This window comes from Podarcis erhardii, assembly GCF_964252035.2.
Source record: "Podarcis erhardii genome assembly, chromosome: 12".
NCBI lineage: Eukaryota > Metazoa > Chordata > Lepidosauria > Squamata > Lacertidae > Podarcis > Podarcis erhardii.
In genome coordinates, this window is record NC_138513.1 from 31,423,979 (window position 1) to 31,546,929 (window position 122,951).

At 42.2% G+C, this 122,951-nt stretch overlaps 1 protein-coding gene across 1 annotated transcript; it reads right to left on the minus strand.

Annotated features, from left to right (window-relative positions):
• Positions 1–44,418: 44,418 nt before the first annotated feature.
• On the minus strand, positions 44,419–119,008 carry HIBADH (3-hydroxyisobutyrate dehydrogenase). Its single transcript, XM_081833856.1, has 8 exons — positions 118,856–119,008; positions 113,657–113,817; positions 112,076–112,185; positions 109,437–109,558; positions 68,018–68,151; positions 65,262–65,338; positions 47,480–47,636; positions 44,419–45,301 (listed from the first exon to the last, which is right to left on the minus strand). The coding sequence occupies exons 1-8, from the start codon at positions 118,935–118,937 to the stop codon at positions 45,143–45,145; spliced, it is 1,002 nt and encodes a 333-aa protein (XP_081689982.1). The 5' UTR covers positions 118,938–119,008; the 3' UTR covers positions 44,419–45,142.
• Positions 119,009–122,951: the final 3,943 nt, after the last annotated feature.

Here is a 122,951-nt window from a genome sequence, read left to right on the forward strand (position 1 = left end):
CCTGGAACATCTAGAGGGCAACAAGTTAGCTACCCCTGTCCAAAATATTTGGAAGAATTAAAAAACCAACAGGTTCTATGTCAGCTTCAAAACTAACTGGTCCCTTAAACTAGCTTCTACAAGTATGGAGAATAAGGCTATTATTGAGTACAAGGAAGTGCTATTTTTCTAGAAAAAGAAGTGCCAGAACTTACCACAAATGCCTCCTTTCAGGGGTGCCAACTTGAATAAAATATTGGGGGGGTGCAAGATAATTTATCTGGATAATTTATCACATGATGCAGTGCATGCACACCATTTGAATGGTAATGCCCATTAACTTGGGAAGGTGGCTGGCCCCCTCAAATATTTTATTGGGGGGGAGAAGACCCCTTAGCTCCTAGGAGTTGGTTCCTATGCCTCCCTTGATCTTATAATGGCAATGGCGCCCACCTGAGAGGTGCTGGAACTGAGTTCCTGTGAGTTCCAGCCCTGGTACGAGGTATGATGGCTATATACTTCTGACAGGTTCAGAAGAACCATGTTTCAGAATACCATTGTTGAGGAACAACAACAGGTGAAGGCTCTTTTCATCAAGCATGTGAGCCTTCCATACGTTTGTCACAGGAGGCTGGACAAGACAGGTCTGTGGCTGAATCTGGCTCTTCTTGTTTTCCTCAGTCTGACGCCCTATCCTACGTTATATGATGTGTGACCTAAATCTGATTGTGGGCAGACATATGAATAAAAAACCAAACAACTGAACAGAGAACTGGTTTTATCGCTTCAAAGATTGTGTGGGTGAAAATGTGAGCTTCCGAAAGCAGTTTTTTCCTCAGCGTAAGCATACAGAACAAATTAGGATGGATTACAATATTGAGTTCAAATAGCTTAACGAGAAGATAAAATAGCTTACGCAAAAGTTAAATCCCCAGCAATGAAGTTAACTCGTTGTGTGTGTGTGTTGAACTATGGTTTACATTCACCAAGAGGATTGTGAAGCTCAAATGATACGATAGATAATGGCCTTGCCTTAGTCCTGATGTTGTAATTCCAAAGAGAAACTATATTTCTTATTCATTGCCTTGTCTCTGGAGGTGGTTTTGTAATTTCACCTTCAAGACATATTTATAATCTAATTAACAGTAGCTTTAACTAATTTCCTGACTAATCTAATTAATTAACATGAACTAATTTTCTGCTTCTTTGTTCTGAATACTGGCAGGTGTGATTAGGCAAAAACGTGTAACAATACAATGTTGGTCTGCTTTTCCTTTTAAAATAAATCATGTCAGAGATAAGTCCAAAGAAGAGCCCTGTATCATCTCAAAGCGATCTTGCAGTATTTTAAACCCATAAAACACAGACTCCAAGAAAGCTATATTTTCTTGCTCTGAAATTCCTTAAGATGTCCTTCAAAAAGAGTTATCTTGTTGTTGTGTTTGCTTGGAAAATTTTCAGACCATTCCACAAATACATTGTGCTTACTTCTGAAACATCTGAGTTTCCAGGTGTCCTTACTCAAGACATCCAGAGCCACAAGTACAAAATTTCCTATGATTCCCAAACACTGCTACAGTTTCATACAGGGCCGAGACAGGAAACCTGACGTCCTTCAGAAGCTGCTGGACTCCAACTCCCAGCATCCTTGACTACTGGCCATGCTGGTTAGGGCTGATGGGAGTTGAAGTCAGAGGCAGATTTAGGGCAGCACGAGTAGTGCAGCCACACTGGGCATGCAGCTGAGGAGGACGCCTTCTCAAACCCTGATAAGCACTTGCTCAGCATTGGAAAGGAGACATGAAGGCTCTAACAGGGTCCAAGAGTTCTCCTTAGGTAAAGGTAAAGGGACTCCTGACCATTAGGTTCAGTCGTGGGCGACTCTGGGGTTGCGGCGCTCATCTCGCTTTATTGGCCGAGGGAGCTGGCGTACAGCTTCCAGGTCATGTGGCCAGCATGACTAAGCCATTTCTGGCAAACCAGAGCGGCACACGGAAACACTGTTTACCTTCCTGCCGGAGCGGTACCTATTTATCTACTTGCACTGGTGTGCTTTCAAACTGCTAGGTTAGCAGGAGCAGAGACCGAGCAATGGGAGCTCACCCCGTCGTGGGGATTCAAACCGCCAACCTTCTTATCAGCAAGTCCTAGGCTCTGTGGTTTAACCCACAGTGCCACCCGCGTCCCTCAGAGTTCTCCTTACTCTTACCCAAAACCGGGCAAGTGCTTACTGGGCTTTGGCAAGGAGGTGGGAGGGCTCTAGGACCCTGCCAGAGCACCATGACTCCTTGTCAGGGACTGGCTGGATGAGAAGAGAGGTGGGAGATGCCAGTCCAAGAACCTCTCCAGGGATGACACAGAGGAAGAAGACTTAGACTCAGGACAGTGGGGGTGGGGCACTGAGGACCAGTCTGTGGAAGCAACAAGCTGCAAGGTGATAGAAGCAGGAGGTTTGAGTGAACAGACAAAGCCGGTCAAGGACAGGGTGGGTGCTGAGGGTCTCAGAGTGGACTTTCTTTAGGAACGGCATCTTTCTCCATATAATTTTGCCCAAGGTTTGAGGTCAGCAAGGGAGGCCGCTCTGGCAGTGCCATTGTTGCTGAAGATAAGAAGGTCTTCTCAGTACTGTAATACCAATCTGTTTATCAAACATCCATCACTTTGAACGTTGGCTGGCACCAACTTTGGTACTTTTATGGCAACAGCTGAAGACTCTCCCCTTTTGCCAGGGCTTCTGGGCGGGTTGCTATGTGCCCAAGAGGTACTTGGCTGTGTTAAATGGTGGAGATTAAAAATATATATTTTATGGATGCTTTTATTTTTTACTGTACTTTAAATTTCTGTAGCTTGTGTGATGAAGGGCAGGATATAGTAGATAGATAGATGATAGATAGATAGATAGATAGATAGATAGATAGATAGATAGATAGACAGTCAGACAGAAAGACAGACAGATGATAGATCTGGCTGCCAGCTTGACAGGTCCATACAATTGCTCATAATGTCTTTTCGGCTGCTCTGTATTTCTTTAAGTATATTAATAATGTCAATCAATAATCTGTAGATTCTTTGTCCAAGAGAAAATTCATTGCCATTTTAGATGCAAGACCAAGTAGTGCAATCCTGTATTGATACAGAGAGAGAGAGAGAGAGAGAGAGAGAGAGAGAGAGAGAGAGAGAGAGAGAGATTGTAATTAGGGGTGCAAAATTAAAAATAATGGTTATAATTTAAGTAGAATGCAATGCATTTTAATGTACTGGGGAAGACTGTGACCCAGAGACCTGAGTGTCTGCTCAGTCTGCTATCCAAGTGCTCACAGCCCCCTTTCATATAGTTCTTTACTATTATCTATTGTTAGACTGAATTTGGACTAGACTGCTTTGCAAACAGAGGATCCCTTCAAACAGAGCACTGGCCTCTGCAGAGGAGGACACCCTCACACTATAACATTTCTGCTCTATGCCTGTTTTATTCATGCTCACTTCCACCACAACCTTAAGAAAGGAAACTCTTTGACATATGATTTTAGAAATCACATTTCATTTATTGCATGCTGATGAACACTGACAACCTTTCCCTGAATTGCAACGTCTTGTAATCATCTCTTGATAAATTAGTTGTCTTGTCCTTCAAATGCTGAGAAGTATTTTACCACTTTTCTGCAACTGACCAAGTCTAAGGATGTGGCGGGGATGACCTCACCTCTTGGTCAGCTTTCCAGTAGTTATATGAACATCCTAGCATCTTCCTTTTTCATAAAATGGTTCTTTGCATTTGCTCATTGTCTTGCCCAAGGTTTAAGGTAGGCATAGGGAAGCTTTAGCACACTAGATGTTGGTGAACTACAACTCCCACCAGACCCAGCAAGCATGGCCAGGGGCCAGGGGTGATGGGAGTTGTAGTTCACCAACATCTTAAGGGCCAAATGTTCCCCACACTTGACTGAAGACATGGACAAGGATCAAGTTCTCTGAAAACTAAGCTAAAAATCCATTTTCTTATTATTTGTATACCACTTAATAGCAAAAACCTCTAAGATGCTTACATAAAATATAAAATTTACATTACAATTATGGATAAAGGCCAGAAGGTTGCCTATAAAATTACGTATTAAAATACGTGTCAGCTTTGCATATTTGGGTAGGCATGCCAAAACAAAAAAGACATCGTTAGCAGGTGCCAAAACCAGTACAGCAAGAGCACCTACGTAATGTCAATAGGCAGGGAGTTCCAGTGTGCACGTGCCACCGTGCTACTAGACTGATTACTTACAGCTGAACTGATATTAATTGGCATTTGTGAGTTCTGCAGACTGAAGTGGTTGAATGAGCATGTAGGAGGTAAGACAATCCTTCAAGTAAATGAGGTTTGGTTTGGGGATAGATAACTAGTAAGCAGTAATAAAAGTGTGCAGTCTATAGACCGTTAAGGGTGCATGGATAAGAATTCTCCTTCCAGCCATCTCATAAATGAAATGTGATTTGTGAAGTGCCAGGGGCTCCCTTTCCCAATTAAGAATATCTGTAGAACAAATGTGGTTGAATTAGGAATCACTTCAACCATTGAAATGTAACAACAATGAAATAAACAGCCACAAGCTTTAAATTCAAAAGAGCTTATTTACATTTTGGAGAAGTTGCCTTTTCAAAGGAAGACCTGTTCATTTAAAACGTGTAACATCATTATCTTCCCTTTGGCTGTTTCCCCCTTCTCCTTTTTTAATTGGTGATTGGAAAATTGCAGCTTTGCAATCCACAGAGCTTCTTTCCCTTGTCCTTTCAGAAGAGAAGGCTGCAACGCAATTAATATATATTTAGGCAATGAGTTTTGTTGTTGTTGTTGTTGTTATTTTGCAGCCCAAGGCTTACAGCACTCTCATTTGCTTTCAGTGGTACTTCAGACCCAGTGACTGCCATCAGCGAAAGAATAAATTTTGCAAGCGTTACGGATGTATCCATTTGGGAAGCAAAAAAACCCCTAAAAAACAAATATGCTGTAGACCCAGCTTTTGTCATAGATAAATAGTTCTTTATGTAGCAAGCCCAGGAGTATTTAGAGCATTGCTGCAAAGTCCAATGAAGTGTCAGCTTAAGACGGCAGTGTTATCATTTATTGTCAGCTAGGACCTTCATCACTTACAGCCATCATCGGAAATATTGCTGATGATTGATATTGATGGCAATGATGATTACTCTTGCAATAAGCTTAATTAAAATAATGAAGTACTGTTGCACATAAGTTGGTTGGTGCACAGTCAGGATAATGTATAAACAGCACAAGGAAGTCACAAGCTCATAGAGCGCTCATCTTTTAAAACTGACACGGCTGAGGAGCCAATAAGACGCCACACATTATTTCCATCCATTCCCCCATATGCATACATGTAAACATAATTGCAGAGAGAGGCACAGCAGCAGGAATCGCTTGGATATTAATCTTATGGCAACAAAGTTTATATTGCTGTGGACCTAGCGACAGTCTGCAGGTTCTCTGGAGATTTCCTAAGTAGGTGTCATATTTGTGGCAGTTTAAAGGTAGGTTTATTTCTTGCTCTTGGAAAACCAACTTGCAACAGTTGCCAGGCGCTTGTTTAAGAGATTGTTGTTGTTTTTTAAAAAAGGGCAGGTAAAGGACCCCTGGATGGTTAAGGCCAGTCAAAGGCGACTATGGGGTTGCGAAGCTCATCTCGCTTTCAGGCCGAGGGAGCCGGCCTTTGTCCACAGACAGCTTTCTGGGTCATGTGGCCAACAGGACTAAACCACTTCTGGCACAATGGAACACCATGATGGAAACCAGAGCGCATGGAAATGCTGTTTACCCCCCACCATAACAGTACCTGTTTATCTATTTGCACCGGCATGCTTTCGAACTGGATGCAATGCTAATTGTGCGAAAGCAATTAGCATGACATGTTTTTCCCAGTGTAAACAGCGTCCTCCAAGCAGAATGGAGGTGATAGCATTTGAGGATGAGCGTTAATGTTTCCTGATGTTCTCGCTCACAAAGCTCTTGTTAGTCCTTGGAGGAAAGCCACCAAGTGGTAGGTATGTTGTCATCTCCCCACCCACCTTCAGTGAACTTAAGTTACCATGTAGCCCTATTGAGCCACATTACCTGAACTTCTCTGAATAATGAACCTTGGCTTGACTTCTGTTTTGCAAAGGTCACAAATGGAATCCAAATAACACCATATCACTTTAAACAACAAGCCCCTGCAGTATTTCTCGGGAATTTTCAGAAGGCAGGCAAGTTTAGGGATGGAGAAATCAAGAACATGGGAAGTCGTCTAGAATTGTTTAATTTGGAATTGGATAATTGGCTTTTTAAATTGAATTATAATTTGGCATTGTATTAATGTGGCTTTTATTGGATTGTTATAAATGCAAACTAATTAAAAATTATAATAATAAAAAGTTTAGGGATGGAGACTGAGCAGTTAAGGATTAGATGAAGGATTTCCAAAATGCATGATGGCAATAGACAGGAGCCTGCCTGGACTTCTTGGAATGCTTCAAACATTATGAATAAGTAGCAAGCTGGCTATACACACACTTAAAGCACCTTATTAGAGAAAACATGCTTCCAATCCACTCAAGAAGTGGGTGTGCGGAGGGTGAGTTGTGTGTGGAGGGTGTGTTGTGGCAGAAGGCTTGTTAACTGCATCCTAAGCTCTGTAACTGAAACATGAACTCTGAGGCTGAACTGAGCAAAGATAGGTAATATCATTGTTTGCTAATACAGACTCCTGAATCTTCTACAATTGTTCTAGTAATGGTGCCAAGCACATCCAAGCAAGCCGCACTGCAAGTCGGTGGTTTGATTTAATATCCAGTTCAAAGAGAAGGGTGAGATGTTGCAGATAGTTTGCTTCCCCTCTCCTCTGTTTTCTTCCTCATGCAAAGAGAGGGGTGGGCAATACTCTCCTATCCAAAGAGGTCTGAAACACTTCTTACAAAATTACTGTATATGGCAGAGGGAGTGGAATTATAATGGCAAGCCCTGCCTCCCTAACACACACATGCTCAGTAGACTGCATGAGTCCTACAGGCATACAAACAGTATGTCTAGTTATTGATGGTGCATACTACTCTACTGAGCCTGTGTAGGACAGGGGCAAGGCTTGCGACCCACTCTTCCACCCGCACACCCCCAGACATGTTCGCTGTATACATGATGATCATGTATACTGGGAGATACTGTGTTTTGTCGCTATATCTGCCGTGCAGTGGTAATGGCTCCTGAATCTTTGGTTGCAGATACATAGTCCAGGTGGTTCACACTCACAGCTTGGCTACATGTACATCATGCAACAACAACAACAACAACAACAACAATTTTATTATTTATTATATTTTTAGACCATAGCTTCATCCAGGTTTCACAGGCTGGTATATAAAGGGCAATAGTTTATAGAAATGAGTCTGCTGAAAAATAAATTAAACAAGAGTAGCTGAGCAATATTTCATTCTGTATTTATATACTTCATGATTTAAGCATGTGTCTTAAATCGCTTTTGTGCTTACATAATTTAGAGAATCTGAGCCAAGGCATATGGTGGAAAAAGGATTTGTGGCCAATATGTATATTTACATATAGCAGGCCATCAGCCTAAACAGCATCTGGTTACAAAAATCCATATGCTACACTTCGAAATTATTCACATTGGAGCATCATATAGGGGGCTATGAATCCAAGACTTGCATGTTTCACTTAACAAGATGTGCATGGATTTTGATAGCCATAGAAAATCTGGTAAAAGAACTGATGCAATAGCAATATTTAAACAGAAAAATACAATTAATGTACAAAACTGTAGACTTCTTGGCCTGATAGTTCTGTTAGGCTAAATAACGGGAAAGCCAATATGAGAACTGACACAAATAATTAAGGGATTGAAATGCAATTAACGGCAACCAGCACGGCAACATGGCTGAATAGGAATCAGACAGATTTATAATCTCAGAAAATAACATCTTATTTGATAGTTTAAAGCAAATAGATAATATGAACGAACAAAATTCATGGCATCATCTATCCTACCACCTGCTTGGCAGTGATTCTCCAGGTTTCCAGGTAGGCGTCTTTAGGAGCTCTACCTGGAGATGCCAGTGTCAGGGACTGGACTGAGGGGGATGAGACTGAGGAGGAATGGTGGAGACCACCTCCCTCCTCCTGAACCTTCCAGAGAAGAGGAAGGCAGTATTGAATTACAGCAGGGGTTTGAGGAAGGTCACAGCCCAGAGACAGGTGAAGAGAAGAGTTGGGAGGTGTTGGGAGAAGAGAAGGGGAAGACAGAGACAGAGACAGAGCAGTCAGCTGAAACGTTATCACTGGAGAGCATTTCTGACCCCCCTTCTCCCAGAACCCGGCGTGCATTGAAAGTGGAAGAGCAAAGGACTTAGAGACAATTAGCCCCTGGCAGCCACAGTAAGGGGAAGGGCTATTGCTAGGAAGGGAGTGGGGGGAGCTCAGTTGGAGTAACACAATTAATCTAAGAGGCAGTGTACATGAGCCTCTCGCTGTGAATTACTGAATACTCGGTAAGAGCTTCCTTTTCTACTTCCTTGACTGTCTGACGTGAGAGGGGGGAGGATCAGAATTCACTGAAGCCTGATGGCTGGGGAACCTTCTGATGCAAGCAATGCTCTACCACTGACCTATGGTCCTTTCCCATATTTTCTAATATTTAAATCATACTAAGGCAGGAGGGAGCACAAACACTTTGTGGATTTCTTAATTCTTGTACTTGCCTTGTGGTAAATTAAAGTAAAGGTAAAGGGACCCCTGACCATTAGGTCCAGTCGTGACCGACTCTGGGGCTGTGGCACTCATCTCGCTTTATTGGCCGAGGGAGCTGGCGTACAGCTTCCAGGTCATGTGGCCAGCATGACTAAGCCGCTTCTGGCGAACCAGAACAGCACACGGAAATGCCGTTTACCTTCCCGCCGGAGCGGTACCTATTTATCTACTTGCACTTTGACGTGCTTTCAAACTGCTAGGTTGGCAGGAGCAGGGACCGAACAACGGGAGCTCACCTCGTTGCGGGTATTCGAACCACCGACCTTCTGATCGGCAAGTCCTAGGCTCTGTGGTTTAACCCACAGCGCCACCCGCATCCCTGTGGTAAATTAGGAACAAATAAATTCAAAGAGAGATTGATGAGCATGTAGCTGCCTCTCAATAGAGAGAATACATACAATGTTAAATCAGGGCTAGATGTTCCATTTCATGACTTGTAGCCAATAACGGGTTTTAAGAGCATTCCTGTCCACTTTTATTGGACTAATCAGAAGGCCAGAGAAAGAAGACAGTGTCTACATTACTGCAGCAGGATTCCTTCCTCCATGTGAGGTTTTGTTGTTGTTGTTGTGTCCTTAAAACTGCCAGGATCAGATCAAATCTATGGAAAGATCATTGAAGAGTTCAATCTCATTTTTGAAATATAGATTAGTCAGGAGAATAGCCTGAATTCAGCACTTCTAAGTAATGCTGTTTCATTGATTCTTTAGGCCAGCTGGACTTCATTTTAGACAGATACTTAAAAAACAAGTTTTAAAACTTTACTGGGTTTTTTTTTAACAACCCTTTTAAAAACCTGTCAGAAAATTAGGTAGGAGAGTTTTCCCCTCCCTTGGTATTAAGGAACAGGTTTTAGTGAGGGAGGGGGAATGTTTTTGCTAAAGAACAAACTTTTTTACACCACCCCGGAAAATAATTTTTTAATGTTATTGTTTTATTATGCTTTTATATGTGTAAGAAACCACCCAGAGTGGCTGGGGCAACCCAGCCAGATGGATGGTGTATAAATAATAAAATTATTAGTATTACATTATTATTATGAAGGGTATGGAAGGAATGCTTTAAAGGAATAAAAATGCACAAAATAAACTAGCTATGCAACCGGTGGCCCTCCAAGTATTGTAGGACTCCAGTTCTCATTAGCCCCAGCCAGCAGGGCCAATGTTGATAGTTGTAGTACAGCAACATCTGTAAGGCCAGAGGCTGGCCACCTGTGCTACATGTAATCCAGTTCTGGAGAACATTCAGATCAACATTGCATCAAATATTAAGTGGGACAATATGCAGTAGTGTGTGTGGTCCACTGTTATGGAGAAGCACAACAAAACCAGATTTTGGTACTGAGCACAGATTTCAGCATTTGGTCAGTCCCAGAGTTTATTTTTTTTAAAAAATAATTTAAAAAATCACAAAGGCCTGAGGTATGGCTGCCATCTTGGACGGCTTTAAAAAGGGATAAGAGAGTGACTAGTAGCCTGACATGGACTGGCAGGACAACAGGGATGAGAAAGAGAATCCCGCTGCTGAGGGGTTCAGCCATGACTGGGAGCCACTGGGGCAAGCTGGGGATGGGAAAGAAGAGGTTGGGGTTGTGGAAGGACAGACAGGATGGCAGAGGACAATGAGGGGATGGGGGTCAGTGTGCAGGGACCAGAAGACCAGGACCCCCATCAGAGCCAGAGAGGCCCCTGTCTCCATGAACAAGGCAGGTTCTGAGGCGTAGGGAGCAGTGGGAGGTATGCTCTGGGAGGCTGAAGCAGGCAAGGACCCACAACACAGGTGGGGCTTGTTAACTCAGGGAGGATGTGTTTGATTCTTCAGGGCATGTGACCCTCACCTCAGAACAGGTGAGGGTCACATGCCCTGTCAAGCCCAGATGCTGCAGTCAACATGCAAGGTATAAAAGCTGAGGTGCTGTGTCAGCTCAACTGCCCATGGTAAGGGACCTTGGCTTGAATGCTCCAGGACTGCTTTGGGTTTGACTCTGGACTGGGTTTCCTGTGTTTGTGTGAAATATTTTATTTATTTATATTACAGATACAAAATTATAACAAACCAAATGCATATCCATATATAGAGATTACGCTGAATCTCACAACTTCCCCCCACCCCCTCCACGGGTCTTATTCTCAACTTTTATAACTACATATTATTCCATAATCTATATTTTATATCAATCCATATTATCCATAGTATTTGTTACATTACAAGCAAGATTAAAATCCTGCTAATGTTTCCATCTGCTTGTAGTGGTCTCCTAAATAACTTATAAAATTTTCCCATTCTTTTTAAAAATCTTCTAGGCTCCTGAGTTTTCCAGTCAGCTTTGCCATTTCAGCATAGTTCATCAGCTTGACTTGCCATTCAGCTCTGGTAGGCACTTTTTTTGGACAAAGGTTATTTTAAACAATTTTTTCATTTCATTATATATCATCTCCCAGAAAGCTTTTATTACTTTACACAACCACCACATATGATAAAAGGTACTTCTTTTTCTTTACATTTTCAGCACCTATTTGTTCTTGTTCTGTACATTTTTGCTAACTTACAGTGGTACCTCAGGTTGAGTACTTAATTCGTTCCAGAGGTCCGTTCTTAACCTGAAACTGTTCTTAACCTGAAGCACCACTTTAGCTAATGGGGCCTCCTGCTGCTGCTGCGCTGCCGGAGCCCGATTTCTGTTCTTATCCTGAAGCAAAGTTCTTAACCTGAAGCACTATTTCTGGGTTAGCAGAGTGTGTAACCTGAAGCATATGTAACCTGAAGCGTATGTGACCCAAGTTACCACTGTACTGTGTTTCCTGACTGCTGGGCTTTGGACTTTGCTTCTGTGGCTTGACCCCTGGACTGTTGAACTTTGGACTTGACATACTGTATAGTCAATGGGACTTGCTGCCGGGTAGGCCGGGGGTACAGGACATAGTCCTGACAGCTATGTTCTTCTTCCACTGTTGGAGACAATAAGTGTCTGAATACCAGATGCTGGAAATCATAAGTGGGGAGATCAGGTTCAGCTTGTGGGCCTCCCATGGTGATCTAATTGGCCACTGTGACAACAAGATGCTGGACCAGATGGGCCGTTGATCTGGTCTTCTTATAGTCTTATGCTCCACCTCAAACTATGGAAGGAGAAAACCATGTACACTGGAACCTTCGTTCTCGAACGGCTTAGTTGACGAACAAATCGGCTCCCAAACGCCGAAAATCCAGAAGTAAGTGTTCTGGTTTTTGAACATTTTTCGGAAGCCGAACGTCCAACGCAGTTTCCGCTTGGCTGCAGGAAGCTCCTGCAGCCAATCAGAAGCGGCACCTTGGTTTTAGAACATTTCAGAAGCCAAACGGACTTCAAGAACCAAGGTACCACTGTATACCACCTTGAGCTCCTTGGAGTAAAGATGGTCTATAAAACACTGAATCATATGTAATGTAACAATCCATAAATTAAATAAAATCTCAAATGAGAGTTAAGCACTGCAACCTTATGCATGCTGACTCAAAAGTAAGTGACATTCTAATCCCAGGAAAATGTGCATCTGGGTTGCATCCTAAAGATCTTCATCAAGGTGACATTGAATAACCAGCTGAGAAAGATGTGAAGCTTAGAAAGCAACGTACAGTTTATGGTGGAGTGAAGGGCAGAGTGAATCCAAAGTGTGTCTGTCTCTTAAAAGATCAATATGTTTGTGCCACCAGACATGATACAGCACAGCCTGATTGAATAAAAACTGCAGGTCACAGGCAGCTGAATCTAAAATAAATGTGGATGGTGATGGGTTTAGCCTCGGGGATGCAGGAATTAAATTGTTTGCCTGGCTGCACTGGGATGGGAGGGGTGCTGGAAGCCATAGCAGTTCCTTACTTTCACAATAGTGAGTCACACACAGAGAGAGCAGGGGGTGGAGTGGGGAGGGTCTAACACAGCCAATTGCCCCTTTGGTTTACCTTGCAGGAGGCTGACAAAAGATGCTTCATTGCCACTTCCTGCCCACCTGCCTAGTTCTTTCAGAAGCCAGAACTCCATTAAACCAGGAGGAATTCCCAGTCGGAAAATTTAGCCCTAATATAAGCCATTACAAAGTCATCTAGATTTCTCCCAATCCCCCAGCCCCCCCAATAAAGGTGCAAACCATGACATTCTTCTACATTTAAGTCACACTGATGGTGACCATAAATGCTGCTCTTTGCGGAGGAGGAAGGGCCACATTCACAAATGGTGCAAAGTGACATTGCTTTGATGAAGCCAGGTGGATTTCCTCCTTCTAAAGCTCTATTGTGCGCTCTCTCTCTCTCTCTCTCTCTCTCATTGTGGCTTTAATAATTCATGTGCCTTGTTCGCCTTACAAGAGAGGCTGTGCTTTGCAAGTGGTACAGGGTGATTAAAGTACCTTTCAAGATCTTGTTGGCAAGATCTCCTGAAAGTGTTTAAATTTTAAAGAGATATTCTTAACACAATATTGTTGCTGTGCATGATGGGAAACTGGCTTCCTTTCCCAGAGCCTATCTAGGCCAATGTCACTGAAGAATGGTTTAATTGGTTAATCATATAAATTACATTCACTTAATCATTTTAATCACCGGCAACCAATTATCGCAAAGTTATGGGCACTGAGATAACACTTATGCAAATGTTTGCTCCAACACAAGCTACTAAGAGCTTGGGGGGAGGGGAATGAACTTGACAGTGACTGATTTTAAGAGGAACGCAAAGGAAAGCAATCATTTGTTGGCCAGGACCTTTGGTTTAATAAGCCCATTTAGCATTCTGTATTCTGAACTTTGATAAAAATGGGTGTGAAATTTAATAAACATGTTCAGCACACAATTCTATATTTTAAGGTCAAATACCACATCTCCTACCCCTTTTCTAAACGGGAGAAAGGAAATGCAAGATTGTGTGGGCAAACCAGTTGTGCTCCCTTAAATCTGCCTCTGAGATGATGCACCCAAAGTTTTATGTTGAGTCTTGAATCCAGGTTTCCCCAAAATTTCAGCCCAACACTCCATTCAGACCAGTCTGAAAACAGTGAACAAGGTACCTGCTTTCCTGACTGGAACTCTTTGTGTTGCACCAGCCCACCAAACCTAAGATCATTTAATGCCTGATGCTTCCCTGTAGAATAGCCATACATATGCTATAAATATACTTTTACTACGAAGGGCATAAAGGGAATTATACATCATGTGGAAAGGAAGGGACTAGCGAGTTACCATTTTTGATAGCTCGCCTCCCAGTAACTGTGCTTACAGACTCAATTGCTGTTTAATTGGTGGGTAAATAAAGACAAAAATCACACTTGTGTTGCAGAAGAAAATTAGAAAGAGGAGTGATAAAGTTCAATTAACAGGGGTGTTTTGTTGTTAAGACCTGGCAAAAAAGGAATACAAGACTGGCCTGGGCAATGAACGTTAAATGCTGCAATAAATAGGTAACGTTAGAAGTATGAAAGGACCATTATAAAACTTCTAATTTGGTTTTCTTAATAAAATGTGAAAGTTGTCATTGCCTTCAGCAGGAAACACATGAAAAGTTGGGCCTGTGTTAGTACGGGGGGCCTAGTGTGAATGAGGGAGCAGAGGTGAAACAAGAACCAAACCTGGAACAGACAGGTGTGATTTTCTGCACATGTTGAGTTTGACTTATTACTGTTTGCAATGAAAGGAAAGCAATGAACATTCTTCTTACAGCTAGTTCTTAATATAAGTCAGGGCTTCGTTCAAGCTAACACACTAGCATCCTAGCTTTCTCACAACCGAGGGGCTTTTGATGCGGGGAGCATTCACACATGTATTTTTTTTTTTTAATGATATTTTATTAAATTTTCACAATAAAAAGATTATAAACAATAAATAGAAAAAATACAAGAAAAATACAAAACCACAAAAATACAAAAATACAAACACTTAACATTAAAAAGGAAGAGGAAAAAAAAGGAAAAAAGGAAGGACTCCTTTCAAATTCATATCCTTCATAGCCTTATTTTCTTGACTTCCACCCGCCCTCCTTTCTTGTATTCCACTTCAAATTTAATTTAGCAAATTCATTTATATTAGTTTTATCCTTTGAAAATTCCTTCAAATATTATATTATTCAAATTTTCATCCAATATCTATCCCTTCTTTCATATTTTTATTTATCTTAGTCACTTGAACCTCTTCTTCTCATTTCAATGTCCTCAACATTCAAAGATTTTGCAATGTTTTTGTAGATAGTTTTTAAACTTCTTCCAATCTTCTTCCACCTGCTCTTCTCCTTGATCTCGTATTCTGCCAGTCATTTCTGCCAATTCCATGTAGTCCATTACTTGCATCTGCCATTCTTCCAAGGTGGGTAGATCTTGTGTCTTCCAATGCTTTGCAACCAGAATTCTTGCTGCTTCTGTGGCATACAAAAAAAAAGTTCTATCCTTCTTTGGCACCAATTGGCCGACCATGCCCAGGAGAAAGGCCTCTGGTTTCTTAGGGAAAGTGTACTTAAGTACCTTTTTTAGTTCGTTATATATCATCTCCCAGAAAGCCGTAATCCTTGGGCATGTCCACCAAAGGTGAAAGAATGTACCTTCAGTTTCTTTACATTTCCAGCATTTGTTATCGGGCAAATGGTAGATTTTAGCAAGCTTGACTGGGGTCATGTACCACCCACTCCTGATGTGCAGATGAGCACACAGGCATTCCGAATTAGCACAATTTGCACCATTGGTTCTCGAGAAACTATTTGCTGCTGATATTACTTATAGAACTGAAAGGCAAAAGAACATCACTCATGTAATAGGGTCCTGATGCAGTTGCAAATGCTGCGCACATTCTGAATTTTCTTTTAAAGGAAATGGGACTAAACAAGAGATATTAGATAAGCACTGTATGGACAGTTTTGGTTCTTGGAAAACCTAGGATTTCCACAAATAAAAGATGACAAGGCCAGAGGTGGATTTAGGGCAATTCAACTGGTTCTGCCACACTGGGCACCGAGCCTAGGGGTGCTGCAGGGCGTTTAAACTATAAGGTAGTTAACTTAGCAGAATGGAAGGTGAGAGGTGGGGACAGGGGTGCCAAATTTTGGCCTCGCACAGGGCACTGCTGGAATTAGAAAGACCAAAGTCCAACCTGATGGGGAAAAGCAACCAAAAAATCTACAGTGGTACCCCGGGTTAAGAACTTAATTTGTTCCGGAGGTCCGTTCTTAATCTGAAACTGTTCTTAACCTGAAGCACCACTTTAGTTAATGGGGCCTCCCGCTGCTGCTGCCCCACCAACCACTGTGTGATTTCTGTTCTCATCCTGAAGCAAAGTTCTTAACCCGAGGTACTATTTCTGGGTTAGCAGAGTCTGTAACCTGAAGCATCTGTAACCTGAAGTGCCTGTAACCCAAGGTACCACTGTATTTCCCAGTCTTCTATCCATTGGCTATTATTACTATTATTAAAAGATCAACTGTAGATCTGAGGTGGCTGGTTCAGGAGTTAATGCACCCCTAAGCAATTTTCGTGACTGCCCCAAGACCCCGCCAATTTTGGAGATGGCAAAAGGGAGGGAAATCAAAGCAGACACAGTTGATGGAGCCCAAAAGTATGACCAGGATGAAAATCACTGCCTCCCTAGTCATCAGATTGATCATTGGATGAGCAGAGAGGTGGCAATAACTCCTCGGCTCAGTTGACCTGCATAGACCAGCTGGAGGGGGTGGGGCTGTGTACAGGCAAGGGTGTGTGATAGCCACAGCCATGGCTGACATGCATTCCCCAAGAGTTGGACATAACTGAATGCAGGTTAGCAACTCCTGTTCTAGATAACACTGGGCAACAATTTTTTACTTTTTGAATGTTGTCTAAATTTTTACAACTGATTTAGGGTATTTTTGCACTGCTGAATCAGGAAATGGCATCCGTTTCTCTCCATCAGGTCAGGTTTACTGTAAACTGAATGGTGGGCATTGATAAAGGTAAGTACACGTAAATTCCATGTTGCTTCACCATTTTTCAAACTTCAGGGCTTGATCTTCCGTTTCTTGGAACTCCTGGAATGCTCAGTGGCAGGGAGGTCTCTCTTCAGAGTCCAACAGTAGTCAGCCATCATGACTGCGTCCCAGCGACCCTGATACCTGGTCTCCATCTCTTTCATGTTCTGATGGAATCTCTCCCCCTGCTCGTCACTCATTAAACCCAGGTTCTCAGGAAACCGGTCCATATGTGAAAATAGGTAGTGCAACGCTCATGTTGCAGCCCAGGTTTCTGAAAGCAGTTAGCATGTTGCTGACAAGTTCTGCGTAGATTCTGGCCTTATTGTTGCCAAGAAAGTTCTTCACTACCAGAACAAATGCCTTCCACACTTCCAGTTCCACTTCGTTCATTGAGTTTCCGAACTCTGGATCTCTGAGGAGCTGACGGATCTGAGGACCGTCAAAGATGCCAGCTTTCAACTTCTCCATGGTCAATCCTGGAAAAGGCTGGCACAAGTAAGTGAAGCAGTCACCATCCTTGTCCAGAGCCTTGGTGAACTGCTTGATAAAGCCGAGCTTGATGTGCAGCGGTGGGAAGAATATTCTGTCTCTGTCCACCAGAGAGTCGTTGATGACATTCCTTTCTTTGCAAGGCACCAATTCCTCCTGCACAGGCCAGTCCTTCTTTGTGTAATGCTGAGCACGGTCCCTACTATCCCACATGCACAGAAAACATGGGTACTTGGTGAAGCCAGACTGTTGTCCCAACAAAAAGTTCACCATCTTCAGGTCAACACAAATAAACCACTTATGCTGATCATAACCAATTTTCTCCAGCACATACTTCACTGCTTCATAGTTCTCCTTCAGTGTAGTCGAGTGAGCCAGAGGTATAGAGGCAAACTGGTTGCCGTTGTGTAGCAGAACACATTTCAGTGATCGCTTGCTGCTGTCAATGAACAGTCTCCAATCTTTCGGTTCGTACTGTGGCACTCCAAGCTTGAGCAGAAGCTGCGCAATATCTGCACAGTACACCAAGTCCTTCTCTTCCAAGAAAAAACGGAGGTACTCTTGATGCCTGTTGCGGAAGAAGCTGATGCGAGCACTGTCAGAGAGGAGGTTTTTTTCCTTCAATCTGGATGCCAACAGTTTGGTCCTTTGACAAGCTGAGGTTGCAAACAAGATCATTCAACTCCTTTTGGGAAAATGGATGTGGAGCATCATCTTCAAGAATCACTTCTTCTTCTTCATATCCTTCAACACTGGAGGCATCTTCGTCACTAATGTCAGGAAGTTCTCCGAAGATTGGCACTGGAATTTTGTCACAATGAGCTACAGGACGACATGCTGATTGAAGATCAGGATACTTGAGGCTGCTCCGGTTCTTTCTGTTGATCCCAGCCGCACCAATTTATGGAAGATTTCGAGGTTTTATGACTTCAAACTGATCCCTTTCCGACATAATCACCCAGAACTATCGGACCTGAATACTTCTTGTCATTAAAATAATCATTTCCAATCAAAACAATTATTCAACATGGCATTTTACCCCCACCAACTTCTTCTAAATGCTCCACACAAGCGTACATGTGAACAAAAACGTTAAAAAAAAGCATGTGGCCATAGCTCAAAAACTTGATCTGATTGATTTTTGGATTGAGCACATCAGATTCGTCCTAAATCAACTGAAAAAACGCAGACAACAAATTTGTTGTTGACCAGTGTAATCAGGCATTCCAATGCGTATCAGACATTTAAGCTTATATGCCTAATATGCTTCTCTGATGTAGCAAACTGGGACTTCATATTTAACAAGAAAGATGAAAGACTCTAAGCCTCTTGGTGTGTGTGTGTGTGTGTGTGTGTGTGTGTGTGTGTGTGTAAGCTATAGGAGCTATGGAAATGAATGGGGATGCTAACCTTGCAAAATGGCTGAGTAGCAGTGGCAAAGGCAGTTCACACAGATAGCTGCCTTTCAGGTGAGTTAAGTAATTGTCTGGTCTCTCTTGCAAATTTCATTAGGCCATTTTTGGATTAATGCAAATGATTGAATTTGTTACCCACCAGGCTGGCCTCTGGGGATTCAGGGAAAGCTGCCGTTTCTTCCACAAGAATTGCTGCTTTCACTTTGGCAGCAGTGAATCCAGATTTATGGTATTCCATTACGGAGGAATGCATTAAACTCTGCAACTGTCACCGCCACCTTGATGTCAACGGAAGTGCACTGCCTAGCTTTGCTGACTTGATTGATGGAAAAAGAGTATATCACGCTAACCTCTCTCTCTCTCTCTCTCTCTCTCTCTCTCTCTCTCTCTCTCTCTCACACACACACACACACACACACACACAGATAAGTAAGGCAAGTAGCCTGGACCCCAGCTCAAAGCAAGCTCAGTTTTGCACTCTTGGCTAATTTTCCTGCATTATTGGTCACCAGCCCCCAAAACCCCATGTCTGCAAATGAGTGTCTGGTTTGGAAATGCCAGCTTTTTTTACATTGGTCCTGCTTGAGCGACAAACCATAACCTGGAACAATTTGGATCCAAATTTCAAGTCAACTGCCCATGCTACAATGTCCCATGCCATCATCCCAATGGCCATTTCTCCTCTCATTATTCATTCATCTTTCCCAGACTAAAGGCAACAAACAACAACAACAATTTATTATGCCCTGCCCATCTGGCCGGGCCTCCTAAGCCACTTTGGACGGCTCCCAACAGAATATTAAAATACAATAGTCTATTAAACATTAAAAGCTTCCCTAAACAGGGCTGCCTTCAGATGTCTTCTAAAAGTCAGGTAGTTGTTTATTTCATTGACATTTGATGGGAGGGCGTTCCACAGGGCGGGTGCCACCACCAAGAAGGCCCTTTGCCTGGTTCCCTGTAACCTCACTTCCTGCAGTGAAGGAACCACCAGAAGGCCCTCGGAGCTGGACCTCAGTGTCCGGGCTGAACGATGGGAGTGGAAACACTCATTCAGGTATACTGAGCCGAGGCTGCTTAGGGCTTTAAAGGTAAGCACCAACACTTTGAATTGTGCTCGGAAACATACTGGGAGCCAATGTAGGTCTTTCAGGACCAGTGTTATGTGGTCTCGGCGGCCACTCCCAATCACCAGTCTAGCTGCCGCATTCTGGATTAATTGTAGTTTTTGGGTCACCTTCAAAGGTAGCAAACAAAAACAATCAACCAGACAACAGTTTGGCAGTCTAGGAAAAAACATTCTCAATGGATGAACACACATGCTGGCTCCATTCAAACTGATGGGGAAGCTATTGTGAATGGGGAGCTCTTTATTTACATGATGCATCACTTTTCTGTCTCATCAGAAAGAGAATTCACAATTCAACCTTCTTTGCAGTTGTTGCTTACCATTTATCTCAAAAGCCAGCCTCAAACTCTTGCTTTATACAGGCCTTTCCTGAAACAATTCATTCAGGCAGAGTGGGTGAGGGCATCTTATATTGCTAAGCACTCAGCTTTAAGGATCGTCCATAGGGAAGCAGCTCATGCACCTGGTTGGGGTGATAAAGGAGCCTTTGCTCCTGGGTCATCACTGTTCAGACTAGCTATCTCAAGCTGGTCCATCCATGGTCCTTGTCAGCCTGTGGACAAGGCAATAGGATTCTTTGTATGCCCTTGGTACAGATGCACATCATGATGGCATCTGTCCCTGAGAGCTAGTGGAATTAGTTGCCAGAGGGTTGAACAAGGAAGAACAGCCTTCAGAACCCTGCTCAATTATGAAATGACAAATCACCATTTCTCAGTGTAGCCCACCTGACAAGGGGTGTGTGAGGGTGATGGGCAAACCTTGTGCATTCCACCCCATTCCACACCTTGGAGGATATAAAAAAAACCCAAGAACATCTGAAGGAACTGCTTGCACAAAGTGTTCTATGAAGTCCACAGCATTCTTTTTCCATTTTTATTGGGGCATTGTCCTAGTAGACCAGGGGTCAGCAAACTTTTTCAGCAGGTGGCTGGTCCACTGTCCCTCAGACCTTGTGGGGGGCCGGACTATATTTTGGAAAAAAATATGAACAAATTCCTATGCCCCACAAATAACCCAGAGATGCATTTTAAATAAAAGCACACATTCTACTCATGTAAAAACACGCTGATTCCCGGACCTTAGTTTGCCTACCCATGACCTAATTCACAAGCCGTCACTAATAGGCTATCTGAAAATAGATGCAGTCAATGAACGAAGTGGTGGGACATCGCTGTTCTCTTCCTGCATGTTTGGAACAATAATGCATGTAGCATTGTTCACCCTGCGGAAAAAAAAGGTCTGGTTTGTGGCCATGGATCTATCAACTTTCCTTGAAAGAATAAAGCAGAAGCAAATACTTGACACTTAAGCTGTTTGTTTCTAAATAGTCTATACATTTTGCCTTCAGTTTCAATTTGTGTGAAGATTCCCATGAGCTCAACGGTATCATTTGCTTGCTTGCTGCATGGAAAGATTAAATAATGGCTTTAGAAATAGAGATTAAGAGATAGAGCTGATGCACTGATGCTCCTCCAAATTCAACTATCTTACTAGAGAGGATTTGCCATGTGGAATGAATTTGCTTATCTAGTGAAGTATTTACATGGCACCTCACCATGATATCTGAGTGCCGGAGAGTCTGAAAACACTGGATTCGGTTGTCTGCAGGGTAAAATGTGCAGCGAAATGTGATTTGTAGTGCTGTTGTGTAATTGATAATTATTAGATAACAATGGGAAAGCCATTTTGGCTGGCAGGCTTCCCTACTGACTATGGGAAAATGGTGAGACAACAGTTTTCGGTGGATGGAGTAAGGAACCTAAAAAGTGAGCTGAAGTGTGGTTCTGTATTGCAAAATGAAGATTTCCCACACTGTCTCCATTGCTAGCAATCTACAAGACTGAGCTTAAATTCTAAAGTTGTCCTTCCACAAACTTATAGAAATTATAGATTAAAAAAACCTGCTGCATATTTCGTTATAAGCTGTCCCGAGGCACAGTTTGTAAATAAAACGTGCCTCCACTTTGCTCCAGCTTTTGTGCATTGAGAAAATACATAGTTAGACCTCTTCCTCTTTGCAGAACTTGGCTTCTTTCCTTCTGAAGTCACTACACATTATCAGCACCATCTCTCACAGGAGAAGGGAACCTGTGGCCCTCCAGATGTAATTGAAGTCCAGCTCTCATGATATCTGACCAGGAAGGGCCAATAGGAGTTGTTGCTATTGTTTAGTCATTTAGTCGTGTCCAACTCTTCATGACCCCATGGACCAGAGCACGCCAGGCACTCCTGTTTTCCACTGCCTCCTGCAATTTGGTCAAATTCATGTTGGTAGTTTCGAGAACATTGGCCAACCATCTCATCCTCTGTCATCCCCTTCTCCTTGTGCCCTCAATCTTCCCCAACATCAGGGTCTTTTCCAGGGAGTCTTCTCTTCTCATGAGGTGGCCAAATTATTGGAGCCTCAGCTTCAGGATCTGTCCTTTCAGTGAGCACTCAGGGATGATTTCCTTAAGAATGGATCGGTTTGATCTTCTTACAGTCCATGGGACTCTCAAGAGTCTCCTCCAGCACCACAATTCAAAGCATTAATTCTTCAGCGATCAGCCTTCTTTATGGTCCTACTCTCACTTCCATACATCACTGCTGGGAAACCATAGCTTTAACTACACGGATTTTTGTCGGCAAGGTGATGTCTCTGCTTTTTAAGATGCTGTCTAGGTTTGTCATTGCTTTTCTCCCAAGAAGCAGGCGTCTTTTAATTTTGTGGCTGCTCTCACCATCTGCAGTGATCATGGAGCCCAAGAAAGTAAAATCTCTCACTGCCTCCATTTCTTCCCCTTCTATTTGCCAGGAGGTGATGGGCCCAGTGGCCATGATCTTAGTTTTTTTGATGTTGAGCTTCAGACCATATTCTGCACTCTCCTCTTTCACCCTCCTTAATAGGAGTTAGTGTCCTACAACTTTCAGGGGGGGGGCTCTGGTTCCCCATCCCTTATCTATCAAATCACCAAAGGCATGCCTTTATGAAGTGAACGGCAGTAAAGAGCAATTAAGGAATGTGCCAAAGATTTTCAAGAGACAGTTCAAGGTTTAAATCAGTCAGAAGATACCAAGTTTGTCAAGCTACAAAGCCTTGCTATGGAGGCAATCTGATCTGTGCAACTCCCACTGATTTCAGCAGGGCTTACAGGGGGAGAATAGGGACATAGGGAGCTACCTTAGATCAAGTCAGACCAGTAGTCCATCTATCTTCACGTTGTCAGTACTAACTGGCTGCAGCTCTCCAGGCTAGAGTTTCGGACAGGGGACATTCCCATCTGTTATCTGGAGATGCCAGGGATTGAATCTGGGACCTTATGTACACAAAACATATACTCTACTATTGAGCTACCACTGCTTTCTGGGTTTTCCTCATTATCTTCCTATATACAGTGGTGCCCCGCAAGATGAATGCCTCGCAAGACGAAAAACCCGCTAGACGAAAGGGTTTTCCGTTTTTCGAGGCGCTTCGCAAGACGAATTTCCCTATGGGCTTGCTTCGCAAGACGAAAACGTCTTGCGAGTCTTGCGAGTTTTTTCCCCCTTTCCCCCCCTTTTTCTAAGCCGCTAATAGCCGCTTAGCCGCTAATAGCGCTAATCCTCTAAGCCGCTAATAGGGATGCTTCGCAAGACGAAAAAACCGCTAGACGAAGAGACTCGCGGAACGGATTCTTTTCGTCTTGCGAGGCACCACTGTAATTATATTCATAGTGAAGAGTCCATATAATCTGGGGTGGGGGCTTATACTCAGCATGGTGGGGGGGGTGGAGGATGCACAGCTTACCTAGCTTCTCAACGTTGTGGGGTCACTGCCTGTTACCAAGAGGGAGAGGCAGTAGGTGGTGGGGAGGTCAGCGTGGTGAGAGCATTATGGTGGAACCAATCCAGCATTCCTGCTGCTGCACCTGCACTGCACCAGCCTCCTTGCTGCCTCGCCCCTCTCAGAAACAGGCAGGCACTCTAATATTGGGAAGTCAGGTAAGCAGTGTCTTGAGCACCAGCCACTATGGCTTCCAACTGTGCCCTGATCTATATCAAATCTAGCACAGCTTGAAGCCTTGTGTTCCCAGGACCAAAGCTATATCCTTTTACCCCTTTGGAGCAATGCAGTTGCGATTAATCCTTTCATTATAACAATGTGATAACAGAAAGATACTAAAACAGAGAGAGTTTCCTTCAGATAGAAAGGGACCTCCAAGAGGATTTTTCCAAACTGGGTGAGTGAGCATGACAATTGAAAATGCAGTTCAATGCAAGCAAGTGTATTGTAACCACAAATATGTTAATGGCGTCTGCATTGATTGATCAGGAAAATGATCTTGAGTTGTGGTGGACAGTTCAATGGAGATGTTGACCCATCACATGGTAAATTGCATGCTAGGGATCATTAGGAAAGGGATTTAAAATAAAACTGCCAATAATGCCATTATACAAATCTGTGGTGTGACCACACTTGAAATACCGTGTACAGTTCTTGTCAGTGCACCTCCATGTTTTTTTCCTGAGAGCTGGAAAATGTACAGAAAAGGGCAACTAAAATCTTCAAGGAGCTTAAGCAACATCCCTGTGAGGAAAGGTTATACATTTGGGGCATTTTAGTTAAGAAAAACAGTGAGTAAGGGGGTATGTGATAGAAGTGTATAAAATCATGCACAGGGCGAAGAAAAGGAATAAAGAGATTTATGCTTTAAATGTATGGTGTGGATGTTCTTGTACCACTTTAAACTGTCATGGCCTCTCTGATAGAATCCTGGGAATTGTAGTTTGAGAAGAGTGCTGAGAATTCTTAGGAGACTCCTATTCCCCTCCCAGACTTACTCACTAGAGTAAGTCTCACCTTGTCGTGGTGAGTGGGCTTGCATGTTCCTCTGATCCTTGTGAGTGAAGCCGTCGGGAGTGTCGTACTCCCAGCAGGGTCACCCAATGCGGTAAGGTCAAGGGGGAGGAGCTTGAAAAAGAATGATCCAAGAAGTCCTCAACGGCAGAACAGGCGGAAGATAACAAGTGGTATGTTTCAATAGCTGTGAAGGCGGATGAAGGCTGCAGCAGATAAGAATCTACTGTTCGTCATGATACTCATGCCATTGGAATATAGCCTTACTGTGAAGACTGCGCGTTGGTCAATGTGCACTAATCTACACACATAAAACAAATCCATGCACTGGCGTCTACCCAAACCCAAACCCAAGAAAGTCCCATGGCAATCGACAAATGGTAATAGGAGCAGGACCGTGAAATCTGGAAGCCCTTAGTCATGAACTGGTATATGGGCAGTGGATACAGATTCAGTCATTTTGACTCAAGGAATGAGGCAGTTGAGTAGCTTGGCAGCTGTACCCATGACTGAGCAGTCCTATTCAGGATCCACTCTGCTCAATCTTGAAAAAGGGGAGGGGCTAGAAAAGGTGCCCTAAAGATAGCCTGCCTTCCTTTTTCCCTGACTGGATTACCTCACCCAGTGGGGTTACCAGCCAGTGGTCGTAAAAGACTATTGAACATCCCCTCCCAGAGCTACCATTTCCAGAGTGCTCTCACAATCAATCCCACTTCAGAGGTAACTCTGGAAATTGTAGCTCTCTGAGGCGTATCATTGTGCTTTAAATGTTTAGTGTCAGTGTGAGCATAGAGGTGCGAGGCACTGAACCTTTGGTATGCACCCCTTGAGCTACTACATCATTCATCGCATGGCTTCAGCTGAAAATATTTCAGCATTATTTGTTATGTGTTTCCATTCCCCCCTTTTATTTGACACAGGATACTTGTTGCTTCTCCTAAGCCCATTGACCGACAGTCGAATTTCTTTTCATTTCTCTTGCTGAGACATAAACATAAGAGGTGTTGCTGCAGCATCAAGTCCAAATGACTAACACATAAACCTGGATCGATACATTACATTAACAAATTTATTGTTCCTATCCCTTGCTTAATTCCTCAAGTTTCATCAGTAACATAAAATGTGGAGCGAACTATAGATTTCAGATGATAACTGAATTACAGCTCAATGCAGAAGAAACTTAGGCAACCGGTAAAAATCCAAAAGGCACTGTGGAGGCAGGGAAAATATTTATTAGGACTGGCTAAAATGTCACAAAGTAGCTTCAGGTTGGATATCCAGCAAAATGACACTGTGGTGAGACAGAGAAAAACTGATCATACTGCTGTAGGCCCAAAGTCTGTTGTTTGAAACAGTCTTAAGATGGAGTGCAGGGGGAATCAGAAAAACAGCAGAATCCTATATGTGGGTGGTTACTGGCACCCCTTGTGATTGGTGGTGCAGAAAGCAGAGGGGCCAAGGATAGGTGGAGCCAGGACCAATCACAGGCAGAGCAACTAATTCTAGTTACTCATCCTAATTCTAGTCCTTATCCTCCTCTCTGCTGAATTCTACAGCTGAGCAACACTGAAACAGAGCGGGAGGAAGTTGACAGACAGGGTCCCCCTCTAGACTAGTTGTAAGATGGTAGGGCAGGTGAGAGCTTGCTGAGGGCTGACTGAGGTTGGTAGGACAGTGTCCCTTTTGCCCTAATAAACCAGCCTCGATGGCTGCATATTTCCACTCAGGAATCACTCAATGCAGTTAGCTGAAAGTAAGTCCTACTGATCTCAATGGGGTAACTTCTGAGTAGAGATATATTGGACTGCCCTGGTAATTAGATTAGACTCTGTTCAGTGCAAACCTGAATTTTGGTTGCATTGAGGGTAGCTGGTGGAAAGGAACCATGATGCCAATAAGTCAAGGAGATTGTAGCTAAATATATTGATCATGTAACCATGATCTTAGGAAAGAAAACAACTCAGAGAGTCATCTAACTAACCATGCGTATTGTCTATGTTTGCCAAATCAGCAGGCTGACAAGTACAATGTGGACTGTGGCTGCAACCTTGTGCACAAGTGTCACCGAAAACAAGAAGCCGTCTTCTACTGAGTCAAAGCATTGCTCCTCCTTGTTCAGTATTGTCTAGACCAGTGTTTCCTAAACTTCGGTCTCCAGTTGTCGTTGGACTACAACTCCCGTCATCCCTAGCTAGCAAGACCAGTGTCAGAGATGATGGGAATTGTAGTCCCCCCCAAAAGCTGGAGACCCAAGTTTGGAAAACACTGGTCTAGGCTGACTGGGAGCCGTTCTCCAGGGTTTCAAGCAGGGGTCTCTCCATGACTACCTGGAGATGTCAGGGTTTGCACCTTGGATCTTCTGCATGACAAACAGTTGCACTACTATTGAGCCACAGCCCTTACCCACCACTTAGGTATAGCTCTTCTCCGAACTCAGAGAGTCATCTAACTAACCATGCGTATTGTCTATGTTTGCCAAATCAGCAGGCTGACAAGTACAACACTATATCACCAAGGTATTCTACTCAACAACTAAAATATATTTTAGCATGGGATGATAAACATGTTGTTTGGTCAACATAAAATCTAGTAGTAAAAGCTACAATCAACTCAATAAAGTTTATGGAAATTGAGTTAGAAAGCATGCATATTTAACACTCAAGTATCTACTGGTTATATCCAAAATTGGCTTTTTTAATGCTGCAAATGTTTTCTGATGCCACCTAAATAGGTTATCTTAATTGCTATGCATATTGATAAGCATAAAGTCATTGGGCTGTTAAGATGCTTCATGCATGGGGCCTTCAGTGGGTTGTGTTGTGTTTATCTAAATGCATTCCTCCCATTCAATTGTTCAAAATTTGAGGGATGATCCATACATTACAATTACAACTTGTTTCCTTCTCCCAATTAATCAAGTGTCCTAGCCATGTGAGCAGTGTAATGTGTAAAGTGACAGAGTGGTGTGGCAATTGGAAATATCTTCTGCTCCTCTGATCATGGAAGCTGCTTCATAATAGTCTGTCAGTTTCTGGTTAACACGTTATACTTAGCTTAGCAGACCATTCGGCTATTCACAAGGGGGAGGGGCAGGAAAATAAAGTGACTGATTAAAACAAAGGAATCAATAGTCTTTAGGATTAACATGTATATGTAGCCACTACTGATTGGTCTAGTGTGATGATCCTGAGTTGTTCTGGGTCTGTTACCCACCAGGCAAGCAGCATCTCCCAACCAGGAGAGACTCCGAAGGCCACCAGTCTCTCATACCTGATATAAAGGCATACCCCATGGTCTAGCATCACTGGTTAGTCATTATTGTTGGCAGCCATCTGTCTCAAGAGACAATGGAGTATGTTTGCAGGGGTGAAGTCAAACTGCTGTGTTAGCAGCACCAAAGTGGCTATCCATAGTGCACAAGCTTGGGCGGTGTGTATGGGGTCCTGGGCTAGCCAGATGCAAAGACCTTCCTCTTGGCCTCATTAATGTGGCCCAAAGAAAAGCTGAGCAATACGTTTGGCACCAGCTTGGCTGCAGGAGTTGCTGAAAGGAGGTTTACAAGGCGCCACCTAACCACCTTAGGGACTGCACTCTGGATTTGTGTAGGGTTTACTCCTGAAGATATCTCACAAGGCAGCAGAAGTTTTGGATCAGAGTGTTCCTTCTCCTACCTTCCCAGGTTGACAATCCCCATCTGCCCTTCACTTCCCTCTGCATTACATGCAGAAACTGCCTTCCTGAATGTTGTACCCACTAATTGTCTCATCTGATCAATCTGCCTGAATCTGCCTTTCCATGTAGGGAAGTCCCCACTCACAGAGAGCCTGAGACCCATTGGCTACCCTCACCTGGTCTAGCCAGCCAGTTGAAGCCATTCCCATGGTGTGGCCACTGTCACATGCTGACTGCTTCTAGGAACCACAGATGAGAGTTGAGGGGACCAAAGGTGGACAAGCTATCCCAAAAGGTGCATGACGTGTCCCCCACCAGAGATACTACCCCTCCCTTAACACCCCATACACCCCAGTTAATGTTACAGAGCAACATTAATCAGAACATTAGTTGAGTACATAGAAGGAGATTGCTTGTCTTTGTGAGATTTACTCAAGAGAGAAAGGGAGAGCTTTCCCTAATATCAACTTTCCTTGAAGCTTGTTATTTCTTCTTCTTTTTGCATTAAACAACAAAAAACAAAAAAGTGTTGCCTAAGTTGCCCATGTGCAGTGTACAGCCCCGAAAGAAGCTCTTAAACAGCAGCATACCTTGTATATTACAGCACCTTGCAGCCAATTACAGTAAAAGGTGGCTGCTTCCCAAGAATGTGTTTCTGCCTTCTGATTTATGGCCATTCTGTTTCCTGCATTATCTCAGACCACCTCTCTCTTTTGCTCTGGATATGCATTCTAATGCGAGTTCCCAAAACAAGGAAGCCAGTCTTTGGGCTGGTTTGTTGCTGTGTCCTTATATATGGCTAATTAGCCGTCTTGCTGGTAAGTGTAATGGCACTTCATCATTATTTAGATCCGTTCAAATCTGGGTTCAGGCCTAGCCACAGGACTGAGTCTGTTTTGATCGCCCTTTACAGAGAGAAGGGACCTTGCTCTTGCTTCTTTATTTTCCTATGGCTCTCAGGTGTGCTAACTCCCTGGGGCTGAGGCCCCCCAATGTCTGCTGGGATGGGGCTCAGCCCCCCAATCTTGAGGGGGCAGAGAAGGCTGGGTGGGATGTTGCCATGGGCAACACCATGAGGACCAGCACAACCTGGTGGGTGAATGTCTCGTTGGGAGGAGTCCTGCTTGACCTCTCCCGATGCAACCATCACACATGCACTGCACATCACGCGTGACGTCACGCACACACACGTGTTAGGTTTGTCCCCTGCTGCTCCCCAGTGTCAGGCACAACTTGGTGCCTGTGGTAGCTCTCAGTACCTTTGACCCTGGTATCCTCATGGACTGGCTCTGTAGAGAAGGGAATTAGGGGCACTGTACTATAGCAGATCTGGTCCTACCTACAGGGCCAAGTCTAGAAAGTAGCATTGGAAGAGCATTTTATGGCCCCTGGTCATTATGCTATGGGGGTGCTACAGGGCAATATTTTATCCCCAATGCTATTCAGTATCTCTCTCAAATTACTGGAAGAAGTGGTCATTAGGAGCTTGGGGGCAAGTTACCGTCAGTATTCTGATGACACTCTTCTATTTATCTATACCATCTGAATCAGGAGAGGCCATGTGGTGCCTAAACCTGGATGCAGGGATGGGATGGATGAGGAAAAATAAGAGCAACAAGATGGAGGCAAAGTGGCTGAGTGGTTGCCATGTCTGAGAAATTGCTCAATTGCCCACCCTGGGCAGGGTTGCACTGCTCCTGAAAGGGCAGTTAGGGACCCTGGGGCCGTTTCTGGATCCAGCTTTGTCACTAGAAATGTAGGTGGTCTCCATGTCCAGAAGCACCTTTGACCAGCTGTGATTGGTATGACAGCTACAAATGTACCTGGACTGGGAGTGCTTGACCATCGTTGATTCAGGGATTGGTGACTGGTCTGCTGCAAATGCATTCCGAGTTGGGCTTCTGTTACACATGAACTGAAAACTGTCATTTGGGCAGAATGCTGCAACACGGTTGCTAACAGGAGTAAAACACTATCATCTCATGACACCTCTGCTCAGAGATCTGCACTGGTTGCCTGTTTGTTACTGGCCAAATTAAAGGTGTTAACTATTGGTATATAATGGCCTTAACAGCTTGGGAACAGTTTATTTGCAGGATCACCTTATTCCATACGTGTCAGTTTGACCACTTCAATCTGCAGAACTGCCACTGCTACAGATGCCACATAATGTTCATTCCACAGTTGTAATAAATCAATCTTTTGGTGTGGCAGCGCCAACACTTTGGAATTCCCTGCCTATTCCCTGCATATAAATTACTACTAATGCTGTTGACAACAAGCTGACACCTTCCCTGGGCTCTTTTTGGCGCCTGCCGAAAACATTTTGCTTGGGCAAGCCTATTCAAACACATAGATTCCGACATGTTTTAATCTTTTGTACTGTTTACTTTAACTATCTTTAGATGTTTTTAATTGTTTTAGGTCATCTTATAAAAATAAAGCCACCGATTACCTCAAGTAATGGGGGTGGCCACCTCACCAGCTTGATCAGTAGGTTTGGATTGCTCATATAAGACCCGAAGAAGACCCCTGCTGCATCAGGCCAGGGGCCCATCTAGTCCAGCATTCATTTCTCACAGCAGGAACTGATTGTAACCATAGGCAGAGCAGGCACCGGCCTATGGGCCCAATGCCTTTTAGGGGCCCTGAGACAATGGATCAAAATAATATTGTGTCAGGCAGCAGAGGAACTAACCCCCACAGCAGGTTGCTAGGAATGGACAAGACAAGGGAAAGCCCTTACCATCTGGTTTTATTCAATATTCACAGAGAGAAGCTTGGGAATGTGGCCTCTTGGAATAATGGCGTTGCTCCGAGTAATTTTCCCGTCCCATCCCCTCCTCTCCCACTTCCTCATTCACCATCGCTTCTACGGCTGGCACTGAGAGCCTTTTGCTTCTGAGCCCTTTGCTCTCCTATTTTTAAGGCTCGCTGGGTTCCGAGAGATGGTGGGCCTGGAATGCTTTATAGTGATAAAGTTGCCAGCCAGCTGCTCCAGCTCTGCCTCCTCCTCTTCTCCCATTATTTCCCAACTTTTCACCTCATCTTCCTCTGAGCTGAGATCTCCCTCAAACCTCTGTTGTAATTCTGAACTGTCTTCTTCTTTGGAAGGGTCAGGCTGGGGAGACAGTCTCCACCATTCCTCCTCTGCCCAGTCCCTGACATACCGATTTAATCTTGAAAGAAAATTACAAGCTTTCTTAGTTCAATGTTATTTCACCAGAGTTGGGGGAGGGCAAGGTTTTGACTGCCTTGGGATTTTAATCCGGCACCGATTGTAACCACAACTGCCCCTTTTGTTTCAGCCTCCTCCCTTTATTCCAGACTGGGACCCTCATCTTACAGTAAAGCAAGTCTGGGGAACCTGTGGCTCTCCAGTTTTTTGTAGGGCTGCCTCCTATCACCCTTCACCATTGGCCATGTTGGTTGGGGCTGAAGGGCACTGAGACTGACTGACCTTGGAGTAATGAGGTCACTGGTCCCCTTTCCTTGGAGTAAAAGGAAAAGGAACAGTTTTGTGTACCATAAATTTACAAGTTGACTTTCACCCAATCCAGCTTCAGCTCCAGTGAAACCTGACACATATGTTTCAAGTCTGGCTTGGATGGGATGAAAAATAATGTGGATAATTGGTCGTCCAATCTCATGCTGAACCATTTACCACAGATTTCCGATGTGGGCCTCTAAGGAAGACTAAAAAAATTTATACATATCCCCTCTATCCTCCATTGGAATATGGTCTTGCGTTGCTGGCAGATAGAAAGATGAGCTGACACCAAAGGTTGACATCTGGTGTAAAGCTGGAGTAGTGATCTAACCACTAGAAAGGATACACAGGTGAGAACTCATTCCACAGGAACATTTTCTCCCAAAGGTATTCTTTTAAATGGAAGTTGGAAAAGATAATTACCTGGTAATAAGAAACATAATGACAAACTCTTGGCTGGCTGTATTTGAAACAACACCAATATTTATATTAAGTCACTTCTAAACTACATCAAACAATGACCTTGCTTGTAATTTATTTCCCCAGGAGAGCCTAGCTTACTCGCAACATATGGCTTCCAGCAGTTTATCCAGCTCAGGTGAGTGAAACAAGTTAACTTGGATTTCCATAAGGTCACTCAGATGTCTGCCGCTGTGCATGGCGAAAAATCTCCTGTGAGGTAAAATGTGCCCTTAACTCCCAGCCAAAGTTTTAGGTATCATTAAGTGCTTGTCTTGGGTACTGCACAAGACATAACCTCCTGCCAAGATCTCTATGATATATTCTCCACATAACAATAGTGCCTACTGGGGCTTGACTGGCTGTGCTATAAAGATGATGAAAACAAAGACCAAAATTCAATCATTTTGCGCTTTTCACCTAATACACAGCCATGAATAAAAAGGTCTGATTTTTCAAAGGCACTGCATAGATGAAAATGCAAAGGCCTCCTCCTGGAATATAGGCTTTCTGGTCAAGGATATCCTGAAACAGAAGAGGGGAGGGTGACCACTTATGCCTCCCCTCAGAAAAAAAAGGATATATATAGCCAATAATAAATAAATAAAATTTGGGTGCTGATTTGCATAAAATTTGCATATGGTGATTTACATCCTAGATGCACATTTAGAAATAAATAGAAAAACAGTGCATCTCACCCTAATGAGAATCTGGGGGTGGTGGTTCATAGACAACCAGGACCTTGAAAGTTAGAATAATGGTCAGTATATAAATAAGCTGGACATGGGTGTCACTGTGGTCTAAACCACTGAGCCTCTTGGGCTTACTGATCGGAAGGTCGGCAGTTTGAATCCGTGCAACAGGGTGAGCTCCCGTTGCTCTGCCCCAGCTTCTGCCAACCTAGCAGTTTGAAAGCATGCCAGTGCAAGTAGATAAATAGGGACCACCGCGGCCGGAAAGTAAATGGCATTTCCATGCCCTCTGGCTTCCATCAAGGTGTTCCTTGTGCCAGAAGCGGTTCAGTCATGCTGGCCACATGACTGGAAAGCTGCCTGTGGACAAAAACCGACTCCCTCAGCCTGAAAGCAAGATGAGCACCACAACCCCATAGTCTCCTTTGATTGGACTTAACCATCAAGGGGTCCTTTACCTTTACCTTTTACCTTTATATAAGAAAGCAAATGTGGAGTTAGGCCTTACATACAGCTACTCAGGGTGTTTATTATTTTTTATAGAAAGTTTTACTGGATAGAAGAGTTCAAAAATGCTGGGAGGAAAAAATTTGTTTGGGCTTTGTTTGCACACCAGCAATCTGTTCTGATTTTACAGCTATGTTACAGAAATGCTGATCTATGATTACTAGACAAACACAGTTGGGGGCAGAGGAGGAGGAACTCGGGTTTTGTTTTTTCCTCCTTCTTAAGAGGTTTCTTCTGCCTCCCTATTTTTAACCTTCATACTTCATCAAACAGAAACTGATTTAGCTAGAAGCCTATTTTAAACATACAGTACCTTAATTTCTATGGTCAACCTTTCTGATCTGGATGAGAGGTGAAGGATGAGAGCAATGTCAATCAGCACAGCAAAAGGCTGAGAATTCCACTTTGAAGCTTGCTAGCCTGGTATCTAAACCATAGGACTACTAGGGAGATTCAGCTGCTGTGAAATGTAAAGGAACGAAGAAAGCAAGCTATTGAAAAGCCATTGACTACTAACTATAGCTCTGAGTCTGGATCCTTTAAAATAATTTGTTATATGCAAAAATGATATGCTTTGAAAGTAAAATGTAACCCAAGCTGCAACCATTACCTGGGAGTAAGTACCACTGAAATGAATGGGGCTTGCTCCCAAGTAGGCCTGTGTAGGATCAAAGTTTTGCTACCAGGAAGCAAAATTAAAATTTAACTTCAACTTTCAAAAGACAAAAGTTCCCGGAATAATGGCCTAACTTTCAATTTACCATGCCAGGTCGCAAGGTAAAGGTAAAGGGACCCCTGACTGTTAGGTCCAGTTGTGGCCAACTCTGGGGCTGTGGCGCTCATCTTGCTTTATTGGCCGAGGGAGCCGGCGTAAAGCTTCCGGATCATGTGGCCAGCATGACTAAGCTGCTTCTGGCGAACCAGAGCAGCACACAGAAACGCCATTTACCTTCCCGCCGGAGTGGTACCTATTTATCTACTTGCACTTTGACATGCTTTCGAACTGCTAGGTGGGCAGGAGAGGGACCGAGCAACAGGAGCTCACCCCGTTGCAGGGATTCGAACCGCCAACCTTCTGATCCGCAAGCCCTAGGCTCTGTGGTTTAACCCACAGCGCCACCCACGTCCCTTGCCAGGTCGCAAAGACAATTGTAGATGCTGCCGGAAGCAGCTGAAAAGTCATCTGTTTTAAAGTAAAAACACAGGAGTACCAAAAAAGTGGCAAACTTTCCTTCTGTCTATAACTTCAATTGAAATCAATAGACCATCCATATATGCAGTAGTAGGCTATCTCATACCGTCCAGTCTGCTCTGTAAGAGAAGAAGGAGATGTCTTTCTCTGTGTCCCATCTAAGTAGAAATATGGTTCAATGTGGGGAGAAAAAGGCCTATTCTGGGCCTATTACTTAGCCATAGAGGGAGGGTTGCTCCACCTCCTCCTCCTCCTCCTCCTCCTAAATGTGTTTTTATTCCATGACGCCTTTACTTTATGAGGCAATTTTTATTTTTATTTTTAAATGCCTGGTTCTTCCTTGCAACATCTGCGCATTGTTAAATTAAATTGTAATGTTTCGTGTTGTGAGCTGCTCTAAACAAACGAATAAGCAAACCTGCCATTTCCACTTCAGAAATTTCCCCACTCTAAAGCAGCTTGCAAGATTTTCTGCCACCCCAAGGCAGAAAATCCAAACAACGCCCCAACCCAATTCCAGGTGGTGAAATAATAACCTCAATTGACATCTTGATCTCCTCCTAATTGTAGGGCCAGTCTTACACCAAGCTAGATTTTATTACCCCAGGGGAGGACCACAGCACTCTTTTAGCAACTTGTTTACCTTTAAATTAGCCATGACAACTGCATAGTAGATGCAGTGACCTCAGCCACAGATTGCTGGTTTCTATTTCCCTCTCACCTTAGCTCAGGGCATTTTCACAGGGGAGGCTTAAATGGAAAATGTAAGATGCCCATGGGAAGCCAAGGTGCAGTCTGATCCCTGCAAGCATCTTGCATAAATTAATTCAGTCTGCAATCTCCATTTACAGAAAGGGTCTAAATTCCAAGTGCAGCCCTTGCTTTGACCATGATGCCACTCAGACCAAGCCACATATACCTTTAAGGTATGGAAGTCAGGATAGGGTTGAAAAGGGATTTGCAGGCATCACTGATCAGTGGTGCCTGCAGAGCCCAGTGCACGGTAACCTATTGAACTCCCTGCTGTGGAATGTAACATAAGCAGTCAAATACAACATTTCCTGTTTGCCTAGAGTGGACATGCAGGGGAATGTTGGTCCAGCCAGTTGAACTTCCTGTTACACCTGGTCTGGAGCATCCTTCCTTTGCCCACTTTCCTTTGTAGGTGGGTGTGACCCTTCCAGACTGTGGGATGTGAAACTTATAGCAGTCAAGCACAACATTCCTAGAGTGGACATGTTAAGGGATGTTTTGTACTACTCAGGAGAAAACTTCCTGTTTCCTCCTGAGCTGGGACAGACTTTCACTGCAGACTTTCACTCAAAGAGGGTGTCACTTCTTCTGGGCAGAGGAGCAGACCTTCCTCCATGTTGTTCTGTTCTTCTTTTTCTCTATTTTTGTGTTCCTAAGAGTTAGGAGAACTGACTGCTGAGTCGCAGTCACTTGAGACTATTTCCCTTATGGGATAGTTCACATAGTTATATGTTGTTCTGTAAATTAAGTCTGCCTTCAGGGATCTTATTGTGAACTGGATGACTGTAAGTAAACTAGTTTTATGTTAACTTTAATCAGATGGTCGCGTCTATTCTTTTAGGAGGGATATAAAAAGGGAAAGCAGGAATCCTAATAGTGAGGCTCAGACGAGCCAGTAACTAGCTAACTGCTGTGTAATTTAAAAGGCGGGTTGTTTAAAAACTCTGCTAAGTCATAGAACTTGCTGATGCAAGTTAGGAAGGATAACATAAAATAATATATCCTCTCCTGCCTCCCTAAACATCACCACACAGACCCCACAAAAGGTCCAGTCCCACAGCCACCTTCCTCTTTTGATTCCATTACTCACATGGGGTAAATCCACTCCTACTACTTATTTGTAACTCTAAGCTAAAGCCTGCCTTCAGGGATCCAGCTGTGAACTGAATGTGAGCAAACTTCTTATTACTTGTAAAAGAAGACTGTCGTGTCTTTATTCTTTTAGGAGGGAATCAAAGGGCTCTTACTAAGAGATTCTAACAAATCTGCAAATAGCTTCCTTGCTGTGTAAAGAGGGGAATGTACTCTGCTGTATGAATAAACTCACTAGCGTGAGTTAGGAAGGGTAATATTTAATCAATATATCCTTCTCCTGCTACCGACAACATTCCCACACCTGCAAGCACCTGATCGCTGGTGCTTACAAGGAGCTGTCCATGGTGCTTTGAAGCCCCAACAGTTAGCTAACAGTTGGGGCTGCAAAGCACCAGGGAGAGCTCTCTTCAAGCCCCAACAAACAGCTGAATGTCACTGCTTGTCTGGGGCCCAATGCAGCACTTTGAAGTCTGAACTCTTAGCTGATGGTTGGAGTTTGAAAGCACCAAACACGCATGCATGTTACCTGAGTAACTGACAGTTGTGCAGCCCTGCCTACCTGGGCTGTGCAGGGCTTAGGGGATAGGTTTCTCACACAATCAAAAGGAAGACCTAATTTTTGAAATTTTACGTTGTGTTCCTCACCATCACCACCTGCAGTTTGTGCAGAATTAAGCCTGATCAAGAGTTCTGGAAAATGCTAAAGCTTGCTCAATATTTTGTGCTATTTTCTTGGGTCCTAATATAGGTATTGCTCAACTGTGGATTTTGAAGGTTTCCCTGCACCAGGCAGTCAACAGGACTGCCTTTGTTTTTTACACACCACAAAGTATTGCCATTTCTCTATATGATATAGTCCTGGCATGTCCAACTCCAAGAGACTGCGATCTACTCCCAGTATGATAAACCTGGCAGTGATCTACCCATTGTCATTGGAGGGGGGAGGAGTGTGCGTGGGGTGGGTGGATTGCCCAGAGTTGTTGACCTTCTTTTAGGAGGGAAGTGCCCACCAGAGTTGTTGAGCTTTTGGGGGGGGGGATTGCACGGGTGTTTTTTTTTAGCTTTCCCCCCGTAACATTTTGTACATGATAAGGATCCTGCGATCTGTCAGGATCAGCTGGGGATCTACCGGTAGATCACGATCTACTGGTTGGACATCCCTGGTTTCAAATGGAATAACAGGGACATAAAAAAAAAAAATAAGTGGAGAGAGTTAAATTTAGGATGAGGAATGCTGTTGGATGACAACTCCCATAATCCCTGACCACTCTCCATGCTGACGGGAGCTGAAGCTCAACACCGTATGAAACACCATCCCTTTCTTTTTAAAGAAAGTTGAAAGGCGTTTGGGCAGCCTTACTTCTCATGGTGTTTTTGTAGCATTACATCTGAACCTGAGCTCATAGTTTATCTTCCTCAGAGAAACCACAAGCTGTAAGCCTTCTTGGCTACAGCTCAGTCTGGAGCAAGATAAACCACACACCCTGATTCTGACATAAGTGAAACTATAGTTTGCCTAACAACAGTGTAGCAGGACAACTGCTAAGTTTGCTTGCTAAATCATGGCTTGGTTTAGAATTATGTCCTAGCTGAGTTACTGAATGTACCTTCCCAACAGTGCTGATCTGTAACCCTAGACCTGTCTGTCTCTGTTTGTTTTTTGGAAGATCTTTCTCTTCCAATAAGACTTTAAAGCTGAGATCTTTACCAGTCTGCATCTATATTGGAATTGTTTTTAATATGTCTTTATTTATTTTGTTGCTTGTTTTTTTTGCCACCCTGGGCTCCTTTGGGAGGAGCAGTGGGATAGAAGTTTATTTAATCAATATATATAAATGAACAAACATGTTTGTGGCACATAATGGCTGACCACCAGAAAGCCAAAATCATAGCTATATCACTATCCTGTATTTTTATGAAGCAGGCATCTATTTTCCCATTCAACTAAATAGATGGCAAACAACTCTACTCTTAAAATGACTGCTTTACTGTGCACATGATTATCTCATTGCAATTTCAGGCTCATAGAAACAGGTTTTCTTAAACTTCCAACAAACAAATTTTTGTTGATGCTGGCTATGGCGAACTATACAGTTATACTATGCAAATTGGGGCTGATGAGCACTTAACTAATCTGTTTACAAATGAGCACAGCTGGGCAGGTCTCAGCGATTTTCTATCAAAGCAAAGTACCGGCCTTTATGGGCATCTGGTTGTTCCTGAATAGGTAGTTTAAACCTATACTCCCGTCTTCAAAGAAAGATCAAAGAGTTTATTACTTCTCAAAGAGTGCATTATTTCTACTTGGTACTTTCTTGTTTGCAAATTTGCATTATTAATAGCACAGGTGCCAATTTGCTTCTAGGCTGGCTTGCTTCTGGAACGAAGAGGTTCTTTGATAGAATCTGAATACATTTTATAAAACAATACCAGCCTGTTCCATGATTCAGTTAAGGAGATTAACTCTTCCTGAAGTCAGTAGACCTCAAAAGTCGCTTAAATCATAGCATAGCATTTCAGCTACTAGCCTGGTCCACAGCCGAGTTAAACAACACGTACTCCACAGAAGTAGAGAAGAATGCAAGGTACAAAACGGAGAATTTGAAGGGCTAGCCTAAATCTATGTATGAATATCAAACCCAACCCTTCAGTTTAGAGTAGCATAACTAATACTCTTAACAACTGGTATGGTATCTCATATGCCACTCTCGCTTACTGGACCACACAAGATCAGCTTCGAATGGGGACCACTTTTTGCTTTATTGATTTGCAATTAATATTGTGTTTATCACTGTTTTTATTTGTATTTTTCTTTTGGCGTATCAATAAAACAAAATAAAACAAATGGAAATGAACATGAGCATTTGAATAAAGTAAAGACAGTGCATGCTTTATGTTATGTAAGGGAGAGATGTGCCTGTTATCAGAGGTAGCTTTGCTCTAGTTTTTATACAGTATATGAGAATACTATGTGGTTATCAGTGGCAGACTTTGGATAGCTCAGCTGGTTATAGCGTGGTGTTGATAACGCCAAGGATGCTGGCTCAATCCCCGTATGGGGCAACTGCATATTATTCCTGAATTGCAGGGTTTGTGTGGACCAGATTATCCTCAAGGTCCCTTCCAACTCTACCATTCTATGAATTTTCAGCAGCCCCCAGTGTGACACTAAAATATGGTGCCATCTTGTCTCTTGCAATCCATTCTACATCATTCTGCAGCATGGCGCCCAGTGAGGCTGAACCCTAAAAGTGCCTCTGTGGGTATGGAGTTTTTTTAAAAAATCCTTCTGGAAACACAACCTGCTGGTGTCTAGCAGTGTCTTAAAATTAAGCTTACACAGAATAAGGCACATCTCTATCTTTCAGTGCATGTAAAAGGCACACATACCTTCCAACATTTCTCCAATGAAAATAGGGACATCCTATTCAATAATAATAATAATAATAATAATAATAATAATAATTTTATTATTTGCACCCCACCCATTGGACTGGGTGGCCTCAGTCACTCTGGACAGCTTCCAGCATATATAAAAACATAAACATAAAAACCTTCCCTGTACAGGGCTGCCTTCAGATGTCTTCTAAATGGTTGTATAGTTACTCATCGCCTTGGCTCGTGGGCCGCATAACACACACCAAGTACATTTGTACACCCAAGCATTTAAATATCTAGGCTTTACAGGAATCATTAAAGAACAAAGGAAAGAGAGAGCAAGTTCTGAAAATATTGTGGTTTGTTTCCCACTATTGCGGTGCATGTGGAGCACGTTTTTAACAAGCTTGAAAAGATGTTATGAAAATTGCCAATTCACGATGTTAGTTAAAAGCAGATTGTAAATATATGTGTGCACGATGCACATTAATTACGTGGAATTTATTTTGCTTGATGATATCCTAATCTATTTGTAAATTACTTTATAAAAAGGAGAAATTAAATCCTGCATTTGCAGCAATGCATAAAGCGTTCCCATGCTCCTCCCCCCCCCCTCGTTTTTTCTTTTGCTGGAGTCTCTCTTACAAGCCTTGGCAGACACACCACTGCCCCCTCCCACCGCTTCGGCTTACAGCAGATTGAATATCCACCATTACTCTTAGAGTCAGGGCAACATATTAAATATACACTTGTCAGCTCGGTTGTGTACATATGCAAAACAGTAAGATCTAAAAAGCTTAATTCAATCCAAGCTGGAAACCTAGCGCTACATTAGGTCATAAACAAAAGCGGGATGTTAGCAAGGCACCAGGCTCCTGGCAACCAGAGCGAAAGAATCAGGCACTGCTGCCAAAGCAATAGCCTCCAGGGGCCTCTGGACAGGCAAAACATTTTGGCATGGCCTTTATCGCACAGGCTTCAGTTTTAGTAGGAGGTAGCTCCTGTCTTTCCGACATCTAAACAAGCTCTGTCAATAGTCAGAGCTCTTTGCAGAGCTGTGAAGTTTCTCGCTCTTCAAGTTTGGGTTGCTAGCACTTCTATTGGTTTAGCAAAGCAAGGTGAGCAAAAGTGACGTCTGTTACCATATATCACACTTGCAACAGACAAAAATATTACTCTTCTCCTAACAATGGCCACTGAATTGTGGGCAAGGACAAAAAAAATAAGAGTTTTATGGGGTGTATGTGTGTGTGTGCATCTATATTGGTAAGTATAGCATGCTGCAGATAAGCTACCTTGTGACTTTTGGACCTACAGTGAAAGCAGGACATAAATTTATTGAACTGCTTTGAGGTTTTATTACAATCAAGTGGGAAAGAATGGTTTAATAAATTTAAATAACTCTGGAAGCTACCCAGAGTGGCTGGAGCAACCCAAACAGATGGGCGGGGTACAAATAATAATTATTACATTATTATTATTATTATTATTATTATTAATTCTTCTTCTTCTTCTTCTATCAGATAGCTGATGCAGACATTCCACTCTCCATGGTAAATGGCATGAAATACATTGGTAGAAAAAGAATGGACAATGCTAAAGAATGTAATAAAAGCATTTAAGACCCCCAACAAATTCTGGTATCTTCTGTGTGTTGGCTCTACTCCAGCTAACATAAGTGCACTATTAGATTCAGGAAACCATCATTTTGAGAAAAGTGGGGTGGGGAGAACCTTTTGTATGTAGAAGTGTATTTCGATTCAAGCTCGTTTAGCCTCGAACACAGCCACAATCTATCATACCCAAACAGTTCTCCAGTTGAGCCAACCTTTAAGAATGAAAATGCACAATACTAGTGCAACAAACTGGTTGCAGCATGCAGTGAGTGTTTCGGTTTAGTGTTCCAGCAACTGCATTCAGTTCTGCTCCCTAACAACCATGTCGGTTTCATGTGTCCGCTGAACATACTGAAGTCCGTATGGACATATTTGTGTACACAAAAATTTACATGATCTTTGTGTTGCTAATTTTTTAAAAAATATGGCATATCGATCAGACAATTTGCACCTACATGCAGAGGTAATATCCAATTGGGTACACAGAGGGAGGAGAACCCATTGCTGCCATTGTGACCCGCCCTCCACACATACCTATGCAGAGGGGAGTGGAAAATGGTATCTGCAAAGGGCTGGTCTACCCTCAAAAAGTACTGTAGAAACATTTCTATTTGCTGCTAAATAACATGCTGTGATTCAGCAGTTGGTGACCTTTATCTGTTGTGCGATCAGATAAATTTTGCAAATGCAATAGGATCTGCCACATAAAATGAAAGATCATGTATACTCATTTATTTCCAACTCAAGGGTAAAGCCTGGTGACTAATAGACTATATAGTTACCACACTAACAGTCTTGTCTTCCTGGGAACTTGGCTCAGCAAACCTCAACATTTAACAAGCAGACATAACTAATTACCTCCGACCCCTAAGGAGAAGGAAGACTCTAGGTCACGGTTAAGGAGAATGAGGAACAGCAGCCCCAGTCTTCTCTTTATCTCTATCTACAAAGGGGTTCCATTCAAAATTTGTTCGCAAAAATATGCGGATTTTAGCCTGTGGTATTAAATTAAATACCATTGTCTCAAGAAATTGTAGAAGTCAATTCCCCCCCCCCCCATCAATGACTCATATCTTTCAACAAACTATTTTCACAAATCATTACGTAAAGCACACAGGAATATTTGAATCTGTGTTGATCTTTTCTTTAAAAAGGAAAGTGTAGCCTTCATTAGGATTTGTCAACCCTGTCAGAGAAATACCCAGATTTCACACTGAGTGATGGCTATTTAAGTGCCAACATCACAATTCAAGTTTTACTTAAAAGGTGGAGAGAATCTTAAAAGAATAAACACTCTCAAAAAGCACAAAAGCCAGCAAGTAGGTTTAAAAATAAAATAAAAAATATCAACAGTCTATTTTATGCAGGACTCGTGATTTGAACATGTCGGTTTCTTAACCCGTTTCCCAACCTGACTTCCATTAGCAGATAACCATTTATGTGTCTGTGCCATCAACTCAATAAAGTTTCTTCAGGACTTCCCACTGTAGTCTACATCATGGTCCATGGTCCATAAACATACACACACTTCTAATTTTTTCTGAGTGCTATCAGCTGTTGTGCAACAGAACAGTTTGTAGGTTAGGGAAACACAGTATTTCCTCCTGTGTTTCTTTTTAAGCTGCTCTCATGCCATATATCCACAAACTGCTTTTATTAAAAAAACAGAAGATTTCAACAGTGGGAGCTGCTGGAGAAGAAAAGCAGAAGTAAAAAATAATGTGTGAATGAGTACTCCATAACAGCAAACGTTTGTGCTACAATTATCATTCCACAAAGCTCTCCAGCCATTAATGAGAGAACCATGAAATGTGTTCTGTGATGTCCTCCTAGGTGCAGCCGTTGGAATGCCACTTCCCCAAACACTTTATTTATTTAAACAGCAAAATTTCAACACCTGTATCCAAAATTTTCTTTCTGTGGGACTTTCCTCCACATCACATCTTGGGGCTTGAGATGTAAAGACTGGGAGAAAGCCCCGATGAACTCAATAAAGCCTCTTTCTGAGTAGACATGTATTGGATTGCAATGTGAATCCATTGATGGAAACAAACAAATATTGACCTTATTCAAAACAACTAATGGGAATATACTTGCACTATACTTATAAAAGGTAAAGGGACCCCTGACCATTAGGTCCAGTCGTGGCCGACTCTGGGGTTGCGGCGCTCATCTCGCTTTATTGGCCGAGGGAGCCGGCATACAGCTTCCAGGTCATGTGGCCAGCATGGAGAACCAGAGCAGCGCATGGAAAAGCCGTTTACCTTCCCGCCGGAGCGGTACCTATTTATCTACTTACACTTTGACATGCTTTCGAACTGCTAGGTTAGCAGAAGCAGGGACCGAGCAACGGGAGCTCACCCTGTCACGGGGATTCGAACTGCCGACCTTCTGATCGGCAAGTCCTAGGCTCTGTGGTTTAACCCACAGCGCCACCCGTGTCCCTACACTATACTTATACTTACATACAATTGTCCTATTCAATGGTGCTGCATCATCCAGGATAAACATGTATTAGGGATTCCTAAACAATACAATGGTCCATAGCTTACTGAAACCAATGGTAAATCTCTACTTGGTCCCCACCATTAAGCAGAGATGGGTGTACTTAAAGAGCACAGCAAAATTACACAGTGATTTTCTCCTACCCATCCCTGGCCAAAAGCTGTGGTAATTGCCCGCTCTCATTAACAATTTACTTCTCCTCATGAATAGGTTCAGAGGGTTCCTTCGTGTGCAAAATAAAAAGTATACTCACATGCTACGTTTATTATGTAGAAAGACTAACAGGTCTTATTGCTCTGGACTGTAGTCCTCAATGTTAATACATATGGACTGCAGTGAAAGACGAGGGAAACTTTAAAGAATATAGTCGTCTATAGAGCTTTACACAGATTTTATACAAATACATATATCTGTACACCCAGAGTCCTATAATTAGGGCAGGAAAACAAATGTAATCGCACACACAAAAACACATTTAGTGATCATTCACTATCTTGGTTTTTATTTGCCTTCGAAGGCATGGGATTTATTTATTTAGATTTATAATAATGCAGGATATACCTAAAGCAAATGTGTAACAGTGAGGTTAGTAGACATGAACCTTTCAAAAATATGTGAAAAGGGTAAAAATATATATATATAAAATCAGATTAGCAAAGATTAATCACACACAGTGTTATTTTAACTATGTCTACCATTTAAAACCGTATAAGCAGCAGCCTTTCAATAAACTCGCAAACCTCTTCTAATATAACTTTCCACCAGCATTTATAATTAGGCCAAAGCGAGATGTAAAAAAATCAGGAAAATTCTTCATGGGAATAATTTTTTTTAAAAGATGAAATGGTTTGTTACTTAGATAGGAAGCTCAGAATCAGTCCCTTAAATCACAGTTACATTTGCACAGTTTAGAACAAAGCTCAAGTCATTTTGTATACAAGGATACTGAATTTTATTTAAACCTGATTACAGGTCTTTAATTAAGTCAGTTATGTACCGTAAAGCTAAAACACGCACCAAAACCCTTTCTTTTTATAATATTTCAAAATAAATCCTGGCATCTGCTGTAGCCCAGCAAACTAGAGGTGGGTGAGATCATGATTCATGACCTTCGATTAAACCCATGTATTTGATGAGTAATCAGCAAGAAGGCTCCAAAGACAGTTTGGTTGTTAACAGTGTCCGTTGTCAAGAGATTTCACAAGGTCTCCTCTTCACGTAGGAACTGGAACACAGACGAGAAGTCTTTCTGGGAATAGCCCTTGGCACACATGACCCTGTAGACCTGATGGGCTAGAGAGCCCAGAAGGACTGGCGTCTTGGTGTTGGTAGCGGAAACCTGGGCCAAGCCAAGATCCTGAAAAACAAAACAGAATTGGGGGAAGCAGAGCAAAAAAAGAAAGAAAGTAAAACAAGAATTAAAATCCGATTGTTGTTTTTATTATACAGCTTATACAGTGGTACCTCAGGTTACGAACGCTTCAAGTTACGTTTTCTCGGGTTACGAACGATTGTAACCCAGAAGTAAGTTGTCGAAGCTCTCTGAGGCCTCCGCAAATGCCGGGAACCAAGCCCTGACGTCCGCGGTACCTAGAGTGGCTCCGCGAATGCCAGGAGCCATGCCCTGACGTCCACGGTGCCTGCAGAGGCTTTGCAACTGGGCTCCAGCCACAGGAGCTCTCTGAGGCCTCCACGAATGCCAGGAGCCAAGCTGATTGTGACTGTGGAAGAGGACCCTGAGCCCCCTCCAAACAGTGAGTGCACATAAGAAAAGAAATGTTAATTTTTTTCATCTAAAATACTGTCTTATTTATTTTATAGTATAGTACATTGATTATTGCTTTCATTTTAGGGATCAATGGTCTCGTGAAACAGTAAAATTCGTGTTAAATTGCTGTTTTAGGGCGTGTTTTTCATCGTCTGGAACGGATCAATCCACTTTCCATTACTTTCAATGGGAAAGTCCGCTTCAGGTTAAGAAGGCTTCAGGTTAAGAACAGACTTCCGGAACCAATTAAGTACTTAACCTGAGGTACCACTGTACACAGAATCTGGCTTGTCAGAACAATCAGCTGTGTTCAGAAACCAAACATTCTTCCAGGAAGGAGTATGGTGGGGGGAATCCTGCTTAGCGCTGGGTTTGGGTGCACATGAAAACTTCCCACAGAAGGCTCTCTCACACACCTGGAGCCAGTGACACAGCATGGGTTGCCAGCACGTAGGCATGGGTGAGTGGGAGAGAAATGGACAGAATACACATTCGCATTCAACTGCCTAGTAGTGGCATCCGTGTCACGCAGACGATCACAACCACAGATATAAGAAAAGGAAGAGCAGTTCCGTCGTCTGGAGAGGTCACTTCCTGGTTCGCATGGAGAAGCTGTTTAGTGACAGAAGCATGAAATCGTATTGAGGCAACGTCGGGTGTTGAAATTTTGCACACAGGCCCCAAATGAAAGCTGGAAAAGATATTGTACTTGGGACAGCAACGGAGGGAGGAAAAAAAGAACAAACAACTGGGGGGGGAGTAGTCAGCTTTTTAATTTGTATTAATTTGTACTAATCTGGTATAATTTGTTAAAAATCCTGGAAAATCAATAAAATATAAAGAAAGAAATTTTGTGCCCCCTAACAATTTTGCACCTGGGGCAACCACCCCTGTGGCCTCCCCATGCTACGCTAGCAGGATCGTCTTCTCTTTGCATCTGCTGGGGCAGGTACGGGTACCAGTCATGACTGGTAGAAGGCACTTCTAGCCACTGAGGCCAGCTAGGCCTCTGGTGACAAAGCTGGATCCAGAAGCTCCCTGAGACTGCGTCTCTTCAGGTGGACTGTAACCCTAGGCAAGGTGGGCGATGGATCCGTTTCTTGGACATGGGAACCACTCATCCACAGTGCCTCCAGGAGTCCAGCTCAGCTGATTTTCCTTCATCCATCCAAGAACCAGCCTATGTTTTATATGCATTACATCTTAATTGGTTGGTTCAATGTGTTTTTCCGTGTGATGTTAGCTTTCCCAAGCCCTTAGGATAAATCCTAAGATCAGGGGTCAGCAAACTTTTTTTGCAGGGAGCACCGGTCCACTGTCTGTCAGACCTTGGGGGGGGTGGGCCGGCTCAGAATATATTTTGAAAAAATATATATACGCCCCACAAATAACCCAGAGATGCATTTTAAATAAAAAGACACATTCTACTCATGTAAAAACACCAGGCAGGCGCCACAAACAACCCAGAGATGCATTTTAAATAAAAAGACACATTCTACTCATGTAAAAACACGCTGATTCCCGGATCATCCGCGGGCCGGATCCGGCCCCCAGGCCTTAGTTTGCCTACCCATGATTTAGATGGACGCTGCTTTGAACTGATTTTGTATTTTTCTGTGAAATGCAGGAAAATCTATATACAATAATAGGATATGCTGCTAAAAGTCATGAGCAGGAGAAGGTACTGAAAGAAAACATTTATTCTGTTCAGCAAGAAGGACAAGTAACTTGTCTATATGAACACATTTTTTTTCCCAATATACGTACCTTGGCCATGAGGGTCGTTCCAAAGCCACCTTGATAATTGTTAGCAGAAGGGACGCCATCCATTACTCCTGGCACTGGGTTGTAAGTATCGCTTGACCAACAACGGCCTGAGCTCATATTTAGGATTTTGGCCAGCAGCTTTGGGTCAAGCCCTAACCTGTCAAAGGTCAAAAGAAGAGAAGTGTTCGTGTCAAAATGCACATGTTATGGGTGACTTATTTTTATATGCGAGGCCCGTGTTGTCATTTCTCTACCTTTATTCCAAGACTTGAAAAATGATCTGGAGCACTGATATGAAGAGAGGGGAGACCCTTCCTTAAATTAAAGGTCATCAATCGTCCATACACTTTTTGCATGCAAATTGTGAGGTGAAAGTAGGAATAATAATAAAAAAAACCAGGCGCTTCAGAGCCAGAGGCTCCCTAGAAGATAATATTATATCCTTAAAATTCAAGTGATATTCTTGGAAATGAGGTGAACCATCAACTGCCAAGTTAGAAGCATGGCTGCTATACACACTACAGTATGAGTAACAAGACTAAGAACTTCTCCTTATTATTATCTTTCTTTTTATTAAATCTTTATTACACTCTCTTGCTCAAGAGGCAAGTCTACACAACACTGTGACATATGCTCTCTATCTATTCAGAGACATGCATTATAGTTCTGGGTCAATTGCTGAGAAGGTTACTGATCCTGATAAAACAAAGCTTGTCCAAGCAGAAACATCATTTGTTCTATCGCCATCACTGAGTTGAAAGAACAAGCCACTATGCAGTGGAGGGTAGTCTTTAAAACATAGTGAAAAATATTTTAATACTGCATGCTGTTTGGTTTTGTGTGTTGTTGTTTTTTAAATAGAATCTGGTATGTTCCTGTGGTTGTTGCCGTCAAGCTGCAAAGTGTGATTTTATAGCAGTTATACTAGCAGGTATAATCAGAAACAAAAGCTGTTAAAAGTTAGTTTCACATAAATGCTAGGTATGTAAAAAGGAGAGACTTACAGAGATTTGGTTAACAAAAGAAAGAAAAGTAATGGTTCTAGGAAAGCAAAACATCCACACTTTGTAGTTTTAAAACTAGAAGTTAAGTTAATAAGAGAAGAGGAACAGAACTTTTTATAACATTAACCCCCTGAAAATGAAAACCTCTCAGGAGTTACTGCTTTTGTTAACAGCATTTATCAAGGACTCTTGTCTGAAAACCATACTAGGCAAAAAAACCCAGAATTGTTTTCCGTGGTACAACAAACAGTGAAAGCAATCAGCAGTTCTTGTTTGTAGTATGCCATTTAAGAAACACTAAAGCTCAAGTACTAAAGCAATTCAATCCCCATTCATCCACACAAAACATAATGTATTTCTTTGCATTATAAATCTACAGGCTCTGATGCAATTTTCCAAAATCCTTCTAGAAATTCAATATTTATATATTTTAAATAATTTATCACAGTGCTCCTGATTAACAGTCATTCTCATATTACAGTCAAACCTCGGTTCTCGAACAGATCCGTTTTCAAATGTTTCGGTTCCCTAACACCGAAAACCCAGAAGTAAATGCTCCGGTTTTCGAATGTTTTTCAGAACCCGAACGTCTGACGCGGCTTCTGCTTGAGTGCAAGAAGCTTTTGCACCCAATCGGAAGCCGCGCCTCGGTTGTCAAACGTTTTGGAAGTCAAACGGTCTTCCGGAACGGATTACGTTCGACAACCGAGGTTTGACTGCATTAGGATTTTACATCACTCTTCCTTACAGAAATAATCAGCGTGGTATACAAAATGTTAAAAAATATATAGAAGTACCCCCCCTCCAAAAAAAGACAACACCAGCCACCTAAAATTGGCAAAAGCAGTGGAATAAAAGCAGCAGTAAAAAAATGATAATAGATAGTACAAAGTCTGGGAGGAAGAAAAGGCTACCCTTGGTGCTGAAAAGGCACCAGGCGAGGCCTCCTGGGGAGAGAATTTCATAGATGAGGTTACACAACAGACCCTCTTCACAGTTGCCACCCACCTTAGTAAAGGTAAAGGGACCCCTGACCATTAGGTCCAGTGGTGACTGACTCTGGGGTTGCAGCACTCATCTCACTTTATTGGCCGAGCATGGCCAGCATGACTAAGCCTCTTCTGGTGAACCAGAGCAGTGCACGGAAATGCCGTTTACCTTCCCGCCCGAGCGGTACCTATTTATCTACTTGCACTTTGACGTGCTTTCAAACTGCTAGGTTGTCAGGAGCAGGGACCGAGCAACAGGAGCTCACAGGAGCGGGGATTTGAAATGCCAACCTTCTCATCAGCAAGTCCTAGGCTCTGTGGTTTAACCCACAGCACCACCCACATCCCACCACCCACCTTACCTCATATCATATACTGGGGGTAATCAGAGAAGGGTTTTCTGAAGATGACTTCAGTGCACAGGGAGCAGAAATTCCTTCTCATATCTCAAAACCATGCACAGCTTTAAAAGGTAAGTGACAGCCCTCTGAATCGCGCTTGGAAACAGACCGTTAGCCAGCAAACCTCTGTCAGCACAGGCAAGATGAACTGACGTTCAGCCCCTGCAGTGGTGGACTCTGGGCTCTCAAATTTCAGCGGTCACCTGTGCGACACTAAAATTCCTCCCCACCCGCCTCTTGTGCTCTGTTCTAAAGCATTGTTTTGGTGTAACTGGCAGGGCGGCCCCCGGTGCGACCACATTGGTTGCGCTACTCTTAAAACCACCCCTGGCGCTGCTAAACTAACCTCCAGTCTAAAGACTGATCCTCAGTCATGTGAAGGGTACCTCGTCCATCTTTCCCATTTTAATACAGGAGACTCACTTGACAACATTTCATGCATGTTTCATTTTCAATGCACTCCCCACATAGGTATACTCCCAGCAACTCACTAAGGTAACCCATACCGCCATGGTTGTAGACAAGTCAGTGGACCATATACTGGAATGTTAGTTAAGGCTCCACTGAAAATTATTAAGTACCACGAGGGTTTGAGTCACTCAAAACTCTTGTTACCAAATTCAGGATTTAGATACTTTGACATTATACCACTTCCAGAACAGAACATCCCTCTGTTATATAAAAAATGGGCAGATTGTATATCTGATATTTACCAACCACCCAAAGAGATGTAATCTGAAGTGCAAACTTGGGGGGTGGGGAGAATGGGGAAAGAGAAAAGTGGTTTTCCATGTGGAATCAAACTGGTGCAGCTCCACTGTCAAGGCAGGAATAGGTCATCAATAACTCACAAGGTGTCAGTGAAGTTAACGCCTTATTCAAAGAAACAAAACAGCTGTCCTAGTGAGCAGAGCAACTCTTCCCAGTAGTTTTTGCCCCAATGACAGAGTTGCAAAGACTGAGGGTCCCTGCCTTCCCACCATTCTCTAAGTCTCTTCCTCTCCCAGGTGCATCCCAAGCAACTAGAGACTTCTCCGCCTTGTCTGTCTTTGCTCCACCCTCTTCATACCTCCGACCGCTCATCGTCATCCCACCACTCTGAGCCCCAGGTGGTGTCTCCCACCACTCATCTGCATCCAGCCAGTCCATGACATCCACTGATGGAATGTATCCATCAGCATCATTTGGAGGAAGGCAATGCTGGACAAGTCCTGGTGCCCTCAACAACTCCCTCAGCTGGCATGGCCAATGGCAAGGATGATGTAAGTTCTAGTCCACAACATATGGAGGTACCATGTTGGCTACCCCTGTTCTAAAAATAAACTCCCATGCATTCACACCACTCAATTTTAAAAGAAAACTTTAAAAAATCCAGAAAGCCCAATGTTCAAAATGATGTGTTCTCACACACCATGTGGTGCTCTTCAAGCGACTCCTTTCCCTGATCCTTCCCTTTTTATCCCTTGCAGCAAGTATATCATTAAAAGGAGCAAGTTAGAGGTGTTTTGCATTTCATCTTTCCGTGGATTCGTCTACTGGTGCGTAGATAACTGACAGCTAAAATTAGACACGTATTAAAATCAGTTACTGAAGAAGTCCTCTGTCTTCCACTGCGCCCAAAGCTTGTAATGGTCTGAAAGCGGGTAGAATATACAGTAATTGTCATTCAGTAAGAGTCTATCCTAGAAAGTCATGCTTCAGTGGAGAAGACTGAGTTTCCATTTGAAATCAACAAATTAATCCAAGACAGGTATCTGAAAGGGCAAGTTTAATAGGAAGCAGCTACTGGGCTCTCAACCATGATAAAATGTTATTGCTGTTTCCCTGTAAATTGGCTTGGAACATATGATACTTTCTGCATAAGAGCTCTATTGCTGTTCAAGAGATATACTGCTCAAGCTATCAAAACGATGACAGTCTGTCAGTCCCCATAATAACTTGCCACCGGACATAGCGAGAGGATGTGCAACGCACGCATGCATTTACAATTGCAAAGGTGTTCCACATTTTGGGCAGGGGGTGAGGAGAGAGAGGGAGAAAAGTACCACATTGTTTGTGCAGCATCCCGTCAATAATTGCAGCAGATAATCCACACGGAAATACTTAAAAGTCTTCAAAAGCTAGCAGGGAGTTCAGGTCTACTGAAGTGCAAAGCACGTCTAGTTTTGTTTGTTAAAGGTAAGTTTGAAACTTTAGTTATCTGACTAGCTAAATCTTGTAGATTTTATTATGCAATTGCAACCTCAATGGTAACCGACTTCTGGTTCATGCTTGGTTTATTCAGGGGCATAGCTGTTGGAAAACGCCCTGGGGGTGAGCCTGCAAGCCCCTGGAAATCCGAGTGTGCTCAAGTATGCGCAGCTCCAGAGAAGGCATTCTTCCCTCATCTCCAGTGCGCTCAGCGACATAAACCAGTTGGTATTATGCACACTAATCTTCTAGCTTAACACAGCAAGTAGCTTGAGACATCGTGGAGCTAATCTACTATTTATTTACACACTATGTACAGACAAAAACATAATGGCGTCTGTCCTCTCCAGCTCCGAGAACAAACAGGACAAGTAAAACGTGGGGCTACCTTTGAAGGTGACCCGGAAACTACAACTAATCCAGAACGCAGCAGCTAGACTGGTGACTGGGAGTGGCCGCCGAGACCATATAACACCGGTCTTGAAAGACCTACACTGGCTCCCAGTATGTTTCCGAGCACAATTCAAAGTGTTGGTGCTGACCTTTAAAGCCCTAAACGGCCTCAGTCCAGTATACCTGAAGGAGCAGCTCCACCCCCATCATTCTACCCGGACACTGAGGTCCAGCACTGAGGGCCTTCTGGCAGTTCCTTCATTGCGAGAAGCCAAGTTACAGGGAACCAGGCAGAGGGCCTTCTCAGTAGTGGTGCCCACCCTGTGAACGCCCTCCCACCAGATGTCAAAGAGAACAACAACTACCAGACTTTTAGAAGACATCTGAAGGCAGCCCTGTTTAGGGAAGCTTTTAATGTTTAATAGGTTATTGTATTTTAGTGTTTTGTTGGAAGCCGCCCAGAGTGGCTGGGGAAGCCCAGCCAGATGGGCAGGGTATAAATAATAAATTATTATTATTATTGAAGTGAAAGTATATTACAGCAGAAGAAATAAGACTGTCTTCAGCTTCTCACGCTCTTCTCAGACAGGTATGTGATTTACAACAATCTCATCTGCAGCATTGGAGGAATGAAATACTAACAATAGCGTGGGAGGTGCTGGGGGCATGGTGTGGCCAGGTGCACAATTTTTGAGGGGGCACAAACCAGGCGCTCCATGCAGGCAACCCCAGCCCAGCCCAGCGCTCCTCACCACTGCCAAGGGCCTTGTTGGCTGGCCAGACTCCCCCCTGCAGGCAGCTCAGCACGGCCGAGTTTTGCTCTGGAGGGAGTGGGGTTGCTTTGGTGGCGGGGGCTGGGCTGGCGCCCCTGACCGGCACACATGTACACCCTGGGCACTGGCAACTGCTACTACGCCACTGGGTCTATAGTCTGAAGCAAGTTTAAATAGCAGACACATTCCTAGGTTAGTTTTTGTTATCTCATCCCAGCTAGGAGCAGTGAGAGTGGCAACTTCTTCATGTGCATTTTAAAGGACTACTTGATCCAACAATGTATATAGATCAGGCATGTCCAACTCCCAAGAGACTGTGATCTACTCCCGCTATAAGAAAAACTGGCAGTGATCTACCCATTGGAGCGGGGAGCCTTCACGTGTGTTTTTGGGGGCAATCAATCAGGATTACGCAATCGACTCCGATCGACCACGGATGACCCATGATCAACCACTTGGACATGCTTGATATAGACTATGGAGAATTGCCTTGTAACTTACAAGGCACGGATTTCTTAGTAGAATAGAGGTAGAGTGAAAAGAAAGGTTTATGGTTGGAAGAGACCTTTCATTTGAGAACCCTTTCCTAGCTTCTCTCACCACTTCATCTCACCTCCTCTTGAGACACATCAAAAGGAACAAAGAAATTGGAAGTCGCTGGATAAGCACTTTCAACATTTCAAAAAATTGTAAAAAAAAATGCAGTGTTACTTTTCTATTCTACCTTTCCTGCAGAGCTCAAGGTTTCCCTCCTCCTAGTTTCGTCCTCACAACAACTCTATGGAGGGTATGTTAGGCTAAGAAATGATGAGCGGCCCAAGGTCATCCAGTGAACTTCATGGATGAGTGGAGATTTGAACCCAGCTCAGGCACTCTAACCACTACATCATAACTTCTGAAGGAGTTAACTGAAACTCTACAGCCAATGTGGGTTAGGGGTTGGGATAGGGGTAGCCAATGTGATGCTCTCTAGATGATGTTGGACTACAATTCCAACCATTCATAGGGCCGTGCGGGTTGGGACTGATGAGAGTTGGGAGTCCAGTCACATTTGGACTCCACATTGGCCACCCTGGGGTTGGAGTTTGGGACTAGGACAGGGGATACTGAGGTTTAAATCCCTGCTCAGCCCACAGGGTAATTTTGGCCCATTCATTAACCTACCTTATAATTTGAAGTTTCATTTCCTCTGCAATCCCACACCCAAGATAAAACTAGGGGTTATACAACTCATTACCATAGTTAAAACATTTTGGCCTGGAATAAAAAGAAACAATACTTCAAGGTACTTAACTGGGATCGAAGTAGCTGAAATATTGAAAGATAGTGTTGAGCTCTCTCAGATTTAGGGGTGCTATCAGGAATAAACAATGCACAAATAATGAGGCAATCGTTTAAACCAGACCAACATTACTAGCGTAGTTTAATTTGCTGCCAATCTTTCAGTGGGGTGATAAAGATCTAAACCCAAACTTTTAAAAAATGCTTTTCAGACTATATGCAACCAATTTGACAAACCCAAATTGATTAATTTTGGCTGAGTCGTAAGTTTCCTTTATACTTGGATGTGCTATATAAAGAAAAAATTGGCATTACTACCTAAGTAGACAGAAATATCTAAAATGTTGCATTGTACAGAGGTATTAAGACAGGTTTTACACATCATTCTGTAAAATGGCCAGTTTCAGGATAACAGCAACATGCCGACATTCATAAATATTTCAGGGTGTTTATTTTGAAGAGAAATCTTTTTGATTTGAAAGCCAGCCTTCATGTAGCAAGCCTACTGCATGTTTACTCAGAAGTCAGTGTAACTGTATTCAGTGTGGATAACTTGCAGGTAAATGCTGAGATTCAAAGCACATAAGCAGCGTCGCCATTTTATACTGGAGACGTTCCCATCCCTGTTTCCGGCCCCGGCAATGCCTTCCCTCTCCTGAATAACCTCCCCTCGTCCAATGGGCAGCAGCAGCTTCACTCCATACACCCCACCCTCAAGGGCACGTGGAGGCACTTCCTACTTGTACCCTCTGTGCTTGTTGAGTCCTTCCCACCATATATTATTCCTATGTACTTTATGTTGTCCAAAGTGCATACCCCTTTTCATCCTCTCTGCTTTGCTCTTAAAAGCAGAAGCCACGGAAAGTAAGATCTGCACACATACATGTGCAAACAGTTCACAAGTCCATCTTCGGCTTGAATAATCTGCTTCTCCGGTGTTCAGAATGAAGAATCCTACAAAACTAGCCTTGTGCTTTAATTAAGCGTTCTAGTGACATAAGCAGAATAACAATGCGTTCCTATCATGATAATGTATTCTTCAGGGGAGAATTTACTACAGAGGGATTTCTACTTGCTGAAACAATTTTCTTTTCCAAACTAGCAAAAGCTCTATAAATTGCAAACACGGTGTGTATTTTATTAGAGAACAATTCTGTCACTTCGAAAAACACACTTGTCAGCCCCAAAGAAATTGATAGCAGACAACATTCATTTTTAGTGGTTCTAAGCTACTTGAAGAATGTTGGTAAGTGCTTACTCGCAGCTATTCACATGCACAGAACTATGCTGCTTTGATTTTGCTAGTAGGGGGACACTGCTGCAAATTTAAGACTATGGCAATTTCCAAAAGTTAGAAGAAAAGTCAATCAGAGCTTAAGATTCAATGTGCATATTTCCCCCATGCTGTTTTGCGGATGGCCTAGTTCCCTGTCATGCAGCACAGTTTCCTTTTTAAAAACAACAACTGAGAATCTGAAAACACATTTAAAGTACAGTCAGGTTTATAGTAAATGAGAAAATAATGTTTCAGTATAACATACTATCCTGACCCATCAGTAGTAGAAACGGCGAAGAGTGTAATGGAGTCGTAAAAGGAGAAGAAAAATTAATGCAGGACAGATGCTTGAGTTCTCCAGCCCAAGTCACTGTTTCATATACACAGGCACACAGTCATGCATTTTGTAATAGGAGAATGGATGTGCTATTACCTGATACTGTGGGTGGGAGCCAATCCTTCACAATCTAGCATCACTTCTGTGCACTTTCTGATCTCATGCACACATTAGTGATCCTTCAATGGGTGTGCAGAGCTGTATTCCAGTATCCTTCGCAACTAGCCTAATTTTTGCATTTATTGTTCCTTAGGCAAGGAACCAGCATTCAAAGTTCATAACACTTTACAGGATTTTTTTTAATAACCCCCCCACCCAGCAATATCAACTTTCATTAACAGGCATGAGAACTTCTAAAGAGCAAGATGGATTGCCAAGTGTTCCCAACCAACTGTTACACTTCATTGTGTAGCTTTGCTACAAAACAGTGGACCACCGTTTCTGAACATACATGTAAATGGGCACAGCACATGATGAAATGACTCCATGGTTTAGCAGCCAAGGTTAGAAGGAAACATGCACCATCTTGGACTAGTTGCTAATTAGACCCACTAATAGTTCCAAAGGACAATGCCCAAAATCCAGGGAGTGTTTATGATAAGAATAATTTGACCACTGTTGACTAGGAAATGGTTTTCACATGCAGATTGGCCAACCATGAGATCCAGCTGCACCCACATTTGTAAAATGTTTTAGAACAGAAAAGAAAACTGAATGAAAGATACTGTTTGAATACTAAGCAGATTTGGGTCAAACGTTTTCTGGAGGAAGAAAACTTGTGTGCCATCTTGTAAAATGGAAAGAGCCATGTTCAGTGGTAGAAAATATGCCCTACGTGAAGAAGAAAAAAACCCCAACCCAGTTCAATCCTGCCATCTTCAGATAAGCCTCAGAAACATTCCTGTCTGTAATCCTGGAAAGCCCCTGCTATAATAAAAATTTATTATTTATACCCCGCCCATCTGGCTGGGTTTCCCCAGCAACGCTGGGCGGCTTCCAACAGAATATTAAAATACAACAACCTATTAAACATTAAAAGCTTTCCTAAACAGGGCTGCCTTCAGATGTCTTCTAAATGTCAGGTAGTTGTTGTTCTCTTTGACATCTGGTGGGAGGGCGTTCCACAGGGCGGGTGCCACTACCGAGAAGGCCCTCTGCCTGGTTCCCTGCAGCTTGGCTTCTCGCAGCGAGGGAACCGCCAGAAGGTCCTCGGAGCTGGACCTCAGTGTCCGGGCAGAACGGTGGTGGTGGAGATGCTCCTTCAGGTATACTGGACCGAGGCCATTTAGGGCTTTAAAGGTCAGTGCTAGTCAGTGCAAATGAGAGGCAGGGATTGGCAGCCGGTGGACCGGATTTCACCCACGTGATGGCCTTTTGTAGCAGCCCAAGAGCCTCTCCTCAGCCCCCATGCTTCTTCCGGCTTCTATGTTATGACTTGCCCTAGAAGGAAGAATCTCCTTGGGCTGATTGTAGTGCTCCTGTGCTGCATGCTGAGAAAGAGCTATTTTCAAAACTGCAACCCATGGATAAACAGATTGTTCTTCTCTTTTGCCAGTTCACAGTTGTGTGTGTGTGTGTGTGTGTGTGTGTGTGTATGCGTGCATGCATGGTGCACATAAGTTGTCCCCACTTGCTTTTGGTTTGGTCCTAAGTGCCACTGACATGCCCCCTCCCCATCAGAGGGTTGACCACAACGGCTCGCCACACTTGAGCAGTTAAAACTGACCTAGATGGACCAATGGTCTGACTCACAATAAAACTTCTTCCCACATTTCCAGAAGTCAAAGTCATTTATATCCTCATAAAATTAAACTTAAACCAAATCTCAATGCTTTCTGTAAGACTTTGCTCACACAGATCTGTTCTATTAGCAGTTGCATCAATTCACTAATTGTGTGTGAATATATATATATATCTCCCCTTCATGGATCACTGCCTTATCATGGCGAAGGGGCTTGAATGAATCCAAGAAGCTATGAGCTATGCTGTGCAGGGCCACCCAAGACGGACAGGTCATAGCCAAGAGTTTAGACTAAATGTGACCCACCTGGTGAAGGAACTGACAAACCACTCCAGTATTTTGCCAAGAAAACTCCATGGACATAAAAAAAGGAGAAACTTTGAGAAGAAAGTGAGTTTCTCCAAGGCATGCTCTGGTTCATGGGGTCACAGAGAGTCGAACGCAACTAAGACGACTAAACAACAACATACACTCTATCTATCTATCTATCTATCTATCTATCTATCTATCTATCTATACATACATACACACACATGACCTCATTCTCTACACGTAGGAAGTAACAAATACCAGCAATATTTCTCTGCTCAGATCCTCTTAGATTTGCATACACATAGTAGGTAGGGCGGGGGAGAAAGCAGGGAAAGGTAAGAAGCAGGGCCATTTATCCTGTGTTATAGACTTGGAAGCATAGCTTGTGGACTAGTCTAGTTCTCCCCTCTGGGGGCAGGAGAAAGACACATAGGCGAGAGTGTCACACTCACCATGACTGGGAATGTTGTTGCCTTGAGAAGTCTCTTTCCACCATTTCATTTTCTTCAAGATAGAAATGCTTTCTCTTTATGCAATCTGGCAATAGGGGCAGACATGCTCAGGAGAGGCAGATAATTTAGACTGCAGACAACGCTGCATTGCTAATGATGTGGGCTCATAGAATTCCTTAAACCTGGCATCAATCAAAGCAGTCAGAACCTAAACAGAATCCAAATTTGCACCACAAACCTTAACCTGGAATATGAAAACCCAGAGATACTTGCATGCTACAGTGGCTGCAAAAACCAATTAGGGTTGCATAGCATTATGGTGCCAGATACTTCAGGCTACTGAATATTTTTTATACCAGAAAATGTGAGTTTCTACTTGAACTAAATACAATGAAGTCATAGGTGATTGATTTTTCATTAAGCAAACCATGACTTAAAACTGACTATGATACAGCTTTACAATCCTCAATTACAACAGCACTATACCACCTTATGGGTTTTATTATGGCTTGTTAAAGATACGCTTCCCTATCTTACAGATGCTCAATTTTAAAATGTAAATGGTAGAGGATATTGATAAACCAATTAGCACTGATGCAAAGCAAATTCCTCTTTTATCTCAATTACAACATGACAACTTAATAGGTCAAGATAGTCTAACATCTGAGACAAGGGCAATTCAATAAAACAACTGCATCTTGATATGGTAATTAAGAGGAAATGTGAATCCATTATCCTGCCTTTTGGGTACATGTGTGTGCATGTGTTAATATACATTTACTTATATATATATATACAGCTTTGCACACACTCATGTGTTTCTTATTATCTTCGCCAATATCAAAACAGGAATTTATTATTTAGGATCAGGACCCACAAGTATTTACGGGGTACACAGCTCCTAGAGAGCAACTGAAATGACAAATATAAAACAATGTGGTCAAAATTACTGAAACCCTCACACTATTTAGGAACAAAACGGTCAAAGACTGCAAACTTAAATTAAATGTATACTGTTCATAAGGAAGCACATCACTACATACGACATGTAGTGCAGAAAATCATAAATATGTTGACAGGGAATCAATCTCTTAACAACAATAATCTCTCTCAGTTTAATTAATAAACGTCATTCCATGTGGGAGTTGGATGTGAGGGTTTGTACTTAAGTGATAGGTGGCAGAAGCAAAACAGAGATCTTGCTGCTGTACTATCCACCCCAATGCCTACCCATCTTCCTTAGTGAACTGGTAGCAGCAGTTGAAATGTAAGATAGCCTTCCTCATCTTTACTCAGGACAGGGATAAAATGGAGATACAGTCGTACCTTGGTTCTCGAATTTAATCTGCTCCGGAAGTCCGTTTGACTCCCGAAACGGTTTGAAAACTAAGACATGGCGGACATTCACGGTGGACATTCGGCTTCCAAAAGAACATTCGCAAACTGGAACACTCACTTCCAGGTTTGCAGCGTTTGGGAGCCAAAACATTCGACTGCTAAGGTGTTCGTCGACCAAGGTATGACTGTAGTAGCCAGGTTTATGCAACACGCGTGAACGCTATACAACATTAACTTAAGTGTTAGATGCATATTTTGCCGAGTGATTTGATTGTACTGAACCTTACTGGAATCTTGTATATATGCCAATGAAGGTTTGAGAACCGAGAACTGAATTGGCTGGCAAAATTGAGTTTAAGAGGATTGGCTAGATGGTCCAAGGAGTAGCTAATGGCTCACTACAGGAGGGAGTTATGTTTACTGGTATGCAAACTATAAGATCTGGACTACATGGCTAGAAAAAGAGTTAAACACAATAAAAATAATTTTTAAAAGAACAAAACAGAACTGCAGGATAGACATTGAACATAAGTTTAAATTGCTTTAAATCATCCCTTATCCTTGTTCCAATTCAATTTTTTTAGCGTCCTTGTTTTTGTATCCCAAACAGCAACAGCTATGCAGTTCAGAGTTTGCTAATCTAAGGGGGAAACCTAGGGAAAAGGTGAGAGAACTCTTCACTGCAAATGGGCCAAGGAGTGTGTAACATGCTTAATGCCCATGGAAAGGGTAAAAGGTAAAGGTAAAGGACCACTGGACAGTTAAGTCCAGTCAAAGGCAACTACGGGGCGTGGTGCTCATCTCACTTTCAGGCCAAGGGAGCTGGCGTTTGTCCGCAGACAGCTTTCTGTGTTATGTGGCCAGCATGACTAAACCGCTTCTGGCGCAATGGAACACCGTGATGGAAACCAGAGGAAACACTGGTTTACCTTCCTGCTGCAGTGGTACCTATTTATCTACTTGCAATGGTGTGACTTCGAACTGCTAGGTTGGCAGGAGCTGGGACAGAGCAATGGGAGCTCACCCTGTCACAGGGATTTCTGTTCTCATCCTGAAGCAAAGTTCTTAACCCGAGGTACTATTTCTGGGTTAGTGGAGTCTGTAACCTGAAGCCTCTGTAACCCAAAGTACCACTGTAATGGAAGTGAGAGCTTGCTATAGAAATCAAGGGAGAAATGGAACATCTTGTTGTAGCTTGAACTGGGCACCCATTGTACTTACCCAACATCTCCCAACTCTCCCCTTGGAAACCTCTCTCCCACAAAAAAAAGTCCAAAGAAAACTGAGCATGCTCAGTACACACCGAACGCTGACTGACAAATTGTGTGGTGGTGGAGGATGGAAAACCATTGTTCTGTTTTGAGCAATGGACCCGGCATGTTCCAGGTGAGGCTTCAGCGGCACCCTGGACAGCTCCATGCAGGGCTCAGGCGGAAGACTATGTAACAGCAGAGCTTGGACATTGTTTCAGTGGTGGCAGTGTTCTCCACACTTTTGATTCAGCTAAAGTAAGCAAACCAAGCAATTATATTTCCCGAGTGCTGAATTAGCAATACCTTACTTGTAGTCTAATTGCTAGCCTCCTTTTCATGGTGTGTGAGGTTTTTTATTAAAGTGTTTTGTAGCATATATTTCAGGACGTCACATTTTAAATGAGCCAAGATAAAATAAGACAATGAGAAAAGTCAACAGAATGTCCCATCGGTTGCTTTCTAGCTTAGCCACTTAGAATATGCTTCACAGAAGAGGGAGGAAGCTCATTCTTGGAGTGCAGGAATAGCTAACATAGTGTTCTCCAGATGTTGTCCAACTACAACTCCCACCAACCCTTGCCAGCATGGTGGCCAAGGATGATAGGAGTCAAGGATAACAGGCAATTGCCTACCTTTGTATTAAGGCATAGGAATATGGAGGGTCAGTTATTTGTTCTCAAAGCTTTTCGTCATCTCACAGCTTACATTAATGCTCGTGTATGGGCTATGATAAAGTGGGCACAGGACACTGGGCATAATATTATGTTTGAGGACTGGGAAAGATTGTGGACTACTGGGTTGAATTTTACTGCATGCAATGCTTTGAAAGAAAATGTAATGAAAATGATATATAGATGGTACATGACCCCAGTCAAACTTGCAAAAATATACCACTTGTCTGATAACAAATGTTGGAAATGTAAGGAAAATGAAGGAACGTTCTTTCACCTCTGGTGGACTTGTCCTAGAGTGAAGGCCTTCTGGGAAATGATATATAATGAGCTGAAAAAGGTATTTAAGTATACCTTCCCTAAGAAACCAGAGGCCTTCCTTTTGGGTATTGTCGGCCAAGGGGTGTTAAAGAAGGATCGGACATTTTTTATGTATGCAACAACAGCAGCAAGGATACTCATCGCTAAGCATTGGAAAACCCAAGATTTACCCACACTGGAAGAATGGTAGATGCAACTGATAGACTACATGGAACTGGCTGAGATGACTGGCAGAATCCAAGACCTGGGAGAGGAGACGGTAGAAGAAGACTGGAAAAAATTCAAGATTTATTTGCAAAAATATTGTAAACTGTATGAATGTTAAGCAGGATGCTTGATCATAAACAATTTGGCACCATCAAAACAGACGAAGTGAATTATGAAGATAAGGCAAATTTAAAGAAAAACAAATTTTTAGATAATAATTAGGCTAAGTTTAATTTTTTAAGAAGTGAAATAAATGTATCTAAAATTTGAGATATAACATTGAAAATTAGATAGTAAGGATGGAGATAAGGTGATAAATTGCTGGTTTAATTTTTACAATTTGGAACGCAGGAGCGGGAGATGTGAGGAAGTCCAAAGGAGATAAGAAAATATGTTATGATATGTAATATTTTTGTTTGTTTATTTATATTGTAATTAAAAAACCCTTAATAAAATATTATAAAAAAATAATAATACATTAATGCTCGTGTATGTTGCTCTAAGTCTACACATCCCATAGTTCATGGTGCCAGAGATGTCCCTACTTTTCTAAAACTTCCACACTGATCTACCAACACACTGATCTTCTCCCACAGTACAGCCCTTTAACAAAACTGAGGCACTTCTGCAATCAATTAGATGCAGATTTTTTTAAAGGAAAACAAAATGCATTGTTTCCACATGAGACTTAAGAGGACACTATAATCTCCATAAAAAAATCCCTTAATGCATCTTGCCCATGGCCAAGATCTTAATATATGTTATTTCCAGATAGCTGAGGCCACAAATGTCATGTTATTTAGTTATTTAGAAAAGTCATGTTTCTTATCTGTAGCATGACCTTTGTGATAATTTTCTTAATTTTGTTTTTTACTATCCTAAACCATGGTATTGTTCAGGTTATAGGAAGAAAACAATTAATTATGGGAATGATTGCTGTGGCCAGCAATTATCAGGACATTATTAAAGGCCCAGTATCAGAGAAATGTTTCAATGGTACTTAACCAGCCTATACTGGACAGTCTGTCCAGTCAAAGCAGGTTTTTAAAAATAGGGGAAGACAGCAGGGGAAAAGACTAGATTGCAATGGTATGGCAATGACTTCATCCAGACTCTCCAACTAGTGAATGAATGGCATTAATTCTAGAGAAAATGGCTAGAATGTAAACAACCTCTGTCTCTGGACTTTTTACATGATCAATCGTGCAGTGGTGAGATAGATATTCTGCAAGGAGAAACAGACTCCTGTATCTCAAGGCAAGATTCTTACTGACTGAGATTCTTATCCGTACTTCTCTATAGATAAGAGCCACCAGAATGGACTGTGATCTACACTTGTCAAAATATTAAAAAACAAGGAATCAACAGCAGCAGCAGCAGCAAGTTTTCCATTTTTCACATCAAACAGAAGTGGGTGCAGATTTGAGACAGGGAAGCATTGTGGCTATTTGCTACTGTGTTGGAATATGGAAGAAAATTTAGAAAATTCATAACCCACCTGTTAATCCAATGATCCTCAAAATGGCTTGTGACAGACTGTAGTAACATAAAGCAACCCTCCCTCTCCCAACTCAGCAGCCTTAGAAAAACTTCCCTACAGTTTCTCCTTCTCAGGCCAATGGATGGGTCCAGGTTTATTTTCCTCTTGTCATGAGGATGCAACATCACAGTGACCATTAGTCCTCTGACTAATGTACAGCAGCCAGTGTACTGTAGGCAGTTTTATAAATACAGTGGTACCTCGGTTTTCGAATGTAATCCCTTCTGGAAAACTGTTCGAGTTTTCCAAGGCGCAAAAGGGCAGTCTGCAAATTCAAATCAGAAAAGTGAGAAACACGCAGCGGAAGATGTTCGACTTCTGAGGCATGTTCGAAAATGGAAGCATTTACTTCCGGGTTTGCAGCATTCGAGTTCCAAAACGTTCGGGAACCGAGGTACCACTGTACAAACTTAATTCGTTCCGGAGGTCTGTTCTTAACCTGCAACCATTCTTAACCTGAGGTACCACTTTAGCTAATGTAGAGCCTCCTGCTGCCACCGCACGATTTCTGTTTTCATCCTGAGGTAAAGTTCTTAACCCGAGGTACTACTTCCAGCTGTGTGGAGTCTGTAACCCGAAGTGTTTGTAACCCGAGGTGTTTGTAACCCGAGGTACCACTGTAATAAAAAGCAACAAAAGCAACACTAATGCTATGTTGGGAACGAACCTGGGTTTGCTGCGGTTTACAATCACAGGGATGCAACTATTATTTAATATCTATTGTGGTTTTCAGAGTCAAGGATCAAGTAGAAAGAAAGTAAGACAGGAATTCCCATGTCTGGGGCTTCCCAGAAACCTTGCCAGCTTAGTAAGTGCATGCTCAGCAGTTAGTAGATACAGGACATGATGCCACTAAGCATGTTTCAAAATATGGCAGCTAAATGTCAGAGCTGCATACGGGGGAGTTCACACAACTGCAAACTTCTAGATCACATAATCGTGTGAATAATAATTAAAAAACCCTTTGTCTTTTGCAAGTGGTTGCACCCGTTATTCTTTATCTGTTTCATGTTTCGTCTGAAAATAAGAAAAAGAGCTCCTATATATAACAATATCAAAATGTAATTTCATTTTATGGTCTTTATAAATAATGTTCCTTAAATCCTAGCCTAGATTAACAAACAAGGTTGTCGGGGTTGGGGGTTTTTTCGTGGGGGGGGGGAGAATTGCAATAATGAAATACTATACTTATGCTGCAAACAGCTGTTAATCTACATTTCTGAAACATCATTCTTCCCCCATAGAAGAGTCAGTCAGAAAAACAAAACCGATATAAAAAGGATATCATAAAATTCAAACATACCTGATTCCAAGATTCATGGCCTCAGCAGTTCCAATCATACTAATGGCTAATAACATGTTGTTGCAGATTTTTGCAGCCTGAAAAGAAATTCAACACCCCATGAATTTCTGTTATCCAGATAACTATCCAACAGAAACTCAAATTCTAATATGAATGCATTTGCTCTACAGCCAGTCCCTAGAACAGACAGCAACACGTTTTCGGGGGCAATGATATCAAAAGCTGCAAAACAATTTTTGGAACACTTGCACAGTAATTTGATTTGGTATGCCTTAGACATTAACAGTCATCTGCATTTGCACTTTTAAAAGAACTGTATAAATATTTGTTCTTACTGACAATTTGTTGATGCCACTGTCTAATAACCAACCAGAAAAGTAGAGTTAGCAAACTGCAACAAATAAGTGCTTATAGGTTTGGATTGTGTAAGCAGAAATCCGCCATAGAATGGACTGAAAAGATGGTAGGTATGTATTCTGTTTTACGCGCCACCTATCACGATATGTTCTTTGTAGGCTTCTTATGTTTACTTCTCACTTTGTTAACTGAATAATAAACAAGAATAAGAATATTTGTACCCCACCCATCTGACTGGGTTGCCCCAGCCACTCTGGGCGGCTTCCAGCATTTACAAAAACGTAATAAAACATTAAACATTTAAAATGTTCCTATATAGGGGCTGCCTCCGGACAACTTCTAAAGGTTGTATAGTTATGATCTCCGCAGGCAGCTGGATCGAGGCGGGTCAGGGCTGCTGATTCTTCTAGGTCTGTCAGCAGCTTTCGACATGGTCGATCACGAACTCCTGGACCACCGCCTTGCCGACGTGGGGATCCAGGGCATAGTCCTTCAACGGCTGCGCTCGTTTCTCTCTGGTCGGGGACAGAGGGTGGCACTTGGGGGAGAATTGTCATCGCGCCACTCCTTGGTGTGTGGAGTACCTCAGGGTGCGATACTCTCCCCGATGCTTTTCAACATCTTTAGGCGCCCCCTCGCCCAGCTTGTCCGGAGTTTTGGGCTGGGTTGCCATCAGTATGCTGATGACACCCAACTCTATCTGCTGATGGATGGCCATCCTGACTCGGCCCCAGACACACTGACCAGATGTTTGGAAGCTGTGGCTGGATGGTTACGTGGGAGCCGGTTGAAGCTAAATCCTTCGAAGACAGAGGTCCTGTGGCTGGGACGGGACAATAATGGGAGCCGGTTGAAGCTAAATCCTTCGAAGACAGAGGTCCTGTGGCTGGGACGGGACAATAATGGGATTGGGGGGGCAACTCCCAACTCTTGCGGGGGCGCAATTAGTGCCAGCACCGTCCGTTAAGAGTTTGGGTGTAATCTTCGACACCTCCCTTTCCATGGAGGCGCAGATTGCAGCTATAACAAAGGCGGCATTTTTCCATCTCCGCCAAGCTAAGGAGTTGGCTCCTTACCTCTCTCGCCCTGACCTAGCCACTGTGATCCACGCGATGGTCACCTCCAGACTGGATTATTGTAACTCGCTCTACATGGGGCTGCCCTTGAGACTGATCCAGAAACTCCAGCGGGTACAGAATGCTGCAGCGAGACTCCTTACGGGATCTTCGCTGCGAGATCACATTCACCCGGTGCTATACCAGCTGCACTGGCTCCCGGTGCAGTACAGGATCAGGTTTAAGGTGCTAGTTTTAACCTTTAAAGCCCTATACGGCCTAGGACCCTCGTACCTACGGGACCGCCTCTCCTGGTATGTCCCACAGAGAAACTTGCGGTCTTCAAATAAAAACATCTTGAAGGTCCCAGGCCACAGAGAGGTTAGGCTGGCCTCAACTAGAGCCAGGGCTTTTTCAGCTGTGGCTCCGATCTGGTGGAACACTCTGTCACAAGAGACTAGGGCCCTGCGGGACTTGACATCTTTCCGCAGGGCCTGCAAAACAGAGCTGTTCCACCAGGCCTTTGGCCAGGGCACAGCCTGACTCCCTCCCTCAGCAATCTTCGTAGAGCTCTGGCCCAATGGTTGCCAGTGGCTTGATTTGAATTAATTTTATAATGAATGATTTTAGAGTGTTGTGTTGTGTTGTACTTTTGTACTGTTTTATTGTTGTTAGCCGCCCTGAGCCCGGCTTCGGCTGGGGAGGGCGGGATATAAATAAAAATTTATTATTATTATTATTATTTATCTTGGTTTATCTTCCACTGTAAACCAATGCATGCATCCCAGGACTTAGACCTTTGCTTATTCTGTGATATACAAATTGATCTAAGAAGCATCTTCATCCTTAATTGGTTTTCTTAAAGTCTTCTATACCATTTCCCAGTTAAATGTTGATACAGAGCAGGCTTCCTCAAACTCAGCCCTCCAGATGTTTTGAGACTTCAGTTCCCACCATCCCTGACCAGTGGTCCTGCTAGCTAGGGATTATGGGAGTTGTAGGCCAAAAACATCTGGAGGGCCGAGTTTGAGGAAGCCTGATATGGAGAATAAGGTCAAACAAACCATAAAACCCTACCCCCCCCAAAAAAAAATCACAAACATGACAGGATCAAAAGACAATATGACAACTTTGTAACCAAGGACACATTGAAATAATAACAACAACAACTTATAGCCCGCCCATCTGGTTGAGTTTCCCCAGCCACCCTGTAAGGCTCCCAACAGAATATTAAACAGAATAAAACACCAAACATTAAAAACTTCCCCAAACAAGGAAAAAGAGAGTCTAAGCCTGTCTGTGGAAAGATGGCAAGAAATGTCTAGGATTTTTTTCAGTCTGTACCTGTCCAGTTCCAACTTCTCCACAGTAGACCACATTGGAACCCATACATGTAAGCAGCTCCTTTGCAGCATCAAACTCTTGCTCTACTCCTCCAACCATGAACGTAAGGTTTCCTGCTCGGGCAGCTCCAACACCTAAAGTTCAAAACAGCAACACATAATGGAGTTTAGCTTCTTTTCAGGTCTCTCTATTCGCAGCTATGATGCAAGAACGTGAAGACACAGAAGTGATGCCATGGAGTTCAATGCAACAAGTACAAAGGCACTGATTTGATTTATTGTATTTCTATGTCGCTTTTCATTCAAAGGAACCTCAAAACCGCTTACAAACCATTTTAAAAAATAGAATATCACAAATGCAGCATAAATCGTATAAAATAATTAACAAACCACCAATAAAATAATTACAATTTATTAAGAAAACAGCAGTTGAAAAATAAACTAAACATCACAATTGCAGCAAAAGTCATATTATAGGATTAACAAATCCATATGGCATTTATAATCTATAAAGCAATATTAAGAACATTAACAAAATGGCAACAAAAAATAAGCTAAGCACTGCTAAGTTTATACACACACTCTCCAAGCCTCAGTGTCTCTATTCAGTTCATTAAAATACACATAAAGTACACATAACGCCCATTGTTAAGCCAGCTTGGCCAGATGTTGCATTGACTGGAGTCCTCAGGTAAAGGTAAAGGTAAAGGATCCCTGGATGGTTAAGTCCAGTCAAAGGCAACTATGGGGTTGTTGTGCTCAACTCCTTTTCAGGCCAAGGGAGCCAGCGTTTACTCAACAGTTTTCCGGATCATGTGACCAGCATGACTAAACCACTTCTGGCACAATGGAACACTGTGATGGAAACCAGAGCTCATGGAAACGCCATTTACCTTCCCACCGCAGCGGTGCCTATTTATCTACTTGCACTGGTGTGCTTTCAAACTGCTACGTTGGGAGGAGCTGGGACAGAGCAACAGGAGCTCACTCTGTTAAGGGGATTCAAACCGCCGACCTTCTGATCAGCAAGCCCAAGAGGCTCAGTGGTTTGGACCGCAGTGCCACCAGGGTCCTCAGGTAGAAGGCTCTTGGGCCTACCACCAATGGCACCACTGATGAGGAACTTGTCCATGCTACTCTCAATAAACAGGAGGTCCAGTTCCACTTGAGGAAGTCCAAGACAAGCCTGTCCCTCTGGAGTGGCAAGTTGCGACTGCACTCAGTGTTGAGGCCAACTAGCAGGTCCAACATTGCCTCCACATTCGGGGGCCTCTCACTGCACCACAGCCTACCACCAGCAGCTGATCCAGCTTCTTCAGCCACACCTTGGCATATTGATATATCCACACAGCCAATGTCAGCCTTTCCAAATTACTATTTGGAAGAGTTTCATCACACGTCTCTTTTTTTCTTTTTTCTTTGTCCTTGCTACTAATCCCCTGGCCTGATCTCCAGTGAATTTAAGTCTAGATTTGCTGACAAAAATACAGCACTGTCCATCACAGGTCAAGCTTTCTAATCAGGTTAACAGATTGCTAAATAGCTCCAGAAAATCATTGTTAAGCGTAAACGGAATACCAACAATAATTTTCAGCTGGTTAATCTTGGCCAGTCACTCTTTCTCTTGCCCAAATATTTGGGGAAAGTATAGTGACCTAGTTAGGGAAAGAAGATAAGTCCTGGTGTCTGCCTTTGGAAACCTGGCATAGAGTCACGTTCCTCCATGGACTGTGGCAGTTTGGATTATTGCAAAGTACTTGATGTAGGACTCACTTGGAAGCACCAGCTGCTACAGAATGTTCAAGCCCAGCATATCATTCCTGTTTTGGCATTGCTGTACAGACTGCCTATTAGTGCTGAGGCCCTATTCTAAGGGCTTTTCCATTACCTTTCCATTCATTTTATTTCATTTCATAAAATTCATACACCACTTGATAGTAAAAAAATAACAACAACACGACCTCAAAGTGGTTTTAAAATCAACAAAAATACATAACAAAATGAGGTTCTGCACCCCTAACAAAAGACCTGCCCCATGGTGCTGGAGGAGACTCTTGAGAGTCCCATGGACTGCAAGAAGATCAAACCTCTCCATTCTGAAGGAAATCAGCCCTGAGTGTTCACTGGAAGGACAGATCGTGAAGCTGAGGCTCCAATACTTTGGCCACCTCATGAGAAGAGAAGACTCCCTGGAAAAGACCCTGATGTTGGGAAAGATTGAGGGCACAAGGAGAAGGGGGCGGCAGAGGACGAGATGGTTGGACGAGTGTTCTTGAAGCTACTAACATGAGTCTGACCAAACTGTGGGAGGCAGTGGAAGACAGAAGTGCCTGGTGTGCTCTGGTCCATGGGGTCACGAAGAGTCGGACACGACTAAACAACAACAAAACTGATTATTTAGAGAGACAGGAGAATTCTCCAAGGCTACTTTTCAAGAATTAGCCAGGGAATTTTCTCAGTTCGGGGGGCGGGGGTGGGGAATAAATTGGATCCAGACTGTTTGTTGACCTTGTGTCCTTTTGGGACTCAGTGGTCCAAGTTAGTCATGACTTAGTTTCTGTTGAAATGAGTGGGACTTAAGTTCAGCACAGTTTGTCTGCCTCCAACCTAATAATAAGGGAATAAATTAAATAATTAAATCTAGAAAAGCTTAGAAAGATTTCCTAAGCTATTCTGAAGGTTCAGAAGAATTCTGCACCCCCTAATACTTTGCCATCTTCCTTTTAACTCAAAGAACATGGTGGTGGCAGCAGCAGCAGCAAGTACAGCTGGGAAGAAGGAAGTAGGAAGGTTTCTCCCCTCCAACCTCCATCCTTCCTTTGCAACCCAAAAAATGATGCCAGTGTTTGAAATCTCACCTCTTTTATTAGCAAGCTTGGTGAGCCCCCAAAGTTTTCCTTTGACTCTGGCTTGGGAGAAATTTGCAGATGTCTCTAATTATGTTTATCTTGAATCTACCTTAGAAGGAGATTATGAATGCATATAGCTCTGCCTTATATCTGATTCCTAGAGAATAGTTAGCAGTTACAATCATGCTTTGGAAATACCTCATTACAAACACACTGCACCAATCACTACAGTTTTGAACATAATTTGTTGTTTGAACAAGATCACCAAGGAAAAGGAGGTCAAAGTTTCAGCCCTCTCCAATTTTACATCCTTGACTTTTTATTAAGGAAATTAAAACTCTTCCTACAGTGCCTCTGGAAGTGCAAGAAAATGGAGGGGTGTTTTTTTTTGCAAATAGGCATTTTAAGGGATTAGCACCCATTGTAGTTTGCTACTATCACCTCGTTGTTTTCGACAATTGTTCTTATGTGACTTTAAAGCCTGGAACATCTCCCCCCTTGAAATTCCTGCTGCATCACAAGAAATATTTTTACCATTTGCTTGAGGAAACCAAACTGTAAAATGAATATTAAAAACAAATAAACACTAAGATATAACATGCTAGTTGCTAAAGTTCAAAGTTAGCGATTTAATTATTTCCTATGTATTTGCAAACTATGATATGCAAACATTAACTTTATTCCATTTACAACTGAACCAAATGTGTGTGAAGAGATATAAATCTTCTTGATTCTAGCACAGGCATACATTTCAGCAGAACAGCACCTTAAAACAGCATTTACGGTTAATTCCACTGAAACCAGTAAATCACTTAATTTACTAAAATGCACTTAAATGTTTTAACCAGTCTACCATCAAATGAGATAAAGAAGAGGACCGAGGGGACCAGGCTGCTATGTGAACTGTCTTTAAAATACAATTGTTTTAATCATTTTCTACAGATGTAGCCTCACAAGGGTCTGCTGTCACAGGGACCATTTACGACTTGTCATGGTGTCTCTATTGTTTACCAGAGACATTCGTGCTAAAAAGGCGACAGCTGGGACAGAAAGCTGCTACTCAACAGAACAATATAATCCCGTGAAAAGTAATCAACAAATTTAAGAGTGTTAATTAACTTTACACTTTATCATGTTCAATTAGTTGCCCTTTCTAGAGAAAAGATTGCCGTGCACAATCGGTTTAGAGCGTGCCATGTTTGATTTGTAAGTGATCACTGTTTCGGTTTTAGAGTCGATGTCAGCTGTTCTCTTGGGTTTTGGTGACACAGATGAATGGCTCTACACATGTTTCAGGGGTGATCTGGTTTAACATAAAGTAGCATAACATAACCTCTTGTTAACATATTGCTGGTTTCACCTAGAAGGGAAAACAGCAGCATATGCACACACGCACACACGCACACACACACACACACACACACACGTATTTCAACAAACAAGCAAGCAAGAGGGCTCTGCAGAAAACAAAATAAAGTTTAATCTTCTTCTGAAACACAGAGACACTGAAATGAACCATTCTTCACCATTATTTCTCAAGGAAAGTCTTTCCTTTTAGGGGCACGTTAGGATCATTTCCTCACAGCAAGATTTCTGGTTCTACTGCATTATGCACACACAAACTCCTACATTTTACCTAGTGTGCATTGCCTTTAATAATGGCAGCTGAAATAAATGTTGTGTAGCTGTTCTTAGTACAGGGACATATCTGAAACTACAATGGGACTTTTACACATTTCTGAGATACATTTATAACAGGGGATTCTGTAAGAAAGTTAGATTCATCTACGATTACGATCTATCTTTATTTCCTTTAGGGCAGGTTTTCTGCTTGCTAATGGGACAAGGCAAAACATGATGAAGTGACAATGTATTCAGAAGTGCGTCTTAATGAACAAATCTGTGTTTCTCAGTCAGCACTGACAAGCAGAGCTCCAGATCAGATTATTTCTTACCTTAGCAATGCAATCAAAACAAAACATAAACAAAAAGCAGGTTTGTCTCAATGCTGTGGGAATGTATCATAAAGAACAGCCACTCATTACTGCAACTCAGTATACTACAATCAGTGGGAAACGTTTAGAAAATAATTACTTTGTTACTGACTGTTTAAGCAAAGAAAAGGAGAGCTAGCTGAACACACAAATTAAAAGATGGCACTGATATATGCAAAACATTCAAATAGCAAGGAATTATAACTGAATCTGATTCCTAAAAAGAAACAAAGTAAGCTTTTAACTGGGAAAGTTAACTCTGAAAGCTAATAATGGACAAAGTTAAATATTAAGGAGGAAATTATAGGGTAGTTTTACAATAGCTAAAATGACAAAAACACAGCAGCAGAAAACACTAGATTTCTGCAGAAGATCTGTAGGGAGAAAAGAAAGCGGTCGATAGATCTTTAAATTGGTAGCAATAGCTGTTCTTCTATCCCGAGATGGCAGCTGCTACATTTGCAGACCTGGTTCATTATTTACCCATAATGACCATCAAGCTGCAGTCAAAGTCGGATCACAACAACTGTCAGCAGCTCTTTTAATTAGCCTTGTTTGAATTCAGATAAATATCACAATGGCCCAACTTCTGCTGAAAGAGCAACAGAATACCGTAAAAGATGAGCTGATCTGACTTTAGAACTACCCATACGGAGAGGAAGTAGAAAGAACTGTGCTATGCAAGCATATTTAAAAATATACTTGTATATTAATAAGGATTTGTGAACATCAGGCTTCCCAGCACCAAAGACTCTCAGTTTCTGAAAAGATTTTTGCATCAGCCTTTTTTTCCACTCTGGGATATATTTTAAAACACAACTTACTGACACTGTTATTGTTTTCATTCATATATATATATATATATACACACACACATTTATACACAAACACACACACACACAGTTCTATTTTCTTTGAAAAAGGCGTATCTTAAAGATCATTCCAGAATTAAAACAGATTAGCCTCTCATCCTATTTATCTCCTTTATTTTGTTTAATCTCGAAGATCATAATCTTCCATTGCATTATCAGATCCCTCTCTTTGTGCTCATGTCACTGGAATAATGATCTTCCTACCCAGTGGGGACACAAATCAAACTGAGAGTGTGTCACCAGAGGGACCTACAAAAAAACCCCCACAAATATTTGCATAATATTATTACATAAGCAGAAGAAGAATTGTACGGTAGAGTTTGTGCACACATATGCTTTCAGGAAATTAGCTCACCTTACAAATATTTCCATTCAGAGCTTGATCATTATAGAGGCAGTATACATCTCTATTACAAATAAGTTGTACTAAAACATTTACTATAGAAGCCGAACATTTTTGTTGTCAGCTACTCTGGCTGTAGCCTGTTAGGGGCCAAACTGTGTGCTGCGAACCATCCATTTCTCAGTGTTAAGGATGCTTTGTAGACACCAAGTTGTTGGGAGCAGAAGTAAACGTAAGTTGCATATGGCCCACAGGTCAATGTTTCATTGCTGAGTCTCTGAAGTAGAGATTCTGAGGTCCACTGCTCTAAATCCAGTTATCATTTCCATGTATTCTGAGACACAAACAATAGACTTTTGACAAGGCTGTGTGGAAAAGAAAAAGATTCCCAAGATGTTGCTTTTGTAGTAGCTGCAAGATGCTCTGTCATCCCTTGTTCAGAGGGATGAGGATGAAGAATCAGAGAAAGAGAGTTCTAGAATATTCCAAAGCTGTACACATTCCACATGAAGGCTTCAGAAACAACGAAGTATACTGCTTAGGGTTGAGGAACACTCCTGCTGCAGTTAGAAGCCTACTAATTATTATTATTTTTTATAGTGATGTGACTCAGCATAGGTTTCATTTACTTTTTGCACTATGGAAAAAATACGGGATAATTATGACACACTTCAAAGAATCGGGGAATTTGCCTTGCAGTCATCCTACATTGTTTCAGTGTGCCCAGAAAAAACAACAACTAAGAAGTAAAACTTGCCATTCAAGGCAGCTCATACAGGAGACTCAAGGAAACTGCCCGACCCGAACAGAACAGAACAATAATGAAAGGATTTATGCTTCAAAAGAAGGTGCTGAGTGGCTATAAGGATTAAAGTGCTTGAACTTGACCATGGGCATGAGTGGGAGAAAACAAACAGTAAAACTGCAGAGGAAGTTAGATATATCCTGAAGACAGAAAACAAGCCTAGTAAATGTAATAAAAAAAAGTTTGGCCAATAGGGACAAAGATGTTTAAAAGTCGTTAATACACACCATGTATGTCTGTAGGCACCAAAGGATTACGAAAAAAAGAATATAAAGTGACAAGTTATTCTAGCATCAGGAAAAACCAATCCAGCAAGATTAAAGATAGCATGATGCAATTTATAAAGCATGATGCTCTATGCTGGTCACTTATAGCAAAGAAATATGACAGCACTTGAAAAGTTACCAGGTAGGGCGAGACAGGCCAAACCTACAGTGGCAGGCAAGTGTGTAAATTACAATGACATAGCAAATGAAAAATCTGCCTGCCTAGCATGAGATGCCTCTCTTAGTGTTTAGATCCTGTCCACTCCCCAATGTCAAAAGTCCCTCTTAAAATATACACCAAAATTGGGATTGGGGCATGATTCCAGAGGCACATGGAAAACTGAACACATCTCCCAAGGTTCTGTTAAAACTATTTCCCACAAATAAAATGGTGGCAAATATTGAGGCTAATGTATTTTTTATAAACATGCACAGTGATCCAGATACCCCCAAGCAATAAATCAACAAGCTGATGCTTTCACAATGTGCATTTCTTTCAGTGGTGCAGCCCCTCTCCCCAACTGTTTTTTAAGGGAAATTGACTGCTTTTAAAGGGCTACCTAGGAAAATTTTAGGAAGCAAGTGTTTATTTTACATCCTGCCCTTCAACAAGTTCCAGAATGGTGCACACGTATCACATTTGTTCAATTGCAATCTCAGGCCACAGGACGGGGGATCAGAAATGTGGCTGCGATATCCGTCCTGGCCTGTAAATTCTCTACACAGTGCAGTAAACTCAGAAGGGAGCATGGATTCTTCACATGTCAGGTAGGGAAGACAACACTCACTTGTACCCTGTGATTCCTCTGGCATACACAGAGATCTCAAGCCATCAGTCAGGTTGTTACTTTTTGTAGCCAACATCCACCACAACAGAAATCACATAAACGCAAAAGACAATCCAAGAGCAAGTTAAAACATATCAACACAAAAATGTGATGGGAGCAATCACTCCCAGTTTGCACCAGGCATTGGAAACATTCCAACCATCTCCAAGGCTTGTCACAAAATGAGAAAACCACTTTGGTTCATGGCTCCCACAGGTTCCTACCCCCCCAATACTTTCTATGTGTAGTATCAGAGCAGAGGGATTGAGGGAAAGATTGGGGGGACAACCAGAAATGATATCTGGCTACTAAATCAAGACTCTTAATATGACGACTTGTACACATATACTCTAGATTGCTGGTCATTTGTCAGTTTTCCACACATGCAGTATTTTTTAAATATGTGTGAGGTTGTAAAAAAAAAAAGGTGTGGATTTCAGAGCAAAGGAAGCTTGTATACATGAATGCTTCACAGTTTTGCTTTTTAGATATTATTTGGGTACTTTTACAAATCACATTTGGGAAAACAGCAAAATGGCACCCTTCAATTTGCAGAACAGAACAATCAATTCACAGTTGGCCAGGTGACCTGGCAGTTATGAATCAATGTCATTAACTTGATCGTTTTATTGACAGATACAATGTTGTATCCATAACAATTGATCTGGTATACCTGTTTCGCTCAACCAAGTCATCACAGGGCGAACAGAGTTGTGAGAACCGGTCCTTTGCAAGAGTCTGTGGCAAAACCCCAGAATCTTCTACTCTGAGCCTAACACTAAGACTCCAGCTACTTAAGACATCTCACAAAACCTAAACTGGCCAGAACAGCCCCATGTTTAGGGAAATGGGATAAGAGACTTTTGTCTAAACTGTGCAACTTTTACTATCAGTATAACTATGGAAGATTCCTCTCTGTTTAGTCAAACAACATCCAGTCCCAAACTGAAGGGCAGTCAATAAAATCTGTAAGCAGATTTTTAAAAACTCATGTTGTTGTTTTTAATAAATATATATATGTTGCTTTTCAGCCCTGAAAAGTTATCCATGAGGAATATTAGATTTTAAAAATTAAACTAGGCTATCATCTCAAGTGATGTCCATTTAATGACAGTAAACAGCTCCTTTCCTTTGATTACACATAAACTGATCAGTTACCATCATGATAACCATTTTAATGCAATGCTTAATATTCCTACATTTTAACATGCAAAACAGAATGCCTGGTCATAATATAACTCAGACGTTGCTTTAGAAATCAATGCACTTGTTCAAAGATATTGAAATGGTAACTTATTTTGCTATCTAACTCCTAATTAGAGAACTGATTTGATAAAATAAAGGTATGGATTTATTATTATTATTATTTTTGAAAAATCCAAACATGACAGCATTCTACCTAATAAAGCTACAGTAAAGTCTTTTGAAACTTGTATGGAATATTTTGTTTCTGTCCCTTTTCTACAGCTGTAAGGACATGTAATAAAGGATTTTCCAATATGTATCTAAAAGCAAATCTGTATGCTGTGTTTTATATTGTACTCCAACATGCTGTCAGTTTAATGTTTGTGACACGCAGGTTTTCCTCCAGCCAAGGTGATAAAAAGGAAGCTAAATGGGAATATTAGAAAGTCTCTTTTTTCTAATGTTTTGCTGCAATTATTTAGTTAAGGGTTTATTTTTGTAGCTGGCAAAGGGCTCGCACTTGCTCTGCACCAGAATTGAAAAAGGAGGTCATGCTTCGCCAAAGAGGTCAAAAGAGGACACACACTTATCTGCTAATATATATGGTATAGATGTACACTTAGAAACTATTATTATAATTTAAGATGAAATGCCACGGTAGGAAGGTTTGTGACAAGGTGACCTGTGCACCTGCTCAGTCTGCTGTCCAGGTACTAGCTGTTGACAGCCAACTTCAAGGCCCCAACTCTCACTTCTTATGGCTCTTGATGATGATGATGATGATTAATAATAATAATAATAATAATAATAATAATAATAATTTTATTATTTGCACCTCAGCCATCTGACTGGGTTGCCCAAACCACTCTGGATGGCTACCGGCATATACAAAAACATAATAAAGCATTAAATATTAAAACTTCCCTATACAGGGCTGCCTTCAGATGTATCCTAAAGGTTATAAAGTTACTCATCTCCCTGACATCTGATGGGAAGGCGTTCCACAGGAATTGGCTTGCCACATGTCGGGGGGGGGGAGGATTTTGCCAAACTGGCAAAATATCAGGGAAAACCTGGATGTATGGCAATATGATACATAGCTTTGGGGGGAGGTTTACCCAAAAAAGCTCAACAATTATGGGGTCTTCCTGAAAAAAGTTCAATAACTCTGCGGCTGTCCGGAATTTTCCTTTTTGAAATATGGCATACCTACACAGGAAGGGTGCCAGTACCAAGAAGGCCCTCTGCCTAGTTCCCTGTAATTTCACTTATCACAGCGAGGGAACTGCCAGAAGGCCCTCGGAGCTGGACCTCAGTTGAACGATGGAAGTGGAGATGTTCCTTCAGGTATCCTGGGCTGAGGCTGTTTAGGGCTTTACAGGTCAGCACCAACACTTTGAATTGTGCTTGGAAATGTACTGGGAGCCAATGTAGGTCTTTCAGGACAGGTGTTACATGGTGCTATGTTTAAACCACACTGAAACCAAACAGACATCTCCTTCAAATTGAGAATTATACTCTGTAAAGCAGAACACACAGTTACCTTACTCTGCGCTTATTTTAAAAACGTTCTCCGACATGTGAGAACGCCTTGTGAGGTTTTGCCTAAAAAGGCTAATTGCAAAGAAATCCAAAGTGAAACAATTAATTCACATAGTTGCACATTACTTAAATATTTACTTATAGCAAGATCCAAAATTGCAACAGCAGACACAATCAGATTCCCATTCCTGTCCTGCCCCTACACTCCCTCAATCCTCCACAGCAATTTTTTTGGGGTGGGTGAAATCTGTAGGTTGGAGGGAAGGAATGGCAAATCCCATTTGCAAAGGCAAAAGTCTGTTGGATTTCACCCTTAATTACTTATACATACTCCTTGAACACCTATTCTCATGTAGCATCTTTTCTCTAGTTATTTTGGTCAGTCTACTATTGTGGTCATAGTATTAACTCATAGTATAACTCAGTATTTGAAATCAAACACATCTGATCCTCTGTATTTTTTTATTTGAACATTCTCCATTACACAGAAATCAGAATGTACCTTTTATGTAAAATGCCTTTTGGTGGTAGTATGCATTTTATTTTGCTGTGAGTAGCATCAAGAGGGTAACAAAGTTAATTATTTCCCATAATAAGTAATTATGATTAGATAAGAGAGTCTTTGGTAATGACCTGTTCTTATGATGGAAGACCTGCATCTCAAGAAATATAATAATACATGAGCATAACTGTGTATGCAAAGTACATAGAACTACTGCCTCAGTTAACTTGTCAGTGAATGATTAAATAGGAATTCATAATTAGAAAAGTCCACAGTGTAATTTATTAGCTTTCCTGACAGTTCTGGTTCATTAAAGGTTGATTACCAAAGACTGACCTCTAGTGGCATAGGAGTCACTCCTACTAGCTTGCTTTTCTTTACAGACAGACAGCATGGAGCTGCCTAGGTTTTAACCTCAGAGTCAGTCAACATTAAGAGTTAAATTTGTATTTTTCTGCCAACCACTGAGGTCAGTTCCTGATTTCTACATCACAACCACACAAAGTGTCAAGTGCAACTCAGAAATACAAGTGAACATAAAATAGCACATTGACTAAGTTAGAATTGCACAATTCCACCTGAGACTAAAAATACACCGTAATGTTTTACACAAAAAGTTCTCTATCTGATTTGTGGTTTAAGCTACTTTGGTAGTTTAGCTACAAAGCTTCTTTTACTTGCAGAATTTAAACTGCAATCCAGTATCCACTTCCCTGCAAGTAAGCCCCATTGAATTCAGTGGCCTTACTGATTCACTTCTGCAAAACATACATATATGAGATTGCACTTTTAAAGGGCCAAGGGATTCCTGTGTGTATTTTAAAACAGCAAGCTACATTTCAAAATCTAGTTTATAAAAATATCAAGACCCCACTTTGCATTTTCAGATTATATTTCCCCATTGTTTTCAACACAAGCGTGAAGCCAACTGAGAAGTTTGCACTTCACTTTTCTTTACAGAAAAATCTAAGTGATATGTAGAAAATCCAAATCCAAATAAAAAAGTAAAACGTTATCATAAAAACAGAGATAAAAGCAGGTTCTTGAACTAAGGGCATTCCTACCATTCCTTTATCAGCAAATATATTTATATTCTACTAGAACCAAGGAACACTTAAGGGTAGAGCTAAAAGAGACTTATCCACTTTGCATGCGAGCAAAGCGACATGTAAAAGTTCCAGTTGTTTGTGGTGATGATTTAATATGCTGACTGAATAATGAGCTGTGCTTTCCGCAGCAAGTGAATCACCATTTAATGCTATTATCATCAGTTCATGACCCACCAGCACGAAATGTCAGCCTGATTAATCTCATCTCAGTGAAGCTGACCTCAGAGAAGGAAAGCAACCCGGCTGTCCGAATACTGCTGCTAATGGTTGCTTGGCCTTAATTTTTGCCTGCGTCTCTTACACATCTAAAAACCAATGAAGTAGCTATCAAAAAACAAATCAAAACATGCAAAAGGGAATTTTTGGAAATCTATTGCTTTAGTTTCAGTGTTTTCTTAAAATCCTGTAAAGCCATCTGATAGCATATGCTAGGTGTATATTGGGTGTAATATATAGTATCTGATGAAACAGTCGTTTTAGAATTGTTGTTCATTTAAAAAAAGGTGAACACTAAATGCTGCCTTCAGAAAGAGATCTCAGAAAGGAGAAAAACATATACGTCACTTTTGTAAAATGACTATACAGTGGTACCTCTGGTTACAAGCTTAATTTGTTCCGGAGGTCCGTCCTTAAGCTGAAACCGTTCTTATCCTGAGGCGCGCTTTCACTAATGGGGCCTCCCGTTGCGTGCGCACGTCCGGCACGCAATTTCCGTTCGCATCTTGGGGCAAAGTTCGCAACCAGGAGCAGCTGCTTCCGGGTTAGCGGAGCTCATAACCTGAAACGTTCGTAACCAGAAGCGTCCATAACCAGAGGTACCACTGTATGTTGTAAATATTAAGATTTTGGTTTTTTCACAGTTGAGTGAATCAAATATGTGGTGGTACATTAATGTCTCACCAAAGATCTCAAAAGCTCCTTTCCATTTGAGGTGTTCCAGAAGATGTCATCATAAAATAAACGCACTGTTACTTTGGCACATCCGAGCACATGTTAAACACAAAGTGTGTTTCCTTGGACCGTGCATACTTCTCTGCAGTGCTGCATAGCTATCAAAAGTTAAAGTAAAAAACAAAAAACAGAGTTGCATTTCTCTTGGGCAATAAGCACTTCTGTTCTTGCTAGGGGACAAACAGGGTATTGCATCATTAACCATGAGTTCGGGAATTAGAACACTAAAAATTAAATTTTAAAACAAGCAAGACTGTGGTTGTAGATGATAACTAGAAAGATCTTTAGATGTCAGGTAAATGAAGTTGCGTTGATATACACTTCAGTCTCCAGACACAGCAGAAATTTATGGTCTATCCTAAAATTCAGACCTTCTGTTCAGCAAAGTGTAATTATTCCCTCATAGGATATAAGAACCAAGATGATATTTAAGGAGAGCTATGAAAATTATTCTCTATGACTCCTAAAAGAAAGACATTCCAGGCTATATAGCTCATTTGGGTACAGAATACAAAGTGGTACAATAAAACCAGGACAGGGGGAAAGATGGAGAAAGAAATAGTCTTCCCTTTACTTTAATATCATCGTAAGATTTTAATCGCAATACTCAATTAGCTGCAGCAGGACAGGTATTTCCTAGATTTGCTTTTATTAACACAACCAACTAATAAAATATTGGCAATTCATATTCATATTCACTTGCCACAAACACAAGAGTGGTTTCACTGAATAACTAAAACAGCTGCAAATATATGACAAGACCAAAATGCTCCCCTTGTACATAAGAACATGGATTCAGGCATTGATAGCCCAAAGGAAAACTTGCTAGGAATCATGGACAGTACCTTTTAACAGTGCTAGGAACGCTATGTCCAATACGATATTATGTATTCTCAAGTTATATATACAGAATTTATAGGGCAAAATATGTTCTTCCATTACACAACCTTTGAAGCAAAAGGAGGTGGGAAAAATACCTTGCCTCTTGCAGACATAATTTAGGAACGGGTTTTGACTAAATACAGTGGTACCTCAGGTTACATACGCTTCAGGTTAGATACGCTTCAGGTTACCGACTCCGCTAACCCAGAAATATTACCTGGGGTTAAGAACTTTGCTTCAGGATGAGAACAGAAATCGTGCAGCGGCAGTGGGAGGCCCCATTAGCTAAAGTGGTGCTTCAGGTTAAAAACAGTTTCAGGTTAAGAACGGACCTCTGGAACGAATCAAGTACTTAACCCGAGGTACCACTGTATACAGAATTTACAGGGCAAAATATGTTCTTCCATCACACAACCTTTGAAGCAAAAGGAGGTTGGAAAAATACCTTGCCTCTTGCAGGCATAATTTAGGAGCAGGTTTTGAATAAATAAGGTCCAAAATTTGCTTCCACTCTGTACAATGGCACTGCTCTACAAGGAAGCATCTCTTGTACATCTAGCTTGGCTTTCAATGCAGGGAAGAGTAGTGGCTAACTGGAGCATGGAGGCAGGGAAGGGAAGGAGCTGAACACACACTGGTTCACATGCACAGGCTTTTATGAGAGGCTGAGGTGACTTAGCCTTTTTTATACAGTGGTACCTCGGGTTAAGAACTTAATTTGTTCTGGAGGCCCGTTCTTAACCTGAAACTGTTAACCTGAAGCACCACATTAGCTAATGGGGCCTCCTGCTGCTGCTGCGCCGCCGGAGCACAATTTCTGTTCTCATCCTGAAGCAAAGTTCTTAACCCGAGGTACTATTTCTGGGTTAGCGGAGTCTGTAACCTGCAGCGTCTGTAACCTGAAGCGTCTGTAACCCGAGGTACCACTGTATATATAACTGAGACACAGAGTAAGCTAGCACTGGTTAGCTTAGTAAAATCGTAGTATACAAAAGGTGTAAAAACAGATGCTAAATGCTTTAGAGAACATCTGACTGGCTGCCTCCAAGCCATTTAAATGCCACAAAGTGGTTTAGAGCCAGATGGCTGTACATAAATAAGTGAATTAAACATTTGGCAGCAAGTGGAAACCATACATAAATTGGTTTCCACACCCCCACCCTGAATGGCACAAAATGCAGCGTTTTGTTATGTAAGGGAGGCAATGTACATTTTAACCACCCTGGGATCTTCTGCCATAACTACAGATTCTGAGTCAAGTACAAGGGAAGGCCAACATTGCAGCAATCAAATCTCAAAGACACCAATCATTTAATTACTGTGGGCAAGGTCTCCCAGTCCAGGAACCATCAAAGCTGCCATACCAAGCACAGCTGGAAAAATAAGTTCTAGCCACTGACGTTACCTGGGTTTCCAGCGACAAAGCTGGATCCAGAAGCAGTCCCAGACTATGTACCTGCTCCTTAGAAGGAAATGTAATGCCACCTAAGACAGGGAATTGACCAGTTTCTTAGAAATGGGAACCACTAACCCACAATGCCTCCATCTTGCCAGTTTCAGAATCAACTTATTTCCCTTTGTCAATCACACCATTGAGTCCAGGCATTGGTCGAGGGCCTACATGGCTTCTCCTGATTTGGATGTTACAGAAAAATAGAGCTCTTGCCCCCAAACTCCTAATGACCACTCCCACCCAGTAGCTTCATATACGTGTTAAATAGCATCAGGGATAAGAGAGTACCCTGAAACACCCCATAATGTAACCACCAGAGGGCCAAAAAGCACTCACCCAATGCTACTCTCTGCTTAGTCTTTTGGGAAGAAGGAGAAGTCATGGTGACTGGCACCAACTCAGTCCCATTGCGAGGCCTGAACCCAGATTGCAATGGATCTGAATATGGATACGGTTTTGGTCTGTGTCAGCTTTGCAAGAAACAGTGCAATTGCCTGAGCACACCCATACCTACATCTGGTATGGCAGAAACCGCTTGAGTTGTACTATCAAATGAAATAATAATAATAATAATAATAATAATAATAATAATAATACTTCCATTATGCCACTGTAGATGAATAACATACAAAGTTTTCTTTCCTACGTACAGCAGTTTCCAAAAGTCATCACAGAAACTGAAGAACCATTTTGAAGAATCTGCTTAGGGAGACCATATGCCGTAGGCATGAACTTACTTCGAGAGTTCTCTAATTGTTTTATATGCTCCCTATAAAAATTCTTAAGATCTTTTCAGAAAGCTAGAAAAGAACACCAATTTCAATTTTTATGGGCCTTTAAAAACCTGAGTCAAAAGGAAAAAAAAGGTTTACAGTTGCCTTTAGAAAAAAAAAAGGTCAATCAAATATTTAAAATGATATTATTGAAGAGCAGACTTAAAACAAAAATGTAGGCTGGAATGAAGATTAAAAGTAACAGAGTCTGACCTATGTACAGATTCTGGTGGTCAGAGAATTGTGGAACTATGGTCTTCAACAAGGCTACACTAAATTTTGGATTTTCATAATCCGGAACTGTAAACCAACACTAGTTACTGGAGAATTAACAGAAATGGTTTAAAAGTGTGTTGGGGGGGGGAGGGAGGGAGGGAGGGAGGGAGAGAGAGAGAGAGAGCAGGCACATATATTAACATATTATTCAAGTTGTGAATCTTAAACTATATAATATATTCCAAAAGCGCATTGGTATCATAAGGTTGTAATAAAAACAGAAGGAATCTCCTTGACTTTCTTATGCAGTATATCTTAAGGATTTTTTAAAGCAATTTCGCAATAGAAAAGAAACTAAAAACTACTGGTGCATATATAATTCCAAGAGGAAGAGGATTACAGGTAAAATTTATGGAAGTTTGTGTAGTTTGGGAAACATTTTAAAAGTTAATCATAAAGATAAATGGGTTGAAAGTGCTTAACTTCCATTTGGAAGTTGATGAATGGAATGGGATAATAATTTATGCAAGCAGCAGTCCTATTACCTGTAATTTTATAGAAAGTGGTATAAATTTTTGCTTTGATGGAACCTATTATACTACTTCCACATTACCATCTAATAAGCAGTTTTGGAGAAAAATGCAATGCATGAGAAAACCGAGATGATATAATTTAGCTTGTCTCACAATATAAATACACTGACAGAGTATTAACTAAAAGTGAAAACATTATGTGTATCAAGAATATTGAACACTCCTTCTGGAAATAGGTTTTAGGACTAGCTAATGTAAATATTTCAAATGCTAACACACAAGACTGCAATATATTGTTCCTCCTAGGAATACATACTGCCTCAATAAAGGTATAAAAACCGGTAGAGATTTGTTAGGACTGCTGCTTGTCAAAACAGTTAAGCAGATAGAACTTACTCATTTCAAAATGGGCAAATGTGTGACATCAAAGGGCATATTTTGTGCCTTAAAGGTAAAGGGACCCCTGACCATTAGGTCCAGTCGTGGCCGACTCTGGGGTTGCGGCGCTCATCCCGCTTTATTGGCCGAGGGAGTCGGCGTACAGCTTCCGGGTCATGTGGCCAGCATGACTGAGCCGCTTCTGGCAAACCAGAACAGCGCATGGAAACGCCGTTTACCTTCCCGCCAGAGCGGTACCTATTTATCTACTTGAACTTTGACGTGCTTTTGAACTGCTAGGTTGGCAGGAGCAGGAACTGAGCAACGGGAGCTCACCCCGTCGCGGGGATTCGAACCGCCGACCTTCTGATCAGCAAGTCCTAGGCTCTGTGGTTTAACCCACAGCGCCACCAGTGTCCCTATTTTTTGTGTGTGTGTGCCTTAAAGTATTTTAAATATTAAATTTTCATGAAGTAAGGTGCAATCAGTTTTGTAAACAGTTTTTAAAAAGTATACATTTTGAAAATGTTTCTTATCCAGTTGCTGACTCTCTCCATAAACCCACCAAAATACTAATGTAACCAGTGCTTTTTTTCTGGGGGTACGCAGACCCCTAAACATTTTGTGAATCAAAGTTTGGCCTCATTGAGGGCCAGTATTTCAATATGAGTAGGAAAATGAGAGTACCCCTAAACATGAAAAGTATATGTGATGTGCAAACAACACTAGTGGGGTTTCAAGAAGCACTGTGAGTCATAAGATGTATTGCTTAAAAGAAATAGAAGTGGGAGGGAAGACAATGGCAATACAAAAATAAGGAATGCGAAATAGAGAGATTAATATGGATGATTGTCAGAGCAGCCGAAGGAAGTCAAAAAAGGATTAATTTGTCAAAATTTGATATAATTGTATATTTGAACTGAAAATTAATTTAAAAGTTATTTTTTAAAAAAGTGCAATTCCAGAGAGAGAGAGAGAGAGAGAGAGAGAATACCCCTAAACAAATCTCCAAAGTGCTACATGGTCATAATAAACATATTTATTCTTTATTTATTTTATCAATATGCTGTTAGATAATCCAATACAGGGATGAGCCACAGGCTGCCCACATAGGACCACTGACTTAAATTTATGTGGATGACAGGGAAAGAAAAAATGGGGGGAAATGTGGTGGCAGGGGGAAAGGGCTTAAGGCTCATCCACTGTCAACATGTGGCCCCCAATGGGGGAAAAAAGGCTCCCCACTATGCTCTCTAATTCATATGCATTTATATGCAAACCTAGAATACAGTGGTACCTCGGGTTAAGTACTTAATTTGTTCCGGAGGTCCGTTCTTAACCTGAAACTGTTCTTAACCTGAAGCACCACTTTAGCTAATGGGGCCTCCTGCTGCTGCTGCGCCGCTGGAGCACGATTTCTGTTCTCATCCTGAAGCAAAGTTCTTAACCCGAGGTACTATTTCTGGGTTAGCGGAGTCTGTAACCTGAAGCGTATGTAACCTGAAGCGTATGTAACCCGAGGTACCATGGAGTCTGTAACCTGAAGCGTATGTAATCCAAGGTACCACTGTATAAGAAAAGCCCTCCTGGATCAGACCAAAGACCCATCTAGTCTGGCCTCCTGTTCTTGCAGTGGTCAATCAGATGTCCTTGGGACAAAGCAGGACCTGAGCACAACAGTAATCTCCACACCTGCGATTCTCAGCAACAGGTATTCAGAGGCATGCTGTCTCCAACAGTGGATGTAGCACATAGCCATCATGGCTGGTAGCAGTTGATATCCTTCTCCTCCATGAATCTGTCTAATCCTCTTTTAAGGTAAAAGTAAAGGCATCCCTGACCATTAAGTCCAGTCGCGGGCGCATCTGGGGTTGCAGCGCTCATCTCGCTTTACTGGCCAATGGAGCTGGCGTTTGTCCGCAGACAGCTTACAGGTCATGTGGCCAGCATGACTAAGCCGCTTCTGGAGGACCAGAGCAGCGCATGGAAATGCCGTTTACCTTTCCGCTGGAGAGGTATCTATTTATCTACTTGCACTCTGACGTGCTTTCGAACTGCTAGGTTGGCAGGAGCAGGGACCGAGCAACGGGAGCTCACTCCGTCACGGGAATTCGAACCGCCAACCTTCTGATTGGCAAGCCCTAGGCTCTGTGGTGTAGACCACAGTACCACCCGTTCATCCAAATGTATGGCCATTGCTGCTTCGTGGGGGGCAAATTCCATAGTAAAGCTCAGTGTGGTGTGTGGAGTTCTTTCTTTTGCCTGTCCTGAATCTTCCAACATTCAGCTTCATGACAAGAGGGGGGGAAAGCCTGTGTTTGTCCACATTCTCCAAACCATGCTTAATTCCATACATTTCTATCATGCACCCTCCTGCTCACACACCCTTTTTCTAATGTAAAAAGCCTCAGGTCTTGTAGCCTTTCCGCCTGAGGGAATTGTTTCAACTGCTTGATCATTTTGGATGTCCTTTTCTTGCAACTGGAATGGCGCACAGAAATTATTATTTTTTTAATGCACAAATTGCAAACACAGATTATAAAACCAGTTGCATCCTGTTAATGATATGTTTCTTTATAATTTAGTTGGTCAATCAATCTTTGTTGAAAGAAGAGAGATAAATGATTCTACAAAAGTGTTCTCCTAGGTAAGATGACTATATACTTCTGACAGGTTCAGGTGAGTTCTGTCTGGGGGAAAAAGCCCTGCTCTTTAACTATGCTGAAGTCTTATATATGAGAGAATAAGCCACAACTCAGTGGGAAGAGAAGACCCATATAAATTTTCACTTTATACGTAAGGGCTTCCATTTTAAGAAAAGCTTGACCCTTAGCACGCAGTCTGAAGTGGTACAACTCAGAATTCTACCAGTTCATCCTGTATAAATATATAGATCAACTTTCTGTTGGCAAACTTAATAAGTGTAGTGCTCATTTTTTTTATATAAAAAAGCCTCTCATTTCATACCTATCCAGTCAGCCTGCAAACTCATCAAAAGGAGAAAGACGAAATGATGCAGTGTTTGGAACAAATTTTATTCCCTTGGTTCAGATGTGGGGGGGGGGGGATAGATTTCGTAACATAGGGTTCACGATAAACCACGACCCATACTTAGCACACAAACACAGAAAGGTTTTCATCACCTTTGTTCTAGAGCTGTGAGCATTTCTGGAAGGCTGAGCGCCTCCAAAGCAAAGCAGCATCCACGTAGCCAAAGCAGATTTCTAAAGCTTTTTAACTATTCTCAGAGGCGACTTGTTATGATTGCTGCCAGCAAGTCCCTGCAGGTCCAGTGGGCTGACAAGCAATGTGAAAACTCAGCTAACAGGGACCTAGTCTGTTGGAAGCCACCAGCTGGCCTGCCAGGGCTTTGCAATTGCATGGGGCAGCTGACAGCCTGGGCATTGCTGACCATGCTGAGCAACGTGCCACCCAGCTGCTGCATGGTCACATCCATCTGGAGATCTCCAGCCAGACAAATCTCTACGCCTGTCAGATCTTTTCAGCAAGCCTTGTTATGCAAATTCAATTACTCAAGTGTACCCCATTACTGCTGGCTAACTGCTCCTTGAACCAATCTCACACTGACAGTCGGCTCACATTTTTACTTACCCAAAGTACCTCATTTATTCCTGCTCGACTGTTCACTTGTATTAATAATGCAGAACAAAGTCCACAGCACTGTAACCTCTCTGCAAGTGGACAATGGTTCACTTACGAGAAAAAGCTTGGGGGGGGGAATATATATATTTTTAAAAAATATATTTTTAAAAAATATTTTTTTAAAAAAACCCCAGCACATCTTATCTTAACAGAGACTTTATATCAACACAGTCTCCAGTATAATTTTATTGTTAAAAATGTAGACTTGAAATCACAACCGACCGGCCTAACAAGTTTTTTTCTTTTTTAAAAGATTGAAACAAAACATTATGTGAATATTTCAAATACCCACCTAATCTCGAGTCATCTCCCGTGAAATGACAGCAGCCCGTTTATGTTTGAAAATATATAGACAAGGATACTCACTTTTATTCACTTGCTTTATAAGCATTCGATAGAAAGAAGGAAATCAGTCACAGAACAAAAGTCCCCACTAAAGGATAAAACATTAACAAAACGCCGTTCCTAATCTAGGGAAACAAAATGAGCTGTTCCACCCAAAGCTATGAGGCAATAGTCAACCTCTTTATAAAAGCATGCAATATTTACTACACTAGTAACTTGTGAACATGGAAATCTGAGATGACTACTTCCCAGTAGTCTTGTAAACCTTTGCCTTTGCCTACTGAAAGCGTTCCTCAAACTTTTAAAGACAAACACAGGAAATAATATGAAGAAAAATATAGTGGCGAACACAACATACGGAAACTAGTATGTCTAAATTTCAGTAACTAAAGTGAGTGAGAGTAGCTGAGTTGGTAGAGCATGAAACAATCTCAAGATCATGGGTTCGAGTCCCATGTTGGACAAAATATTCCTGCTGGGGCTGGACTAGATGACCCTCGCGGTCCCTTACAATTCTATGATTCTATGACTTTTTGGTATGGAAGAATATTCAGATATGTGAGTCCCCATGTCTGAGGCGATATACCCTAGAAACAGGTTTACCTTCTCACCTGATGTTTAAGTAGGCCATAATTTTCAGGGTGGCATTGAGGGTAAATTAATGTAAAATTAACCTGCTGTGAACATGGTTTAAGCTGCAATTATTAAATGAGTAAAAGGTAAAGGTACCCCTGCCCGTACGGGCCAGTCGTGTCCAACTCTAGGGTTGTGCGCCCATCTCACTTAAGAGGCCGGGGGCCAGCGCTGTCTGGAGACACTTCCGGGTCACGTGGCCAGCGTGACGAAGCTGCTCTGGTGCGAGCCAGCACCAGCGCAGCACACGGAAACGCCGTTTACCTTCCCGCTATAAAGCGGTACCTATTTATCTACTTGTACTCAGGAGTGCTTTCGAACTGCTAGGTGGGCAGGAGCTGGGACTGAAAGATGGGAGCTCACCCGCCGCAGGGATTCGAACCGCCGACCATACGATCAGCAAGTCCTAGGCGCTGAGGTTTTACCCACAGCGCCACCCATGTCCATTATTAAATGAGTATGTAACCCAAAAATAAAAGAGAAAAAGAGGATGGCATTCCCACAAACTGGGTACCACCACTAGCTGGGACATCGGACAGGGAATATTCAAATGTACCTCTGAAGGCAACAAGAGGCAAGTAGGGAATCCAATGATAAAAAAAGCAGGCAGGCAGATGTGTGTGGGAAAGGCAGTCCTTCAACTATCCTGGTCCTGGACCATTTAGGCCAACCATTTAAGCCCTCGAAGCCAGTAGAAATGAAGCCCCTTTCCATCCCACCTACATAATAAGTGTATTTAATCTTGATAAAATTATTTACACAATCCGACTGACCACCAGGGCTTGTTAACATCAAATTATCTCAAAGTAGTATCCCATTCCACCTGCGATCGAACTGGATGCTACTCAAGGAGCCAGGCACCGCCATGGATTCAGGAAGGTGTCTCTTAACTTAATAACTGGTTTTAAAATATAAAAAGCAGTGCCAAAGATATGCGGCTAACTAGTGCCTTTAAGAGGAAAACACAAACAGTCCACAGGAAACTGGCAACAGCTGATAGAACTGAGTTGTGCCCCACACAGGGTTGCCAGAATTTCAAGATCCAGTATAAAAGGGGAGAAGGAAGTTCATGACAACCCCCAATAATGTGTTTTTGAAGTTGAGGCCTCCCTTTGTCTACTATAATTTCAAACTGGATTCCCTTTCTACTTGTGTGGTATTTTTATGCTGGTGTTCAACGTCAGTGGCATAGTGTCTTTATACAATGTGAAACAGACAAACTAGTCTGCTCTCTCTAGCTCTATTCAGTTGATCCCCTGATTCACACAGATTCATTTGAACATCAGTACAGTGGTACCTTCGTTCTCAAACTTAATCCGTTCCGGAAGTCCGTTTCAAAACCAAAGCGTTCCAAAACCAAGGCACGCTTTCCCATAGAAAGTAATGCAAAATGGATTAATCCATTTCAGAGTTTTAAAAACAACCCCTAAAACAGCAATTTCATTGATCCATAAAATGAAAGCAATAAACAACTTACTGCAGTCACTCACTCACTCACTCAATCAATCAATCAGTCAATCAATCAGTAGCTGAACTGGGTTCCACACAGTCACAAAAACAAAACAAAAAAGAGCCACAAAAACGCAAAATAAATAGCAAAAGCAGACAGACCTCAGTGTAACACTCAAAACGGAGCATGTTCAGCTTTCTGAAAAATGTTCGCAAACTGGAACACTTACTTCCAGGTTTGCAGTGCTTGGGTTCCAAGTTGTTTGAGTACCAAGGCGTTTGAGAACCAAGGTACCACTGGATAGGGTTACAGACGTTTGACATGCATAGACTAGGGGAAGTAGGTGGCACCTGGCTGCTTCAATGGGTAGATGCTCACCATTTACTGAAATCCACTGATCCTGAATGCAGGTTTTCCAGGAGCATCATCAGATAATACAATGATTAATTCAATCACTGTCTGACTCCATGAAATTTTGGGTTTGATGGAGGAAATTTAAAAATGCCAGTTCAGAATTTGTGAGATGCAGGAATGGTAAAAAGCTTATTACTCAAGACGAGAATTCTTAAACTTAGCCAAAAGCTGTTTCAAACAGAAGTGAGCAAGTCTGGTTATATGATTCTGTTGGTAAATTGATAAAAGTTAATGGTTACTGCAGGACATTGAGAAGGACATGGATTTATTAAAACTTTCTTGAAGCAGCAGAATCACAAACTGAACATAACTGAAGGTCATCTATTTAAGCCAGGGTTTCCCAAACTTGGGTCTCCAGCTGTTTTTGGATTACAATTCCCATCTCCCCTGACCACTGGTCCTGCTAGCTAGGGATGATGGGAATTGTAGTCCAACAACAGCTAGAGACCCAAAATTGGAAAATTCTGATTTAAGCCCTCTGTCGTTGACCCATGCCACAGCTGCAGTGTTAGAAGGAAAACAGTGTTTTTAAAAGAGATAAACTCATTTCCCTCAGGCAGTATTTCTGTTAACTGGCCTTTTTAAAAAACGTATGTTTCATTCCTCTTTACATGTGTACCAACCAGAAAATCAGTTTCAGAAAGGAAGTCATATGCATGGTTTGCAAAGTCAGACCTTTCCCATAAACTCCATCAACAGCTACTATATAACTCACAGGCTGTTAACTTCATGACAACTCTTTAATGTAGCGCACTATTTGTTCTTATTTTCATTAAGAGTGGATTCAAAGTCCAGAACAATACTCCAGAACAGGGAATGAGAATCACCGAAACAAGGGTCCGCCTTGGCCAGGGAGCTTTTTATATCTTATTCTGCTTTAGGGATAGGAAGAAATTTCTGTTTACCTTGCCCTGCTGCTTACTTACAAGGTGCTGAGGGTGTTTCCTTATTTTTTTGAATTTTTCTTGCTTTGCGAAAGGGCGTGAAGCTCTCAGGTGGTTGCACTTCCTTCACCCCAGGCAAGACATGAGAGCTTCTTGGTTCTGATGGTTTCCCCCACCCAGCGGCGTAGCGTGGGTTGTCAGCACCCGGGGCAAGGCAAGCAATTTGTGCCCCCTATCCCGGGGCAAGGCAAGTAATTTGCGCCCCTAACCCCTAACCTGCCGCGCTGCCAGCTTCTTCTTGCTGCTGCCTGGGCTGGGGTATTTACGGTAAGGTAGCCACGGCGGCGGCGGCGGGTCCGTGTCAGGTGATCTGAGACGAGTTGCCGCTGGCGCTACCGCCCAAACGACGCCGCTTGCCCGGAGGAGGAGGGCAGAGAGGCGAGGAAAATGCAACATGGCCCAGCAGCTGCAGCAGCAGCAGCAGCGGCGGGGCTGTGAGGAGGGGCTGCCTGGCGCGCCCTCCGCGGCCCTGACGCGTGGGGACCGCATCGAGCGCTGAGAGCCGCTGCCTGCCGGACGCCTTCAGCCCGGACGCGCGCACAGCTCGTCGGTTCCACGAGACATGGGGCTCTGCTACAGCCTGCGCCCGAGGCTCTTCGGCGACTCCGGAGGCAGCAAGCGCGCCCCCCCCAGATGTTGCACCCGATGCGGCCGGCCCCCCCTGCACCCCCCACGCTACGCCACTGCCCCCACCCTCTCTCTGGTCCAGCAGGGGGAATTATCTCACCCACTTGCCATCCTTTCATCCTGCCTATTTTAGCTGATACAGAAGACTAGAAGGACAACACCTTGGGCGTTTCTTAAAAGAGCAACAACAGGGCTGAAAAACAGGTAATGCAGAGACCGCAGGCTTAGAAGTCCCGTCTGACAAAGGGAATATAGTCCTTCAGGAGGGGTTGAAAGTTTCACCACTCTATCAGAAAAGGGCTCATCTGATTACCTTGGACTATTTGGGGGGACGACCTACCTATGAACTAAAATAAATAAATATAAGTAAATGTAATCCTACACATAGGTCTACTGAGAAACCCCATTGGTTCAAGTTAGTGGATATAGGCCTTTAGGGTTGCTTGCATTCACACTGCCAGAACGGGCTCCAGGATGGAGGGGGTGGAAGAGAACGCACCCTCTGGTACATGGGCAGGCAAATTAAGGCCTGGGGCCCGGATCCGGCCCAATTGCCTTCTATATCTGGCCCACGGACGGTCCGGGAATCAGCGTGTTTTTACATGAGTATAATGTGTCCTTTTATTTAAAATGCATCTCTGGGTTATTTGTGGGGCCTGCCTGGTGTTTTTACATGAGTAGAATGTGTGCTTTTATTTAAAATGCATCTCTGGGTTGTTTGTGGGACATAGGAATTTGTTCATTACCCCCCCCCCCATATATATATATTGTCCGGCCCCCCACAAGGTCTGAGGGACAGTGGACCAGCCCCCTGCTGATAAAGTTTGCTGACCCCTGATCTGGTAAGTCCTCCTTCCTCCGTTGGTGCTGGTGGAATTACCTGGTAGCAGTGGTAGGCAGCAGCAGTAGCAATCCAACCTGTGCTGCGTGGCTGTAGTCCAAGATTTAAACTTCCCAGAACACTCTTGATCACATCAGGGATACTGTGGGAAATTAAACTGGCAGCTGCACCAGCCACACAGTGGTGTTCAGAGTGCTGGACCAAGAAATTTTGTTTAAAGGGGGGGGGTGCCCTGTCCCAGGACAATCAGAAACAGCAGGGCCTGCCAGGGTGCTGATGCATTGGCGGCTGCCCAGAGATGCTAGATGTTGTTGGTTTCCCTGCAACTATTGCAATGTATAGGGATGCTTTCAATGGATGGAGCATTGCATCACTTACTAAAAAGAGGAAAAAATTCAAGCACTAAATTTAAATGTCAAATATATGTTATGCTACTAAACAATCATATATATATATATATGTGTGTGTGTGTGTGTGTGTGTGTGTATATGTATATTAATAGTTCATTTGGTAGAGCATGAGACTCTTTAATCTCAAGGTTGTGGGTTTGAGCCCCACACTGGGCAAAATATTACCAGTATTAGACTAGATGCCCCTCGTGGTCCTTTCCAACTCTACAATTCTATGATACTATGAAACACAACTTATTACTCCTTTAGAGTTAAATTCATTAGGAAGCCCAGTTAGCCAGCATCCTGCCAATTAATAGTTGTATTTCAGTTTCCCCATTGTCACAGATACAGGTTGAAAGATAAAAGGGAAAATAATGTCCATACAACAGTGTATCTATAGCATCAAATCATTAATATTGAAATGATACTTTCAAGAATAAGGGCAGAATCCTACCTGCACAATCCCATATAAATCCCACAGTTTCAGAGAACCACCTTTCAATGCGGCATACAACAGAACAGTAAGAACGTCAATATAAGCTCACGGATAAAATGGACACAAAGCAAAACAGCAGCACAAAAAAATCAGTGTAAAAATTCAATGGTGGGGATAAAACCTATTTTAGTAACTAATGCGCATCCCACGCATAAATGCCTAGACAAATAAAATTATCTTCACCTGGTGTTGAAAAAGGAAAAAGCCGCCAACGCCACAAATGGGGCGACAAGATTAAAAATCCCATCAGCTATCGAACACCAGCTACCCATCTAACTACTAAAGCCCTCTCACAACTGTTAACCTGAAAAGTAATTTCCACACACACACTACAAAGAATACTTGCTAATTTCAAATAAACACAACCTGATCGTTGTTCTAAGAACCCCCCCCCCATTTTAATTTATTTACTAAATATAGACAAAAGCATTCTTAAACATACTGGAAGACTCAGGGAGCAGAAAAAATCGGAAGACATAGATTATTAGACTTCCATTGCAACACATACACATTATGTCAATAGATCATTTAAGCCGACAGCTATTATTCAATTTTTCCTTTAACCGAGGCCTACTTATCTTTCACCTCTATGCAGAGGTTCCCATGGCAACATGCGCTAGTAATAGGTGCCATTCCAAACCGAACTAGAGGAGAATCTACTGTATAGTTATGATTTAAGTGGCTTTATTTGTTGTAACTTGCGGGATTCCCCCCCCCCCCCAGAGACCATTATTTTTAATGAGACCAGTTTACTTTGAGAATCTTTAGCAGAAAAACACTCATTTACTCCAGACCTAAAGCAATGTCTGTTTAAAAAAAAAAAGTGGGAAAACACAAAGATTACATGCAATGTAAAAATCTGCATGTGCATGTCATTACTCCACAACATCATTAAGTGCTCCGAGAAAAAGGCCCAAGCTGTTATGTGTGTTAATGAATTGGGCAGTTACTCAAGCACAGTCTCTGCTGTATCAGATTTGATAAAGACTAGTGTGTTAGCTAAAGTCTTGCTTATTAAGGGCTCTGGTGAGAAAATCTGAAACATTAAACCAAGCAAGGTTTCAGGGACAGCAGGAGGCAATTCCAGAGCACAGGCACCATCTATAAAGGCAAACTGCCACAGCTTTTTGATGTTAAGTAAGTAGCAACATTGCACACAACAACAAAGCTTAGAAACAGACCGTTGTATCAAGTTTAAAAGTGTAACACGGAGGGTCAAAAGTCACAATTACAGTATACTGCTGCTGTTTACCAATAAATGTGTCTGTTCAAAAACCCATATATGTAAATTATAACATGACATCTCTTTTTCTCAACACTTTGGGGATTTCAGATATAAAATATTCAAGCTGCTCTTTGAACAAGTAGGCCGTAAGATATATACTCGGTCCGAGGACAAGGTGGGAGGTCACAGACATTCACTTTGAAAGCATATACATTTCTCAACAGATTATACACATTAAATACTTGAAGAGAAAGAGTAATGGTGTAAGATGAATGGCACTTCATAAAGCTGTTGATAAATTATCACCTCCATGAATTAGGCAAGGATAATACATGGAAAGGGTAAAATACTATTACGAGGAGAAACAAATTCTTTAAGTTGCCATTTTCCAGTTTGATTTAGTAAGATTTGATTTTTCAGAAGATGGCATTAAAAAAAATAAATTAAAATTCTTCTATAAAAATTCCTCAAGTATATTTTAAGAACTAATGTTCTGCCTAATGCATGTTGGGGGGGGGAAATAACCATACTTTGAAAGGGTAATAATCTTAATTTTAGAAAATATAAGAAGAGTAAACATTAAGATGGATTTTCTGAAAAAAGGCTTATTCTGTGGGAGAAATGCACTTTTTTCAGAGGAGGACGTTTCTCTGCATCCAACCTAGTTATCCAGGTTTCTATGGGATGGGCTGGAGTGGGGAAAACCCCATCACAGAGATTGTAAAGATTCCCTCTCAACCGAACCAGTCGGTGTAATGGATTTCCAACGCTCAAAACATCTATTCCAGCTATGATGCAAAGATAGCTGCATGCAACAACTTGTTACATACAACTAGTGACAGTCATACAACCATTATTCACAGAACAGCCATGTCTGGATACCATGTTCACTAAATATGTGATAAAAGCTCTACTCCCCTCATTGTTGTTTTCATTGCTCGCTATGGGTTCAAGGGCAACTATGTGAAATAATGTGCTTCCAGTACTCATGAAGGCTCCTCATCACGTATTTTGTGAACATGGCGGTGGAACACCTGCATCAGGCTGAAATTATTTCCAAGCATGTACTATGTATTTCAATGGGGACCAAAGTGGCTGTCTAGCATGCGCACTGTTTTCAACACAATCCACATCCAGCCCCGTCCAACTGGCACCTCTTTCTGCACACATCAGTTTAACCACATCCAGAGTTGAAAACTCCTCTGGATCCACTTTTTCTTCATTGCTTGCAATAGGATCCGGGGGCACCTGAAACAACTGCTCTGGGTGAACAGACCCCCCCCTCAATGCATGCCTAAAATCAGGGGTCAGCAAACTTTTTCAGCAAGGGGCCGGTCCACTGTCCCTCAGACCTTGTGGGGGGGCTGGACTATATTTTTTTTGGGGGGGGATGAATGAATTCCTATACCCCACAAATAACCAAGAGATGCGTTTTAAATAAAAGCACACATTGTATTCATGTTAAAAACATGCTGATTCCCGGACCGTCCACAGGTCAGATTTAGAAGGTAATTGGGCCGCATCCAGCCCCTGGGCCTTAGTTTGCCTACCCATGCCCAAAATGCTTGCTAGATTAGGTGAAAGGGTTTTAAAGAGATGGGTGAATAAGCTGCCTTGAAGACTTCCTTTTGGAAAAGTTTCAAATAAATAAAACAGCAAATTTCAAAATTCCTTTCTCACAGCTGAACTAAAAGATAAATCAGTACACAGCTGATTCATATCAACAAAGGATGAATCATCATTTCATAGCAAAGCACTTTGACGGATCATTTAGCTTTCCTCTCTAACAACCATTCACTTCTATTCTCTTCATATCCTCTCTTGAAGCTCAAAGACCTGACTTCCTAAGTCATCCTAATCAGCTACTACTTCTCTTTATAAAACAAAAAAAGAAGTTTTGAAAATGGAAGATTTTCTTTAAAAAACCAAAACAAAGTATGATACTCTTCTGCCCAAATACTTCCAAATGCACCCGCCAACTATTTTGAAATCATGCTTGGTTGCAATGCCACCTGGTGGTGCGGAAAATGAATGAATTCCTTTGAAGAGATTGAAAGGTTTTTGGGGAGGTGGGGGAAACACCCAGCGTTCTTAAGAATTTTCCCTGCGCTAGGTATCTATAGCTGCATCTGTTAACAGAGCTTCAAAAAGACTTTTATCCTCTGTGCACAAACTAGTAAAGTGTTTAAAATTTACACATATAGCAGAAACTGAAACTAGGATTTCCCCAGTTGTTTCAAGTCTTTGTAAGTTGAACGCCTGGATCAGTTTATGTACACATCAGGCTTCTTGACATTAAATAAAAACTGTTTTCTCCCCCCCCCCCCCCACCAGTTCCAACTTTCTGAAGAAGAATAAAATGTTGCTGAAGCCTTAAAAGAAGGGTTACTGAACTGCTTTGTAAAATTACACTGTATAATTAATTCCATAGTAAGAATGTTTTTATGGTGTGTTTTGGTGACCCTTTATTACCATCAAGTTCACAATGCTGGTGGGCTGCCTTTTAATCCCTCCGCAGACAAAGACCCTAAATAAACACAGATCCCTTCCTGGGAAAGAAGTCCACTCTGGTTAAATGGTAAGGAAATGAGTAAATCATTAGTAATCTTTAAAGCCAAAGCTATAAACTCAAGTTACCTTAAGTTAAAATGAAAGTGTCCTGTAAGAGTTTCAAAGTTCTGTCACAGATAGAAATCTCCAGCTCTTGACTCCAGACTAGGCGCCAGCTGATAAACAAACAATTTAAGTCAAGAACTGGAGAATTCCCAGCTTTTTGGTTTAATGGGTTTGGCCAACAGTATTTATTGCCTTCAGTTTTATTCTCACTTAGCTCTAAGAGGAAATTTAAACTCATCATTATCTTAAAGCTCCATATGGGCATCAGTCAACTCACCTGATATAGCTCCTTTTACTCTGAGGGAATTTTAGTCCTCAGCAGAAGTGAGGTAATAGTGTAAACTAATTAACTGCAGTTTAAGGTTGACTTTTTAATAGGTTAAATAAATTTTGTTCAGAATGGTTTATAATCTCTCTTGGGCCAGTGTCAATGCTGAAGAGTATAGCTTTACCATTTCCAGTCTGAAGTACTAGTAGCATATACCCATAAAAACACTCAACCAGTGTGGTGAAGTGAAGTAGACAGTATTGGACTTTGGAGAGATCTGGGTTCAAAGAGACACTTAGCCATAAAGCTCATTGGGTGGTCATTGGTGAGTCTCTTTCCTCCTCTCTCTCAAACCAGCCTACCTCACCGGGTTGTTACAGGGATAAAACAAAGAGATGGAAACCCAAGTATGATGCTCAGAGCTCCTTGGCAGAAAACAGGATACTACCCTTCGATACTAGTGAGACGCCATCAGTCAACCACTTCTTAGCTGCCTTAGTATTTATTAAAATGTTTGTATCCTACCTTTCCACTGGCCAACAACGCGGCCTACAATCAACATAGTTAAAATTGCAACACGATGTAAAATAAGATAAAACCAGAAAGGGCAGAGGGGACTGGCAAATCAGGGTCCAAAATGTTCAAATGAGTTCATCATCATCATATATTATTATTTATACCCCACCCATCTGGCTTGGTTTCCTTAGCTACTCTGGGCGGCTCCCAACAGAATATTAAAAACACGATAAAACATCAAACATTAAAAACTTCCCTAAACAGGGCTGCCTTCAGATGTCTTCTAAAAGTCAGACAGTTGTTTATTTCCTTGACATCTGATGGGAGGGCGTTCCACAGGGTGGGTGCCACCACCGAGAAGGCCCTCTGCCTGGTTCCCTGTAACCTCACTTCTCAAAGTAAGGGAACTGCCAGAAGGCCCTCGGCGCTGGACCTCAGTGAACGATGGGGGTGGAGATGCTCCTTCTCACGATTGTTGAAATGAAATGTCATCAGAAAAGGAGACAGGTGGATCTCCTGGGGCAGACAGTTCCAAAATCTGGATATTGCAATAGAGAAAGCCCTCAACTGTTTACCCAATAATAGAAATTCTGGTGAGGGTGGGACTCAGAGAACCTTTCCTAGTGACCTTAGCAGGATCATGCAACACAAGGTCCTTCAGATTACCTAGTCCAAAACCATTGGCCCAACTGCCTCATTACAGCAACAGACGAGGCTGTGGTCAAGTTTGGAGAGGCACCATGTAACCTCACCCATCCAGTAAGCATAGTACTGCTGCACATATTTCTGTGGATTCCAGAGCAAATAACTATGCAGTGAGTCAGAAGTGGGAAAGCACTCTTTACCCCCCAGTGTGTGACAGAAGCCACAAGTTCCACATGTTTGAACATTACGAACGCTGCAATTCTACATCTAATTCCAAATAAACTCAGTGGGACTTCCTCCTGAGCAGAAATGTAGAATATTGGATTATGGAAGTTACATGCCATTACAAAGGATCAATAATAGGCACTGCTGTTTGGCAGCCCCTTCTGAGACTGGCTCACTATAGACTTTTAACCACCCCTCCCCCCGCAAAAAAGAGGTCACAGGTGTACTTAGTCAGGAACCCTCAGCATTCAGGAAGTTCCTACCATATGTGTGGATAAATTCTGCTTCAGATATTGATGCTTTAAAACCCCATTGTTGCTTGTTAACAGTTAGTGCAGTATGCATTTATGCTGATTTTTTTGCCATTTTTCTTCTGATCTGTGGTGCAATTTACAGTTCTAGCCAACTGTCACCTTTTAAAATACCTGAAGCAAAATAATTATTCTAATAATCTCGAAAACCTTGCAAGATGAGAGCTGATGTTAGTTTTTATAGTGTGATTTTATTGCTTTTAAAAGAATTTTGATTTATATAGCAGGTCTTCCTGTGGAAATATGAATGTTGACTTAATTGCAATTTTCCTGCCATTTGCTAAACCAGCTATTTGGCAGACAATCAAATGACCTTAACCTTAATGTGAAGCAAGTCCTTCCCCCATTTTTTAAAAAGAGCTACATTAGTTCAAGTTCTCTGCTGAGAGCTTAGAATGGTAATAAGGCATGCATTATTATACCAAATGAGATAGTGGAAATGAATTCACTCAAATGTAAGAGGTGGGTGGAATAAACTGCAGACTTAAGAGTAGATTCAGAAAAATAATTTTTCCACGACATAATTATTACTTTTCAAAATAACTAGGCTCTCCAAAGGGTTGGATGTGATCTCACCAGTCAGGATTATGCTAGGAAATCATGTCATCTTACAGTGTATATGTAACTTTTGTAAACTTACTCTGCAAGAGGGCCCAGAATCTATATAATTTCTAGGTCCTGTTGCATCTGATCTGTCATCCACAAAGGCTTATGCCTTTGTCCTCCCATCAGATGTCAAGGAAATAAACAACTTTTAGAAGACACCTGAAGGCAGCCCTGTCTAGGGAAGTTTTTAACATTTGATGTTTTATCGTGTTTTTAATATTCTGTTGGGAGCCGCCCAGAGTGGCTGGGGAAATAATAATACATTATTATTATTGTTAGTCTTTAAGGTGCCACAAGTCTCTTCATAGGAATCTATAAGCAACCACACAGCTGAAATCCCTAGAATTCTCTTAGGGCAAGCTGTGTTTGAACCAGTTCTTAAAAACTACTTCTCTGAAAATGCCCTCTGACATTGCTCTTTATAGCAAATGTTGATATTCTGTCTGGCGAAATCTAGGGGTAAGACTCTGCATGGTTGAAGATTATGGATCGCCGTTGTAACTGCAAGAAGAGACAAGGTCGCAAACATTTGAAGAGCTAATTACATGGTTTCTGGTCATTCATTTACTCCCAATGCTACAAGTGCCTCCCATTCTTTATGATGGCCTGACACTACAAATTTGTTACTAAGTTTGCCACAATCCTCAGGGAGGATGCTAACCACTTTCTACCTCTAAACAACATTTTAATCATGTGGTTGTTGTTGTTCCTAGTGACACAAAGGCCAGGATGCAGGGGCCTCTTTGTGTGAGCAAATGGCACTTCTGCTCACAGAAGTGAGGGTGGGGGCAGTCTACAGTTTTTGCCAATTCCCTCCCCTCCATTCACAGATCGTAGCACCTGACATGACATTACTCTCCACAGTGGCTTTTGTGCAAGAAGCTGCAGTGGGAAAGTCCTTTTGTACAGATGGAACTTTGCCTACCGTTCTCTACATTCTGTCCACAATTTTCCTGAGACGCTTCAGCTTAAATGACTGCTATTGCCAACACCCAAAAGTTACCTACCTTTGATTTTAAAAGTGCAGATACCTCTATTCCATCTTGTAATAGCACTCTCACCTGAATCATGCATTTCAGCAATCAAAATAATCTTTTCTGTGATATATTGATTGTACACCACTTAAGGATGATCGTAGTTTAGCGACATATTAAAGAATCAAATCAGCTGTGGGATATAAGTACTCCAGAACAAATAGTATTTAAACACACCCTGCAACCATTCCTCGTTCCAGCTAGCTATGCGAGAGTTAATTCCTAATGAGAAGGCTGCTTGTAATGTACAAAATGGAGGGAAGGGTTTTGTTTTTGAAATGTTAAGAACATTGCTACTAGCAATATATCACAGCTTCTATAGCCTACATCAGGGGTCAGCAACCTTTTTCACCTGTGTGCCAGTCCACCGTCCCTCAGACCATGTGGTGGGCCGAACTATATTTTTTTTTGGGGGGGGGATATGAATGAATTTCAATGCCCCACAAATAACCCAGAGATGCATTTTAAATAAAAGGTCACATTCTACTCATGTAAAAACACACTGATTCCTTGACCATCCGCGGGCCAGATTGAGAAGGCGATTGGGCCGCATCCGGCCCCCGGGCCTTAGGTTGCCTACCCCTGGCCTACATATAGTAGGGGTATTTAAAATGAGAGTCATCATAGCAATCTGTAGTTAAAAGTAGAAGTCAGAAAATATATCCTCTTTTTTGCTCTTCAGAATATGGCAACTTTTCATCCTATTTCCACCCTCCCTCTCTTTCTTTTGCAAATGCTGTTCCCATCCCCACTTTGTTCACTGGAAGCAAGGGAATGCCGTTATCTGAGGCTGAATGCTGGATCCTACCCTTAGTGGGGGCCAAGAGCTTTAAGGCTCTGTTATATTCAACAACGGTTCCTGGTGACTCATGAGTGGCACAGGCTGGGGACGAGATGCAAAGTCTATAACCATAACCTAATGCAAGACCAGCTGTGTAAACAGTAGCATGAGGTTTAAGAACAAAACACGCAATATTTTGACTAACCTTTGTAGGTTTTCGCCTGGAATTCTAGCTCTGCTCCGTGGCCAAAGCCATAAAGCAATAAAATGCTGCATTCTCATTTTGAGATATATTTTAGCCTGTTTCCACGAAAAAAAGTACCTTGCAGCTAATAAATGTTCCTCTCCTCGCAACAACGCTTATATTTTCAGGGGGTTGTTTATTACTGCGTATATTCAACATGAGAATGGAATGGGGGGTATTCCTTTCCACTTTTATCAGCGGATGGGAAAGATATTTAAAGTTGTTAACACCATAAAACGTCAAGAATGCCATTTGTTTCTAGAACTGAGTTTTCATTGGAAACAGTAGTTGTCAACTCCAGCCCAAACAGCTGTGGAAGAGTGGGGAGAGAAGAATGCGCCTCTATCAGTGAGCTGGGCAGCTAGGGAATCAACTGAAACTGAGGCGATGGCTGAAGAGCAATTGACTGATACAATGAGCTGTAAACAGCATCACCATATTCCCCCCCGCCACACACACACAAAAAATGCACACAGAGATCACTCAGATTTTCTTTTTTCAAAATTCAACAAATCCATCCTGTAACATCATAGTATTTCTGCTTCTCCATGCCACAATGAATTACAGTGGACGCTCGGGTTGTGAACGTGGTCCATGTGGGATGCACGTTCGCAACCTACAGCGTTCACAACCTGCAGTGGCGTGTCTCTGCACGCGTGGGTTGCGATTTAGCACTTCTGCACATGCGTGACCCCCGAAACCCGGGCGTAACCCATTCCAGTACTTCTGGGTTTCGGCGGATCCATAACCTGAAAAAATGCAACTTGAAGCGTCTGTAACCCGAGGTATGACTGTAATTTGAATCATTTCCTGGCATCTCTCAATCTCAAGTCAGGACTGGCTTCAGAACTTGGCCAAAGCACATGCTTCGGATTGAAAAGGTTGCGGGTTCAATGTCTGGTTTCTGTAGGTAGGGCTTGCCAGGAGTCACTGCCAATCAGTATTGACAATAGCAAGCCTGATAGACCAATGGTCTGACACGGTATAAGACAATTTTATGCCCTCTGGAAGTGTCCACTGCTTTGGATTTTTTTTCTGGCCCAGCATGCTGAACAGCATCAAGTAGCTGGGTCAAGTCACAGCTTAATTTTCCCCCACGGTACAGTATGACACAATATCAAGGGCACCACAAACAACCAAAATGGCAGCTAGACCCAGCCAACAAGCACTGTTTGGCACAGCTTACAAGGGTCCACTGATGGAGGAGGTGGCCTGTCAAGAGGTGGCCTCTATGCAGGGTCCCCTCACAACTGGAGCTGACCTCGTCGTAAACATACAGAATCCTTTTCTCAGGCGCACCAATGGAAACAAGGATTTGTAAACTAAGGACAAGGGAAGATGACAGGCCACAAGACTAAAGAAGGGGGGTAATGTGAGCAGTGTGAGCCCTTCTAGTGAAAGAGCTTTGCGAGTACCAAAAATTCAACTCACATGGCAACTGCGCAAGACCAGAAAACTGCTTCTCATCCAATTGGACTCTCACATGCAGTCTGAACTGGTAACTGTAATGAAAAATTCACACAATCTACTAGCTGGCCCCCTTTTCTTGAGCTATCCTTTCCTACCAGTTTACTAATGCTAAATGGTGCTGCCTTCATTTAGACACAGAAGAGGAAAAATACAAACTGATTTCAAACAGGGAGGGAGGGAGAATTTGGGATTTAGAAAAGGAGGAATCATGAGTCTGATAAACATGGGTTCATACATCCACAGACTATTTTTGTGGGTTTTTAAATATTTATCCTATTAAATGTGCACTGCTGACTGTTAAGACCTCTCAGTGAAAAGACTGGAATGTAGAGCACTATGCCAAAAAAACAAAATTGCACCTAAAACTGTTGCATGTATACTTGTGCCATTTAGTAAATAATAATAAAGAGTTTGTAAAGTTCCTTTAAAATCCACTATTATTTTATTTCACTACAGTTTGGGCCATATACCATTCTCAAAACTCTAGCTTGCAGTACTAGTTGTGAAACATAAATAAGTGGCCCAAGCTTATTTAAATGTTTTTTTATATATATTAAAAAAAAACCCCAATTGTGCTTGGACAGAAAACAGCATGTTTAGAGCCTGAAGCAAAGTAAAAATGCCAAGTTATAAACTTGTCCTAGGGAGGATTTATAATGGAAATGCCAACAGACTCTTAACTACAGTGGTGCCGTTTTGTGCCAACATATAAATAATTTTAGTTTTTGTGGTCACGTCATAAATTAGACACAGCACCAGTGGAAACAGTAGGGTTCTGATTCAGTAAATAGAAAGAGCAAGAGTGTATGTTTGTATTTTTTAAAAAGACAAGCACTGTACAGACTTGATGCTGGCTCTGAAACGAAGTCTATATGAGGGTTTCGATTAAAAAAAAAAAGGAGTCAAGCCATATTCTGAATTCTTTAAAGCTTGTAAAATAAGAAGTCTTTAACAAGCTCCGCTGCCTACTGTTTCAATCTTCTAGAAGCATTTATACAAGTTAGTAAAAACGACTCTATTCAACATATGTTATTTTCTCCAATGAGAAAAAAAAATGCGCACAGATGCACTCATGCATGCATATATATATATATATATATATATATATACACACACTCTTAAGATTCCTTAAAGGACACATTCGTTTGACACAAGCAACTGCTGCAAATGCCACATTAGTAACATGATGTGTACAAAGGAGCTCTTATGCATACAAGGCCATAGAGGAGTCACTTTCTTCGTTCTCAGTTTACACTTGTCACTACAGCATCAATAAATGACTTAACATATTCCAGTTTCCCTTCAGGCAGGCGAGATGCAATTGGAGGAGAACCTACCCAGGCAATATGGAGAACTTCAAATTACATTTGCCTACAGAGGTCAGCTGCTTGTACAAGGGAAGATGGTAGAACGTATCAATGGAAAATAAAGACAGAAATAATGGAGACCAGCGTACAAACATAGCTCTCTCTTGAATGCAAATGGGAAATGCAAATATAAGAAACTGGATTTTCTCCTACAGATTGAGCCACAACATGGCTATCTGCCCTCTCTCTCTTTTTTCTAGGTTTGCGCTGAATAAATGCCTTTTTCCTGTACCTTTCTTGTCTCTCCACCATTACTGTAATCAGCTACTTGGGTTGGCAGCTTGCCACACTGCTGCTAGCCTATATTTTCTTATATTGATTCTACTCCTGTTCATACTCTGACCTTAATCCAGGTTCAGCCAGATACCCATACCTTCTCCACTATCCTTTTAAAATCCAGTTAGGCTAAATACCTTTATTAGAACCAACCAAAATGTCACCAAGCCATAAACAAGCTATTTAGTTTTCCGGCTTGCAGAGGTTTATCTAGAAGCGGGAGGTCATGTAACCCCACCCCACCTGCCACAAAATAAAAGTCCCATTTTCAGGCGGTCGAAAGTAATCTTCCGGTTTGGATATCATCTGTGGCATGGGTAGGCAAAGTAAGGCCCGGGGGCCGGATCCAGCCCAATCGCCTTCTATATCCGGCCCACAGACGCTCCAGGAATCAGCATGTTTTTACATGAGTAGAATGTGTGCTTTTATTTAAAATGCATCTCTGGGTTATTTGTGGGGCATAGGAATTCGTTCATCCCCCCCAAAAAAAATATAGCCCGGCCCCCCAAAAGGTCTGAGGGACAGTGGACCGACCCCCTGCTGAAAAAGTTTGCTGACCCCTGATCTATGGCTAAACTTGGTATCCTCTAAGATACACAAAAAGCAGGGGAAGTTGTATTGCTCCATTAGAATGAATTAAAAATTTAGTCAGACAATTATTCAGGGGCGACCATAGCTCAGTGGTAGAGCTATGGGTCCCTGGTTCAATTCCTGGTACTAGGATGGGAATTTCCCATCTGAAATAATGGAGAGCTGTTGCAAGTCAGAGTAGGTAATACTATATGGACCAATACTGAGCCTCTACGTCTACAGAAGCTTCCTATATTCCTAGGACTAACCAAAATGTCACAAACAGAAGAGTTCCAAAACTTTTCTTCAAGTTGAAAGGTAAGAAAAAGTGTGGAGGAGAAGAGCTGGCTTGACAGTGAAGCCATAAAGGCAGTAAATTGTTCAAAAGCACTGGTTCCAAACATATACTATCCTTTTCATAGGTTCATTTGCCTTCCAACCTGGTCAGTGGCGTGACCTATTATGCTCTTCTGTGTAAGACAAGCAGTTAAAGTGGTACCTTGTTTACTGTAGAATTTCAAAAGTACATTGACATCTGGAAATCTCAAAGGTTTCACCAAGGCAAAATGAACAGACAATAACTTTCAGCCAAAAAGGAGGTATCACTGGACAACCCTCAGTGAGATACTTCTATTGTTAAACCTCCAGCTTGAGGAATCCAGTATACCCAAATCATCAATTTTTGTTGAATCCATCAATCTTTTGCTGAATTTGCTGGATTCTAAGTCTAGAGAGCTCCCATTGCTCAGTCCCTGCTCCTGCCCAACTAGCAGTTCGAAAGCATGTCAAAGTGCAAGTAGATAAATAGGTACTGCTCCAGCGGGAAGGTAAACGGTGTTTCTGTGCACTGCTCTGGTTCGCCAGAAGAGGCTTTGTCATGCTGGCCACATGACCTGGAAGCTGTACGCTGGCTCCCTTGGCCAATAAAGCAAGATGAGCACTGTAACCCCAGAGTCGGTCACGACTGGACCTAATGGTCAGGGGTCCCTTTTACCTTTACCTTTAAGTCTAGAGAAATAATCCTTTTTATTTATTTATTTATTTATTTAATAATATTTATTAAAAGTTTCCAGTTATAACAATATAAAAAAAACAAAACATCCAAATTTAAGATCTTATTTTCCGTAACATCTTTCCAGGACTTCCCCTCCCCTCCCCCTCTTATATTCCAATTCTTACAAATAAATTCAGCAATTTATTATCCCAAATTTTAACCTTATTATCATTAACCCAATTTAAAAATATTTTCCCATCTCCTAAGATCGACCTATTCCCTTCCGCGCGTTCCCCCCTTTAGTATACATAATAGATTAAAATAAATTAAATTTATTAGATTAAATTCCACTTTTCTCCTCCAGCTCAATCTTATAGTTTTCCATCGCGAAATTTCATAACTTTATCAAAATAGGGTTGCGCTCAATCTTAGATGTTAAGTCCTTTACTTTAGCTCCTCTACAACGGGGGCGGGGGGTTGACTTCCTTTTAACGCCTCCCCCGCTCGTTCCGAATTCGAGAAATAATCCTTTTTAATAGTACATTCAAATTCCGTGTTTCATATTGCTGACCCTCTACTTTACAGGCTTCCAATATACTAAGTAGAAAATTACCAACTTGATAATTTGAAGAGAGAGAAAATACAAAATATGTAGTATGAGGACCCACAGAACTTGTCCTATGCGTCTGATCATTTACACTTGTTTTCAGTGAATTCCAGCTCCTCTTGCCGCATGGCAAATTTCTTTTCAAACAGAGGGGACTATTAAAAGTAGTTTGTAATGTGGTGATCAGGTCAACAGAGACAGCAATTGTTTCACTCGGCTAGCATTAGCCCCTCTGCATGAGCCTACATATCTTTATGAATCTTGGATATGAAAATTCAGGGTTCTTTTTTATTTTTTCCTAATGAGTAGTACGTATATAGGCCAGCCTTCCCTAACCTCCAACATCAGGGAAAACACAAGTTTAGGGGGGGAAAGCTTACCACCAGAAACAGGGGCATCCATAAAAACAGCTCCCATTTTTTCAGCTTCTTTAGCTAGATCTTTTGAAACTGCAGGATCAATAGTACTGGAGTCTATTAGCAAAGAACCTTTCTTCACTTTCCTGAAGAAGAAAAAGAAGAAGCAAAAGACAAATAAGACAGAGAGCTTTGTAGATATGTAAAAAAGTCAACAAAATTAGCTTAATTTTTTTACTGATACCATCTGGCCTAGAGGCAACACAGCTTGAGTACAGAAGCTGGCACAATCAAATGAAGATCATAGCAGATATATAAAAAAAGTATCAATGAGATCTTCAATAAGGATATGCTATTTCATAAATTCACATTGGTAATTGGCTATAACACAATTTACCAGGGCATTCTGCCACTGACCTTAGGTGCCCATACTTGGAACAAAGGAATTTCTAAGAGATGCTCCTGTGTGAATCTTCTAAATTACAATTTATCAAGATGGTCAACTCTATCTGAATAGAGACAATGGTTTTCTTTCCCACTGCAGACGTTAATCAAAATAATAAGCTTGGCAATGCTGTTATCACTGCTGTTGTGAAGGGCCAGTGCTTCTCTTGCATATCTTCTGGCCTGGTACACACAAAGTTTTACTTAATTATAAACTATGGTTTAATGTGAATGATCAGCACACTGACGCAGCTCAAACATCCCCACTTCTCTCCCTCCTTCCCTCCCTCCCGCCATGAGCACAAAACAAACCAACAGCTGGTGTCACGCTACATGTGAACCAGAGAGGCTTCACAAACAACAGGAAGCCAGCCTACGGTTTGTTTCCTGCCTGACATGGCCAATTCAGCATAAGTGAAGCAGAGACTGTTGAGCAGCACACACAGCACACTGATCATTCGTGTTAAATCAGGCAGTTTTAACTATGGTTTAAAGTTAAGTGTAAACTGAATTCTTACCATCTACACTTCCTGCATTTAATTTCCTTTGCATTTCATTCACTTCTGAGTCCACGGTTTACAACTCTTTCCTCCTCTTTTATAACCATGTGTTATACACCTGCAACTGAGGATTATGCTTCATGCATCTGATGAAATGAACTCTAGTATAGTGGTACCTCGGAAGTCGAACGGGAATCCGTTCCGGAAGTCCGTTTGAATTCCAAAATGTTCGGAAATGAAAGCACGGCTGCGGATTGGCTGCAGCCAATCGGAAGCCGTGGAAGCCCCATCAGACATCCGGGTTCCAAAGAACGTTCGCAAACCGGAACACTCACTTCCAGGTTTGTGGCATTTGGGAGCCAAAACGTCTGAGTACAAGGTGTTCGGGAGCCAAGGTATGACTGTATATGAAAGCTTATACCATGGTAACATTTGCATCTGATGTACAAGATGTGACCGAGAGGTGATATAAATAAAAGAGTAAAAAAAAAAAAAGTCCAGTAGCACCTTAGAGACCAACTAAGTTTGTTCTGTGTATAAGCTTTCATGTCTCTAAGGTGCTACTGGACAGTTTTTTTATTTTGACTGCGTCAGACCAACACGGCTACCTACCTGAATCAAGAGGTGATATGATAGACATCTTAAAATATTTTGTGAACAGCCCTGAGATCTACAGGAATAGGGCAGTACAGTCATACCTGATGTTACATTTGTTTCATGATACGTTTTTTCAGGTTGCGTCCCGCGGCAACCCAGAAGTACTGGAAAGGGTTACTTCCGGGTTTCACCACTCGTGCATGCGCCAATGCACAAAATGACATCACGTGCATGTGCAGAAGCGGCGAATCACGACCTGCGCAGGCGCAGATGTGCCACTGCAGGTTGCGTTCTATTCATGTTGCAAACGGGCCTCAGGAAGGGATCCTGTTCGCAACCAGAGGTACCACTGTATACAAATTTAACAAATAAAAATATCCTAAATACTATTACATGGAAGATGGAGCAAGCTTGTTTTTTTGGCTGCTCCGGAGGGCAGGACCCAAACCAATGGATTCAAATTACATGAAAGGAGGCTGTGCCTAACCATTAGGAAAAACTTTCTGATGGTAAGAGCTGTTTGACAGTGGAATAGAAAATGGTGGACTCGCCTTCATCAGAGGTTTTTAAACAGAGGCCAGATGGTTGGACTGGATGACCCTTTGGGTCCCTTCCAAGCCGACAATTCTGTACTTTTGCTGCAGCAGACTAAGATGGCTACCCCTGGCTCTGAACACTTTTCTTCAAAGTCATCAAAATATCAACTTGTGTTATTAGAAATTCCTTACAATCTCCCCTTTGAGTTTCAACAGGGAAAAACACACACATGAAGGATTAAGATAATGGACTTCTAGCTATTATTTCTTTCCAGAGTACTGCAAGAGCAGCAAGATGTTGCATTTCTATACTAACGGGGATTAGTGCTCAAGTTTGGGGACAGACATGCATCTCTAGGAGTAAAAGTCTATTGCCAAATGCAGTTTGTTGCCATAGGTGCAGCAGGGAATTGTTTGCACACACGGATAGCTGATAGACACTATGTGCTTAGCAACGTTTTAATTCAGCAGGCAAGTAGAAAATGAATGCAAATAACACTCTAGGCAGAATGTAGCATAAAATGCTTTATTTTATTATTAAGCTTAGAAATGGGGGAGAGGAGGGAAGATAAGAGGAAATTCTCACTTCAGAATTCCATTGGAGCCTACGTAGACTTCTATTGCATTAGCATTAGATGGAAGCATCGTAATAATCCTGTCAGCTTTGTCCGCTACATCTGCTGGGGAATCTGTCACCTTTCAAGAAAGAGGGCGTAAGAAAAAGATCAGTGTTCTGTTGCCTATTGAAACAGAAGTTATCCTTTCATGTTTTATCGTTTCAACCTTTTAAGCAAGTATTACAAGTACTTCAGTAGAACGGAAACAGCACCGTGTAGCTAAGCCACAGAATCAGATGCGACAATGGAAGGGTGAAATCTTGCCGTATCCTCCCGCTCCTATGAATTTTAACAAGAGACAGCACAAACATGTAACAGCTGATTGGTTAGAAGGAGGGCATCATGGGTCCGGGCAGAGTACAAGTGACAGTAAGAACCCTTTATTTCAGGCATAGGCAAACTCAGCCCTCCGGATGTTTTGGGACTACAACTCCCATCATCCCTGACCACTGGTCCTGTTAGCTAGGGATGATGGGAGTTGTAATACCAAAACATCTGGAGGGCCGAGTTTGCCTATGTCTGTTTTATTTGTTCCATGATGCTAATTACTTCACAACCAAATCATCATTACCATATATGGTGCCAGCATTTCCCAAAATAGGCACATACATTTCATCTTAAGACATTCTAGTCAACTACAGCTTATCCATATAGTTACAAAAGAGGGGAAATAATGGGTTTAACCATCCAGGTGGGGAGCCTGTGACTTTCAATGACCAAAGGTTATGGGGGCTGTAGTCCAACAATTAGAGGCGTAGGGTAAGTAGGTCAGGATCAGAGCCACTTGACCCTACTCAAGCCTTTATCCCTCTCTTGCTTGTGCACATCAGGTGGAGAGTGAACTATTACTATTCTGAATTGAGAAATTATACCTGAACTTCACAAACCACAGCTTGAGTCTACAGTGGTACCTCTGTTTAAGAACAGCCTTGTTTACGAATGATTTGGTTTACGAACTCTGCAAAACCAGAAGTAGTGTCCCAGTTTGCAAACTCTACCTTGGTGTAAGAACGGAATCTGAACGGTGGAAGGGCACCAGCGGCGGGAGGCCTCATTAGGGAAAGCGCACCTCGGTTTAAGAACGGTTTTGGTTTAAGAACAGACTTCCAGAACGGATTAGGTTTGTGAACCGAGGTGCCACTGATGTCTGAACCAGGGCACAATCACACCCAACACACAGGAAGCACATATCACTCAGCCCAGACACTGGGATCCAGCACCAAAGGTTTTCTGGCAGTTCCCTCACTACGAGAAGTGAGGTGACAGGGAACCGAGTAGAGGGCCTTCTTGGTAGTTGTGCCTGCCCTGTGGAACACCCTCCTAGCAGATGTCAAGGAGATAAATAACTATACAGTTTTCAGAAGACATTTGAAGATAGCCCTGTATAAAGAAGTTTTTAATGTTTGATGTCTTACTGTGTTTTAACTTGTTGGAAGCTGCCCAGAGTGGACTTTTTTTTAATAACAATTCCTATCTTGAGATGGAATTAATGGAATTTCACAGCCCCCTTATGAAGTAAGATTCTTAAAATAAGATACCAACTACTATACCTGTGAGCCCAAGTCTTGAAATTCTTTACACGCTTCTGGAAATACATCATATGCTATGACAGGGTACCCATGTTTTACAAGGTTTTTCGCCATTGGATTTCCCATGTTGCCCAAACCAATGAATCCTACAGCAGTTTTGGAAGCCATTGCCCTAGAAGAGACTAAAGAACAGTTCCAAGAGTTTCAGCATTAGTAAATGATCTTGAAATACATTTCCATAACAAAAACAGATTGTACGGTTATTTGTGACCATCTACAGTAGCAATTTGATGCTGTTGTTCATTTCTGAGTTTGTAATAATAATTTATTATTTGTACCCCGCCCATCTGGCTGGGTTTTCCCCAGCCACTCTGGGCGGCTTCCACAGAGACCAAAAATACACTAAAATCTATTGTAAATTATTATGTCATATATTATTAGTACTATGTTTTGTCCCAGCTTCTCTGGTGCCTGCCATGGCAAGAGTTTTTATCTGCTACTAATATGCAATTGAAGACATCTGTACTATTCCTGTGTTTTATAATAGCCACTGTACCACGCACAGATAAAATCTATTTATGTTGTATTTCAGTTAGAATTTAAACTTGCTTGAACTTGTTCTTGCCATTTTTTTCATCTTTAAGAAAACTTTAATAAACACAGTATTTTTTTCTTATTCTTTAACAAATGTTTATCCTGGTGTATCTTTATAAACTCGTAACACCCAATAAATAATATTAATTTGTAATGGTTACCATTTTGAGTAATCTCATGTAAAAAAGAGATGCAAAATTATTTTAAGGTGTGCTTTGCGTGTTGCCTTTAACTCTCAGTTGCAGGGGCGTTTCTGCTTAAATTTCGTCATGTGAACGTAGTAATTCTAAAACACTTCCACTTGGTTACCCATCGTTCTTGGGTTACAGGGCAAAGAGAATGAGTTCAACCTTAATATGGACTGGCAGGAAAGATTGTACAAATTCCACGCATAGCTGATCCCTTTTCTTTTCCTGACTGCCAATCCAGCCAGTTAGTATCAGCTGTAATTCAAGACACAAACAGCTGTCCACCAGATGTTGAGATGTGCAAACTACTATCATATGGCAGTTTGTCTGCATGGACTAAAGATGCATTTTTTAAAAAGCTAATGGAGAACTTTCACACCACAGTTATTTAATGCCTTTCCCCAGCAGTCTGAAAGCTATCCTCTGGTGTTAGTAGAACATTCATGAAAATTAGGTAAATGACGGACACTCAAATGCCAAGAGTAGCCATCAACAGAATGAGAACCTGTAGCACTACAGGGCTATAGATGTAATTCAGAAAAAGTGTATTCAAGACCCACTGAAAAAAATCTTAGAGGCACTCAACTCTCAGTATTGCACTGTGCAGTCGTAACATAAGCGCTAGCTACTAGGCAAACATGAACAGAGAATGTTAGGCAACAGGATAAACAATAATTTCCTTTTCTAAATGAATACAATCCTAGCTTAGAGCCTGAATGCCATCTGTTCTCAGTTTGACTGCCAATTGTAAGAAACGTTGACTTAAAGCAAAATAAAATGGAGTAGAATCATACCAGGCATCATTATGAATGAATATCAAGCTTACATGAAATTTACCAAACTGCTCAACCTCAACAGCGTATGTAAAGAAAAATAGCATTCATATTGAAAAATCAGTGACAAGAGTAAATTGGAAGTGCTCCTTCTTAGATCAGTAGCATCTGAGTTATTAGTCTTCGGATGTTAAGCTCTTTCTTAGCCCCAACAGAAGACAGATGCAGCTGCTCTCCACACGATATTGTTGGTGCCATGATTAATACGCCAACATCTTGTATTAGACTTCCTGATCACAGTCCTAACCAGTTACCTCCAACAACTATCAAGCCAGCAGAAGATGTGCAAGCTGAGACAAACTGTTCTCTAACCATAGAAAGTTACCCGGAAGCAGTATTATTATAAATATTTTTAATAAATAGGGGTACAACAGTTTAGCAACAATACACAAGGCTTCTATTTCACACCTCGTTTCACACAGATAGGGGACCTGTAGCTCTTCACACGTTACTGGACTCCAACTTCCATCAGTCCCAGCTAGTATGGCTAATAGATAGGGTTAATGGGAGCTGTGGTCTAACTATAGCTGGAGAACCACATGCTCTCTACCTGCTTGATAGGGGGTTTGCGATGATAAAATGGGAAACAAGAAATCTGGTTTCCAGTCCTGTCACACAAAGATGCTAAAGTGTCGTCCCCCCCCCCCCAAGATATGGGGACAGGATAGTGAAAATCAGGAAACCAAACCTTCTATGTCACATGTTAAATCAGTAGCCATACAGACAAAGGGGCATACACAACAGAGATGCAGGCTCTGTTCCAGATGTTGAGGGACTACATCTTCCATCATCCCTTGCTAACTAAAACTAATGGGAATTGTAATCAAACATCTAGAGGGTTATGGATTCCCTAGGTAAAGGTAAAGGGACCCCTGACCATTAGGTCCAGTCGTGACCGACTCTGGGGTTGCGGCGCTCATCTCGCTTTACTGGCCGAGGGAGCCGGCGTACAGCTTCTGGGTCATGTGGCCAGCATGACTAAGCCGCTTCTGGCAAACCAGAGCAGCACACGGAAACACCGTTTACCCTCCTGCCGGAGCGGTCCCTATTTATCTACTTGCACTTTGATGTGCTTTCGAACTGCTAGGTTGGCAGGAGCAGGGACCGAGCAACGGGAGCTCACCCCATCGCAGGGATTCAAACCGCCGACCTTCTGATCGGCAAGTCCTAGGCTCTGTGGTTTAACCCACAGCGCCAACCGTGCCCCATATGGATTCCCTACCCCTGCAATATATTAAATAGTGCCAAACATGATTTGTGGAGAGGTTGATATCAAGGTCTTAGAGAGGGAAAAAGAACAAGCCCTGCTGAATAACAGCTGTTGTGGCTCCTGCAGGTGCAAATCCTGTCTCATTAACCTACACTGTCTATAGTGACTAGCAGCAGGTTTTCACGATTTCAGACAGCTCTTCTAGCACTATATAGGGGTGCTATAGATTCAGCCTAAGACCCCTTACATGCTGTCTATCCCTGAGCTACAGCAACTGACGGCTCCCGCATTTAAAAAAAAATGTAGTATTATTTATGTAATCATGTGACTTGGTCACAGAACAGCCAAGGATGACTTACAAAGGACAGTAAACATAAGGAACGAGTTTATTTCCACAGAAAAGAAGTCTAATTACCTTCATGTCATAAAGCCACTAGGAAATGAATGATGTGCGGCACCAATCCTATTCATGTTTACTTAAAAGTAAATACCACCACTGTGCTCTTTGGGGCTTGCTCATGAGCAACCATGTTTAGGATTTCAACTTTAATGCCATAAGCGTAATAAGCAAGCGAAGGAATTTCACACTGCTGAACAATCCAACAACTGTGTAAAGTGTGTGGATTTATGTGTGCATAAATACAGTATATAGCTCAGTTGTTAGAGCATGGGACTCTTAATCTTGGGGTCTTGGCTTTGAGACCCACATGGGGCAAAAGATTCCTGCGTCGCAGGAGAGAGTTGGACTAGATTACCCTCAGGGTCCCTTCCAATTCTACGATTCTAACATGACCAAAGACTTATTGACACATGATGGCAACAATATATAATATACATGCAAACATACATATATATTATAATATACATATATATTATAACCCATTGCTTATACAGTAATTTTGAAGTGCTCAAAGCGCTCAGTGTATATGTTCCTGGTAACCCATAAAACAACCCTGTAAAGCAAGCCAGCTTTATTATTATCATATTACAGATCTGGAGATGGGATGAGAAATGTTTTCCCTAAAGTCCGTGCATGAGTTCATGACAGAGGGGTGTTTTGAATTAAGGACTTTTGCACTCATAGGGCACACTTTTAATGATACAGAACTTCTATACACGTTCTACTGAGAACCCATTTAATTTATTGAAATTCACTATTATGCAGTCGCATGTTGTTCTATTCAAAGACACTAGGAATTTAAGTCATTTGGGAAGTTAAACAAGCACCACTGTATGTTGGATGTCAATAGCTTCACCCAATAAAACAAGCTGGTTTATACAAAGCCAGGCTTTTGCTTGTAAGACAGCATGCAAGCCTTTTGATAGCACAGAGCTCCTTATCAAAAAGAATGGAAAAATACACACAGAGATTGATTAAGGACAAACGAGAGGGTTTTAAAACATTTTCTTTTATATTATTTGGCGTTACTAATAACCTAACTAAGGCAGACAAGTAAAAGCATTCAATTAAACTTGCTCCTTTAAAGATGAGAAAGTACCCTGCAATCCTAGATACTATACACTTATCTCAGAGCAAACTCCATGGAATTCAGACGTTGGATTGTGCTGCAGCATGAATATCGCTTGTGCAAACCCGCAAGGCTATGGCTAACTTTACAAAAAGGATAGTGTACATGGTACAACAACACTAACCACACCTGTACCAAGTTTTACATGTATGTATAAAACTGTCCAGGATCACAGCAATTAATAAAATGCCTAGTTCTCTGCGAGAAAATCAGTATTATGTGAAAAGCAAATGTGAGCAGATTATAAATACCATTAACTCGATACGTTAGGTCACTAGCGTCACATAAACTTTTGTGGCCTGTTTTAAACACGGTGCATGTTATTTTAAGTAAACATGTTAAAGTATTTATTACACTGGCCTTCTCTTCAGCCGACCGTATGTTCTGATATTAGCCCAATATAATTTTACAGCTTGTGTGGGTTTTAACAGCGCGGGTACAATACTTGTAAAGGGCGCAAAATGCAAGTCATACAACCTTGCCTTTCCTTCTGATCAGCACCTTGCAAGCCTATGCAAACTTTAGACCAGGAGGTTGGGGGGGGGGGGAGCAAAAATAAAAGCAGGCTAGCTCTGGAGAAGCAAGACCCAGATGTCATCGTTAAGGAAGGCTGCATTTCTAACGCACCATTTCTTTGCAACCTGATTTACTGCCTATGCAGTTGCCAATAAGTTTGGGCAAAGGGCTGTCAGACCCCTGGACCTGGTGACAAGGCGAGGGGCTGTGGGGTGGAGGGGGAAACAGTAGCCCCTTCTCCCCTCGGGGCTTCCTTAGGAAGAGGCCAGGCCCTTCTGCTGCTGCTGCTCCTCTGCAAGGATCCGCCAGCAGCTCAGCCGAGCTCATGCCCGCAGCCCGGCGCTCCTTACCCATCGCCACGCTGCCCACGCAGACCCTCCTCTGCCTGCGCAACCAACTGGCGGAGCCTCTCAGCACCAGAGCCGCTGCCATGCTGCCAGCCCGCCTCCGCGCCGCCGCGACCTCCAGCTCAGGCGCCGCCCACCTCCGCCCGCCGCTCCCCTTCGCTCTCACTCGCGGCCGCCGAGCACGGGAGGAGGCGGGCGGCGGGAGTGGCGGCCTCGCCAGCCAACCGCCGCGCCCCACGGGAGGCCAAGCGCCAATCGGAGCCAAGCTGTGCCCGGCTGTGACCCGCCGGGGCTACACCCACCCAGACCCAAGCAGAAGCAGCAGAGCAGTCCCCCCCCCCCCCCCGTTAGAGGCAGGGATCGCCCTGCTGGGAGGATCTGGCCTGGATCCCTCCCTTACCCGGAGGAACCTCCTCTTTGCAGGCAGCGATCCCTTGCTTTGATGCAAGATCTGCCTCCTACCACCTCACTTTCAGATGAGGCTTTGCTCTGGGACAGCTGTCAGTCAAAAGGGGATATCCCCCCTCCTTGCAGCTGCAAATTGCAATTCGAGGGACGCTTACTTGGGGGGTGGAAATGGGCGGGACGTGCGCGAGATGGGGCTGCACGTTTTGTGGTCTTCTGCAACCCCCTATGCATGTTTATTTGCAGGTCTCTCCGGGTTCAGTTTCTATGTGTGCCTAAACTAGGCGCTGAGTCTCCCTGAATTCAGTAGTTAGTGGGTGTAGGATGGCGACCTTACTCCCAGGTAAGTGCGGGTGACTTGCTAACTTGGGAGTAACGCCTGGTGTGGAATTTGCAACGCTGTCCTAATAATTGTTGTTGTTGTTTAGTCGTATAGTCGTGTCCGACTCTTCGTGACCCCATGGACCAGAGCACGCCAGGCACTTCTGTCTTCCACTGCCTCCCGCAGTTTGGTCAAACTCATGCTGGTAGCTTCCAGAACACTGTCCAACCATCTCGTCCTCTGTCGTCCCCTTCTCCTTGTGCCCTCCATCTTTCCCAACATCAGGGTCTTTTCCAGGGAGTCTTCTCTTCTCATGAGGTGGCCAAAGTATTGGAGCCTCAGCTTCAGGATCTGTCCTTCCAGTGAGCACTCAGGGCTGATTTCCTTCAGAATGGAGAGGTTTGATCTTCTTGCAGTCCATGGGACTCTCGAGAGTCTCCTCCAGCACCACAATTAAAAAGCATCAATTCTTCAGCGATCAGCCTTCTTTATAGTCCAGCTCTCACTTCCATACATCACTACTGGGAAAACTATAGCTTTAACTATACAGACCATTGTTGGCAAGGTGATGCTCGGAATTAAGTCACGTTGAGTTCAGTGGGGCTTACTCCCAGCCTCGGGTTTGAATAAACCTATTCCGTCAGTGATGCTTCCCTGCTTTCTTGTGTAACGCTAGCTCAGTGTGGCTGTGTTCAGTTTAGAGAACTGCTGCACCAGATAAGGGGAACTGGCTGTAGCTATTTCCAACTTTAAAATTGCTTCACTGGTCTATTGAGTATTTTAAACTATGGACATTGGCTTGCAGAGAATATTCACACAAGATGGATACGATTCAAAACATCATCAGAAAGTTGCATAACAAACAATGGAAAGAGATGTATCATCTGTATCAATGAAAGGAAGAACTATCTCCTCCCAGAGCCAGGCTTTCTTGAGGATATTGTGCTTGTGACCTGGAAAATGAAGTTTCTGATTGTAGTTGTTTGCAAATTACAACTACAAATCAGGTATTCATTAAATTTTATTTCGAATTCCCATGATAATCTGTTTCAGCATTGACAGGTAATAAGATGATGTGTGAGAAATTAGCACAAAGCCTAGTATATTGCATATTGGGTATTAATGAATTATAAAGATTTTGCAGGCTTTCTGTTTTTTTGTTTCAACAGTTGTGAAAGCTTACTACTGTGTTAAACTGCCTTTTTTTAAATGCTCCAAAGGGGTCCATAGAGCCACAGTATTGATAGAGTTGCCATTAATAATACAGACACTCAAACAGATTTGTGTATATTTTCAGAAACTGAAGGATATTTAAAATGTAAACAGGCATTAACTGCTTGTTAACTGCATAGCTTATTTCTACACACTATAACATTTTTGTCTCCCCTGTATTAAATATATGGGTGCCCATAACATTTAAAATACCTTTCAATATGAAAGCAAAGGCTAAAAATGTCTGTAAAAATGAGATTTCAAAATACTCATAAGCATTAAATAGGCTTTTTAGAAATGCACGATTATACTGAAAACTGTGTAACAAAAATGAACTGTTAACAAGCATTACTTTGCCTGTAGTAGGATGGCTGCCAAACTTTAATTGGCTTAAAAGCTATTCTTCAATCAATGGAGCATTGTGTCTTAAAGGCAATAATACTAGCTTTATGGTTTTAGCGTTAAACGGTTTTTTGTGGGGGGAACCCTTGGTAAATACAATATGGAACATATTTTCTCTACCTCACCACCAATGTATTTGCTATCTTTAAATATATATTAAGACTGCAGAGATGAGAGAGTGAAGTACAGGTAACTACCGTATTTTTCGCACCATAGGACGCACCTTGTTTTAGAGGGGGGAGAACAAGAAAAAAAAATCTCCCCCTCTCTGCCCAGTGCCCCTTCAGCGAAGCGGCAGGAGGCACTGCGCAGAGAGGGGGAGAATTTCCCCCCTCTTGTTTTCCTGCTCTAAAACAAGGTGCCGTTCAGGCGGCTACCTTGGAAGCCTGGAGAGCGAGAGGGGTCGGTGTGCACCAACCCCTCTCACTCTCCAGGCTTCAGGTTCCTTTCGACCTGCTCTTTGGGGCTGGCGGGGGAAGCCCACCACCAGCCCCACAGAGCAGGTCAGGGAGCAGCGGAAAGGCGCAGCGGAGAGGCTGCCATAGCCGTGCGTCACCTCTCCAGCCGGGAGAGGGTCACGGGGCTATGGCGTCTTCGCTCCATAGGACGCACACACATTTCCCCTTCATTTTTGAAGGGGGAAAAGTGCGTCCTATAGAGCGAAAAATACGGTAACCAAATCTTTTGCTAGATTGGATAATTCAGTAAGTATCAATACTGTATTGCTTTTTTTTTCTTTTTTCTTTTTTGTAACAAAAGAGGTGCCGATACTCATGTCTTGTTCCAAAAGAGCTTGTTCTTAACATGTCACAAAAGGTGCCAGAAAGCCAAGTGAGACTCTTTAGGGAAGCAATGCGGAAATTGTGGGCTTCAAGATGACCTCAACAGATTGGAGAAGTGGGCCAAAACTAAGAAAATGAATTTCAATAGCGACAAAGCTATGGTTCCGCACTTATGCAGGAACAACCAGCTGCACAAATATAAGATGAAGGGCACCTGGCTTGCCAGTAGTACATGTGAAAAGGATCTAGGAGTCTTAGTAGACTATAAGCTTAACATGAATAAACAGTGATGCAACAGCGAAAAAGCTACTGATATTCTAGGCTGCATCAACGGAAGTATAGCAATCCAGTTAGATGGGTGGAGAATAAGTCATAAATTATTATTATTATCAAGGGAAGTAATAGTACTACTCTATTCTGCCTTGGTCAGACCATACCTGGAGTACTGTGTCCAGTTGGATGGGTGGGGTATAAGTAATAAATTATTATTATTATTATTATTATTATTATTATTATTATTGGAAGTAATAGTGCTACTCTATTCTGCCTTGGTCAGACCATACCTGGAGTACTGTGTCCAGTTCTGAGCACCACAATTTAAGAAGGATATTGACAAACTGGAATGTGTGCAGAGAAGGGTGACAAGATGACAAAGGGTCTGGAAACCAAGCCTTATGAGGAACAATTGAGGGAGTTGGGTATGTTAAAGCTGGTAAAGAGGCGACTATGAGGAGCCATGAAAGCCATCTTCAAATATCTAAAGGGCTGCTACATGGAGGATGGAGCTAGCTTGGTTATTCTGCTCCATAGGCTAGGACCCAAACCAATGGATTCAAGTTACAAGAAAGGAGTTACTGACTAAACACCAGTAAGAACTTTCTGACAGTGGAACAGACTGCCACAAGAGGTAGTGGACTCTCCTTCCTTATAGGTTTTAAACAGAGGTTGGTTGGCCATCTATCATAGATGCTTTAGC

Excerpts from the sequence above, each read along its gene's own strand:
- HIBADH (XM_081833856.1), bottom strand. The coding sequence starts at position 118,937 with ATGGCAGCGGCTCTGGTGCTGAGAGGCTCCGCCAGTTGGTTGCGCAGG. Across the intron at positions 47,637-65,261 it reads GCCATGAATCTTGGAATCAG|GTTAGGGCTTGACCCAAAGC; the intron begins GTATGTTTGAAT and ends GACCTTTGACAG. Across the intron at positions 45,302-47,479 it reads GAACGACCCTCATGGCCAAG|GATCTTGGCTTGGCCCAGGT; the intron begins GTACGTATATTG and ends TTTGTTTTTCAG.